The sequence below is a fragment of the Leptosomus discolor genome, chromosome 11 (assembly GCF_034619465.1).
Source record: "Leptosomus discolor isolate bLepDis1 chromosome 11, bLepDis1.hap2, whole genome shotgun sequence".
NCBI classification, from domain to species: Eukaryota; Metazoa; Chordata; class Aves; order Leptosomiformes; family Leptosomidae; genus Leptosomus; species Leptosomus discolor.
Genome location: NC_141401.1, coordinates 6,608,435 through 6,752,613, shown reverse-complemented (window position 1 = coordinate 6,752,613; position 144,179 = coordinate 6,608,435). Strand labels below are relative to the sequence as shown.

Here is a 144,179-nt window from a genome sequence, read left to right as displayed (position 1 = left end):
TCACTTTTTCTTCTAAAAGTGTGAAAGCTGGTGGTGGGGAAACTGTTGCTCCTTGAATAGGCCACAAATTAGAGCTGTATCAGACTTTCTCAGCGTTCCCACTCCTTCACACTAAGACTTAAAGCTATGTAAAATACAGCTGTGTGAAATATTCACAAAGGAAAATGAAGCGGTAGTCCATGCTTGTATGTTTTTGTTTCCCATGCACTATGAACCAAAAAGGGAAATATTTTCGTCTTGCACTTCTTTCAGACAAGTTCAATCCAAGTTCTAATAAATAATCTTTCAAAAGAAAACTCACTTCAGGTGGGAAGTGACTTGCTTTGTAAGATTCCATATTAATCTGCTTTGTCTTTGGGAACCAGGACAAGAGCAATATTTTTACTGGGAATGTGCGTTTTGAAGAAACCATAATGGACCCCACAGTGCGACCAGTGGGCTCCTCTGCCTATAGCTAAAATGCTGGAAAATACTACTTTTCCCCACATTATCCGTGTTGCATCTTGATGCTGGATGTAGTTACCTCACTGGAGGCTCTGTCAGAGTGATCGGTTCCCTGGATGGACTGAGTTGGATGAGTAGCAAGTCGCAGCATCATCCCAGAGGGGCCAGGGAGGAGGCAGAGTCCCCTTCTGACACCAGTGTTTAAAAAGCTGCTGAACCTCCGCTTCTCTTTCATAGCTACAGCAGAGATGGGTTCAGGCAAACCAGATTCTCAGCTCGCATCAGCCAGAATAGCCACTCAAATTTATGCAACCAGTTCAGGTTTTTCCAAGTGATGCAAAACTAGGCAAAGTGGGACAGCCTCACTGACAGGGTTTCCAGAGCTGAATAAAGAGCAGAACTCAAAGGCCAGGCTATTTGGGAAGAGTTTTGTGTCAATGCTGGGGGAAGCAAAGGCTCTAGAACAGCTTTTTGTCTCCCCAGAATGTAGCTGTTTAGCAAAATTACTGTCAAACGCAGTGAAAGGGGGAGGAAGATACAGGCTGGGTGCCAGAGTACAGGATTAGAGGGGGTGGGAGGGTAACCTGAAGGCATCTTTTAATTAACAAAGTTGAGCTGCATTAGTATGAAGAACTGTAACGTATTGCAGTAACTCACCTCATGCTGTCCCAGACTAGTGAGTAGTGGAGCTGTCTGTTCCCGCATGCCCCGTGGTGCCCTGGACCAGGGCATTGGATGGTAGGAGCTGTGTCCTCTTCTCTCTACCAGGTGGAGCAGGTAAGTGTCAGGATGCTGAATCTCCTGCCCATTTCAGTTTTTCTGCTTAGAATAACTTTGCTTTTTCCATTAGGATTATATCGGTCTTGGGTATATTCTTCCCCATCTAGTCTGGAACCTCGTGGAGTGTTGGCCACAGTCAGAGAAAGGGTGTGAGGTGAGCCAGGCTGGGTGTGGAAAATAATTCAGGTACTGAGTGGAGAATATTGCTTGCTTTTGGGGAGTTGCTAGGTTTGGTGCTAATATTGGCATGCACCTTCAGAGTCTTTTCTTTATTCTAAAGTGGCATAAAGTTCTGCTTTCAGGGGCTATTGGCTATTTTTATGAAGATACTTTCTTCCTGGTAACGGAATCTAGAAGATGAGAAAATATTCTTGATGCTCTTATCTGATATTTTTCTGAGGACCCCTGTTTTCTATAGCTTGTGGTCTCCTAGAAAATAGATCTAGATTGGTCCTAAGGTACCATGAGGGTGTTCTGTGGCATCTGGAACAGCAAGCAAAAGTTGTAGACATATCTCTGGATTGATCAACTGTAGTAGAGTTGTGACTGCAAAGCTGGGTAATGATGAACTACCTTCTTCCCTAAACTAAATTTTAAGGTGTTTACTAGTGGTGGGGATTAGAACTTGTACTTTTTTTTATAAATCAAATACCTTTTTCCTTTACCTAATACATATCCTTTCTCTTCATGGTCCCCTACCTAGCTTTCCAGGTTACTTGCATTTTTTCAAGGTTGGAGTCTGGAAAGACTCTCAGTTTTCTCCACTTAGACACCATTGTAATTATAATTTTGCACTTGGCCTTCAGCAGAATTGAGTGCCTCATCTCTTGGAAAGGAATATGCATAGGAAAACAAATAAAAGCACTTACCAGCTGGTGCCTGGTGAATTATACTGTTTGAAGTTCAAGGATATTGAGAATAATACTTGCTTGATTGGCATTTATGTGGATGTTTGACTGTCACCATGTGACCCTTTCTAGCACTATATTCAGACATATATACACTAGTGTAGCTCCTGTCTTGCCACGTGAAAAAGGTGTTCAAGCTCTCATGAACTTTCTGTGTTCCCTCTAGATACTTGATCTCTTCTTGCCAGCAAACAGTGTAGGTTGGTTCCCCCCTTTCCTGATCCCAGAGAATTGCTCTCTTTGGTCTTCTGGTAAAACATGGGTGGAGACTGTCTGTAGCAGCAGCTGGCTGCCAGAAATGCCTTGATTGCAGCACGATTCAAGCAAGGAAGAGATGTGGTGCGATTTGCCTGCCTGCTGTCAGCTCTTAACCTCTTGTGTTACTGCTGGACAACTCTCCCTCTTTCTGTTTATCCTCTCTGTCGTCCTCCTCTCCCATCACCTAGCAAGTGGCTTCAAAAATTGTAGAGAGGGTTAAAAGGAAATTAAGAATGTTTTGGTCTTATCCTCCTGGTGTAAGAGGTGTCATGTCACAACTTCCTTCACCAGCTGCTAGATCACAGCTTGCAACATGGAAATGCTGGCTGTGTTGAAAGAAAGTTTTAAAAGTTGACAGGGGGGGAATACTTTTCCCCAGAACTGTGGGAGATTTGGGGCTCCAGTTTCTACTGAACCAGACAAACAATGGAATTGCCTTCAGTTGTCTCCAGGATTTAGTAAAAATAAGGTACTCTGGTGCTCAGGCTGCACTGCAATAGTCTGCATTGCAGGGAGTTAACGTGCTTTATAGAACAAACAGTACAACAACACGCTCATACTACAGCATTGAAACTTCTGTAGTTTGTCCTCTAAATGGTCGTGGAGTGAGCTGAGAATTTGTACTTCCCTAAGCAGCAGCACAGCTTTTGTTGAAGAGAATACTGGCAAATTTCTCTTACCAAATTTGGAAAATGTTTAGGTACTTGCAAATGTTCGGAGGAGTTAAGCAGCAAGTATTTTTTTTACAGTGGTAAAAATCCTGTTTTTTGAAGAACCAGATCTTTTCTAGTTTAGCTGTCAAATCTTTCTCAGATACTAAATTATTTGCATCAATTTGAGATTCATAAAGAAAATGAACAACAAGATGCTTAAATGATTGGAACATCTTGCCATGTGATTCGTAGAAATGCCATAAAAATGTGTGTATTATGCTAAACATCAGAAAGCCCTTTAAAACACCCACACTCGACCGGTTGTTTTTATCTTCCTGTTTTCTTTTGCTGTATCTGAGCTCTGGATATTGAGGACGGTAAATGTACAGACATCAGAATCTATTTTGGTAATTCTGTACCATAACCTTTTATTCATATCCCTATGCAAAGCAGAACATGCTTTTATTCCCAACTTATTGATGCTTGCATATATCTTATCAGCAGTCCTGAAGCCGGATGTATAAAGCACCTGGCTCTCATCTCCGGCTGTTACCTAGGAACATCATGCTCAACTTTTAGTGCGCTTCCTCCCCTTCACCCACCTAGTCCTTGGGTAAATCGTTTATATTAAAAACCTTAACATAATCTGTTAGATTTTCCAGGAAGGGGGGAAAAAGCCAAGAAGCTCAAAATATTTTTGTATGTATATGTTCATTTTATATTGGCCTCAAACTGCTGAGCCAAGAATTAGGCATTTTTTTTTTAAGGCTGCAGTACCATAAATCTCTAGACTGGCACTTGTAGTTTATAGGGGCTGAGTGGCTGTGGTGATCCTCCATAAACAACTCAGACATGTGGAAGATTAATTTTAATGAGTGCTCTCAAACCTAAGTGCTACCTCTTGCTTCTGCACCTCAAATTCACCCATCTTTTATTTTTGCTATATCAGATGCTGTTCTGTGCTTTTTTTTCCTAATTATCTACACTCAAGCTGGATTCTGTCAAATCCCAGAGGAAAGGGAACATAGTTGTGTACACAGAGGTGGGGTTTACACCTGGCCTCACTTAAGCAAGGGTTTAAGCTCTCAGTCAAAACACCTGGGTTTTTACAGAGGAGGGATTAGCATCTTGTGCTCAGGGATAGTTTCATTTACTTTTCCCTGTGCAAAAGGCTTTTGTGTTTCATGTCCCGGCTGCAAAATGTTCAACCTTGTTCTAGGAAAGGCTCCAAAGTAAATTAGAGCAGCCTTGGGGGCTGTTTTAAATCATAGCAGCTGAGGCCTTACCCCAGCATTTCATGCTCCACCCTGTGCCTCTTCTACCAACACACTCTACAATAACCTCAGATTTTCACTGTTTCACAGAGAAAACTTTGCTTTGCATCACGGCTGGGTTTTCCTAAGCCGGGAAATTGTCATACCTGCTTTACAATAAGCAAAGAGAATGAGAAATGGAGCCCAGCAGCTTTGCTGGGAAACAGGCATTCACCAGTTACTGTGATTCAGCATTCCTGTTTATATTCTGAAGCACATAAACTCATGAAGTAGGAAAATCACGGCAAAAATAATTGCTCCTGGGTATCAGGCTTTCAGATGCAAACGTAACCATTCCTGAAGCTGCTGAGGACAACTTCCCTGAACTGCAAGCGTTGTGCAATCGACCGTATGCCTTCTCTGGGGTTTCCACTTTCCTCAGCTCTGACAAATGTTGGTCCCTGATGGAGGCAGGGCAGGGAAATTGATGGATCAGTGGAATGATCCAGTACCAACAAATCCATAGTTACAAAAATAGGCCGTTATTCTTACCATTTCCTTGTTCTGACACAATTTCCTGCCCTCCCATTAGGCTGTTCTGAAGATCGCCTGGATGACAGATCTGCTTTGAGGACTGTCAAACCCCTCTGCAAAGTACCTCTCCTGTTAGAAAGAGCTGTCTTGAAGAACAATGGCTGGGAGCAGGGTGAGAAGCCACGCGATGTTAACAGCCTTTGATCACACTTGGCACATATCCAGCTAGTGCCTGCTGTGGGCACTGCTTGTTTTTACCATTTCTGATCATATCACACTAAAACATAGGAATTGTGTTTTGCTTGATGAGTTTTATTATCCCTCCTACAGATTTAGTGATCTGCAGCTTTCTTGGAGCAGCTCAGAACAGAAGAGGGATGTGGGGACCACAGAGATGCTCCTATAGGAGCTAGTTAGGACATGACTGCAGCAGACAAGGGAGGAAGGTGGACTAGTTTGTTTAATAGGGTTCTGCTAGTGCAGCTATTTTGACAGAAGAAGATTAATGAGACCTCACAGCTGCAGCTCTGCTGACAGATCTGTGTGTGATAACGTCTGGCATGGGATGGTAGTGAGCAGGTGGAATTGGTAACCTCTTTGGCAAGTACAGCTGTCCTTGGCATAGGAAGCACGATAGCCTTTAATACCCCTATTGAGACCCTTAGGGATCTAGGTAACAATCGCTCTAAGGGTGTATGTGACAGCTGGCCTGGCTTTGCAGACTGGCCATCTTTAGCTTGTCATCATCAAACCTTGTTAAGCTTAGCTATGGTAGTTCTCAGCTCACCTTTGGTCATTTCTGGGTCTCAAATATTAAAAAGCAATTGAAATTAAAAGAATAGAGTCCATAGGGCAGTATTTTTTTGAACAGTCTTTCTATTTGCTTATGGGGTAACCCTTGGAGAGCATCACTAAGTGAGGCTCTAAGTAGACTTACGACCATGTCTACATGTAAACACTTGTCCTGGTCCAGGACCCTTAATATTGCATAATTCATTCAACATCTAGAGTATGTGCAAGGCTAATATCCCTCAGAGTCAACAGTTCTAGTTAGTCTGATTAAACAATGTACTGGAAATACGTGTTATTAACACGGATGGAGTCTGCTGTGCTCCCAGTTTTAGACTTTGGGTTTAGGCTTAATGAGATTTTTATACTATAATGAAGTGATAAGCGCTGTAATAGAAAAAAAAAATTAGCAGTAGCAGAAAGGAAAGCAAGTAGCTATTTTCCTTATTCAGGTCAGTTATGAGGAATGTCAACTTGTTTCTTAGCTATCAATTATTAATAAACACAGTTGAAAACTCTCCTCTGTTAAAACTTGCTCTGTGTGTAATTTTTCCTTCAGCTATCCCAGATTGCAATTTATGAGCAAATACCAGTTCCAACAGATGTGATGCAAGGTAGGAAAACACTCTCTTGAAGTACACTTTTCTGAAAATAGACATAAAGAAAAAATACCTTACTTGGTAGAGTCTGGGACAGACTACAACCCTTAAATTCGTGTCTCTATTCTCTAGATCCAGGACTTGTCTAGAGCACACTGTATTACTCTTCTAGTTTGTGTTTGCATGTTCTTCCCATGAAGATTACTTTGTGAGAAAGCGGGGATAATGTACACCAATAATCTGCTTTTAATAACTCTGTACATGAAACAACAGTGATAGGATATTCAGGGGAAATTTTATAAAAATATTGAAAGAGTTTTTTTATTTTTTCAGCCCTCTGTTTCTTCGTAACTTATTTGTATTGTTCAGAGTCTCTATAGCTTGTGCTTTCTGTCGCTGGAGTTCATCTTCAAACACTTTAAAAGAACAGAATGGGAAGAATACGAAGAAAAGCATGGCTTCAAAGAGCAATGATGCTCTGACTTCAGTAGATATGTTCAAATCACCGCACTGATGATGTTTCTCAGTGCCATAGGTTACAGGAGAAGTCAGTTTGAAGATTTAAAGAGAAGTTAGCTAGGCAAGAGATTGCTGTAGGGTAAAAAAAAAAAAATCTTAACATGTCACTGACCTTGGTATTCTCTATCTGTCACAATAGAATACCTTAGTATTCCCTCCCTGTCACAATACAATTAATGCTGTGTCAGTGGTATGTTTTTAACCTGTACTACCTTTTGGCTTAGTATTTCAAGCTGGAAGAGGAATGAGGAATGTGTGCAAAGCAGTTTAGCTGGGGTCAGTTCAGGAGATGCAAACTTCTGGCTCTGGGCTCCTCCTGTGTTTGGAGCTCAGCTGGAACTGGGACCTCCTTCCTTTTCCCGTGGCAAGATCTCACCATTCCCTGAAGCAAGTATTGAGCAGCAAAATGGGACAGGGAAGCAGCGAGGGTGCCAGTCGTCACCTATTTCAAAGATCAAATGCCTCAGTGCAGCTCTAGTAAGAGCGCAGGGCTGGAAGCTGAAAACACTAGGGCCTCTGTTTTCCCTATTCAAAAAGTACAAGCAGAAAACCCAAACCAAAATAAGTCACTCGTGTTTTCCTTCCCTACCAAACACTTTGGTGTTCCTGGAAGGATCAGAATTTCATATTCTATTCCTGACTGTCACTTGTTTCCCATCTAACCTTGAGCCAACCATAAAACAAAAACTTAACTTGTATTAGTCATTTTTATGACAATACTTCTGAGACGTATGAGGATGAATGGATTAATGCTGGTAATTTCCTTGGAGATTCTTGGATACAATTCCTTATTCAATTCCCTGAGTACATTGTTGTTCTAGAAGTTGCCAGCTGCTCTCAGGAGCACATAGATCCACTGCACAGCTCTGCGCTACTGTTGGGAGGAACTGGAAGCTGAATTTTAAAATGTTCTTAAAGTTCATTGTTTGCACAAGAAAGAGTCCTCTGCTGCTCAACGAATTGTGTCAGGAAAATGACTACATAGATACTAAATTGTAAGATCTGTCACAAAACGCATCCTGCTTAAATAGTTTTTAAAAGCTATTTATAAATCCTGAGTGGTTGGAATAATTGTCTTGCGTCTTTATTCTTTCTCACCAGGTACAGCTGATCAAAATGCAGTCAGCACTGAATGGCTTGGAATGGTTGAGTTGCACACAAATATGGGCATGTGATTGAAAAAGAGAGAAGAGGAAACTAGAGGTTGTGATGGTTTCATTTCTTTGAAGTTTAAGCTTGGGTCTCACCATGCAGCATTTCCTCTGTTCAGACAAAAAATGGTCAGTGACATTTCAGAGCAGAGACTCCAGCTCAAAACAGTCTATAACACAGCCTATAAGGCAAATCATAATGATCTTAAGTGGGGGAAAAAACCCACACGTTTTCTTAGAGCAATCTGCTGGAGTTGAAAGTGAGTAGTCAAACCATAACTAGCTATCGTCATTCTCGCCTTAATCCCAGACTACTGACATGCTTAAGTCTCCTAAGGTCCTCGCTACATTTATTTGTGTAGTTGCACAGAATGATTTAAACTTGCAGCTAGCTTGGTTTGCATTCTGGGAATGGCTTCATGCTCACAGACCTGGAGAGCAAGCACACCCTTGGTCCTGCTCCAAATTCTGCCTGTAAACTAGGTGCTCAGCTGCAAGGAAAATGAGCTGCATCTTAGCGACTTGTAATTCTCTGCGTTGGGATCATCAGGACTCCTGGGACCCAAATGTCCAACTTTGGAATAAAAGTAGTAAAACACAGCACTGAATTCTTGCATATTTCACCTTCGGTTTTTGAAAAGCCTTTATCAGTTACATACCAGAGGGGTTCTGCCCTAGGCCAACAAATATCAAAAGCAATCTATTAAGCAAACTTCTGTGAACAAGTCAGTAAAGCTGGTGGTGAATAGGCAGGTGCAAACAGAATTGCTCAGAATCACGATAAAGAGATCTTCAAAGCTTCTAGTGGCGTTTCCAGCGAACACCTAGCTGTAAGTGAGATGGGAGACATGAGGAATCACTCAAATGCTCTATATTTGATTGAGCTCCAAAGACTTGTGTTACTAGATACACTACGTACGAGGTCAGGAGGAAGTGTGTTTAAACATAGACAGAAGGACTTTTTCCTTCTGTGATTTGATCTCCTTGTACCCTCAAAGTCTCTTCCTCGTAACCCTGAAGAGGTGCTGCTGGAAACAGACTATGCAGAGGGTGGGCTGGATACTAATGCTTCACTTGTTGCATCTCTGAAGGACTGCAGCTGAGCCTGTGGTTAGGAATGCAGCTAGAAGCAGTATCTTAAGCAGCCTCATGCTGATCCACATTGGCCAGGTTTTGACAAAGGCTGATGAGGTCACGTTTTCTTTCAGCAGTCAGACTACGGGGGAAAAAAAATCTGTGCGAAGGGGAAAAGTCGCATTTTTTTCTCTTTGAGAGCTCTTCTTTCCCTTGTGAGGAAATGAGACATTCACACAAAAGATGAGTAGGATTTGATAATGCCAGCTGTGGTTCTCAGTGGCATATTTTTGTCTTTTCTTCCCTCAAAGGAATGGATAATGCCATCTTCAATAAAATCTAGAAGAAAAACATTTGTGTGCATGAAGGGAAAGGTGTACAGTGGCTCCTTGTGACTATTCCTGGAAAGGTAATAAGGAAACTCCTTTAGATATACACATTTAAATTTTTCCTGTTGATGTTTTTATTTACTGTGTTTTTACCTGTGCATTTGTTTTTTGATGGTGTGTTTTACAGTGGAATTTAATTAGTGTTTATCTTGATTAGTCCTATAATTAAGGACTAATCAATAATTAGTCCTATACTTAATGAGTTAATGTTATACTAATGAATATCTTAGCTCTTAGTGGCTTCAGAGGGCACTGGATACATTCATAAGATATCCTTACATTGGCTCCCCTGATGCTTTACACTGATATTTTGCTGGCTTCTAAAAAAACCGAGGGTTTTGGTGATGTTTCTGAAGCATCATGTTCACTCTTCCCACTCTTATATAGTGTAGTAAACTGTCTGCAGGAATTGTTAAAAGCTATTTTTTTCTGAATAAGTAAATTAAGCACTAGCATTTTTTAAAAATCTGAAGAGTTAACATGAATACTAGTAAATAAGTGTATTGTTTCAAGTGTAAGATAAAGACAGGACAAGTTCTCTATAGTTCCAGTTTCTTGGCTATTTATTATAATTGGGCATTCTAGGAAAAAAAAAAGATCTTCAGATTACTGCGACTATATCAAGTAGAGGAAAGAGGACCATGAATAGATCAAACAAGGAAAGCACCTACAGGGGCTGAAGAGTAGTAATGAGTCGCCACATCCACTGGCCTTCACAGGAACTGGAAACCAGATGCGACTTCTCACTCTGAGTATCTCTCCACAGCAGCATCTCTTCAGTGCGCAAGCAAAACCCACGTGTCACAGAACAAGGTTTTTTCAGCTCTGTCAGCAGCTCCTTACTAATCTTTTTACTCTCGTCCTATCATTCTATTTTCCCAGCATGGCACACAGTGAACTTGCACTGGTTTCCCATCTGTTTGCACATGCACTGTTGAAGGACAAATATAAGTAGTGGCACAGTCCTGATGGGATGAAACACAAAGGCCACGCATAGTGCTGGTAACGGCGTGTTCTGCAGCAGTTATCACCAAAGACACTTTAATATCTACTCAGAACTTAATACAGTTACATGATGTCCAAGAGAAGAAAATTCCTCAAGCTAATCTTTTTAAGAGTCCATATTTGGGTGGTCTCATAAGGGTTAATTGATTTATCTTTTTATGGCCTCTAACTCATGGCAAGCTCCTCTCATTTTGGTGGATACTGGGTACAAGAATTTAATTTTTATATCTCTGTCTTCCTCCTGTTGCATCCCAGGAGCACTGTTACATTTTATTTTGGCAGAGACACACACAGGATACTTTTTTTTTTGCTACTCCAAAAGTCAGCAGCCCTCTTTATTAGACTGCCCTTGGGCATGTTTACAGTTCTTCCTCTCTTGGCTGTAGTCTTCAACAAAACATGCACAGAACCATTTTTGAGACACGTTCTGTGGGATCACAGAACTAAAATTTCTGAAGGTATTTTAAAGACTCTGTTCTTGTTCCAAACTCCTCTAATTATCTGAATCTGATACTTTTCTTGGTTTAGATAAAAGGATGACAAAAATATTAGTGGCACAAGCTTGCTTTCTTCTCTGTTTTCAGTTTAGGTGGTTGATTAGTTTTATGTTCCCAGTCAACTTCCCCTTAAATTTTTGATCGCACAAAATGAGTAAAACTGGCCTGCTCAGCATTTAGCAAAACTTTGGGAAGTTATATGCACTCTAGGAGCAGCTGCATATTTTTTGATATAATATTGTAACTGATGCTTTTGTTGAGGCTGTGCTGGAACATTAGGATTTGGCCAATCAAACATGACCTTTTAGTCAAGAGGCAAAATAAAACTTTGCCATTTTTTTTTTTCCCCTGAACCTGTAAAATTGCTCGCGTGTCCAAGCAATGATCTTACTGATGTGTAGCTCCTCACTTCTGATCTTGTGGTTCTATGTGAGATTGTGCATATGTGTGAGTTCCTCCTCTCCAGATTTGGTTGAAAGAATGGGAGTAATGGCTTTTATAAGGTTTTCCCCAGGTATCTATTCAGTGGTTAGTGGTATGATTCTTTGCACTATGACAAACCCTTACCGCAAGTGCATGACACCTTCTGTTTTGCAATGGCATAATGTGATTGCGTCGCCGAGTTTCAGTAGATGATATGAGGTGAGTGTCACTACGTCAGCTATGCTCTTAAGTAACGTGCAATTTCTGTCGATCAGAATGATAGCCATGGAATGTAAATAAATTCCATCCCTAAGCTTTTTTTTTTTTTCCCCTCCTCATCGCTCTGCACCTCATCTAGTGATACCACACTCAACGCAGGTTAAACATCTCGGGCAGGAGTGGTGATGTGTGACGTACACGAGATCTCCAGGAAGGTGTGTGGTGGAGTGTGAGACAAGCTGGTGTTGAAGGGGCTGCTGGGTAGCGTTTGCCTTTCCACGCCGTGGCAAACTCATGAAGAAACACGTGTGGGATGGGGTTTTAGCTGCAGACATGCCAGGTAAGCAAGTCGGCTCACCCCATCCTGCCTCAGTTTCTTTGCCTGAAACGCACAGCTCTGGTACTTGGCTCCCTTGTCAGAAACCTGGAGATGCAGCCAAGAAAAAGGGTGAGGAGACGCAGCCAAGAAAAAGCGTTACGTGGCAGTGCTGCTGTTGACTTTATTTCCCTTTGCCTGGAATTATTCCAGTAGCTTCCTTTCTAGCTCCACCTCACCCAGGGCTCTCCGAGGGAGTGCTGCCAGCCCCCCCGGCCCTCTGCCCCCACCTTCCCCTCTGACCCCGGGCCTTTGGGACCAAATCCTCAGGAGGTTTTTTTGGATTTGGTCGGGGAATACTTTGGGTGAAATAGCGTGGGGGACGGAGGGAGGGCAAAGGTCTGGCAGGGGGTGCTTTTGGGGGCTGGGGATGCTCCGAGGAAAATGGCCCGGGGAGGGGAGGGGGGCGTGGGTGGGATGTCCTGGGGACACGGTCTGGAGGAGACGCTCACGCCGGGGGGGTGGTGGGGTGGTGTTGCGGTGAGCCCAGGGGGTTCCGGGCGGAGGCGGGCGGGAAACGCGCAGGGAGGCGCCGGCGGCGGCACCGCCCCGGGAGGCGCGGCGGGGGGGGGGGGAGCAGCCCGGTGACAGCGCCACGTGCCCGCCCCGGGCCCGCGTTCGCCGGGCGGAGATGGGCGGCTGCGGGATCGGCGCGGGTTCTGCCCGGCGGACAGGTAAACCCGCCGCGCCGGCTGCGCGCCCGCGCTCCGCCGCGGTGCCCCCCCCCCCCCCCGCCCCGGGTCCTGCTCCGCCGGCGGGGCCGGGGCCGCGCTCGCCGCTGCCGGGGACCGTCCGCTGGGGCGCTAGGGGCGTCCTGGCGTGTTGCTGGGCATACGGAGTGAGTTCACTTCGAGAGGAAAATCTCAGCGGGTGGTAGGAGTGGGGGTTTTATGTGTTCGTGGGGTGTTTTTTTCGTTTTTCTTTTTTTTTTTTTTCCCCGCTGGAGACTTGGTGGATTTTGCCTGTTTGGTGCCAGCTGACTCGCTCTCGTGGTTCGTAGTTACCCAAGAGAACTAACTTTGTAGTGGGAGGCTTGAGGTTACTCTGTGCTTTGCTGTGTATTGCTTTAGTGGTGCTGCACTTGGACCTTGTGTGAATATCTATCTATATATTTTTTTTTCTTGTATGAGAAAATTATGCTGGAGAAATCCTCTCCTTTCTCAGCCAGCTTTTGCTGAGCTGATTCATCCCTATGCACACTTGCTTACTGCAGTGGAGTTGGTTGGTTATTGACTTTAGTTAAGTAAATAAGCCACTTCAGAATAATAAAACAATCCCTAAAATAAAAACAAACAAACAACGTTCACACAAGTACATCAATGTGGCAAAGTCGCTTTAAGGGTACCTTTGAGGGAAATTTAAGAGTTAAGGTATAGTTCTTTTAAAAAAAACCTGTTCACATGCTTGCAATGAGAAAGTGTAATTTTTCAGTGATGTTAGCGTAGCACAATTGTGACAACTGCGAAGAAACCAGTTGGTGCCCTTAGTTTTGTGGCAGTCAGTTGCTCAAAGGACACTGGAAGCTGAATTACTGCTACATGGCATTAAGAAAATAGAAAATCTCACCTGGATATTTTTGAATTAATTTTCCATGATTAAGCTGTAGAATATGTCATGTATTTTTCAGTGATTTTGGTTCATTCTCAGAAAGTGATATTGTTGAGTGGGTAGATTTAGCTGTCAGGATGAATGGATGTATTTGAGTAACAATCTTATTTGTTTGATTTCTTGCTACTGTTCAATACTATCGTAAAATAGCTTATGGTAAAGCAAATAGACCTTCATACGATGTAGTCTGAAGATGGATTCAGTATGTGTAGTTTCACTTTGCAGTACCTGTGGGAAGAACAATTTGAAGAAACAGTGCAGAGAAGAAATTTTTATTTTGCTTCTTAAAAATTTTTGACCCTTTTCATTTTTTTCATAGGGTTGGTAAATTTTGCACCCTTAAGAAATGTTTAACTTTGATTGTATTAAAGAAGCTGTGGCATAGTTTGTAGCTGTGTGTATTTAAGGTGTTGATTAAGAAACAAGGGCATGAGGAGGGGCATTGACAGTCGGTGGAAGGTGGGTGTCTAAACAGCACGTGGTTTTCCTCTTTGGCCAGTGCATAAGACCGTAACAGAGAGCTAAAAGCTTTGCTTATCATGTCATTCGAGGTAATTACTACCATAACTGGCTCAACTTCACTGCAAGTTTTTTTTCCCAGTGGCTTTTGTGTTTAGTAATAGAAGCAGCTGCTTTCCGACTAACTGCACTGATGAAATTCCTCTTACTTGAGCAGATAATTATTCAAAATGTACCTGCTCGGCCAAGAAATGCTCCTGAGGAAAATAGCAGTTGTGCTTTGAATGTTGAAGTTCACTGGGATTTGGGGCTGCCTGTGATGAACCTGGGGTCAGGCCACGTGTAGGGCCAGGTTGGGGTCAGGACAGGGGATAAACCTCACCCCAGAAGCTTCTGGGTTCCTCCTGCTGAGATTTCCAGGCAATGCTGAGTGTCTGCTTCTGCTGCTTTAGTCTACATTGTGCTGACTTGCCCATCTCATCTCTAAAACTAATTTCTTACTGGCTGAAGGTTGCCAGGAGGCCTGCACCAGCAGCCATGGAAGCCATGCAGGACACGTGTTAACAGCTTGCGCTGTCGCTTTTTTATGAGAATCTCGGGTTTTATCTACTTTGGTCACTCAGTCCTATACCCTGCACTTATTTTAGTATGGGATTTTGATTTTCCATCTCCCAACATACAGAGATGGGGTCTCTCATCATCTCCATGCTGGTTGGCGTCCCTCTGCCCAGGCAGCAACCTGTTGGCGTGGGAGAGAGGGAAGCTTTACCTTAGCAGAGGAGAGCAAAGCACGCTAAATATGCTCTGCATTTCCTCTGTGCTGTTTCCATCCTTGAGTGGAAAATTGCTCCCGATTTCCTCAGATTTGGAGGATTTGCATTGGCACCCTTCCTACATTCCCGTTTTACTTCCAGTTGTGTTTATTAGATAATACACTTGCATAGCAGCTTGTTTAAGTAAAAGGAACATTTTCTGCCGATCCACTTCTACCAAAGTTAAGCAGTTAAATGTTCCCTGGGTCCCAGGGGGCTGTTTCTCAAGACTAGGTTGGTCTTTGTCGGATTATGAGGATGTCAGAAGCACGAGCGCCTCGAACTCTAATTTCAAAATGAGTATTAGCATAGCAGCTGTACTTAAGTGCACCTCTATTTTCTAAGCTGCCAGTGCTACAAAACCAAATCACAGAAGCAGAAGAGGTATGTTGCTATTTAGGTAAGTTGTGTCTATATTAATATTTAGGTAATTTGTGTCTCTGAATAAGCGGACTTTCTTTCTGTATTCCATGTAAGGATTAATTCCTCATTGCCTTCTGTGTGAGGGTCCTCGTGAAGACCAAGAACCGTAAGAGAAACTGTGCCAAGTCTCCTGTGTTTGATCAAATGATTGATCACTTTATTATATGCTTGGCAATTTCTCGCTTGAAGAATTTAGTTTGGGTGTAACTACAGGTTTACCAGCATTGCCACAGAGTGGGGTGATCGCTGTGTGGGCAGGCAGTTTTGGCCCAATTTAGGGATCAGTAATAAGGAAGCCTTGTTAGTGGACACTTCGTTTCTGATCTGCTCCATCTTCCCTGGATTTTGAGTATCTTGTAAGTAGTAAGGCACCACAGATATGTGCAGCTTGTCTGTCCTGCCCTGAGGAGTGCCACCTGCTAAAGCAAATTTGGCTTTTGGCACCTGCATTGCGGCATGCCTCGCTGTGCTGGGGTAAATACCTGCACATGTGTAACTTTATTTGCACTAAATCATCCTGTAGCTGCTCTGCACTGATATGAAGGAGACTCTTGCTATAATTTTAAAAAGTATTTAGGAATTAGTAGTTCTCTTATTTATAAAAAAAGTGCGTTCCTTTAAAAAAAAGCAGCACAGCCAATCATAGGTGATTTAAAAACCCTTTAACCTATTCTTTCAGCTTAAATATTTGGTTAGTTACACCTAATGATAAGACTGTGGAAAATAAGATGTTAATTAACTTCTGAAACATTCCTAGGTGGGTTTTGGATTTTGATTGTATTGCACTACATTCTATATCCAGACAAATCAGTTATCTCAGAAAAAAATACGGTTTTTGTATGCCTGATGTGCATGCCAGTTAAGATGTTTGGCTGGTATGACATTAACCAGGCTCCTTGAACGATATGTGCTTTTCAATTTGGAGAGATTGTTGGATAGGATAATACAGAAGTGGGAAAAATCTGACTGATATGGAGTAAACAGGGAACAATTACCATAATTCCACATAACTCAAGATTTTAAGAGATGAAAATAAATGAGCAAAATGCGATGATTTTTTTCCTTTCTGAATTCCTTTTCAGTGAAAGGAGATACTGTTTCACACAAGCATAATTTGCCGATGGAACGCAATGTGTTCCTGCTGCTTAAGATATAATTGAATTTTAAAAGTTGTTAGGCAAATTAATAGAGAAAAAGTATGTTAGGGCTGTTAATCACTAAGACGCAGACACAGTTTTAGCTGAAACAGCCCCTAAATCACAGATTCCTGGAAACCAGGAGATTATTTTCCTGACCTTATATTCTTCCCCTGAGCATCTGCTTTTGGTCAGCGTTAAAGGCAGCTTATTGGACTAAATCAATATTTGGAGTGATGCAGTCCACTTATGTGCTGTATGTGATGAAAATGTGGATTATTTTTTTATTTTAATCACAACTACTTTGTCCAGAACAGTTCCAAGCAGGTGAACATTAGATGTTACTTCAATTTTCATGCTTAGGGAAAAATGGCAGTAAATAGCGTGCTTAATGCTATATTTCCTTAAGTTTTGACTAACTGGCTGTAACCTTCTGTTAAGAACATAGATCCATCTGATATTTTGCAAAGCTATGCTACTGCTGCAAAGCTTCATTGTTTTATCACTTGTGAAATAATGGGATTATCATGTGAAAATCTGGAAGATGTTGTGATTTCGGTTCTGATTTCTATTTTCTTAAATTTATACTGCCTTTTTTTAAGGAGGCTTTTTTTTTTTTTGTTCTCTTCACATAAGCAGTCTGCTGACTTTACGCATCTCTTTAACCTTTGTTTTTGATGCTTGCATCGCCTCTTGTTAAACTCTGTGTCAGGGCTGATGGTGACAAAATGTGTGCGATCATGCTCTCCCATTGACTTCAGCTGCTGCCTAAGGAAGATAGACCCTTGAGCTGGGAGTCTTCAAGGCTATTGTGGAATTAGAGCTGGAACATCTTCACTTTGGTCTTGTAGGTGCCCAGACCCCTTGCCACCAGAGAGGACCCTTCCATGGGTAGGTAGGACGCACAGTGTGACCACCTTTGGTCTTACAAGAGAGCCTTTTGTTCACACTTTCTGGGGGTCCCTAATTAAAAGTAGCTAGTTTGAGTGCTTGCTGCTGGTTTCTTGGTTAGTGTATGGTAAGAGTTGAAGCTAAATGACCTGGAGGGCGACTCTTCTGCCTGCCGTGGTGGGTTCCTGTTTGATATGTATTTACACAGATGCTCCAGCGCTAGCTTGTTTTCACTTTCCCACAAAAACAACTTGCTGAAATACAAGCAAAATAGTAATGTAGGTTTTGAGATCTTTGTTTTGTGTTGTTGGCCTTTTGGAATGAGGAAAAAAAAAAAAAAAAAAGGAATATCTTATTCATATCCTTCCTTTCTGGGAAGTACTTGTACCCTTGACAATTCTTCCTGTTGCCCACTCCTAAGAACTACATTTGTGGTCTGCAAAGTAAATTTTGGTTTACTGGAAACTTTAGGTTTGGGCAGACTTCATTGTTTTGGAAATTCTTGGAATAGTATAGCTTTGCTGCCTTAAGGTCAGAGATAAGAGCTAATTTGGAAATAAAAGATTTCCAGCTCCGTGTAACACCATAAATTAAGATGCAGAAGCAGCTCTGTTGTCTTTTCAGGATTTATGAGCGAGTGCTTTCATTCTTTACTCCTAAATAGATAAGCCCTACTCTAGAAGTAAATTCTAGCCAGGACAGGGTATATAATCCATGTTGTTTGATAATCTCTTAATGGAGATGAATGGAAATGAGAGGGCCGTACTAATTTGTTCGAGCAGGTGTTTGTCTTTGTTGCCATTCATGTGGAGGCGGTAATGATCTGGAGCTATCAGTGAGGATGGGCCAGACTCTCTTAACTCACATTATTATGGCTGTGAATTTCTTCTTAAAAGCCTGGCTCATTAGGGTTTAAGTGAGAAGGGATTATGGAGCTCTGTTCTTTGAATTTTTTTGGGTACAAGTTCCCCTTAAAGTAAAATCTTATTGAACCTAATGCTTTTGACAATTTCAAATAAAAATATCCAGATGAATGAAGTAACATAACTCAGCTCCTTGTCATTGCTTCCCTAGGTTTCAAGTGGAATGTTTTTTGCTGTCTTCCCTCATGGGAAGCATCTGCAGAACCAAATGACACATCATTAATGCTCATTCAATAGCAGGCTTTGTTCTTGGTTTCTTGTGTTTGGAAACAATTAACTGTAGAGTTTTGTTTTGTCTCGTTTTTCTTTTTGAATGCAAGCATCTAATTTCAGTTATATGTTCTAGTGGATTTCGTAGAAGTCCTGCTATTTGTGATTGATTGTAGTTATTTTAGAATACACACTTCCTTCCCAAATGCAGATAGTGGTAATTGTGATAATACCTTTGTGGTTGGGGTGGGATTTTTTTTTTTTTTTTATTTATTTTTTAAATTTTTTAAAATTTAATGTATAAGTGTCTGAATTGTGTTTAACTTTGTAAAACTATAATTTAGGACACAAAGCTCATTACTAGCTAGAGGAAGACATTTGACTTTAGAAATGCAGCCTGTTTCTTCCACGTCGGGAAGGTTTCTCGTTCCTAACATCCACCACACAGCTCTAAGTGCCTTATAGAAACATTTAGCAAAAAATCTGTCCAGCCTTTGATACTGAGCAAATGAAAGCTCACAAAGATCAAGCATTCATCTACCTAAGTGCAAAAGTTGTTTGAACCAGACAAGCTCCTAGTCTGTTTAGCTGACTGTGGGCAGCTTGTGCTTCAGGGCACATGGTGAATTACTGACTCTTGCCCATAGCTGCTAGACACAGGTAACTGGAATGTGGACAGCTCTTAAATCCCTTAAACATTACTGCACCTTGAAAGGTTTTTATTGACACCTGTTACAAAAGTTTTGGTTTTGAGCTCTAAGTGGTTTTAATCCATGAACAAATACAGGAGATGATATAATTATGATAGTTGAATTAAAATGCCTTTTGGTTAGTGTTCAGCAGAACTAAACACTCATGACGAATAAACTCTGATTTTGTTTGTTAATGTGGGCTAAGTGCTCATAATTTATGCACTTAACAGTTTAAAAATATGTGAGTAGGGCATGATAATGACAAGGATCGTGGTCAGCTGAATCTGTTCTAAACTATCCTGCCTGCAGCTATGTGTGCATGAAAGGAGAATTCAAAATAAAAAAAACCCCACTGTGGTAACAGTGTAGAAACAAGCAGCCAGTGCGGTTGGGCAGCATGAGAAAGGAGCTGTAGATATGCTTAAGGGAAGGAGTTTAAAGTTTAGCAAATTTTACCCCACCCTGCCTATGGCAAATTTACCCTGGATGAATCAGGACTCAGGTGTTGTTAAGGACTCTGTAATCTGTCTGCATTTTTTCACAGTAAGAGTAGTTTGATTTGGACAGAAGTTAATGTCTTCATGGGTCCACCACTTGGATGTAGCGCGCCAGGAGCTCTCTGGATCTAGGATTTGTGTTCTTCAGTCTGATGCAACTGCAATGGAGTAAAATCCAGTAATCTCTGGCTCTAGATGGAGCATCTCTTGAATTCTGTTTAAAATACTTATATGTTAAGGTTTGGGTGTCTCACGCCAGCAGATAAGGTAATCACCCTGTCCACGTGATGGTGTACAGCCGGAATGAATAGTGCTTTTAAAGATGCATGCGAGTTCTGCCGTGAATCACTGATCCATAAGAGCATCCCTCAAAGCATGGGGTGTTTCCTTCTTCCCCCTTCTCCTGAAACGCATTTGAGGGAGATGTGAATGAGTAATGTGGTGAGGCAGGCATTAGGATCAAGCACTGCTCTGTGATACCCACCTTAGGCCCGACTTTGGGACAATGGCTCCAGCAACTGGTTCTGTGCGACATGATGATGGCCATACTGGGTGAGATCAAAGGTCCGTGTTCCCAGGACACGTCCCTGACAGGGCATGCAGTCAGAACAGTGTAATAATATCAAAGAAGCCCTTTCTGGGGCCCAGGGAGGACAGAATATTTTGGAAAATTCTGGGTTAGAAACAAAGTACTGAAGAAAATTGTCCATGACATCAGATCAAGTGACCAGAATGCCATTGTAATGCCAACGAGCTTATTTCCTACGTAAAAGCTGTCTGTAACTACACTGAGGATAAAGATGTGCAAAATGAAACCTACAGAGTGTGTTTGTCGTATAAACAGAATATCTTAGAAGTGCTGAAAGTGAATTTTAAATTACTTCATCAAGAACAAGTAAAAGAGGCATCATCCTAACTCAACAATGCTAGTATTTCTGTTTTGGGGAACTTTACTGATTAGATCATTTCCAGGGATGCACCAGAATTAATAAAACCAGGCTTTCTTAGAGTTGAGGTTTTCTGAACTTTTGCAGGTAAAATCCTGAACAGGTCACTTAATATTCATGCCTGCATGGGATTGTAGAAAATTCTTGTATTTTATTTTTTGATCCTTTTGTTCAAACTTAAAATAGTTACTGGAATCATAGTTCGTGGTTTTCTTGATAATGATGTCAGTTTTTAGGAGCTCCAGCTTTAGCAAACCGAAACCTCTGTGTTAGGACTTGGGAAGTGCCAAAGTATAATTGCCAAGGAACGTGAGTTAAGTTCACCAACTTTATCTGATCTTTTCAATGGGAAAATAATGCTGTAACAGAACCCGAAGACGAGGTGAGTATTTCTAGTGCTGGAAGGCTGAAAACTAAAATGGTGTATGCAAAGATAAACCTCAAAGCTGGTTCTCTTCTGTGAGAACTTCTGTAAGACTGGCATTTAGAGACGTATGCTGGCGACATTTAGTCTCTACAACTGGCAGAAAAGAGTTTAAAGGAGTCTTTTATTACGCTGCTGTTTGTGTACTGAACATTTTACTGTCATGATTTCAGGGGGGCAATGTGACTGGTTTTAGCTGCATGTGTCGGCTTCTTCATACTTAAAGTACAAAGTTACTGTCCAGGAGGAAATTTATTCACCAGAATCACAGCTATGAATGAGAAGGATGAAAAACTCGTTTAGTCCAGGAGAAAGGCATATTGATGCATTTGCTTGCTTTTCCGTGTGTAACAGAATCTTGGTATTGCCAGTTTTACCCAGAAGTCAGGCTTAAGCAAGAGAAGTTTTCTTGGCACTAGTGGCAAGCTTGTATGTGTATCTTTTCTACACTGTTTGTTATCAGGCTGGGTGTTTTGCTGCTTAACTTTATGAAGTCAGCCATATAATTTATGACTTGTTATCTAAACTACTGTCATCTGTAAAAGCATAGCTTATTGCTGATTGTTAACATTTCTCCTAAAATTGCCCTTTTCCCCCTTTCTGTAGCAGGTATACCATACCTTTATTGCCATTTAGACAATACAAAAACATACCTTTCGAAGATCTTAATTTTCAGGAGCTGTTCCCTAGTAATTATCTGCTCCTGCTTCAGTGTTTTTCTGAGTGTCTTAATTCAAGATCCTTTGTAACTGAATTTTAGGATAGCTGAGGATCCATGAAGCCCACTAAAATGTTCATGGATTTTGAAAAAAATTATGTGGGGGAGCTTTGTGTGTGTGCTTAATGTATTGTGCTTGTAACATGGATATAAGTGTGCAGCGGTTCTGCATACTCACAGTTGATTTCCTGGAGATTTGAGAAATACTGTGTGTCTTCCAGCAATACTTCCCTAGAAAAATGCACTAGTGACAAGGAGGGGTTTTTGTCTTCCCCCAAATAAACAGTTGTTTACTGGTTATAGCCTGGAGGTCAGACACAGATGCATGGTGGCTATGAATTAAGTGCCTTCTGCGGCTGAGGATTTGGTGACTGCTTTGAATGCTAAATATTTGCTTTATTCTTCATTTAAACTCCCCTGTGCTTTTCCCAGGCTTTGCATTTCACTTGTGGTTGTGGTCTCTATCGTCAGTGTCTGTGCTGTTAACTAGGTACGAGTTAGTCGTACTGGCGATTGCGTGGTAGTGCAGGAGAGGGCACTGAAACCCTCAAACTTTTGGCTTCACCAAGAGATTTCTAAAGGGCTTTACTTGTATGTGGGTTTTCCAGTCCCCCTTTCAGCTTTCCCGGTGGCAATGCACAACAACAACAGATATCGAAGTGCAGTGATTTTCTGTAAGAAGACTTGTTCTTGCAGAAAATGAGGGCTATTACTGATGCAATTCCCTCATTCAGTGATACGCTACAACACACCAACCTTTTATCTTTAGGAGCAGTTGCCTTCAGCCTCCTGCCTTCATGAATTAAGAGACTGTAAAAACACTGGGTCATTTTATCTACAGATACACCCAAACCGTGTGGAGATGTTAAATGTGAAAGGATGTTTAATCACACAGGTCACTACAAATTCAAAGGTATCTCAACTTTCCTGTGTACCCAACTTCCACTGTGAGCTCTGGCGCTGGCATGTGCCATGCTGCTGTTGGGAAGGGGAACACACTGTAGTAAGGAAGAAAAGAGGGCAGACTGTAACAGCCTGCTTAGCACAGACTCTTGTCCTATTCAAGTTAGGATCAGGCCATTTTGACCGATCAGAAGTGTTCTGTTTAGGGCACTTTGGGAAATTGTTGTTAAATAAAGAATCACACAGAGCTCTTAATAGATCTTTTCTTTGTAGTCACTGAGTTTTGATAAGTAGTGTGACAGTAATAGCAGTTATTTGGGGAGCAATGCTGGCACATGCACAAGTAATTTGCATATCAGCATGAAATTTTATTCAAATATGTGACTTAAATGCTAGTAAAAGGTATGGGCTCGTTTGGCCTCCAGTGGAAATGAGTCTCCAGTTTCCTTCCTAAGTTTGTTTTCCCTGAGAGTTGTGAAAAGGAATGATCTATTTCTGTGCACTTCTTGTTATAAAAATATACCTTTTGTTATGAGAGGTGAACAAGGGCTTGAAGGAGAGAGTGAGGAGGAAGGAAGCTGCAGGGCTGGACTCCCACCGGAGCTCCTCTGGACAGGCACCAGCTCCTTCAACATTTGGGTCCCACCTCTCTCCTGATCTTGTGTTGCTCTTCATGTAAGCCCTGATAAACCTCTAATTTTTCAATTTATTTTAGAGCTCTCCTTATCTCACTCTTACTCTGTTTGTACCTACATCTGTCCCTCCCCTTGCTGCTCATCAGCTTTCCCTCTTGCCCTGCTCCTGGAGGTGCCCTGCTCCTGGAGGTGCCCTGCTCCTGGAGGTGCCACCTTTCCCAGGGATCACCAGATGTGTTTGGGAACAACGAGGCAAATTATAAAACAGATGTAGTCAGTGGTAAAGAAACTGGCTGGCATGATCACCGCGCATGGCACAGTGCCTTCCGAGGGCAGGATCTGTCCCTCCAGGATCTTTCGGAGTCTGGTTTGACGTGCACATCCACCCCTGTGGTACAGGGCTGCAGGAAGCAGAGCTTCATGCATAGGTGTCCCCAGTGAGGTCTGATGCTTGGCAGGTTCAATTGCACTGTAAAGATCATATTTGATTGTACCAGCTTGGTACAGTCCCATGAATTAGACTGGGAAGATTGAAGGGGCCTTCTGGCTTGCACAGGTACAATTACAAGCTACAATGTTTTGAAGGAAGCTGAAAGAGTGGAAGGAGCTTGTGAAATATTTTTGTAAAAATACACCCAAACACTTCCTCCTTCGTTTCCCCCATACATAGTCATCATTTTTCTTCTGTTATAGAACAGACAGAAACAAACCGAAAGCAATACTTTCATAAGCTGGAGGCAGGTGCAGGTTTTTTTCAGTAACATTCACTATCAGATGCTATTTTAAGATGCTTGTAGCAGCTGGTTGTTCTGTTGCTTCTCATAGTTACTGTCTGCTCATAAATGTTGAGAAAAAAGCTCTCCAGATTGTGCAAAAGAGTCTCTAAGGAGTTAGAGCATCCCTGTTCCTCTCTTGTGTGACAAGTGGAGGAAGATGTGTGTTCATTTCATGTGTTTGTGAAAGATGGAGCTCATCACATTTGAGCCAATTAAAAAACAAAAAGTGAAGCATGGGATCTGAAAGCCCAGAACCTAAAACCCCAGGGATCTGTAAACCCTCTCGCTCAAAACAACAAACCCAAAACTTAAAAAAAAAAAAAGTCTTACCTAAGATGCCTGTATTATCTGCATATAATAAAGATGCTTTTCTTAAGCTTTGTATTTACTCTAGATAGTATTTGTGGTCTTCTGCAAGGACTGTAGATTTCTTCCAGCTTACATCGTGACAGTAAGGCTGGTTTCTTTTGGTCGTCTTGATTCCATTCAAGCATTGAAGCATATAAAATTGACTTTTATGAAGCAGTTGTACTAACTTGGTTGACAGCAACAGGTCAAGTTTTTATTTTATTTTATATTGAAGTTCAGCATTCACCTATGCTTTGCAAATGGGTCTGTGACAATAGAGCAGTAGAAGAGCAGGATCTGTATCAACAGACTGGCAGCATTTGAAGCCCTACAGGGAAGCTTAAGCTTGAATGCAATGCCAAGATTTGGAAGCTGGCCAAGGCATGACCCTGCTGTTGCAGCAAGTCGCCTATGCGATGAAGACGTTAGCTACATTTCAGCAGTGCGCTCCCTTTGATGCTTGTTAGTACGAAAAATGATTCTAACACTGCTTTCCCCAGGGTAATTAGCCTGTGCAGAATGAGATTGAGATTAGACTTTTGCTGGTGCCTTATGAAATTTAAGTTCAGGTATTTACCATATGCTGTAAGACTCAGCTGCAGGAAGAAAAAGCTGTCTCAGTTTCTCAATATTGTGATGTACATATCTAATTCAGTGTCCCTTGTTAGCCTCTGTGATCATACCCAGAGAGGAATGGCCTTAGGCCCACCTAGGTCAGCCTTTTCGTTTGGACTTGTTTTTTCTGCCAAGGAGGTGCAACGCTTGAAGATTATGGTAATCCAAAGGACATCCTGCCCCTTTTCTTTAAAATGTTTTAAATACCATGTGTGAGTGTAACTGGTGCTGGGTTTGGAATGCTCCAAGAGAAACTGGTAACTCTGAACAAAGGGTTACTTTATTTGGATGATACTCTCATCTCCATGGCTGTTGATGCTTATAATAAACCTACTTCATTTTCGGATAAGGTACCGAAGTAAGCCATTGCAAAGAAGGAAGCATAGGTTTCTTACTCTAAAGTAATTCCACTCTTAGTAGTGATTTGTATTTGACTGTGTTCTAGACACAGTGATGAGAACCTCGAGTGCTTAGCATGATCTGTTATAACCACCCAGCATGTACAGTTGTTGTTTAGCCAGATGAGAGCTGTTTTCCTGAGACTTTATCTCCTAGGGAGGAATGGTTTGATTTATGGCTCCTAGAGCCAAAGGGTGGAATTTGTAGCAAAAAGCTAAAAGAAGGGTGTGAAAAGAGGATCTGAGTCCCTTTCCCCTCTGCTCCCTTATCTCCTCCTTGATGCTAGCCTCCTTTCTGAGTGCACTGAATTCAGAAATTACAAATCGAAAGCAGTGATAACTCTCAATAGCCAAACACTGTGCTGCATAGTGGAAGCGTAATTAGCTTTGCTTGTAACTTGTACAATGTCTCATGCATTAGGTTTCAAGCCAGTGAATCTGTACCAGGCAGGGATTGGAGTGAATAAACTATGCCAGAAGAACTGGAATCCATAGGGGTTTTACAGTGAGGGAGTTTCATTAGTTCCTGCCAGTTCGAACCTGTGTTAAGATGCAGGCAAGTGAGGAACATCTCCCTAACAGCCTCTAATGCATGTTAGTATGTTCAGCTACGATGGGTTTAATTGTTGGCTAGCATTTAGTTGTAGCTGAAAACATGCTGACTGAATGAGATGTTATGAAGATGGATGGCATGCAAACCGACCCAACGTTTTCACCTTAATTGGATAAGCAAATTGAGTATAATGATTACTAGATTTATGAAAGTTGTAATAGCGGCGGTGGTGTGTTTGGTTGTGTTTTTATCTTCTTGCTGGCTTTGAGGATGCTTCTTAAAAGCATTGGCAGGGAGTGTTTCAGGGGTGCTTCAGTGAGCACCATGCACTTCTGGGTGTGCAGGGAACGGTTACTTATTGGAAATTGTTGAATATGTTGTCTTTCTTCACTATGTAAATCAATCTGGTTTTGTTTGCCAGCTTAGTTATATTGGGCACTTTTATAATGTTTTTGGTGTCTTGGAGTATTTCTCACTTGTGGCTTTTCTGGCTTCTTGACGACAATAAGTAGAATTGCAGAGTGATTTCTCTAGGCTTTCAATAGCATTTGAAATATCTCTTGTAGCCACCTATCAAAACACCTAAAAAAAATCATTTAGCTCTGAATATTGTAACAATTCAAGGAAGTACGTAGGGAGTGTTACAGTGAGAGAAACCAAAGCACATTAAAAAAAAAAAAAATCCCAAGGACCATAATTAGAAGATACTTAAGGGATAATAAAATGCTAGAAATACTTGTTATAACAGTCAGACGGTGAGCTGTGACCAACTTTTCTGTCACTAGCCCTTTTCTTCTTGCCCGTATTGCCCCCCAAAGAGGAGAAGACAGCAAAATAAAAATGACAGGTGCAAGGAGAATTGGTGTCTCTGAAGGAAGAGATTAAATTATATGGTTTATTCTGAGATTTTGAGATTTAGCAGCATATTAAAGAGAAGGCTGAAGAAGATGGGCGAAAAAGGTTTATTTTTTTTTTTTTTTTTTTTTGTTACCTAAGCACAGGGAACCATTCAACTAAATTAAACCAGCAAAGTTGCAATTGATCACAGGAAATGTTTTTCTTTGATTACCACGTGCAGATTTTTGCTACAATGTGCCATTGATGCAGGAAAAGAATAAACAGGCCAAGGTTAGACCAAGAATTTGGCAAAGTATGCTTTTCCCTGTGGTTGCTTAGGGAATATTTGGTGATATGGCTGGCACCGAACTTCTGAGGCTGTGGAAGGAAGAGAGAAAACTTCTGGCCTGTGGAGGATAAGGAGTACGTGAACAACACATTGGTACTGAGAACACACTTTTTACAAGCAAGGGAGAATTTCTGTCTCTTTAAAATCATGTGTTTCTATTGATGTCGCTCGGTATGGAAAAGCAGAGAAAAATTGGTGTAGGAAGAAAGAACAGTTGTGCATGTGAATAGGTGCTGGTGTGGCACAGGGGTAACCTGGAAAGCCTGGCACCCCTGGCTCCAGCACCCCACGGAGGGGAGAGGGTGGTCCCCATCGCTGCCCTTCAGTGACCTCTCTGGGGAACGGATTTCTGGTCACGGTGGTGATGTGGGGTTTTTTTTTATGCTTTAACTAAGGAATTGAAAAAAGTGCCAGTCTGGTGTCAGAGTGCATTTGCCAATCCGGCTGTATTTACTCTTTTCTCAGATTAGAACAGATTGTGTATTTATTTTTATTTGTGTATTATAAGCATCATTTGGATTAATTTGTTAATACAATATTTATGGAAGAAAAGTTATAGCTGCAGCAGGGGTGTGGGTGTAAAGGTTCAGAGGTGGAGTATCGCCAAGCTCCTCAGCAATCCAGGGATGGGCTCGTTTCTTCTGTGGCCTCAGCTCAGGCAACCTGGTACTCCCTACACAGCAAACTGTGGTGTCCCAGTGTGGGAACTGGAGTGGGAGCTGCTAGGTGGGAAGTAGCTGGAGCCAGCCCTGCTGTCTTGACCAAAACCTAGAAACTTTTCCCCCAGTTTTTTGGTATTTTTTGTTTTTATTTTTTTTCCCTTCCATGTGATTCTGCCTGGCTTGAGGAGGACTCTGCTCATTCTAGGTTAAATGCTAGTGGATCTCAGAGATACAGTCTGGTCCCTGCACCACCCTTGCTGAATGGGCATTTCTGTTCAGCAACTGAGGGAACATAACTGGAAAAAAACATTCAATTGGGGGAAAGCAGCTGGAAAAACCTACAGGAACAAGTCCTCTGCTAGGAAACAAAATCTCAAAGCAAAGAAAATAAAAACAACAGCAGTGGGTCGTCTAAATGAGAGGGGTGGAGAATAACAGGAAGGGAATAGGAAGCAGTAAGAGCCTTGGGAAGTGGCTGTTGAGCTGGGTCCTGCCTTTATTTACAATATCTTTACTCCACCAGTTTTCTGTGCATGTAGGCAAGCAAAGCAGAGAGCACTGGAAGTAGATGAGTTGTTTAAATGAGTCCCAGCAGTGCATTTCATAATGTTTTGTGCAGATGTGTTTAGCCCAATAGTTTCTGTTATTGGCATGAGATGTAATGCTGCCAAGGAGGCCTGCGGCTGCCTTGTCAAGTTTTTATTTAAAGAGGGAAGAGCCTAAGTGAAAGCTATTGGCTAATGAGAGCAAATACAGCCACGTCTCTGAGCTTGCACAGGGCATCAGGTGCAGCTCCAGCACGAGCATCCCTGTGTCTCCTGTAGTATGTGCCAGGATTGGCATTTATTTCTTTTCTCCTCCCTCTGTAAATCTGATTGTCTTGCACTTCACTCTGAGTTCGGTGAGAAAAGAAAGCCCTGCCATGCCTTCGTGTGCCTCAAATCTCCCTCTGTGAGGTTCAGAAAATTGTCTTCTCAGTGGTGCTGTGAGGGGGAAAACATAGTTTTAGTTTGTCCATGTGCGCTTTGATACTGGGTCCGACTTCTGGAGATAGAGGTGAAAGTACTGTATGAAGCTGATACATCTATACTAGCACATCTTCCCATTTGGGAAAAATTTGTTGCTGCCTTGTGAACGCATGTAATGCCATTAAAGCTTATTATTTTTTGTATGGAATATAATGATGCTGATATTAATCATTTATGTACCAATATAAGGATTTTGCAGCTTTAGCTATCTAGTAATACAGTTAAAGCATGTTTTGTAGATGCCTGAACAGTCTGCTGTGGGATTAGTCATAAAATGATTGGAGTAAGTTATTAAGTTACTGGCTGTAGAACCTGATTAAAATTAATGAATGTAAGAGTAGATTTCTTCGAAAGCAGACAGTGATTTCTCTAGCTGTATTAATCCAACAGTTGTATTTTTATTGCCTGTTCTGGCATTTTCCCTAGTGATCAGGAAAACAGTGGGATAAGTAATTTTTGGTCAACTATGCAATTGTTAGAACATAAATATGCTGTGAGTTTTGGAAGCAGCAGTCATGTAGTTAACGGGTATACATTTCTAAGGACACACATATATGCTGTAACCTCTGTGTCTGTGTTTTTTGGCACTATAAAGGAGTAAATCTGCAGGTTTCATCAGCTTTTTTCTTAATGAGCTTTGATTTGACTATCTGTGCTTCACAGAGTAAGGATGGTTGCTCAGCTGTTAACAGCAAAAGGTGCCATCCGTGAGGATGTTCCTGTGCACAGAGGTGTCCATTCAACTGCTCCCTTACGATGCAGATACAGTACATGATTTAGTTTTGGCTCCTTTCTTCTTGTGATTCCTTACTGTATAAATGCTCACTATGAATCAACTTAAAGACAAGAGCCCACCAGTAGGTTTTCAAAATCTGTATGTGAACCATCTGTCCATTTTTGTTGTCACTTTCTCTCAATTACCACCTTTATGAAGAACACTAGTTTGTCAGTGGCTACTTTGACTGGCAGTGAGTTGACATCAGGGACTGTTTTTGAGGTCTCAGCTGGGATTTCTCCTGTGCTATGCATCCTCTTCAGCCTCAGCTGCTTAGTTTGTGGAGCTGTTTTTCGTGTTGTGTTTGTCCACTAACACATCGTGTCAGAATCCACGTAGGTAATAGCCAAAACACCCTACATAGTCTGGAAAAGTGTCAGTGGAAATTGTGGTGCCAGCTTTGCCAGCATTTTCCGTGTGCTAGCATTACCGGGATTTAACTCCATCACTAAGTTTTGTACAGAAACGGTTTCAAGTTGGATAGACCTCAAATTTTCACAAATCAGGACTTGGCAGAAGAAGAAATTTAATGTCTCCTCTTAGCAATCATAAAGTAGTGGGCAGACATTGCATTTTAGTGTAGGATTAAACACTTGTTCCGGCTGTTTTCCTCCTAAATAATCAAACCTACCCACCAGATTGTATTTGGAAGCACTTACTAATGCTTTGTTTTAACTGTTTAGAAAAATGACTGAAAGTTTCAAGATGAGACAACGTGAATCATAATCTTCAGCAGCTGTTCACTTTCGTGATTGACTTGCCTTCTTCCTACGTTCCTTTTAGTCACATTGGGAATCGCTGAAGCTGTTTCATGCGGGAGGCATTGCTGAGATTCCCCTTGCAGCAATGGACTTGGATAAACCATCCGTCTGGGGATCCCTGAAGCAGAAAACTAGACCTTTCCTGCAGAACCTAAGCGTGAGGAAGACAAAGAAGAGGTCTAGCAAAATGGTGGAGAGCAAGGTCCATGCCTTGGACCGACGCCTCAGCGTGTCCGTGCCTGACATGCTGGAGGTGGAGACACTTACAGAAGAAGAAACGACTTGTTCAAGTACTCAGGTGTTCTCGAGCTGCTCCCCCAAGAGCTTCTCCAGGTCTGTGGTGTCCCTGAAAAGCAGAAGCGCTTCGGTGAGGCCGGCAGGAGAGGACTGGCTGTGGGAGCCGCAGCAGGTGGCACACACGGAGGTGACAGTCGCCCACCCGGACGAGCACATCGTGGGCGGCCACATGCCCGAGGGGAAGAGGAGGTCCAGCGACGACCTCTTTGCGCTGCTGCAGAGCACCCGCCTGAGCACCGCTCTGACGGATGAGGGGGCAGAGGTAGGTGCTTGGGCAGCAGCCAGGTTCAGTGGCTGCCTTGGGCTCGTTGTGTTTCTCCATTATTGCCTGGGTTATAAAGGGATGGAGGAGGGGGCCCTATTCGAGGAATGAATGGGGGATAAAAATAAGCATAAACCATGCGTGATGTACAAATTGTTGGAGACTAATACCCTTTCTGTCAGCCTAGAGCTGCAAAATAACCCTGGTCTGTTTTTTTTTTTTTTTCTTCTTTTTTTATTCTGGTAAGGCTGTGATACCTCAAATTTTTCAGATTTGTTGGAATTGCTTGCTTAAGTCAGAAGTTGTTGCGGCCCTCTGAGCTCTGAAATAGACTGCTGGTACATTTTCTGTAGCATTCTTTTGAGTTTATAGCTTTGCCAGGATTGCTATATAGCAAAATCAACTTTACCATCTGCCCCCTCAAGATCCAGCTGAAGGCAAGAGGTGAAAGATGACCGGTGAGCGAGGTGAACTCTGCCTGTACCATGAGTTAACCGCAACAAGTACACGATGGAGGACAGGGAACTCATAGCATCATGCTCAGGGCTGTCCTTTGGGTTTCGTTGTGATTAATTAGAGGAGGTGCAAAATCAAAATGTTTCCTCCGCATTCCCCTTCTTGTCCCCCTTCTTCCCTTCTGCCCAGTCTCTGTGTCAGTATTTATGTGCCTGGACATAATGTCCCATGAACAAATCCAGTGTGCTTCAAATGTGACACAAAACATCAATTCCTGCCTGGCCTGAGCAAAGCAGGGAATCCTGGGTTGTTGCACAATGGCTTTATAATATAGGCAGCAGGTGAAGATCGTGGCTGCATGAAATATTTTAGGCAAAATTTGTTTTATTTAAGTTTTGTGGAAGTATTTTCAATGGGAAGGTTAGCTTTTGGACTTTGTTTTGAGGCCTTTTCACCTGTAATCTCGGTGTTACAGTTATGGTAGCTGCTTTCCTTAGTCATCCGAGATGCAAAAATGGGAAATAGACACTTTGTTCAAAGTCCTCCTTTGGGACTGGTGATTTCACAGGTTGAACATACAACTTAAAAATGTCGATTAAAATTATGGTTAGTGCTGCTACAGGGAGAATGGCCCTTTCGCCTATAAAACTGCTTGTTCTGGATCTTGTAGGTCTGTATTGGCTCCTAGTCTGTTGTGATGCAAAGTGTCAGACTGGTAGATGCTGACCAACACTTCCAGTGTAGCGTTTGTAAATTGTTAACACATTGGTTTCAGCTCACTGGAGTGTACTGTTATTCAGAGGTCTGCATAAGAAAAATAGCTAAAATAATATATAGTTTTGTTTCTGTGCTTAAACTTTACTCAAAAATTATAGAAACTCAGTATACAATAGATCGAAAATTATGAACATGCCATTATTTTAGGAGTTTTTCCAGGTTGTTTGAATGATAGCAGTAGTTCTTTTCTACTGTTGTAGACCAGAAACTCTAACCTAAAATTTACTGCAGCAGCATCAAAGTTAATCCTAAATCCTACTTTGTCTTGGGGCAAACTAAGTGCTTTAGGAGGAAGAGGTAGCTGTATGGTGATGGAAAAGCTCAACTTCAAGCTTACTCCAGATGCACTGTCTGAGTCCGGCTCATTCTCTGCAGCATTTAAATCTTTCCCAAAGTGTGTATTTATGTGTTTATATGTGTGTTTGTGGTATTAATAATTTGGTATTTACTTTTATGGCAAAGCATCTTGCTATGTGAATGTCCTACCTTCCTCCCAATAAACTGTCTCCAGTCACAACTTTTACATGCAGAAAGAGATTTTTTTTTTTTCCCCTGAAGAATACATAGCAGAGAGTGAAGCAGAGAAAAGTAGGAATAGATAAGGAACGTTGAATAAATTTAGTTATTATTAAGTTGAAGTCGGTAAATACCTCAATATTCAGCTTTTCATGTACTTCATTGAACAGCTACAAAATTTGTACTTTGTGTGCCTCAGATGGGGATGGTTTATTACAGAAGTTATTGGTCTCCTAATACTGGGTGGAGTTGCTGTGAGGAGCACGACCGTAGCTCCCATTGTTCTTTTGTAAGCATTGTTCATTGATGAGTGAGGTAAATCAGAAGGAAGGCAGATCCCTGGAACAAAACAAACTAAAAAAGGCAAAAATGTAGGTTGAGCTTTTTTCCCCTTGAATTGCTTGTCACATGCCACCTACTCATTTCCTGGTTATCTTTGGTCACCCAGCACCATCAGATACTTTCCGAGCCTCATGCATGAGCTCAGTGTGGGCCTGTGGTTTTTACACTCATCTAAACTCTCAGTACAGAGCTGTCACTGCTCGGAGCGTGATGTCTTCAGTAAAGGCTTTTGCCACAGGTACCATATTTCCATTTGCTAAGAGGTTTACTTTATGTGTTCTCTATTGCAGCCCAGCCAGGCAAATTTGAAGGGTGAAGAAGCAACTGAAGTTGCAATGGACCCCTCCCTGATTGATTCAGGTTGCAGAGGGCACCGTTCAGACCACTTTTTGCGGTTGGGTTTTGTCAGTGGTCACACATCACTGCTGAAGTGCTCTGACTCCATTTCTTTGTCTCCTTACTGGCACCTTGCAGTGAGTCACTGGCAACCCAAAGCCTCCTCCCATTGCTGCTGCGCTCAGTGCCCTTCTATTTTGAATCATTCTTCCGCAGAAAATAAGAGGAGGTAGAGGTTGTAAATTTTCTCAGGAGGAACATTTGATTGATTGAGATGTATCTACCTATCTCTATATATAAAAAAAATACACTTGTGTTTCATTTGTTTTTACACAGATACGTTTGGGACTATGACCTGCTTGGTGGATGTGGCCACATTTGTTTATACTTTAAAGTTCAGAAATGTCACTGTAGATAGATAAAAATCAAGATTTCAGGACCATATTTTTAGTGAGGCTTTTGTCTGTATTCAGTGATCTCTTTACAATTAGCTACCTAGAATAACAGCAATTTACATTATATGGTGCTATAATGAAAAACCAAGCTTTTTTTATTTAAAATTATAATCTTTGTTCAAGATGTCAATGTAATGCAGGTAAACAAAAAAAAAGCAGAATAAAGACCAAATCATAACTTTGAGGGTATTTTTTTTATTATAAATGATTTCAAGCTAGCAGAAAGGGTACTTTATTTTTATAATTTCAATGCAGTTCTTTGATTCTGTGTTTATGCCATGTAAAACAAGCTGTAAAGAGAAACAATTATCAGTACCACTGATAGTGCCTGAAGGAGATTCCTGTGAAGCCAGAGACTGTGAGAAGCACTTTGTTTAATGCCCACAAGTGAGATTTTATGCATACTAGTCAGGAAATTCAAAGTTAGGGTTCCCCTAGCAGCTGTAACTCAGCTCTGTTGTGGGAGAAAACTCTTCTGCTGCTCTTTATGATGATAATTTTTCTACTTTTAATGTGTTTTTGCAAGGTGGCCAAGTTATGGTTACTGTGGGAACCATAATGTTAAATTTCAGCTGTCGTGCAAGTGAAATTTTACTTGCAATGCTGGATTGATGTACTTCCTGATATGTAATATATGTATTTTGGGGGGGGAGGAGAAGAATTACACAAAAGCGTATTTAATTTTTATTTCAGTATATCGATACCTCTAAGATTTATGATTTTTGCTGGAGCTGGTTCTTTTTTTTTAATGTTTGTATAGTGCTGCACACAATGGAGCTCTCATCTGAGAGATTCAGATGTTACCGCACTGCACATAATAGCATTTTCACATGAGGATCGAATTCCACCTTGTGTGCATTTCTGGAGACCGAGGTTATTCTTAGCATAAATCTTTGTATTTGGATGGGCTGTGACTGCCCTGCATTAGACCAAGAGAGTTGCCCAGGCACGTAGGTCCTCTTCAGCTGAAGTGATGATCATAGACTGTTCTAGCAGTCACAATAGCACCAGAGGTGTCTTGACTGATGAATCCCTTCTGTGCGTTCAGACAGTCCTGATGCTGTGCCACCATAGCCTCAAGCTTTTGGATGAGTCAGTATTTAGGAAGAAATATTTGACTTCCTCTCCTGTGCTGGACACTAGATAAAAATCCTTTGGATCTTCCTGGTATTGCAGAAAGTGGGGGGAAGTACATGTCCAACATATTTTTTTCCCTTTCCCATTGACCTTTTCTTTCTAACTTTTCCCCTAAGCACTTTGTTGGGTTGTTTTTTTTTGAAGAAAAAAAAAAAAAAGCCCAGAACAAAACTTTTCCCAGACCTGGACTTTTGGGAGAAATTGTAGAATTGTAGTCAAGTAAGAGAGCAGCTGGCTCTCCAACCCCAGGATATTGCTGCTGCTGCCACCACTTCTGGCATTTTTTTATTTTATTTTTTTTTTCATCTTAGCAAGGATTACTTGGAGATTCAACAAATATAAATCTGCTCAGGGTGGGGGTCAGCATTGCAACACTGACTGATAAGTCATCAGATGCACCAGGAAAGTTTGTGGTAAGGACCTTCAGCACTGAAAGCACGGGTCTACTGGGGAGGAGAAGAATTTATTCCAGTAGCTGGAAGCAGGGTCTTATATTTTTAGATTAAATTCAAGAGACTAAGTGCAATTACTATGAAACAGGAAAAAGAAATTTATACCTAAATTATGGAGAGAAAGTTTCTATAAGCAGAAGTAAAACAATTTCACTGGTTACACACATACGAGTACTTTGTTGACTGATACTAGGACTATTTTCTTGATCCCTATATTACTTACTGTTGTATAATTCTTTGTATTTTTTTTATAGTATCCATGTGGAGAAATGGATCTAGACTCTTCCATATCATCTCAAATATTTGATGATCAGATGGTAAGTCCTTTCATTTTAAAGCATTTTGAAACTTGATCAGAAGCACAATTTATTTTAGGTTTAGGTTCTTTGCTTCTTACAAATTTAAAAACCCAGCAGGTGAAGCCTTCTATAGATTTCTTCAGTGTGTTTTTCTTTGGTTTGTTGGGTTTTTTGTTTGTTTAGTGGTGGTTTTGTGTTTTTGTTGGGTTTTGTGTGGGTTTTTTGTGTTGCTAATGTTTTAAATAGACCCAAATGTTCTGTGTGTTTTTTTTTTTTTTTTTTTTAAAATGTTCTATAATTTCTATGTTGTACTGGTAACTAATGAAGGCACCAGCTTAAGTTCTCAAGTAGCAGGCCAGAAATTAAACTAAAGGCAGCAAATACCTTAACGTGGCTGTAGGGTTTGATGGACAACAAAAACCGTTTTAGGGCAGCGTGAAAAGGCATTGGCAGTTTTTGACACGTGCTGTTCTCATGTAAAGCATGTTTGCCTGTTCCGGCTGAACTTCTCTACCTTTGCCCTCTGATAACCTCTCAAGTATTGTCCAGGGGCTGTTTTCACTGAAATGATGGATGATGGCTCTGCTGAGGTGTGTAACCCTGGCAGCATCTCTGATGAACAAGAATCCTCTGGAGTTTGCTGCTGCGAAACCTCACAACTAGCATTGCCCACGCCTGCGTTTCTCTCTTAGAACTGTGTAAAGAAATGCTGTCCTCTTAGTAGCTGTGTGAAATGTACTTCCTCATGAGGTCAGATAAGTATGAATGGACTCGATGATCCTTATGGGTCCCTTCCCACTTGAGATATTCTATGAATGCACAAGAAACAGCTAGGAAAAAAAAAATGCACTAAGTTGGTAGGATTTGGAAAACCTGTGTGTGCATTTGTAGTTCTTAATATTGCCACTCCTTTTCAGGTATAACCCTCCTTGTTTACCCCTTGCTTTGTAGAACATACCTGATGTGGATAATTAATTATTTGCATAATGAAACAAAGCCTGGGAAAGAAATATTTTTCTTTTCTTTCTGTAAAAGATTGCCCTAAGGAAAGATGAGAACTTTTGTCTCTGCAATACCGAGAGAACACCTGCTTCGTTCATGGTCCGCTTCAGGACGTGTGCAGCACTGACTGATTTCTTTGTTCTCCTTAGGCTGTAGAGGAAGCAAACGATTGCTTGAGTGACCTGCCCAGCCCCTTTGCCTACCTGCTGACCATCCACCTGAAGGAAGGCCGGAACCTGGTTATCAGAGATCGCTGTGGTGAGCCCCACCTTTCAGCTGATATCCTTTAAATTTCACATGGCTCTCCTTTCACTGCTTTCAGTTTGGCAGCAGTTGGCTCCTGTTATCGCTGATACAACAAGTCATTGACTTGTGTCCCTTGCCTTGGGTCAGAGCATTCAACGATTGGGGTTATCCACCTTAGATACGCAGGGAAGGGAGCTGCCCTCTGCTCGCTGCTCCTCCTGTCTGACTGCGCAGCCTCAAAGCACCTTCTTGGCTGGACTTAGCATCTGTACCTACTCAGGAACTTCAAAGTGATTGTTCTTGAGAAATTCTATTTGAGCTTAAAAAAAAAAAAAAAAAGCCAAAGAATTTTTGAAGAGTTTGAAACTTGTTAAATGATGGAGCTGCTCTAGGAGCGCTTTTGGGGTTAGCTGCAAAGAATTTAATAAAAGGGAAACCATGAGAACAGGGCTGTAAGCCAAACATCCCCTCTCTAATCTGGGATGCAGCCTAAGGAGGACAACATTTAACACTCCCCCCCCCCCCCCCCCCCCGCACATTATCAAACAAATTAGAAAAAATTTGGGAAATTCCTGGAAAAATTGTGTGAAAGTACCTGCTGTTAGCTTGGCTCTCTTTCAGGCTGTTGCAACAGGGAGTAAAAGTGCTTCTAAGCAGCCAGTTGGTAGTTTCTCAGCTTGCTGTGGAGGGAATTGCTGTGCTGCCGGAGGCTCTGTGAAGGCTTGTAGGGCTCTGCAGCAGCAGCTGATTCAGGACCTTCAAGCTGAACCTGTCAGAGAGCTCTCCCATATGTCCAGTCTTTCTGCATTTTAGATTTATTCTTTATTTCCTATTTTTTTTCTGCATGTGGAAACAGTTCTGATAGTTTTGCATTGCAAAATGTATGAGCAATATCTCTCTTTTTTCAGATGGAGTAACAGGGTTTATTCTTACAGTTTTAAAGAAAACAAGCTTGCACAGCTTGATGGCCTGTGAAGGTTTGCATCTGGAGGGACCTGTACGGATTTAGAAACCTTCTTGCATGGGGTGCTTGTTGGGCTATCTGTTATCTCAGTTAACTTTTTCCGTGCTGTTTTTTCATATCTTCACGGAACAGTAACTCTTGGCCAAGTGTATACTTGTTTTTCCTCCCAGCTTTTGGAAGGAGTGAATGAGTACTTAGATTAAGATCTTTAAACAGAAGCATGTATTTCCTCACAGTGTAGCAGTTCGTCACATTTACTAGGAAGCTACACAAGCCAGGACATGTACAACTGCTTGTATGGAGAAGATGCTAGGAATGAGCAATTCCAGCAGAGCAGTATTTCTAAAGAAGACAAAGCATAGTTTGCTCTAGGCTGTGTTCTGTTGTGTAAGAAACCAAATGCTTGTCTGAGTGAAGCATTGGACAACGCAGCGAAACAACATAAGCAAGGGGAAAAAACCGCGTTTTGATGGATCTCTATTGCTTCGTGGCAAATGACCACTCATTTGGTAAACCGAGTACGCGAGGTGATGCATCATTCAATAAAATTCCTGGTATTTTTGCACAGGCAGTGGGAGGAGGGAAAACAGTGACTTAATGATTGTCCATCATGTTGCAGTGGTGGCTCCTTGAAAAAAAATAAAGCACGCTGCTGATGCCCTGATGCACATCTTTATAGGTCTCTTTAGGATCTTTGCGTAACGCTCAGGCCTGACCTGCAACCGCTGGGTTTTTTGCAATGTGCTGTCAAAATCGGGAAGTTGTCAGCTTTGCTCATCTCTCCAACGTGAGAAAACCTCAGAGAAAACTCGTGGGCCAGGAGAATGCAACTTCCCTCTTCTGCCCCCTGCCCGATGCTGGATACAGCTGCTGGGCTGGGGTATACCAACCTGCTCCAAATAATCTGAATAATATAGGCATTCGTTGTCTGCAGCCGGCATATTCTGCAAGTCAGGCTGTGGCTTGGGCTGAAGGCGAAGTCATCTTCATTCGTGTTTTGGGAACAGCAAACCTCTAGATTGTTGCCTGACATAGCTGAAAGAGAGTTTCAGTCCCTCTTCCCCATGGTTTTCTGGGTGCAAGGAGCTGCTGGAGCTCTCCAGTGGGTAATGCTGAGCTGCTGGTCCTGTGTTTTGTGTGTGTGTGTTGGAGTTGGAAACCTCCTCTGGTCAGCCTTGTGTGAGCAACTGCAAAAATGCTCTGGTTAAGTAGGAGTGGTGGGAGAGTGTCCAGGTTCGTGGGTAGGAGTAGCGATGTCCTGCTTTTATTCAAACAAAGTGGTTATTCGTAGTGGTGACTGCTTGACCGATCATTGATGGAAACTAACTCCAAATGCTGTGTACAGTAATGCTGTACATAAATAACACCGTTCAGAGTGGAGAGCGTATGCCAGCATCTTTAGCCTAAATCAGGTTTAGCATGTTTTGTAAATTTTCTAAATGTTAATATTCAGTTACTATGAGAGTAGCAATTGCTCGGGGGAAAAAAGGTCCTAAAGCAGTCATCAAACCCACCCGTTTACATTTTTTGAGGGAGAAGTTCCGCATCTCCTCAAAGAAAACGGCTCTGAAGCCGGGTGCCCTCCCCCCCCCGCCCTCCCCCCTTGTCCCCCTTCGCTGTAACGTACCGGCTTCAGCGGCTCAGCCCGCGGGGGGCGGCCCCGCTCCGTGTGCGGCGGTTGCCCCCTCCTGGCCGCTGCCCGCACCGCTGCCGGGGCTGAGCGCCCCCCTCCCGCCTTGGTGGGCTGAGCCCCCCCCCCCGCGGCTTCAGGGCTGGCCGAGGATGGAGCAGCTTTAGCCGTACGGTGCGTTTTGGCTCTGTACCAGCTTCTAGTGCCAGAAGTGATGGGCAAGATGTCCTGGAGATTGGAGTGGACAGGGTAAGAGATGTCCTGGAGATTGGAGTGGACGGGGTAAGGGATGTCCTGGAGATTGGAGTGGACGGGGTAAGGGATGTCCTGGAGATTTGAGTGGACGGGGTAAGGGATGTACTGGAGATTTGAGCGGACGGGGTAAGGGATGTCCTGGAGATTTGAGTGGACGGGGTAAGGGATGTACTGGGAGTTTGAGTGGACGGGGTAAGGGATGTCCTGGAGATTTGAGCGGACGGGGTAAGGGATGTCCTGGAGATTTGAGCGGACGGGGTAAGGGATGTCCTGGAGATTTGAGTGGACGGGGTAAGGGATGTACTGGGAGATTTGAGTGGACGGGGTAAGGGATGTCCTGGAGATTTGAGTGGACGGGGTAAGGGATGTACTGGGAGATTTGAGTGGACGGGGTAAGGGATGTACTGGGAGATTTGAGCGGACGGGGTAAGGGATGTCCTGGAGATTTGAGTGGACGGGGTAAGGGATGTCCTGGAGATTTGAGCGGACGGGGTAAAGTCTCCTGGAATGGTGTTCAGGCTTTGCTTCTGCTGCTGGTCCCGATGTAAGAAGTGTATATATCTATCTATCTATCTGTGTGTGCGTGTATATAAATACATAAAAATAAATCCAAGGTGTGTGACAAAGGAGGAATGTTTCTGCCATTGGAAACAGCTGTTGGTGGAAATGCCTGTCTCTGCTCAGCAAATTCACAGGGCTCTCCCTGAAGGTACTCATTATGTCCTTAGTAGTTATTAACTAGGAATTAATTCTACTTGGCTGAGAAAAAGTGAGGAGTAGTTCTGCTGGTAACTTTAGGCTCTATGACCAACAGGTGACTTTACTTTTTCCCAAATTTTCCAAGTATTTTTCCAGACTTTTTGACTCAGTATGTGCTACTTTTTCCAGGACATGTTCCCTTTGGTGCATTTTAAATTCCTTCTTCACTGTACCCCATTTTTATTACTTCCCGCCTTCATAACATTATCCCTGTTAACCCATGTTCTTTCCTGCTCTTCTCTTCGCCTCCTGGATTGTTTTTGCTCTCTGGTCTCTCCAGTCCCTGACTTTCTGTAGCTCCTCTCCTCAGACCTGCTCTCTGTAGACCAGGTGTCTGGCTCAGCTACATGTGCTCTCTGTTGCTTCCAGTGCATGAGGAATGCAGGAAGAAAAATCAGAATTGCAGAATCAGAATTGCCTTTTTTTTTTTTTTCTTTTTTGGGAGTGGAAGACAGAGACAAAGCCTCCATACAGCAACACCCAATACAGGCACCTCAGCCAAGGAAGCAGAGTGCTGTTAGGACCTTGGTTCTGGTGGAAAGGGGAGAGGCTCTGAAAAGTCCCACTCTGGGTCAAAAGGGCGATGCATCCCCTCTTGGGGATGTGGAATGGCAGAGGTGTAACCTGTTGGTCATCAGTTTGCTTGGAGTCTGACTTATTTGCTTCTTACTGCTGCTTCTTGGGATACAGTCTGACTCAGCCATACATTAGAAGCTGCCTAAGCAGGTGGTAAGGTGTGCTTGGCAGGCGGCGTTCGTCTCCCCTGCGTGTACGTTTGGTGCTAGATGGTGCACGGGTCCTCCTGTATTTACAGTTCTTGTAACTGATGAACCAAGCACTGAAGGTTATAGATCTGTGTGTGTATATACACAGTACCAGAAGTTTGGGTTTTGTGAACTTTTTATGGTATTACCGTTAGTACATGATATGATGTATCTCTGTGATGGCAAGGCATTTGTGATCTATTTAGTTTTAATGCTGTAAGTAGTAAGAAAACAGAAATGTATTTTGTTAATTAAATATCTGTGGAGCACTAGTAGTTCTGTAGAAGAGAGAGACAGTAACTCTGTATCTTATTTGGCTTAAAAAAAATAAGCAATCTTAACAACCAGTGCTCTAATTGTTGTCATTTTGTTGTACCCTTAGTGATTTTGTGGCCTCATTGAGTTTTGTTGGTGAAGCTCACAACTTGTAGCTCCGTAGGCTTTGAACTGGGAGAGGCTGGAGCCCATTTTTACTTGCTGGTTCACTTTCACAGGGCAGGGTGATGCCTCATGTTTGTTTGAGTCAATCTAATGATATCTGAAATGTGCTGCTCCCTTACGGCTCTGAGATGCTTTGACCGTGCACATTGCTGCCTGTGCGAGTCACCTTTGCACAGCGGTGATGCTGTGACGTGGAGCAGCAACACGACGCCACAGCTGTAAGGAAGTGTTACCTTCCTTGAGCTGAGAAACTGCTATAAGAAAAAACAGAAACTGGGTTTTGAGTGTCTGTGAGGGCGAGAAGCCCATCCTGTTTCCAGCTCCTGCACTTTCAAAGTTTGCGTATATTTTTTGTCTGTTAAATAGCGTAGTTACAAGAAATATATTTCTCAGATGTGATGTCAGCTGGTGAGTGGCTGTGGTTGTCATCTTCCTCCCTCCAGCTGTGTTGCTCCAGCCTGAATTTTGTGTGTGTCTCTTTTCCACATGGTTTTGTGTTTTCTACTTTTTTTTTACAGGATCTTTGTGCCTTGTCTCTATTTCTTTTCTATCAGGTTTCCTGTTGCTGCACTTTGGTTTTGCTCTCCTTTCTTTCCTCTGGTGATGCAGCTGAACGTGTGAAAGGAGCAGGGTGGGTTGCAGGAGTACAGAAGGTGCTGTCACATTTCTGGGTGCACCCCACCTTCCCCATCCAGAGCACATCATCACCTGCTTTCACGTCCAACACCACCCACTGTCAGAGGGTCCCGGTGGGCTCCTGGGGCTGGCAAAGAGGCCGTGCTGCTCTGCTCCGTGGGCAGCTCCTGACATCGGTGTGGGCTGTGCCAAAGCTCAGTCTGCCAAGGACAAAATAAAATGAAAGAGGACAGAATCACTTGTCTCTTTAACTTTAAGCAGTAACGACCCTGCAGTAGCCCACGACTCACAGCTCTGGGCTATCCGCTGCCTGGATCCATGCTGATAGCAGGGTGCTGGTGGAAGGGATGTGTTTGTGCTGTGCTGGGTGTTTGTCAGCTTTGAGCAAGTCCGCTGTTTGGAAAGCAAATGCTCAGAGCAATTAGGCTGAATCGCTCCCTGCAAACACACTGATTAAATTAGACTTTCTCTGTTTTCAGGGCATCCGCAATTAGATCATTAGTCCTTCAGATTTATTAATTATTGAGATGTATTAGGCAACTTTTCACACTTCTGTTTGAAAGGAGTAATCATGGCTAATTTACAACTGCTAAGAATTTGAATGGTGCTGGGTGCTTATTTTGATGTTTTCTGGATCCCGTGTGGCTCTGCGTATGAGGGCTTGTGCTGTGAGTGTTTGTCTCTGCCAAGTCCTGTTTCTGGAAGTGCAACATGTGCTACTGAAACTTTGCTCTTACACACGGTGATCCCTGTGAGCATCCCTCCTGGACTGGCCATGGGAAATGAATGCACAGAGACAGGAACCTCAGGAAAACAGATTGAGTTCAAACAAAAGCAATTCATCCATTGTATGCGTAGCCACCTTTGGTAAATTAATGTTAAATCAAGTTATACAGAGATGGGAGCACAGGAAGAGGATATAGAGGGCCCAGAGAATACCCTGTGAACTCTTCTTTTGTAGGTAGCTTAGGTAACAGGTTTCTTAAACTGTTCAAGCTTTATCAGTGGTCAGAACTGGCTCTTGGGGGGCCACCTGCCTGCATTAACAGCTCACACTGCATCTTTCTGGGACCCCTATAAGGAGATTTTATTAGGCCAAAGACTGAGAATGCAAGAAAACGCAACTATTTACACTGAAGATCCTCAGTGCTGCCTAGTAATACAAATCTGCCTTTCTGCCCTGTCCTCACGCCCTCCGGTGTGTTCATACCTGAGCCCTGGCTGGGAATACGACATTCAGCTGGGCTAATTTTTGCCATAGGCAAGTCTCTTCTTTGTGTCATTGAGCCCCTAATGTGTGTCACGTGGCATTTTGGTACAGTCCTTGCTGGTTTTCTTGGTTCCTTTTTTTTTTTTTTAAACACTGTTTCTGAAGTGTCTTGCATAGAACATCCTTTATCTGCTGCTTTCGTTCTATTAATGTTCAGTTCATTCTTTCTTCCCCTCATTTTTTTCCCCCATCAGCTGTGGGTTTACATACATACTTCACACTTCTCTGGTCTTTTTGGTTCATTGGTTTTTGTTGTGATGGGGTTTTTTTTTGTTCTTGTTTGTTGGTTTATTTTCCCTTGGAGCCTATTAGTGATGCTAGTTTCCAAGCAATGTTTCACTTCCATCTGGCCATATAAAACTAGCTGGGCACAAAACTTTCCAAATTTACCTGAATTTCCTGCCAGCAGAATACTTTTTTTCTGATTTCTCCTTTAAGCCTTGATCTCAGCTATTTCACTACAAGAATATAGTGGTTTGCCACTTAAAAAGAAAAGTGTGTGTTCCATTTTAAAATGTCTTTTACTCCTTGTTGTAAATAACTCCAGTAATTCTATTTCTAGGAAGATTTAAAGACATTTATTCTTTATGTGCATATAAAATAAATCCTTCATTTCCTTCTTCAGATTAAAATTCAGGTTTTTAACTAAAACTTTTAACTAAAAAGATGGTCTAGGTTATATTTCACGCTGTTCTTTGACTTGTTTCATGATTTTAAGGCAACTTGGTGGTAATTTTTATTTATTTATGTAATAAGACTTGTTTCATATGCTACATTTCCAGTAAGTTTGCTCCTTAAAATAGCGTGTGGCTTGAAATTATTTTTTTAATGTTTTTGCCTTTTTTTTTTTTTTCTGATCGTGGAGCAAGTGTATAGTAGTGTTCAACAGTCGATGTGATGCATCTCTCGGTAGCTGCTAGAGGGCAGCAGTATCCATTTAAAAACACCATTAACAGTTTCTTGGGCTTCTAAACTGTCTCCTGCTGCTGTGTCCCAGCAACTTTTGCTCCCTGCAGCTTGCTCAGGTTTTAGCTGAGGTCTGGTCCGCCTGCAGTCGTTGCTTTTTAGCGTTAGTGGCAAAAAATAGAAGTGAAATAGATACTATGCAAATGAATTCGAGGGAGCATCACTGTTGAGGTGCATGTTCTTTGTCTAATGGGAAAACGGGTCCAGCTGACTGACTGATTTTTTTTAGAGGTCATCATTTCTTTTCACTCTTACTGGGTTTGTTTTAGACTGAGAAGCAGATAATCCTGTGTCTCTTATATACTTTGTCCGTACTGCATGAGAACCTTCTTGTCATTGCATGACACTTAAATTAACCTTAAAGCATCACACCTTGCTTTTCCTACCAGAAAAGTGTTTTTCTTGGACTAAATTCTCAACTGATTTCAAGAATAGTGAGTTTCCTTGCATTACCCTGTTGACATGTGGCTGCAGCTGATATGACTGAGATGAACATTTTCAGACCTTGCATTGAGTCTGCTTGCATGTGTTTAAAAGTTGACTCTGTTGCCTTCACTAGGAAAGGGCTGCTGAAAAGCTTTATTTATTTATTTATTTATTTTTAAATGGCCTGGCTTCTTAAGAAAATTATTGGGTCCCTATCTTGTCTAAATTAAAATTATAAAGAAAATAAATCCTTTTTTTTAGACCAGTTCATCTCGAAAATCACTAGGCACTTTTTTGGAAAGTTCTGCTCTTTTGGCTAGATTGTAGAATGTCTCTAATAAATAGCTTTTAATAGATGCAGATGTCTTTCTGATCTTGAATACAGAAGGCTTTAAGCCTTGAATTCAAATGCAGTTAATAATTTGCAGCCTCTGCTGTTCATCCCATCAGGTGGGGCTTGTCCACCTGGTTTATTTCTCATTCCTCCTCTCCTTTTTTTAACCTATTTTGATCACCTGGATGCAATCTGGGGTGTCTTAAAGAGAACCAGAAATGGGCACGCTGACCCAGGGAGGTACAGGAGTTTCATCAACATCCCAGAAGCAACTTAATGGGAGGAAAACCCCTGAAAGCCCCAAAAAGGGCTGTGATGCCTTATCCACCCCCATCACTTCTCTCCTGGCCATCCAGGTCCACCCCAGTGAACGCCACCGAGCCCCGGTGCGCGCCAGCTCCCGCCGCGGAGGTGAAAGTCCATCTGTTTGCCAGCGTGGAGGTGTCAGCCCGTCATTTGTAGGATCCAGGAGCCGTGCTCCTGCGCCGCCGACCCCTTTCCCCCGCCTGCCTAGTTGAGATGTTACCCCTCTGACAGCCAGACAGGCGAGCGCTGCTGAAACCCGCGCCCCTCCGCAATTATTTTCCCTAACAATTAACACCGGTACTAACTTGACACCTTTTCCTTGTTTGGCTTTTGTAAACCATCATCCCTTTTTCTATTAATTCCCGGCATTAATATTTTCTTTCGCGCAAGTGCCGCCGTTCACCCGTGAAACAGTTTGAACATTATGTAGCTGTCAAGCTGGCGAGGGATTACCCAGTGTGCCTTGCCGGAGTAAGTGACACCACTGAGGCCCCGGTTTGAGATGTTTATTTTGAGAGTAAGCTGACAAGCATGAAGGCCTGATCCCAGAGTGGCAATCTTATTTAATTAAAGGCCTCTTTTTATTATAGCTTTTCCCTTTGCTGTTTTTTATATATTTTTATATTAAAAATATATTTATATAAGAACATATATTTATATAAATATATATATTACTTTTACATACAGATGTATGTTTTAATATATATAAATATATGTAAATACAAAGGAAGACATTCTTTTATATATGAGAATGATTGCTAAAGCCTGGCTCACATGAACAGTGCTGGGCAGCCCTTCCCCCTCTTTTATTTTCCTTTACTGTATAACAACCTGGAAAGCTTTCAGAGCAATAATGCAATTGGGATGCTTACTTACCTATAGTCTTTCTGCTTCCCATCCTCGGAGAAAGGGCTTGGAGTTTTATACTTGCAGATATTGAACTTGCTGGCTGTTTGCTTTCTGTGTCCCCTCTTTCTCCCTCCCTTTTCAGGTTTTGCCCTCATTTATGGGTTTTCTGCGCCAAAAGCAGATGAGTTATGGCCATAGACCACCTGCCTCCATCACCCCCTTCGTGCTTTCATTTCATCAGTTCCTTTCCTTGTCTCGGCCAGTTGCTATTTCGTGCACAGAATAGGTTGTGGACATTATTAAAACGATTATTGTTATTTTTAATAGTGCAGCTTGCTCCTGCTTACCCTGTAAATAAAAGCTAGTTGGTTTTTGTGGTTTTTTTTTTTTTTGTTTTGTTTTTTTTTTTTAAAGGAACTGGAAGGAACTAACACCAAAGAGCTCAATGGTGTTATTTCTTAACTTCTGCATCCTCTGAGGGCTCCTGCCCACATTGCGGGGCTACGGTTTATCTCTGTGTTCCCACTCGTGGTGGAAAGTGTGCTGGCTTTTCAGCTGTACATTTCATATGAGAGTATAATCATAGTTCGGAGAAGTATTCTAGGGAAAGGTCTAGTCCTAACCCGTTGCAAACAATGAGAAGCTGCCCTCTGACTTTCCTGGCTTTGGATCAGGCCCTTATTATTATTCTGTCTTAGAGGAGAAGGAAAAAACCTTCTTTTTAAGTTTGCAGCGTTTTTCCCCAACAGGATTGGTTTCAACAATTATTAGGAAAAGGATCAGCTGCAGGTAGCCTATGAAAACCAACTGGTATTTTCCTTCTGTGTATGAAACACCCTTTATGTGCAGAATTGGCCAGGGATCTACAAGTCTTTCCTTTTGAAATTAAAACAGAAGAAAAACTTTCTATAATTCTTAAAAATTACTCTGTATGTTCCAGGACCACAGTTCTTTACAGTACTATGTAATTCCAAATAGATGCTAACACGTAGCTATTTTTTTCTTGAGTCTGGGCCCGTCTTCACATAACACTGGTCAGAGCTTTGGTGGTTTAAATATGGATTTTTCACATTCTCACTGTTTCACCAAACTACTGACAAGACTAAGAGTTGGTCTTACGCTGGGTTATCCTGAACTGCCATGCAGTTGTTGGGCTGTATCTCAGTGGGAACCAGAGAGGACAGGTTCAGATTATTTCTGAATGTGAAGTCTGGTGCAGGAGTGAGTCTTTTCCTGACGACAGCCCACACTGCAGGCTGGGGGGCAGCCAGGACCAGTTATTCTTCTAATGAAATTGAACTCTTAGGAGGGAAGTTTAATTCCAAATATAAGTTATAATATAAATGATATTGAATGTGGCAGATTGATGGCACCTGGGATCAGTTAATTGTATATGCTACTACACATCAGTTTTTTGCTTTATTTGCAGCCTGTGAGATTTTTTTTTTTGCAAAGTCCATATGCATTCCTAAATCAGCCGTCTAGTTAAATCCATTGTGTACCTTGTCCCCCCTTTTGTATGGTGTCCTGCACAGTGGTTGGTGTTAGTGCAGATGCTTCTCGTTTAATAACAAGAATAAAAAGTTGGTTCCCTCTTCTGTTTTCCTTTGACAGCTGCAAGTCTTTCTATTGCTGCCGAGTGGCATGAGCCTCTCGCTCTGTCCGTGGACATCTGCTCCATAAAAATATGGGATGTTATTGCCATGGCAAATTGTGCCGCTTGGATTAAAAAATGTGTTACCTGAATATTGGTTGCTGGCTTTACAGAGTCTATTCCGTGTGTGATTTTTACTCTGAGCTGGTGAATTATGTCAGTATTTTACACTGAAACTTCAAATTTGGTTTTGAGTAAATTGGCAAGTGACACCAGTGATGAAATCCTGACTGGTATTCTAGCTATTGTTACTGGTTTCCTTGGAGCTCCTATCCAAGTTACAATGCTTTTGAGTTCTGGTCTTTTTATATATTCATAGTCACAGGATCACATTTTCTTTCTTCCACTGTCTGTGGTGTTAGTTGGCCTGTAAATAGTCCTTCATCTCTGCTTCTGTTTGCTCTGTTTCCAAATTAAAATGTTAAGTAAGTTACTGAAGAATAATTAATGTTCTTTAGGAATAGCACAGCAGAGATCAGGCAAACTATGAAGAATTTTTGTTGCCTGCTTTCAGGCAACTTTCTGGTTCTGTTCTATAGATCTCTTGCAGGACCTAGCAATTTTTAAATGGATGATTAAGTATATACATGTATATGTAAAATAAGTAATTGTTATTGTTATTTATTGTTTTATGAAAATATAATTTAAGGTTGTGGCGTTACATGGGGGCATGCCAATCCATTTTTTATTAATTATCACAGGTACAAGTGACCCGTATGTGAAGTTCAAACTGAATGGGAAAACTCTATACAAAAGTAAGGTAGTCTACAAGAACCTCAACCCAGTTTGGGATGAAACTGTTGTGCTGCCTGTGCAGACCCTCGATCAAAAGCTCTGGATCAAGGTAAGTTTTAGTTTCAGATTTTTAAAACATGGGTCAGTGGTTTTTTTAAATAATTATTTAATATAAAGTAAAAATACTTTAGAAACGTATTGATTTTTATTCACCATAGCAGCGCAACATAAAACACAATCCGCTTTAAGAGTTTCAGTAATTTCAAATTAAAATGCCCATATGTCTTTTCCAGATTTTACTCGTATGTTTTGCTTTCCGTCTGCAAAAACCCAAGTTGGAATAAAACTCCTTGACTGGATATGTTTAAGTCTGTGGAGCTAAATTCTGCTCGCTTTTACCATGCTTGTGCAAACTCAGTGAAACCAATAGTGGTTTCATAAGCACGTTTTAAGAGTGTAATTTGGCTGGGTTGAACAGAATTATTACCTGGGATGCAGCCGTGACAAGTAGCAAAGCCTTTTCTCATTATGAGTAACGTTACAGTTACCAGAACTGCAAGCTACCAGTTGCGAGCACTAATTGCTAAAACATCTGTAGCCAGAAGTACCTGATTTTTGTGCAGCGTTTCATTATGCTATTGCGCAGAGCATAAAGGAACAGGCACAATCCGTAGCAGCACACATGTCTCTGTTTGCATAATATTAAGAAGATACTTTCAAAATGCTGTTTAAATATTTAGTTAAAAATACAAATTAAAGCAGGGAGATGGAAAATTATCCCTGAATTATATCTAAGCTTTGATCTTTCAAATAACGAAATTGAACAGAAAGGGCTTAAAATATCTGTTCTTTTAGCGACCAGGATAAAACTGGCTTATGTGAAAATCAGAAATATTTGTTTTGTTTTGCTACCAGGTGTACGATCGAGATTTAACCTCTTCAGACTTCATGGGTTCGGCATTTATAGCACTCACTGAACTTGAACTCAATAGGTAATACTTTTATTTAATTAAGGGTTATTAATGGATCTTGATTGAGAAATGTAGGAAAATAATGAAATGCTTTTGCTCTAGCTTGGAATTTGTCTGTTCATGAAAACTCATTTTGATAGGAGGGTGGGGAGCACATTTTAAAAGAAATCGCTTGAGATAAATCCTGCACACATGATTTTATCCGGCGTTACGTACCGGATTCGAATCCAACCTGGATGGAGCCCAGTTGGGCAGAAGGCACCCTTTCCTTTTCGTGTCTAGGAATAAGAATAAGAGTTGCTATACGCAGCATTGTTTAGGGAGAGCTACGCTGGAATAATTTATGGAGGTGGAAGAAGAAAGGGGGGAGAAGGTTGAGACACCCCTTCTTAGCCCCACGTAGCGTGGGGTGCCTTTTTGTCTATAGCTGGGCTGGGGTGCGGTTTGCCTGGCTGGCTGGGAGCACCCCGTTTCCAGCCTCCCCCTGCAGCCATCCATCCCCGCGGCAGCTCATCTGGCCCTGATTTAGTGTGGAGGCAAACCCTGTGCCTTTTGTCTGCTGCTGCTGCTTGGTCTCAATGTGGAGCTGGAAGCCAGGAATTCAAGTTTATACTTCCTTGCTGTGTGACTTGGTTTTTTTTTTTTTCCCTGAGAAAATGAGTTTTCCCTGTGTGGGTATATTATAGCTCCCATGGCTGTTGTACCTGAATTTCTAGAAACATTAATGAATTTATCCATGAGATAGTGCCACCAGGTAAATACCAGCATTCATGTTTTCAGAGGGGGAACTGAGTCACAGGGAGGAGATTAGATGCAGGCAGAGATAAGGCAGAAACACAGGTCTTGAGTTGAATCCCAGCCATTCATGTTAGAAAGTTCACTTGGATGAGTTTCTCTGTCACTCTTGTTCCCTGTGAAGTGGAGGTAGTAGTAACTTAATTCAGTGTGCAACTGCATGTGGAGAGTTATGAGTATTAAATAACGCTATGTAGATGCTAGGCTGCGTTATTAAAAAGGTGGTGAATGTTGTCGGAACTAAGAAGGAAGCCTCTAGATTTCCCGTTTTAACATTTAAACTCAATATTGGGAATTTCAGACAAGAAGCTGAAATTTGCACAGCTCAGCGTGACCTTTAGTAATGAACTCGAGTTAACTGGAGTCAATAAATGCACGTCTTTTTTTGCTTGTAGAACTACTGAACAGGTTTTAAAACTGGAAGATCCCAACAGTTTAGAAGATGACATGGGAGTGATTGTATTAAACTTGAGTCTAGCAGTCAAGCAAGGAGATTTCAAGAGAAATGTAAGTGGCTTAGGAAATCAAACTTAGAGCTGGAATGTGTACGTGTGGGGGAAAGAGCTCGCATAATCTGATTTTCTGGGAAATGCCACCTTAATTTTCATTCTCCAAGACTCAATATTGAAATCCAGATAGATCATAACTTTAAAAGAAGTCCCATGTTTAACCGGGTAAAAGTTGCGTAGGTGTCTATAGCTGAATGCTTCTGTCTCGTACCTGTGACGTGTGCTGTGGCGGTGCTCCACTGCCGCGACGTGCGGGTTGCTGAAGTGAATGTATGATCTGTACCTGCTGTGATTGCTATGCCAGAGTATACTGTTTTCTAAACTAGGAGTTTAGATGTTAGCACTTTAAAAAAGCATTTTTTTTCCCTTGTCCTTGAAAAAACATATCCGTGTGAAATCTAAAAGCAAGGATTTGATGTTAGACTTAAAGCACACCAGTCCTGTGGAGGAGCACACTGGCTGAGAGGAAGAGAAGATTGCTTGTAAAAACCTTGATTTTGCTACTGATAATTTCTTGACCGAGTTCAGTTGAAGTTGGCTCCTGATGATGAAATATCGTGCATTTAGTGATGCTAAAAACCCAGCAGAGACTTGAGAACACTGCAACTGAAGCTGATAGTTTTTAAATTTCAGGTCCTGCACATGGTTGTTTTCTTTTTTTCATCTTTTAAGATTCCTACTAGTGTTTTACACAGAGTGTGGAGCATACCTGTGTTGGTGAACTCATCCTGTTCCTGTCCTGCAAGGGGTGGGGAAAAGCCAAGATCAGGCATTTGCTTAGCTCTGGCTTTCAAGCCAGTCCAATTTTACATATGTTTAATAAATACATAAAGAGAAAATATTTCTACAAGTCTTCTATACAGTCTAGTGTGAAAGTTGCTTTTTACAGGACTTTACTGAATTATAGGTATGGCGTTCCAGTCTGAATGATATTATTTATAGAAACGTAAATGTTTCAAGCGGTTGGAAAGCCAAGTAAGAAAAAGCTGATATGGGTTGTCTGCTGTTCATTATTTATTTTTCAAACAGTTGCTTTTTTTGAGAATTGTAAAATCTCAATTAATATTAAGATAATTGTAGAGTTATTTCTACCTCAGTATGTGATTGTTTGAAAGCATAATGACAGCATTCAAAGCACTGCTGTTGTATTTATATATCTATATTATGAGATGGCTTTGATCTGGGATGTGAATTCCCCCTCTAACCTGTACAGGAGTGTTAGTGGCACCCGTGTCACTGGATTGCAGGAAGTGGGGAAGTAAAGACAAAGTTTCTTTAGCAAAAAAGCATTTTAGCCAAAATAACTCCAGGAATTCTTCTGGGATTTTTGGGAAGGCATGGGCTGAAGTGGACCTATCCAGTGAGACAGAAAATTGGTTTAAATTACCAGCTTTTGGTACTCTTGGGTGCTTAGTTAACATTCAGAGTGCAGATGATAGAAGAGTTGGTGCATGCTGCAATTTTTTTTTAAAGACGATGTTTTAAGCCCTCATATTTCAAATGCAAATTGCTCAGCCATTTCCAGCGGAATCAGAATAGTGAAATGGCTCTGTCCACATTAGCACTTAACAGCAAGATGATTTTTTTTTTCCTTTTTTAAATTAGCTTACTGTAGAACCAGATGGCACCAAAAGTATAAGCCATGTTTCTTACTAATGGCTCTGGGTCCCTCCACTTTTTATTCTTGATTTCTTTCTTTAATTTCCTCTTTTTTTTTTTTTTTTTTTTTTTTTTTGGTGCAATGCAGGTATTTGGAGTTTCTTGATCATTATGTTTCATGAGGGAGGGGAGGTAGATGAATGCAGTAGTAGATCCAGCCCCCTACTTAGTAATAAGCTTTTCTAACACATTTGACAAGCTGCTATTTGAATTATTTTACTAAACTCTTTCTCTATTTTACTCCTCTTCTTCTTCTCTCTGGGTTCTCTTTGGTATGATGGTGGGGACTCATGAATAGAGATGGTCAAGTCGTAAGAAGCGATCTTCATCCAAGGTAATCCATATTTTCTTCTTTTCAAAAAAAAGTCCCCTCCCAAAATCTATGTGCTCTCCTCTGCAACAGGAAGTGTAAAAATATGAAGACTCTGAAGTCTAGATGCAATTTGACTGAATATGGTGGCTTTTTCCTTTTTTTCCTTTTTTTTTTTAATGTGATGAGAAATTGCTGCTGTTTTCTTATTATAGGTCCTATTGTAACGTCTAGGGGCAAGTGACAGTAAGACCATGCACTGCAAAAAGCTGTGGAGAAGAAACTGTCTCTGCTAAGGAAATGGGTGTAAATACAACCAAAAAAAAGGAGCTATGGGAGATTCGAGTTGCTTAATGATACCTGAAAGGAGGCTGGTAGTCAGTACTGATGTTGAATGTGGGTGTTCTGGTTCCCAGTCTCATCGTTTGGGTTGCCTCAGACCATGGGGGCAATTTGTGAGACAATGTTTCTTCTGGTTGCTCCTGTGGGTTTTGGAGTTCCTTTTGGGTTTTGGTTGGAGACTGAGCAGGGAGTTTTCATTACCAGGGATATAACAGGTTTTCCGAGATTTGTGTGTTGCCACATATCTGCATAACTTGCTTCCCTTGGTCTTCTGTAGTACCCCTGCAGGCTTCCGCTACTTTTATATTCCTGTACTGTCCCATTTTGCATTAGATTTCAACTTGTTCAGGAAACAGACTGTGGCTTTTTATTTGTTCTGTAAAGCTTTAATTTGCTGTTGAGTAAATAACAATGATATGGAAACTGCAGGCCTCACCAACTCGAGAGCTATACATTCTAACTTTGTGAAAAGCAGAATTTGGCTCTTAGGAGAATGCATATGCATCTTGATATTTTCCCTATATAACTATTGGTTTGTGCCTAAATAAATTGAATAACTAACCTCCTCTAGTTCTGCGCATTGCAGTTGTGGTGTGCTATGTAGAGGAGCCAGCCCTCTCAGGTACGGTGCCAGCAAGTGTATTTTTGTCGCTAGAAGAAGTGCAAAGTTGCAACCCTTGGAGCTGGACAGCAGCTCAGTGAGCCATGATTCCAGGGATATCGCAGCCCTTCTCTCGGCGTGGAGAGCTGCCAGGCATCCCTCGGTGCTGTAAGACAGAAAGTGATGGAATAATTGAAGAGCTCAGCACTTCAGTTTTTAACTAAAGCTCTGGAAAATACCATGCCCCCAGTCCATTGGTGTAGCTTGATCCCCTGTTTTCTCACGCATGCACACACAGCTGTCTCTTGACGGTGGTCGGCTTTGGGTCCCGGGAAAGGGAGCCAGGTTTTAAAACTCTAGTCCTTTTTGTCCAGAATAGCCAAACTTCTGTCTTGGTTGCTGTCACTGGAATTTTTTTTTTTTGGTTGTATGCTATATCTCATTGCATTTTGAATAATTCTTTTACATACAGGTTGTTGGACCTTTAGCTGTAAGCAATAACTGGCAGGTCGTTCAGTTCTCAAGACCGTGGCTTGTGCCTTAGCATCTTTTAAAATAAAATGAAGAGATGCTGAAGCATGCTACTGAGTTAGAAGTGAAAGTATTGTTTAAAAGAGGTGGAGAAAAAAAGAGCTGCAACCCTGTGCTCTGTTCCGTTCCAGTCACTAGAGGGTAGGAGAGCTTCAGTTCTTCCTAGGGAAGACACAGTTCATGCTCCAGTGTGATCTCTAAAGAAAAGCTCTGTGACCATCCAAAGGCAGTAAAAATATTTCCCAGCATGCGCTGGAAAAATCTGACAAAGCAGTATTTCCTAGTTTATTGATTCTGCTACTGCACTAAAACACTAGTACTGTACATCAATAACCATCTTTAGTTAGGAAGCTCTGGTCTGTGGAAGGAGTGCTAGCAGTTTGTGGCAGAACATAAAGGCTAGAAAGAAAAATTGTGTGCATGGGGAATATAGGTGTCTAGGGAAGGCACAAGAGGTTATGGAGAATAGCCAGAGAGTATGATGGAGTAAAAAACAATGTTGCTGGACGAGATAAAGACACAAGAATAAGGAGGGCAGGGGAAATGGAGAGAGCTCTGTAACGGGTACACAAACTCGTCTCGTTTTTGGCTACTGAGCTGACTCTGGTGGCAGGAGAAAAAGGCCGTATACTTTCCATTTGAGCAGCTGAACTGAGACAGATCTAAATTTCATCTCTGTAGGTTTAGGCAAATAAAAGTTTTCTATTTGAAATAGTTTTCCTGCATTTCTTGTGTTGAACTATAGCTGACCTCTATTGTAATATTTATCTTTTCTTCTACAAATACAGAGAAAATGACTTATTTTAAGGATGGACAAAATGAATATAACTTTCACAGCTTTTTTTTTAATCTGTACTGCCTGTATGAAAATCTGGTTATATTCTAATTTGACCATTTTATGTTATCTTAGTGCAGATTTTACACATCGGTGTCCTAAAGGAATCTTTTCACATTAGTCACAGGGATTCTTGCTGGCTTCTCAAATTGACCCCCAATGTTTAGTACCCGTTGGTGGCATTAATACCTGCTGCAACTCCATGTCAGACTGGCAAAGGGGTTCACGTGGGCTGTTGCGGATACTGTACGCTTTTCATGTGTGTTCTCTGAGCTCCCTTGCTTTTTGAAGAAAAAGCTACATTTCAGACAACAATGAAAATGACAGCAGTACGAGATCTCCAGTCTAGCTACGGTTGCCTCACAGTCATTACAGATAGTATGCAGGAAGGATTTCAGCAACAGAATATTGTCTTTTAAATCATTTTGGTGCAAGAGCTGTTGAACTGGATGATTTAGCTATCTGTTGATTACACAGTATATATTTTCTCACTGCTGCTAGAAGGGAATCATCGCACATCTGGGCGGACTCCCAAGACATGGGCAGCACATCCAGATCCCTCATTTTTCATGGGAGCTGAGAACAGCATTGTCCTCTCTGGGCTCCAAGAGCACAGCTTTCTTCTTTTTCTCATGGAGGGTGGCATTGCAAAAGGGAGGAAGATACTATTAGGCAGTATTAATATATGCGCTCGTGTCTGTGTATTGGCAAGCTCTCCCCTCTTTTTTTTTTCTATGTGGGGCACAGAGGGAGTTGGTAGCTATCTCCACTGGAGCCCAACATGCTGATGCTCAGTAGCCTTGTTTGTCCTGGGTGGCTTGAGTCTCACCCTGAGTGCCCTGCACGCTATTTCCAGCATTTCTACAGCTGAATAACCTTTAAGTGTTGAACATCTATGAAGCAAATAAGCAGGTTTGCTTGGGGTGGATTGACCCGCAGCAGTTCAGTCCTGAAACAAAAGCGACGCAGCTGCCACCTTGATAGCCTAAGCTGATTGAATAAATTGGCTGAAAGGCTGACTGGACCGAAGTGTTCCTCAGCATCTCATCGCAGGGGAAAATCCCTCGCTTTCCTTTTTTTTTTTTTTTTTTTTTTCTTTTTTTTTTAAATGCATGTGCTGTTAGGTTTCATTTTTGCCTGCCTCATTGTATTTGGCTTTCTCCCACAATACCCCGTGGGCAGCGACGCTCTCCAAGCGTTTTGCGGAGCGGAGGGACTCGGTTGCCACAGGGTCACGCATCGTGGTGGCAATCTCGTGTCGGTTCACTTGCCTTTCTCGCTGCCCTCTCCTCTTTCCCAAGGGGAGACTGCCTCTGCAAAATGGTTTCCCTGCTTAATGAGGAGAGGTCCAAAGAGTCTTCCTATTTGTGTGTTGTTGTTTTCTCAAATGGCAAATTACGTGGCCCAGTTTTGACGTTGACCTCTTCACAGGGATTGCAGCAGGCTTTCTGTTGTCCTGTCTCATCCTTTTAAATGAAAGATGTGCGAGATGGGCTCGCTTCACACTTGGCCACCTCGCCGTGTCATTTAAATGTACAATTTTTCTGCATCTCTTTATTGCTTCAAAAACAAGTTTGAACTTGGGGCATGTATGTGTGTGTCAGGAAAAGTGACAGATTTGAAAGCAGCCCTGATGCACCAGAGGGGATTCGCTGGGTGCCTATAGAGGGAGATTATATACAAATGGTGTTATCAGGGAGACTTGAGCTCCTGAAGGATTTTGTGAAGCTGGGTCAATGAGCTGGTTCTTTCCCCTCCAAAGCTCTACCATTCTTGCTCGTCTGCTGTATTTGGCTCTGTGAAGGCAGAATATGGCCCACCTGCTCATTCTTGTCCAGCTTTCTTTAAACCAGAACCAGTAAAAAGTTGAAAGTTGGTGTGAGAAGCTTTTATATTAATTTTGAAACCAGGAACTAGATTCTGAAAATGATACTGTGAGCACTGATTTTTAATTATTCTGTTCAGAGACGTGGGATGTTTTCTGGGCAGATGTTCTTTCTAAGCAGCAGAGAGAAGAACCACATTCTGTTCTTCACATGGCAGGGTCCTGCTCTGTGACCAGGCCATACTTTTTCTTCAGTGAAGATTACTCATTACTTACCTGATGTTGCACAGTCCCTAAATCTGCAACAAACACGCACTCATAGACTTAAAAAAAACATTTAGTTTGCTTTTAAGAGTAAAGCTTTCTGGATATTCTTGTGCTTATTGTTTTCTTTCTGGCTGGCTTGTTTGAGACATGCTTTTTGTTCAAGTTGCTATGTTTTACAGAAGTGAATTGTTTGTAAAGGTGACCTTGTTATTTGCATACAGAGCCCAGCCAAAACCAGAGCTCTATCTGGAGGCAACCCGTCAAATTCTGGTCTCAAAGCTATCTTGATTTCAGAAGTCATTGGGGTGGAGGGGGTGGGGCAGGATGGAATAAGCAAACTTGTCCAATGTCTTGTGCTTGGGACATGTGCCAACTTCTATCATAAAGCATGTGTTTCCTAATTTCCAGCCCTGTAGCCTGATCCTAGCTTCAGCCAACTTTTCTGTACCTCTGCAAGGCACCTTTACTTTGGTCTGGGATGAAGCCAGAGTGCGAGCTGGCTGACTGAAGAGAAGTTACAGGAAAATATAGCAGGAGAGGCCTGAAGGACTTGGCATCTAGTCTGGGAGCACAGCTGGAAAGAGCTCAGGTTCAGCAGCAGGAGGAGCTGAAGTACCCAAGTGCGGAGGCGTCTGTAGCCTGGGAGGTAACAGGGAAATGGAAGAACTGACTAGATAAAACCACTTCAAAATTGTCACTGATTAAGCAGTTATGTCCTCCTGTTCTGGCCAATATAGACAGGGGCTTTGACTTTTCTGGTCTCAGTGTAAAGGCAGGTTAGTGTAGCGGTGGCTGGAGGGAGGGAAAGTGTTTGGAGCGGGTTTTTTCAGTGCTTGTTTTGCCCGAGTAACTTTGAACTCATCGCTGCGCTTCTCTGTGCTCTGCTCTGTAATAGTTTTACCACCTCGGAGGCTGTGAAGTTTAATCAGTTAGCTCAGTGTAAATTAGTTCGAGACAAGTAGGTGCAGGGTATCAGAGAGGAGGTAAGACATCTAAAATAAATAATGCAATATCATTTTCTTGTCACGTGGGAGACATTATCTGTAATGTAGGCTTCCCCAGGCAACACTAAAGTTGACTCATTGATGGTCCAGGTCTGTGGGTCTACCACGAATCTGGGTTTCCCCAGATGTGCTTCCTTCCAGAAACTGTGAGTGGAAACTGAGACACTGCCTGTTTGGCTGGGATTTCCATCAGGGTGGTCAGAGGAACAGCCTGCCAAATACCTGGGGAGGCTGGAGAGGTGGCCGCAGAGCATGCACAGAGCGATTCTTTGATGTGCATGTAGATGATACGAGGCCCAGGAGACGTGCCAGACCTGCTGAGCACACGCTGTGGGAACGACCTGGGCACGTCCAGGAAATCCAAAGCCTTCTGAACGTGACAGGCTGTCTTGCAGGGGTGTGAGGCGAGCAGCCTTCCTGGGCTCCGTGCTGCTCCGTTTGGAGAGAGGCTTGTGACAGTGGCAGAGCTGGGCTGGGGGAGGTAGAAGCAGACTGCAGTCATTGAGCCTGTGTCGAGGTGCTGCAGCACTACACCCCAAAACAGTTGCAAACATCTTGACTTCTCTATCCAGTGTGATGCTCTAAAGTGATGCTGGATCTCACCCAGAAAGTAGCCAGGTCCTGTTAGCTGGAGACTGATATACCCCTTTTCTGAGATGAGCACAGAGTGCTTTGGCAGCTGCAGAGCCGTCCTGAAAGGGGGTGCACAAGGCCACTTGCTGGGGGCCGCCCGTTTTGGAAGGTCAGAGTTGATGCATTGCAATGTGCTCTAGTAATACCGAGCTGCAGGTGCTGATTTTTCCTGGGATCGCATGGAATCCAGGCTGGTTTGGGTACCTCCTAACAATCCTTTGAACTGTCAAGTCGGTGACTAAAAGGGAAGGGTTATGATGCTACAGAAATTGAGTAGGAAGGCCCCCAATGCTGAGAGACTCCCTAAAATTCTGGCCTGGTTGAAAATGAAAAGAATCCAAATTGATTTGAAAACTGAGTGATAACAACTGTCTTTCGTGTTCAGCCTGGAAGCTTTGAAGAGAACTGGATGCTTTGTTTTTAAAAGAAATTGCAACGTGGATAAGAAACTTTGTCTGTGTGGGGTTGTTTTTTTTTTTTTTTGTGAACTAACATCAAATACCTCTTCCTCCTCTGTGGAAGGAGTAGGGGGGAGAGAAAATCCTTGGTCCTAAAGCAGCAAGTACATCACATCAAACATGACTATGTTAAATACTAAAATGTTCAAAGTACAACAGAGATAGATAAAGGCTTTGATGGGAAGTGGATATTTCCCAGGGACATTACAAGCAATAATCCAGATGTTATGGTGTAATGCAACGAGTGTCCATGGATAGATGTGGAGCTCAAGCCAAGCAGCGCCTGCTGTAGGCCTTAGCCCTCCACTCCCATGCTGTTACGCCATATGGAAGCAATCTCCAGGCCCCTTTAATAGCCAGCTTTGGATTCCATTTTCACAGGGCTCATAGAGCTAAGTGGAGCTGTTTTATGGACAAGTTAGATAGAAGCCTTTCCAAGATAAACATCCAATTTGAAATTAGGACATACCAAGCTGCAAAATTATTTTAGGGCATATTTCATGGAAGCACTGCCATTTTTCTAAGGCGATTGCCAGACTGTAGAATGCCCTTTGATCCCTTGTGGACATTACTCCCTTTTTTATAAAAAGGATTTTGAAATAGTTGCAGTGTTTAGGGAGGAATATATCTGCCGGGACTTTGAAGTATGTCCATGGGAACAGTCATGCTTTAGCTTTTTGGCCTAAAAGACGAACTTTAAAAAAAAAAAAAAATACATTGCAGCTGGATTTATGAATCAAAATCTCGTTTTCTTTTTAAAGGTAGGAATTTTTAACCAGTGTGCCAGGAAAGCCAAACGGGGTGTTTAAATAGAAGTATATTAATATGCTTTGGGATTCAAAGAGTTGGGTATTTTAACCAGAAAAAAGCAAGTAAAGAATTTGTGAGTTCACCACCCATGATTTAAGAATTTTGTTGCTGGGTAATTGATCCATAAAAAGTAATCTTCAGACATCAGGTGCTTTTGCAATCGTTTTATTTAGCAACAACATTTCTTACTTGCTTTTAAAGCTAACACGTCCTGTTTTAAAGTGACTTGTGAAATCTTCTCCTCCGTCTTGCTCCCACCTGTATATGACATGATTGAGGCTCCGAAGTGTGTCGAGTTAAAAGTTGCTTCATGAGAATAAAATATGGCAGGATTTTTACCGCAAGAAGAAAAGCATAGCCTTGAGTTCTAATGTTTCCAGCTCACTCCCCCCAAATAAAGGCCTATTTAATCATCCTCTGTCCAATAAAATATTGCCAGTTAGCAAACTGTTAGCGCAGCCGTGCTATGTAGGATGAGGCTGCGAAGGTAACAAATGTGGCTACCAGCTAACCATAACTCCAGATAAAGAGCCTGGTGATGTCAGTGTTTTTTCAGCAGGCATCAGTATTTTTGATTCGTGAGCTCGGTTTCTGGAAGCAGGAGCTGCAAAGGCACCAGGCAAAGAGCTAACGCAGACGACAGGCGGTTGAGTGATTGAGGAGCTGGAAGATACGTGTTCAGCCTTTCACCTGGCCATAGGCTTTATGGTTGTGGGCTGCCTCCCCAGAAAGGACAGACCTGCATTTTATGGACGTAGTTGGAGATATTTAAGAGTTTACTTTAGTTTCCCCCCTCTTCCACCTCTCCTTACCATCACTCTCCTGTGTCTTTCCCTGAGCCAAGGTAACAGATTGCTCTCAACGCTTGAGGTCTGCTCTTGCCAAAGCTCAGCCAGGTTAGCTGAAGTCAACTCCTCTTCTGGTTTAAGCGAACTCTGGTGATTTTGCTCTGATGCTGAGCACCATCCCTTCCCAGGGACAGCTGTAGTACAGTACAAGCAGAAAATCCATAGCATCCTAGTGCCTTCCTTTCCCCACTTACTCCTAGGGGATCGTGGTACCTCTCTCACTTCTGGTGCTATCATACCACACTCAGTTTGAGCATAAAAACGTGGGTTTGTATAAATGTTTCATGTCGCTGACTTGCTTTCTAGTCGAGTTTCAGGCGGAGTGTGCGACTCTCCGACTCTTTGCGCAAGAACCAATTGTGGAACGGGCTGGTCACCATCACGCTCTTGGAGGGGAAGAACATCCCTGGAGGGGGCTTGGCAGAGATTTTCATTCTCCTCAAACTGGGAGATCAAAGATACAAAAGTAAGGTAAGTATTAAGGATTTCCATAAGTTTGCTGAAGCTAATAAGGTACATGGTGTTTCTTTTACCAGTATTGTTACCTCAGATGGAACTATTCTTGAATCTCTTTTATATAAGTGAGATCAAAACCAGGAGACCAGATCGGGGACATTAATGTTTTACTAATATGTTTTACATGCCAATATAGAAATAAGAAGTTACAAATATCGTGTGTATATGTTTTTGTGCGTTTAACATACTCATCGTATTGATGGATGTTTGACATTAATATGAAATGAAATAAAGTTATGTGCACCACACATGTGTTTTGCTCTCTGCCAATACAGAAGTTAGGCTTGCAATGTTAGGTTTGCTGGAAAAGCAGACCTGAAATGGTTCCCAGTGCAGCGGAATTTCTTTTTAAGCACCTTTCTTGAAAAATATGCTACCTATAACAGGAAAAAAACCACAACAAAATGCAAATATTCCATGGTTTTGCTTAGAATTTTTATTCAACTAGGCTGTGTTTACTTGTATCTAGTACCCTTTCAGGGGAATCTAAGAAATGAATGGGGTTCCCAAAGATATGCTTTTCATCTCCAAAGTCTAATAAGGAGAGGGGCTATAATGAAAAGAATATTCTGTTGAGAAAGCAAGAGCTCTGCATGTCATGAACTGGAAGTGCAGAGGGAGGAAGAAACAAACAACCCCCCTCCTGTACAAAAAGTACAGGACAAGTTCACAGAACGTAACGTTCAGATGTAGGCTCATCTGAAACCTGCACTCTGTCCCCCACATCAGACCTCAAACCAAGGTCACGGTATAATGTTTTATTTAGGAAAACAGGTTTGAAAAATAACAAATGACTTAGTTATTTTAGAATATATATATGTTATTCTAGTTAAGTTCCCTTTTTATTTCTCTTTAATGGTCTGTAGCCTGTGTCATGAATCTTCAAAACTGCACTTCTTACAGTCACAGAAAATTAAAAAGTTTGAAATGGGGAGTCAAGTGCGTTGTCTGCAGTGAGTTAACTGCTTAGTATTTCTGTCTGGGGTCCAGCAAAAGTTGGGGACTGCTGCTTTTACACCCTAATAAGACTTCAGATTGTCAGTACTTAAAGTTCTTTCCTGGGGTTTATTCAACTTATGAGGTACGATCTCTCATGGTCCAGAAAAGCAGACAAGGTGGGAGGAATCTCAGTCATCGTCCAACTAATCCTATCTCCTGTTCTTTCAGTGGCCATGCTGATGTTGATGGTGGGTAGTGTAGTGTGATATGAATTGCAAGTGATTAAAGACCCAATCCAGTGAATACTCAGAGTAACCTGAACACATGAACAATCTTACTGAACTCTGAGGGACAATTTACAGATATCAAATTAACTGGATGTTAATAATTTCAGGGCTGCTCCTTCTTTGCTTATATCTTAACACAGAAGGGTAAAAAAACCTGGTTTGGGTTCCTTAATTCATTCAAACCTGTTTTCAGGTGATTACCCTCAAAAGGGTTGTTCTTGATTTCCTCCAGTGTGTGATATTGAATGATGACCATGGTCTACTGGAAGTGGAGCTGGTGAATCCACCTTGCATTTCAGAATTTCTCCAGCCATTCATTCACGTCACACTTGCTTATTTCTCGTTACTAGGAGAGAGGAAAGAGCGTTTTTAAGGATGATGAGGCTGTGTGTGATGGGCTGGGGGGCTCTGGTTAGAATGACCTTAGTGCTTGATGCCCTGACATTTGGCCTTGTTCTCACAGAAGAATTGATATGTGCTTTGCTGTGGAAATAAGTACTGTTTAAGAAAAGTAAATATTATAACTGCATGTTTTCTAGACACTGTGTAAGAGTGCAAATCCTCAGTGGAGGGAACAGTTTGATTTTCACTACTTCTCTGACAGGAAGGATATGTTGGACATTGAGGTCTGGAGAAAGGATAACAAAAAGCATGAAGAGCTTTTGGGAACGTAAGTTTGTTTGTTTATTTGTTGTTGTTTATTGGGTTTTTTTGAGGATGTGGGGGAAGTACAAAAGATAACATTATTTTTATTGTTTTTTTAAAAAAATTGATCAATTTATTTTCATTACTGGCATCATACTGTATGTTTCTCTCCTTATTCTGCTCATGTTCAGATGCCTCTGTAAGGGTATGTTTATTAAAACCTATTAATGGGTGATGATTAACCACAACGTGAATGCAGCAGCACCCAAGCTGACTCTGCACACGCTGACTGGAAAATCCAAAATACTGCAGGAGCTCGGTGGCAGCCATTTCTGGGAGAGCTGGTGGCAGCAAGGAGCAGTACTTGTCTGCGTTTGCACGGTGATGTTGCTCCAGACCCATTGCGCTCTGCAGGGCTAATTTGCGGCTCCAGCGTGGTGTCAGCTCTGGGAACTTGGTGCTCCTTTTGAAAGCAGTGCTGGTGTCCCTTTTTTCTGTTTGCACTTGGATGGTGTGTTCTTGTAGCCTGGTTTAAATATGAGTCCTGTTACCTGGGTTTGCTTTATTTGGGTAATCTCTTCCCCATTGCCGCAGAGGACTGATCTCTCTCTGGGTTTGGTGCCCCTCGCTATTGCACAAGCTCACGTTCTTTAAAGCATCGTTTTCAAGGGCAGCCTCACAGGTGATCTACCCATCTCCCAGCTGATACTGGATTTTGTCCCATTGCATTATTCCACTCTAGCTTCAAACTCTCCAGTAATGATCTTATGCCACCTTAGCAGATGAGACTTTGTGGGATAGCAGTCAACCTTTTATTTTGATTTTTTTAATGGGTGTAGAATATGATTCCAGCTCTTAGGTGCTGCTCTTTCCCTTCCACTCTAACTCCATCTTATTTGGTACAATATTAGTACAGCTTTGGCTTCCTAGTGGTAACCATAGCTTTCCTCCTGTTGCCTTCTACTTTCTTTCAGCGTGCAGTGTTTTCATCTAGGCCCGTCTCCCCAAGCTGCATCTGCACAGTTGGCTACATACAGCAGCACCAAGAACCGTTTAATTTACTGGAGCCCCAATTAGCTTCGGTCTGCTTGTGCTTATCTGCTTGCAGGATCGGTGCCACAACCTCTAAATCCTTGGGGGCAGGGTTCCTCTCTGCAACTGTTTGCCATTCTCACCTGGCCAGCGTTTCACAACTTCCTGACTAAATAACAGTAACTCATAAGAACATTCTCTTGCTTTAAGCATTCAAATAGTTTGAAACTATTCACTGAAAAGAACAATGCCCTTTGGCTCTACAAATGTTTGTGGTTTTGCAGAGCAGGAAATGCTTTCTGGCTGAATGCTGTTGCTCATCACATGAAGTGGCCGAAGATGAATCTGTTCCTTCCATTCTCACTTACTTTTGTTACTTCTGATATTCTGTTTAAGAGTTAAGAAATGTAGCAGTGTTTGTGGCTTTGCTCTGTTCAGTCTCCCTGATGCTGGAGCAATTTTTCCTTAGGTTTCTCCCCCTCTTTTTTTCTTTTTTTCTATTGGTTTCTGGTAGGTGGTGTTCAGCATGGCAAAAAATTATCAGCAAAATGCTTATTCTATTATTAAAAATTTCAGCACTGGAAAAGCCTGCATGTGTTAGATTCACCTTAAAGTTATTTGTGCTATGTGGAGAGAAAAATATTGCTTGCTGTTGCTTTAAGAACAGCAAATTTGTTGTAGCATCAAAACAGGAAAAAATTATACTAGATTTTAAAAAGCAATTGCAAGAATAGGTAAACACCAACTGCATAATAACAAGTCTTGTTTTTACAGTGTAGAAACTTTTGACACCCAATAAATAATATTTTATGAAGGGTTCAAATGCAGTCTAATTTGGAAAAGGATTCTGTAGGAAAAACAGCGTTATGAGGTGCCATGTTTATTGTCTCCATGACTTCCAAGTTGAGTTTTGAGATTTCTGGGTTTCACAACATCATTGTAAGAAAGATTCTTTAGCAAAATGTTTGTGGGTTATAATTGGTCATTACACATAGCAGTACACTCAAACTGCCTTCAAGTAATTGGCATGGCTTTAAGGAAAAGGCAAAACTTGCTGGATCTGAATTAATAATTCTGTAGTCAGTTTGTGGATAGAGTTAGGATTCATTATGCTCCCCTCGAGGTTGTGTAGGTTGAACTGTGTTGGTTAGACCTTTAAATATATGTATATTTTAAATATTTAAATGAAATTGAGGAGATGCACAAGGTGGAGTCATATCTGATAATCCAGACTGCTGGACTTCTGTGGAATAAAGACTTCTGTTAATTCCTTTAGACCCAGGATTTCATGTAGGATGGATGCCTTAAGCCCCTGGAACGTGGCTCTTCTCCCAGGCATAATTTGGTTTCAAGGTAAAATATTGTTCTTGAAATAGGACCTGAAGTGTCTGTGGAGACTATGGAACTTGTAGAATAAGAAATGCGTTGGACCTCTGGTACAACCAGCCTGGGGCATTTCTCTGCTTCTAAATTAGTGAGGAAACATTCGGTGCAATTTCACGTCACCCTTCTCTTATCACAAAATGAACCCTCACTGTCAGTGCACATTGCAAGCTAAATTATTAATTCAGCTTGTGTTCTCCTTAGATTTTCAACTGGGTCCAATTTCTCTTCCTTGCTTAAAATACTGCAGCCTTGAGTAGTTCAGCTGCTAAGGTCCCACACCGAGGGATGGTTGTGTTTTGGTGCTGGATGAAATAATCCCTCTATTTAGTCTGCATAGGACTGTTAGTAACATTTATGAAGTGCTGTTTGTGTCCTTTGGGATAAGAGGCATGCTATAAACAGGAGATGATGTTAATGTATATTAATAAACAAAGGTGTTAACGTGTGCAGAATTTGTCCGGTCGAAGTTAAATCGTTTATGCCAGGTTGTTAGAGAGTGTTTCTGCATTAATGGGGGATATCTTTTGAAAAAGAGATGCTGCAGAATTTGGAGGTTTTTCCTTTGTGTATTTACTCCAAGAAAGAGGTTTTACAAAAATTGCTAGACTTAAGACCATGAGCTATGAGATTGGAGTGCACCCAATATCTTTTTGATTAATGCCTCCAGGAAACAGTGTCTTTGCAACAAGAAACAATCCTCATTTTAAAGGCCATGCTGTTAGGATGGAGCAGTAAAATCTACTATGGCTGCATCCGAACCTTTCATTTAAATTTCACCAAGCTGTAGGAAGTATCAGACAACCAAATTTACCTGTAGAGTAAGTCAGAATAAGACCTTATTAATTGTCTTCCTGACACCTGTGGCATTTGAAATTCCTTTTTAAGTATTAATCATAGATGCATCTTACTGTATACTGTGATAATGGCTCTGACCTCTTTTGTGAAGGTCTTTCAAGAATTCTGCAGTGGAAAAAAAAATGGCAATATTATGTGCAGATTTTTTTCATATGTATTTATATATATATTTGAGGATACTTATCATAATTTGATGAACTGTGGATTGGGTAATAAAATACATGATTACTGGTAAGAGGCTAAGCTCAGCACCTTTTAGTGAAATTTTAACATTTGAGTCCCTGATAAAATTAAACATGTAATTTAACCCTGAATTTACTATGTAGTGTTCTCAAGTAATATTTCTCTGCAAAATGAATAAAGAAGGTGGTGGTGGTGGGAAGTTTGGCAGCTAAAGATGAGGGCTGTAAGTCAAAAGAACAGTCTTAAAGAAAACTAAAGCTGTGGTGTAACCCTCTACAGGACTAGAGGTTAATATAGAGATGTAGACCTCGATATTGATCAGGAGGAGGAAGGAAAGCATTTAATTAATCGTGGTTAAAAAAAAAGTGATACATTTGGATGCACAATGCACTCTTAACTTACAGAACTATATCCCCTATAGATCATGCATATGGCTACGTGTGTGAAAGATTATACCTGAATTTAATAAGTAATGTAGCAAAAGATGACAAGCAGAGCTATCCTATTCTGAGGTAGGGTTACTAGGCTGAGAATTTAACTCAGGAGATCATTTGCATCACCTAAAATACAAATAATCTGAGAGTTTTGCCCTTTGCTTTCAGATCAGGCAACTTGTGAGTAAGAAGTGGATTGCCTTCATTAGTTTTATACTGTGCCCATTATGATAGTCTCTTACCACTTTCCTGTGAAATAATTATGTGTAATAAGGTCTCGCAGATAGAAAGCTGAGAAAGAAGGAAGGGAAGAGTTTCTGTTTCAGGAGTATGGGGGAAGTAGTTTGGAAATCATTAGACTCGTTTTAATAGTGTAGAAGTGTTTGTGTGGAAAGTGCTGAATTTATATAGTAAATTGAATGTCTAATTGTTTTACCAAGCTGCATTCTTTGCAGTCTGATCAATTATGTTGTATAACCTAAATGAAACAGATTGTCTTTTTTTTTTTTCTTAAGCCTTTTGCCATTTGCAAGTGCAAATGCGGATTTTCTTTTCAGTTCCTCAAAAGAAAATACAGAGGCATACCATCACCTTGAGTGAACACAGATGTTTTAAGGAAGTTAGTTTGCACGGAAATCAGACATGATTTGAGGAAGAAATGCTTATACTCTACCTCCTGCTGTTTTCCCCTCCACATGTGCATCCCTTCTACCCCCACACCCTTATACTGAATCTTTTCATTGACCTTTGGCTAATCAAATTCTTTTAATAAGAGAAACAATTCCAATTTGCCAAAACAAGCTAGAATTATATTTAACTTTGCCTTTGAGATACAAGAGATTTCTGAGGCTATCTACTGGTGGGAGGTGCACTGTTATCTGAGCGAGTTGTCTGTTCTTTCTTACTCCATGGAAAGTTCTTAGCAGAAAAAAGTAAATGCAGCTTTTCCCAGTTGTGGACTGTGTTGAGTGGGTGGTGTATGAAGTGCTGATGTGGGAGATGTGGCCTCTATTGCCAGCTGAACCACAGACCAGCTGGGTGACCCTGATTTTTCCCCTCTCTTTCCTTCAGTTTCTTCATCTGTTTTTTTTTTTTTAAAAAAAAAAAAAAAAGAGTAGAAGCCAAGATAAGAATACGTTCCCCCTTTTGCACTGATACCTAAAGTATCAGTAAAACTGCTGCAGTCTGAGAAGCAGCTGTGTTGGCGCAGCCAAGGTGATGTTGACCTCCAGTGTGGAAATAAGGGCTTTTTCTCAAATGCTTGCTTTTTTTTTTTTTTTTTATGTTTTGTTTTCCTTTTTTTGGTAACTTCTCTTGTCATATCTTTCTGAAGCCTAGGCATAGCAATGAGCTTGAAATGCAACCTCTCACACTCGGAAATAGTGTTGAGAGGCAGCCTACACACTGAACAGTGTTGGTACTCTTCCTGGTTTATTTTCTTCCTCTTTCAAAGCACTTGAAAGCGGTTAATAGGAGTAAACTTGCAACCTGTTGTGCATTCAGTGTGGTGAATAGCAAAGAGCATGCTTAAGGCAAAGTCATCCCCATTGATTCTGATCAGAAGCTTACACAAAGAGCTGTGTTTTAATATAGAGAGCTACTGGATGACTTACAAATTCATCAGAGCAATGAATTTTACTTCATAACGTAACTCCTTGGGTTTTCAGGCTGAAATGTTTTGTGATTACTTTTTTTTTTTTTCCACCCCCCTTAGTATTCATAGAAAATAGGCTGTTAAGAGGCGGAAAGCATGCAATTTATAGCAGATGGGTATAAACCGCTCCAGCTCTACTACTGGAATGGGATCAATCAAGAACACTACATGCACCATTTACCCAGAAGAAACCCACCTGGGGGAACCCTGTGGAATTTTAGCCTATTAAGACAACACCTTAACAAGTTTAGTTTAAATAAAAACTTGTCGGCAGGCATTAAGCAGAGTGAAAGCTCTCGCTCTCCATCATCCGCTGGCCGTCCCTTAAAGAAACGTGACTCCCCTTGCACTGTGGCAACAAAGCTTCTCCTTCCTTATTTTTGTGTTTTTCCTTTTTCATCTGTAACTTTTGTTCAGCCTGTTCTTAAAAGCCAAGCCCCACAGAGGTTCAAAAGAGTTCCACTCCATTTACTGGACTTCTAAAAAGAAGGTATTTAGCCGAGCCAAGTGATTAGGCTTTCCGTTGCATTTAACGCTCCCTTCATGTATAACTGGCTGTCTAGTGATCTCTCTCTGCTTTATCCCATACTCATCTTTTATTATTGACTCTCTGTGAATGTTTTTATTTTTCCTTCCTTGTTTTTTGGGGAAGTATCAGGTTAATGACACATATTATGTGCAGGGGTTGGGGGGGGGGACTTTGAAGACATTCCTTCCCTTTGGGAAGTGTAACAGTACACTGGAAATGTAGCTCTAGTAAGGCTTGTAAAAGAGATTGGGGCATACAGTATAATGTAGCATAAAATGGAGTATGTGACTTTAAAGAAACTAATCTATTTTAGGCTAATGTTTTAAATTTTGCATTTGCCCCTTTTCTTTTCTCTCAGGTGAAATAAAATTGTGTTTCAAATCCATCAGAAAACACTAGGGGATTTTAGAGGGAAGTGAGGCAGGCCGGAGTTAAGTTTTCCTTGCAGCCCGAACCTTTTACTTCTGCTCACCAGCAGGTGAACCAGAAAGCAAAACTTGACAATAAGTGCAATAGAAACTGGCTAATTGGTTTCCCATGTTTAATTTTGAGATTTTTTTTTGCATTCTTTCCATCCTGACCAAGCAATAAGTTTTGGTGCCTGCTTGCAACTGAAATCGATATAACTGTTGCTTTATTACTATTATTTTTTTCCTAGCTCCTTTTTCTTATTAACCCTTGGCAATGTTGTTCTAGGTGCCAAGTGGACATTACTGCCCTGCCGACAAAGCAGACCAATTGCTTAGAGCTGCCTTTGGAAAAACAGCCGGGGTCCCTGCTAATGTTGATTGCTGTTGCCCCATGTACAGGAGTGTCTATCTCTGATCTGTGTGTCTGCCCTTTGGGAGATCCCAGTGAAAGGCAACAGATTTCACAGCGCTATGTGAGTTTGCTTTTTTGTTTTTCCTTCTTTTTTTCTCCTTTAGTTTTGAAAGTAGTCAAAATTACAGGAAAAAAAAAACCCACAACTGTCCAGTCATAATAACATGTCTTCTACCAGAGAAAACTATATTACATGAGATAGTCATTGTGTTTAGAATGACAAGGAGATTGGCAGGGCAGATAGACCCAAGCAATTTGACTGCTTGTGTTTGAGTTTTAAACTGATACTTTTCTTTGCAAACTTGAATTATATTAAGAGATTGAAATGAGACACACTGAATATCATGGAGAGATCACAGTACACTTAGCTTTCTTTCCTCCTTCGAGGAGGATATGTTCTGGACTTTTAACTGTTGGAAGATAAAACCATGTGATGGCTTCCACACCTCAGTCCTCAAAAGCTGGGCAAGAAGGGATAAGTGTACCTCTCTGAAATGGGTGCGAGGCAGGAGTTTGAACCACATAAACTGAATTTTTTGAGGACAGATTCCTTGCTTCTGGCTGTGTGTGCTTCCTTCCTGACCCATGCTGGTTTTCCAGGTCTACCTGTGTCCCATTTTCTGTTTTGACTGGGAGATGATACCTGTATAAACATGCAGGACTCCTTCCAATCTCCACCATAACTTTAATATGTAACTTATGTGAGCAGAGACTTTCCTTAGGAGCAGGCAGTGTGTGATGTCGTGAACCTCAGGGTCATGACGCAGTGAAACTGGGATAGTGGACATATATTTATGGGTATATCAGCTGCTGTACTGAAATGCTGCAGAAATAGTGATGGATGTAAAAATGTAAGTCATTTAGTAGTTCAGTAATTTCTATTTCTTGCTGAATTACAAACAAAATATGTCTTTATCCTTTCCTCCTGGCAGTGTATAAAGAATTCCTTTCGAGACATAAAGGACATTGGCTTCTTACAAGTCAAAGTTTTAAAGGCAGTGGACCTGTTGGCAGCAGATTTTTCAGGTATTTTATTTCTATTTTGCAGGATATGATACTATAATATATTGTGAGTGCTACTTACACTTTGTGCAGTACTGTCAGTTGATCAAAGGGAAGTAAATCTTTCCATCGTTTCTCCAACGGCGAAACCTGCCTCAGATTTTGACCAAATAGTATGGTCAAATACCAAATGGTTTTGACTCACAAAACTATGTGAGAAGGTCCAGTGGATGAAGATCTGACTTTCCCTTTAGATCCAAGTGGCATGACTGATAACTTAACACTTAGCATGGTGTGCTGTTGTGTTTTCCAGTGGGAAGATGTAAAATAAGAGTCAATGTAAAGTGATGGTGTCTGTAAATCAGACTCTCCATCTTTTATCAGGTGCCTTGTGAGTTTGTGAGCAAGACTGAAAGATTTTGGGAATGTCTGACACGGTGCTGAGTGTGTGGGTTGGGATGGTTCTGCAGGCTGTCACCTGAAACAGAAGTGTTGCCAGCAATGGGGGTGCAAGTGCAATGGTTTCTCTTGCAGCTCATTTAAGGCTTCAATTTGGGATGATCTTTTTGGCATTCTTACTCAAAGAAAAGGATGGATTTTCCACCGAGCTGTACCTCAAATTGTGCTTGGTCCTGACAGCAATGGACACTAACATGTTTTAAAAATACAACTTTATATTGTTTCTCCAAGGAAGGTCTAGGGAATTGATGCTTCTCTGTAGCGACTGCCTGGATATTATTATTTTTATTATCATCTACTCCAGGATTCTAGAGACCTTTTAATTCCCCTCTGTATCTTGCAGCATCTCGTAATTCACAGACACAATATTGTGTGTTGTGTATTTGCTGACATAGTCATTTTTTAAGATAACTTGTTGATAAAGGCAGGAAAAATGCTAGCGAGAAAATGCATTTGCCCCATTCCCTGGTATCATGAAGACATTGTAACATTAGAGAACGTTGCTCATAAAATAAGGACCAAAGGAGAAAGCCCAAGATTAATCACGATACTATTTCAGTTTCAATGACTGCTTAACCCTGCAGTGGGGGAAAAAAGGTTACTGCAGAGAGCAGTACTTTAAAGAACTGAATAACTTCATTTGAAAACAAACAAAAAACCTGCCAATAATGAAAGGTAGCTTTTTACAGAAGTGCATTTCTAAATTGACATGATGTATATGTCTATATGGAATTAGGAATGTAACTGCACCTTACTAACATTTAATAAGAAGTCTACCGTAGGAAAGCAGAACCTTGCAAATGGCAAGGCTAGGGCTATCTAGAAATACGTGAGGTTTTAATATAGACAATGTCCAGGGAAGAGCTAAGCCTGGAAGGGTATTTACCCTTTGGAAAACTTCACTGAAGTTAATGCAGTTGCATCAGTGATGAATTTGGCCGCCTTTCCCTCCATACTTAAACAGGAGCTTGCAGGTAGATAATGAACATTGGAAGAGACACACAGGTTCTTGATTCTGCAATTCAAAGACTTTTCATACAGAGTATGTGACACACATTCCTTGTGCATAGCACAGAATGAAATTCTGCTTAAGTAAAAGGTTACTCAGTCTGTCATTATATTCAAAATAACCCAGGCTTCGAGCCTGATTCATGAAGCAAATGACAAATTGTTTTTCAATGGCAGTGCTGAAAATATCCTAGTATTATGCTGTAATAGACCCACCAAATTGCAAAAGGATGCAGCCATTTTAGGTAAAAATAGCATAATTTCTGATCGTGAAATGAGAGACATAAAGATTAATTATCTGTTCTGAGCCATTCATAAATGATTAGTGCAGCAATTATGGGCTTCCATAATAGAGCCCTTCTAGAGCAGTGCCATATTTCCTGCATTGCCAGGGAGACTGCTCAGATTTTTTGTTATTGATAAAAGTAAATTCAAAGTCCAGCTAAAAATCTGATAAAGGGAAATTCACAGAGACAGTAAGAGGTACAAAGATTTCCAAGGGTTAATAGAGGAGCAGTATGAGCAGGTAGCATTCACTCCCTGTCCTGTCCCATAGCAGTCATGAGTCTTGCGTGGGTGAACTTCTGCAGACCAGTCATAAGTGTAATGCCACCTTAGACCTTATTCCTGAAGTAAAGATTGGATTTTGGTGCAATTGGGATTTCTGTTGTCAGTTAATTGTATGTTGGCATTATAGATTTTAATTGCAATTTTTTTGACTACGATAATAATAGCTATCAGAAAACAACATAGTATCTGCTTTGGTTTTGAACAGTGTTTTGAAAATCCATATTTTACCATTTGACATAAATTTTAGGCTAGTTTCCACACAGCTTTATCAAATATGTAGAAGCTCTTCAGCCACAGCTAGCCCAGTTTGAGCCTTCCATACTTTTAAATTCCTAGATAATAGTTCTGTTGATGTGAAAATGACTTTTTCTGCTTTGTTGGATGTTTTCTGTTGTACGCATGAGAGTTCTTCTCAAACACTGCATTTGCTCACTGACCAAAAAATAGCATTCAGAGTACCAAATTATACAGTGGGATTGTTTTTGGCATATACCAGTTTGCATTTCAAGCAGTTTCTCTCAAAGGCTACATGCATTTTCCAGACTTATCAGGGAATAGGCACATAAGCTGAAAAGGAGAAGACAAATAGATTCCAGTAATGCACATGGTCTTTAAACTTTACCAATATTGAGTAGTTAATAACCACTGTTTACATACTGAAAAGATTCCTGTTTAGTTTATGAGCTTCTCAGAGTAAGAATCTTAAGAGCTCTGCATTAATAATACCAAAAATAAGGATTAAGAAAAAGAAAGCTTTTGCTTAAATATCTTGTTTGACTGCTATCTAAATCCCTGCATTGCTGACACATTTAGTTGCCTACATGAAAGTTAGACTGGAGTGTCTGTGGCTGAGTTATACATGAACACTGAAGATGAGATTAAATCGGTTATTGAGCTGGACATGCTGATACACAGTACTCTGTTCATGATGGAAACTGCTGAGCTGCAATAAGTTGTGAAAGCTACAAATTCATGTAATGTGAGTTACCAAAAAAAATACATTAGCAAACATGTCTACACCATAATAGATTCCACGTTGACATCCTTCTTTTGAGAGGAAGTTGTTTTGGTTTGGTTTTGTTTTGGGGGTTTGTTTTGTTTGTTTGCTCTAAGTGCGATACCTGGTTCATGCATGGATTCTCCAGTTGATGTTGGGTTTTGTTTAAACTGCGGCACTGTGTAGGGTCTCCATAGCTTCAAGGACTTGCTCATGTGGAACTAATTGAAGGAATGCTGCTGATACAGGCAGTGCTGTGCTGCCCTTCTCGTGGTGTGGGTACTTAATCCTGTAATCAACTGAAGACTACAGACTCTTAAGCAGAGGATAAAATAGAGAGCTGGAACTGCAGCACTGATGCTTACCTGGGTCAGAATGATGGTGCTGCTTTCACAGTGTCATCTGAGTAATTGTCAATGTGAGCAGATTTTTCTTCCTATAAAGGCTTAGAGATGATTCACTGTAAGTCACAGATTTCTGGTATTAGAGTGAAGCCACGTGAATGAGTTGTAAGGTGTTAGAGTTGAGGATGAATTGGAGATATTGTTTATTTAGCAAGTCATTCCAACACAACGAGGTGATTTGCAGTTGTCTTAATTTTATTTGACGAGTCACTTCCTCAGCCCTACTGCAAAGAAAAGGTATGCATGCTAAATACAATAACTGGTCTGGTTTTGGTGGTTTTTGTTTTGTTTTGTTTTTTTAAATCTTATCTGATCTTTCTCTAGGTAAAAGTGATCCTTTCTGTGTATTAGAGCTGGGAAATGACAGTCTTCAAACACACACCGTTTACAAGAACCTCAATCCAGAGTGGAACAAAGTTTTCACATTGTAAGTGGATTGCTTTTGAAAACATGCTGCAACACCAAACAGCAGCTTAACTATAAAAGCTATCGACTTTGGGAAAACACAAAGGTCAAGTTTAAGATGTGTCATTTTTTCATAGTTGGAGAGGATGTTGGAGAAATATCAAATATAACTCATTAAAGCCTTTTGCCTTTTACTGGTTCTTGCATGGAGTTTATTAATAGAAGTCATTAAAAGAAAAATTACTGTGATATTTATAGGAAGAATCATGACTAGACATAATGGAGTCATAGCTGGATCCAAGAGATAATATAACAGAAAGTAGAGACCCGATACTCATGTCTACATTTTCCATAATTTAAAATAAAGTATGTTTCATTGAAACATGGTAGAATCCTTGTTTAATTTGTAAGTAAGCAGAAAATTAGAGCTCATCTTGTTCCTGGTATATCTTCTGAATGTAAACTAGTCAAACATAGCTTACCTCAAATTAGAAGCTTAAGTTTTTGTGGAAATCAAAGTATTCTTTTTTTTTTTGGGGGGGGGGGGGGTGACTTTAATAATAACAAAAGTGATAATTTAGGTATTGCTTTTAGGCAGCACGGGTTTTAAATCCTGCTTTATGCTGACAAAGATTTTTGTGAATAACTGAGTGAGATAAATGTCTCCAAGACTGTAGGAGTCTGTGGCAAGGAAGGTAACTGCAAGGAATGGCAATGGAGCGTTTATGACATTTGCACCTGTCCACTGGAAGAACAGTTTGAGAGTGAACTTCTTGCAAAAGCAACATTTATAAATACTGGGCTGGATGCGAACACAATAAAAAGTACCTGATCTCTTTGGTAGAAGTACCTTGCTGAATTACTGTTTAGTTCGTGGGTGCAGATGAATGCATGTCTCTTGGCATCCTTTCTCTTACTTTCTCTGTTCTCAAGAAGCTTCCACTCATCACTGTTTATTCTGAGATTGTGCCAGCAGATGAGTCTTGTTGGATGTTCAGCCAACAAAATGAATCTAATAAGAATCCAAAATTATTTTATTTAAAAAGAAAGTTTGTGTCTATACTTCCTATGGGTCTCAGAAACATCAGCTATGGACTGTCTCTAGCTTTCTTATTGCTCTTGTGTGGGTTGTTCAAGCACCAAATCTGCAGAGCCGGTCAGGCTCTCACATCTCTCCTTAGATTTTTGGCCGTTGAAAAAAAATTTCAATTAAGCACCTTAAAAGCTATTGATGATTTAGATTTATTTTGGAGCAGAGTGGATTGTTCTGAGTGGATTAATCCATTTCAGCTGGAGTATTCAATACCACCAGAGAGCCCTTTCCATCATATTCAGATTTTCTGCAGCCACTTATGTGTTTGTCACTGTGGGGTTTTATGTTTTATACCACTGGTAGCTATATCATATGGGAAATTGTAATGGCTTGGAGAGGAATATGGAAGTATGGTTGCAGAAAGGGGCAGGTTTCAATGTATTTTAAAGCCATAATGTCTTCAAAACAGTGCATTTCATGGTGGTTTGACTGCCACTGGGTCACATCACAGAACATGCTGTGACTGCCTGCTGGAGAGACAACCAGGTGGCTTTTAGGTTCAGACTCTACTCCATGAGGAGCACCTCCTCCATGTGCAGGCAGAGGTTCCAGGAGCAGGACTACTCTGAAAAAACCTTCTTGTGGGCTGCACTCAATTAAATAACAGACACACACTGTACAATGTACCGCTTTCTTTAACTCTTGCATGTGGAAAAAGGAAAAAAGGAGATAATGAATGTAACTCATAAGTCGTCCCCACGTACCCGTGCAGGCACACAGTACAACTTTTCTCAGATAAGACTCTGATTTATTAATGATCTGGTAAATACTTAGGATTGAGTGCCTGCTGCCACGTCAGTAAAGCTTTTGCACTGAATGGAACAAAAATAATGTACGCTTGGCCTTTAAGTAGGGTTGATAGGGTTTTTTTTGGTTTTTTTTTTGTTTTTTTTTAAATAATCAGCTTTATGAGTACCTTAAAAGGAAGATAACTGTTCAGTAATTGTTCGAGTCGAATGAAGTTACATAAGTTTTGTTTCTTGGATTCTTTCTTTAATGTCCTGAAGCTTGCTTTTAAATTCAGCCCTTGACCTCTCCCAGTCACCAGCTTTCTCTGTTGGAGAGATGAGTTTTACACTGTTAGCATCATCAATGCACAAAAAATGTTACCATCTGGTAGTTATTTTCTTCACCTAGTTATGGGACTGCAACATGAGAGGAAGCTTGGGGAATACCCATCTTTTGATTCATTTTGGGGAGAATTTAATTAAATGCTAGTTTTATACTCCAAGGTAATACAAACTTAATTAGTAAAATAGTATTCTCAGATCTTTGTAGAGGAGACTGTGCATGTGTATTGAATATTATTATTATTTTTTTAGTGTTCCTGCACTTTTCATTTCAGCCCTATTAAAGATATTCACGATGTTCTGGAAGTGACAGTGTTTGACGAAGATGGAGATAAACCCCCTGATTTTCTTGGAAAAGTTGCCATCCCTTTGCTCTCTGTAAGTTATTTTTGCCACCTATATCATTCAAACATTGATGGTTTTGCTGGGAATGAGTTGTGTTTCTTTTCCCTGTAGCACAAAGCAACACAGATTTAGAGGTAAACAGGTTTTGTGAGCTATATATGCCTTAGTTGGCAGTGTTTATAGCTCTCCTTAGTGTAACGAGCATTGTCAATCCATTTTAGTACAAATTTGGTTGATTGGAAAGAAAACCGCAGAAGTGTCTATACTTCAGTGGTACTGTATGCCATGTAGGTCTGAAAACATAATTGAGTTGTTCTGTATGTTTCCAGATCTTCTGAAGGTAACATTTTAAGCATGTTTTTGTTCTGTCTTGCTTCTTTTTACTCCAAGGAAGTAATTGCACATCACTGTAGGATTGACTAAAGATAGCTGTTGTTATTGGCACAGCTGAATAAAATTACCTAAAAGGGGTGTTTTCTGCTCCATAGTGCTTTTAAAGACTGGTGGCTTTTGTTCTGCAAACAAACATGTGAAGAGTGAGTGCTACCATGGGAGTATAAAATCAAAACTGGAAACAAAGTGGGCTCAGGGGGAAGTGGTTGCTCTGGAGATTAAGGAGAGTTGAAGCTTTTTCAGAAATGACCCAAACTGGCCAAGCTAAAGAGAGGGGCATATAAAAGAGTCATTACAAGACATTAATAGAGAAATGGGGGAAAAGCAGCTTTGTTTGGTAACACTGATTTAATTTTGGAACAACACCAGTAAAAATAAGAGTGAGTAAACCAGATCAAGAGGATGTAAACAGCTCCATGGTTTGTGTGGTACAGCAGAATATTCTGGTAACTTTTTAGGTAAGGTTTGGAAAGAACTTTCTAGGCTGTGACTTATTAAACCAGTTAGTATCCAAGACTTGAAACATCTTGGGACTCTTGTGCTCATATCAGTCAAGTCATGTAAACACATTTAACTGCAAGCACGGGGGTTTCCTTGAGTTTTGAGGCACTGATGTTTTGCCATAGGTTCCCTATGCAGAGGAGAGGGTATTTATGCAGTGATTACTGCATTGAGCCCTGTACAAACATTCATGCTTGCAATATATAACGTGATTCAAGTGATGCTTGCAGCAGTGAGATGCTTTCGGTACTGCACAGTGTGATGCTGTGGGTAATAGCACTTCCGAACAGGCAGACGGTGAATCCTGATTGAAATTATAGAGTACAAAATTGCAGTATTGTTTTGAAACATCCCTGTGAAAGCATATTCACTTCCTCAGAAAGTCTGGCACGCACCTTTTATGGTCAAGGCAAGACTTTGTCTTTGAGTTTTAGAGATGGGCTGCTGCAGGAAAGGGAGTATTGCGCTAACGAGTTAGTGGGGCTCAGTCCTAGCAGAGACTGGAGAAACAAGAAGTTTCTAGAGGGAAAGCAAAGGTCCTGTCTGATCAAAGCTGGCCATGTAAGCCCCACAGAGTCAGCATAGTTTAGGTAAGGGACTAATCAACATTAGAGAGGGGAACTGCAAATATTTGATCTTTCCAAATAATGAACTGCCCAGAAGACTCTTGAACTGGCTTAGAGGATATGATCCCAGCCTAAAGAATGCTTTGTAGTGGTAAAGAAACAGGCCAATGTGCTCCAATTTTATTGTTATTTTGTCTAAGTGAGTGTATTTCTTGTGTATGCGAATTAAAAGCAGTGTGGCTTCTGAATCTCTTCACTCAAGTGTGTGTGTTTTCATCCGCTCTGTGTGTTCTTTCCAAGTTATACTGGAGTCCAGAACAGGGAAACCTCTGCAATTGGGGGATGTAAAGAGCCTAAACCATAGAAGCTAAGGAGTAAATACAGAGCTCTTGGTGCCTCAAGCACTGTTGTGTGCTTTGCAATCCTCTTCCCTCCGTGGCTCGGAGTGCAAGTTCTTTTCAAGGCTGGGGATATTTTAGATTGTTTGTCTATTTTAGTGGCTTGAGTTGTCAATATCTCCAGTTTTAGAACAATATTAGAGTCAGTTGGGCATGGAGGATCATTTGATGTTTACAGGGAGGAAAAAACCTCTTAACATCTTTTATTCCATTTTTGATCACTTTGTTAATTTTTCCCCAAGTCCTCGTATCTCTGATGTTACTGGAAGAGAGTGGCTGGAGCAGCTGCTCTCCTGCAGATCCAGCGCTTGCCAAATGGTCTGCATGATCGGCAGCAGGCTGTGTGGGCTCACAGTGAGAAGATGTTAGATTTGGATTTTCTGTTGATTTTATAGGCATTTGTCAAGTATCCCTTAGGAAGCATGTAACAAGGCAGAGGAGGAGAGTGCATGTGTGTGGTAATGTCCAAACTATTCAGCGTAGGTTTTTTTGTCCAAGGTTTGAGGCAAAAAAAATAAAATAAAAACTGTTTATGCTTTCCCTTGCCAACTGATCTTCTTCCTTCCCATCCAAACTTCTCTGCCTCATATTTCAGTCAAATCTAGTGTAAATATATTCATCTCTGCTTCTAATTAAAAAACATTTTGCACCTATTAACTTAGTCCGTTCAGACAGAGAACTGCAATTTTCTAAGCTCTTTTTCTTGAAACAAGAATGTCGATGTATGTTGTCATTTTGAATATAAATTTGAATGTATCCTTTGAACCACTTAGATAAGTCTGCTGAATGAGAACAATAGTTAAAGTCTCAAGGAAGCCTCACAAATCACATAGGTTTAATTTCTCTAGGTAATCAGGCCTAATATTTGCCTTGCGTTAAATTATCTTTTGAAAATAGAAGTGCATTTGCCAGTTTTTTCCTGTTAAAAATGCACAAGTTTAACTTGTAAGCTGTCAGCACATGAAGTAAGTTTACTTCAGGAATTGTTCATGGATGACTAGATTCTTTTCTTAATGAAAAATTGCTTTGAATAAAGTATATGTTGGATGGATATGAAATGTTTAATTAATTTGACAATGAATTTTGGTTTAAATGTGTTTAGGAGTCTTACACTGGCGTTTTGCAAACATGCATACACCTTCATCATCACACACATCATTCATTAACACATGAATAACCCTGCTGCACAAAAAATTCAGAGATGGTGGAATTACCAATGCTTTACATCCATCCTTGACTGTGTCATCTAGGCTTATTGCAGGCACCAAGTAAGAAACATAAAAAATGGGGCAGTATGAGAAGAATTTTGAAGTGTCAGATGGTGAATAAAGCTGAAAACTTCATGCTCTTTTGATAGGCATGATGAAACAATATTGAATGAACACACATGTTGCGTTTTCTCATAGAGCTCTATTAATCACTGTAGAGACATTGATTTTGATAGCATTACACTGAATTTGAAATTTTCTTTGTTTGTGGGTAGGTTGGGGACAGAGGGGGAGAAGTGGTTATTTGCTTGCTTTTTCTCTTTAGCTTTTCCATGTTAATCAACCTACTGTATTTTTTTTTTTGTCCTGCCCTTCTTTGCATCAAACTGCTGTCCTCCTCTAAAGCACATATGAGCGACCTCATCTCAAATACAGCTCTGGTCAGCCACATTCACAGCAGTGGGATTTATACTGGAAAAGACACATATTAGTGGTACCAGGATATTCAGCAAAATGGATCGCTTTCTTGCCAGAGGTGACCTGTGGAGTCTGGCTTGCCTAACCTTTGGGCTGAGAGGGAGATTGCTTTCTTAGAGCCTGGGGAATGAAAGGGAAGACCATTTACACCACTGAACAGAGCAGGCTTTTGTGATAGAAACTGAAGAAGATCCTGGGGAATGGAGAAATAGGGCAAAAACTTCATTGCTTCAAGAAAGGAGTTTGATAGGTTTAGAAGTTTTGTAGGTTTTGGGAGACTTGAACTAATGATCAAAGAAGTCCTTTCCATCTCCGTGTTCCTTTGTACCCTAGATCTTAGTAAAAGCAACCGTGTTTCTCTTTGTGAGGGTCTGTCTTTTTTGTTTTGCTTCAAGAGACGCCCATCTCCTAGAAAGCTGCAAGTTATTAGAGACATGGGAGCATATAGTGTGCTTCAATGAATTTGAAAGCAAAGTATATCAAATATCCTTGTGTAGAAAGACCTTTGAGTGAATTTGTATCGCAGAATGGAATGGTTTTTATCTGCTGAATTATCAGCTCAGGGTAGACTTCAGCTGCACTCTTTTTTTCAGCAAACAGGAAGAGGTTTATGAAATATTTCCAAGTACCAAGCAAGGTCGGTAGTCAACGATACACTAAAAACAAGTAGTATGCCTTTTGCAAGCTTGATTATCTGAAACATGGCCTGGATTCAGAGAACAGACACCTGACAACTGCAATTACTTAGCACTTGACCGTAAGTGTGCAGCCTTTTCCATGAGAAAGCATCAGAGTTTCAGAAAAGTGAAAATGCTGCATTTATGCAATGGAGGCAGCTGTGGATAGTCTGTTCTGACTTTTATCCCTACCATGAACCAGAAATTTTCGAATGGGGAAAAAAGCCCACATCTCTTCCAGAAAAAAATGACACCTTGTTTCTGAAATTAAATTCTCCACCGACCACGTATTACTTGCTGAAATGGTATCAACAGGAGTGTTTTTCTTGAGTACCACCTAGGATCCTTGTACTCCCAGGGTTTTCAGCTCCCCCTCAGACTGCCTGGAAGGCCTTGGGTGGCTCCGTGGTTTCTTTCAGACCATCAGCTCCATATCTGTTTGACCTTTGGATATCAATCCTCTGCCAAGAACCCCAGATTTCCATTCTACTTTGGATACCACAGAAGATTATTAAAAGTGAAAGGTTTGGGGCAGAGCATTTTGGGATGAATGAATGGGCATTTCGTACAAAATCCAATCAAGGTATATTGCAAGACTGGGGAGAAGCAAAAAAAAGTTTGTTCGTATCCAGGTGGATCAAATATGTGGCTTGTTTTCATCTTTTCCTGGGGAAATATGTCCTCTGATAAGGTTAGGTGTGTGTCTATTACAAGACAGCTTTATGTTACTCAGGGCAAATGGTATGACATTGTACATCAGCAATGAGCTCAAGCAGGAATATCAGAGGTCCCAAATGCTTTAGATGAATTACCCTTGGAGAGTAGCCATTACCCTTTCCACACGTCACGGGTGTTGATGTACAGAGGTTTAACCCAGCATTCTTCTGTCAGGTCATCAATATATGACATTGAATCTGCATCGAAGCTGGATACAGAGTGAAGTTTTCTTAAAATCAATGTAAAAAAAAAAGCCACTAAACCATATTTCTTTGAGACAAGAGCAATGAAAAAACACCCTTTGCTGCATAAGGGTCCTGTCTTCTCCGTGTTTTGTGTCATATCAATCTCTGCTTTCGCTATTTCATTAAAATTCCCAAGCGGTCAGAAGGTTGTTGCTTAATAGATTTAGCATTGGCTGGCTACATCAATACTGTGTTTAGTCACATTTGTTTTACTGGGGACATCTGTGGGAAGAGTTTAGCAAATATATTCATTCATTTGAAAGGAACCTGGTGCACTTTGGGCCTTGACTGTGCGGTGGTCTTGCGTACCTGAACATTTCCTTCTGCTAAAGCACTTCCTAGAAGTTGCCTCTGTCTGAAATGCCTCTGTGGGTCTAAATACTTAATGCGCAAAGAATTTTAGGTTTTATTTCAACTGATAATTTCCTTTGTGTGGTCCTCTATGGAGAAGGGACTGTCATACAGAGAACTGTTCTGTGAAAATATTGATACTGATATTTTGTTCTTCTGTGTTGATTCAGAACAGGGAAATGCCCCAAATATCAGTAATTCCCATGGCAAGAAAATCTTGACTTTGTTTTCACATGTTTTCTGATGATGACCTTGCAAAGCAAAGCATGTCAGTGGGGCAGGCACAACTGTCCTCATGTTAATCACATGGTCATAGGCAGTCTTGGTTGGTGACTGAGCCCCAGTATGTTCTATGCTATTAGGAAGTTTTCAGAGAATGCAGGCATTAGTATTCAGTGAGGATGTAAAACATCGTCAATAAAGGAGTAATATCGATTATGTCTCTTTAAGGACCTCACCTGCAGATATTTTCACATTTAATTTGAATATTCCTTTCTTTCCCTTCTCCCACAAGGAGATGTAAACATTCATACAAAAGATAACCGATTTTAGACACAGCTATCAGGAAGATTAATTGAGTGAAATCTGTGTGAGGTCATCAGGTATGTAGCAAAAGCCGCTTGGGCGATAGAAGAAATCTGATCTTTCTGACATTGAGGTTCATCCTTGGACCGCAGACCTGGCTGCTCACCTTTTCCACAGCTGGGGAGAGCATTTAAACAGTCTTTGTGAACAGCAGAGACTGGGGAAGAGTACCCAGAGAGAAGAAAGAAATAGATCCAAAATGAAATTAATATGACTGGCTGTCTCTCAAGATCGAGGGAGATGTTGAACAGAATCTGAACTCTGGCCCAAGAACAGCATGCGATAAAAATGTAGAGTATTAAAAGCTATTTTGCATGTTTACTTCTGGGCACAGTTGAGACATGCCACCGATCTAATCTCCATGCAGTCATGGGTGTTAGAATTACCCTACACCTTTTGTAGAACCGCATTGGCTTAGCACGTTGCCAAAACTGCAAGAGAGACTTTTGTTTGACATTTTTTTCAGGGTTTTTTATTTTCATCCAAATGAACATGCCATTTCATAGCCAGTGGTTCTTCTCTCTTGTGCATTTTTTTCCTCTGAAGAAGGTCAAAAGCTAGGATATCTGGATGAATGTTTAGTCTTAGGCTGAGTTATAATTGCACATCTTTTACCAGAAAAGTCAAACAGTTAGAATTAAAGATGCCAAGTGAAGCTGACTGTAAAACTGTATTTGCACTGCATTATTTTCTGTCCTGTTCAATTTTAGAATAGCAGCAGCAACAGTAATGACATCATTTTAAAAAGTTCCCCAAGCAACAAACAACCCCTATTTCCACGGACAGAAAGAGGTAGAAGTTATTTGTTGCTGATTTGAAACTTGCTGGGTGAACACACCTGCAGACACACCCAAAATGTTTGATTCAGGTCCAGCTCTTAAAATGAAGAGCCTTTTCCCTGAAGTCAGAAGCATTTTTTGAGTGCAGAATACCATGATGTCAGACTGAGACCTCCTCAGTAGTGACACTATTTTTTTTTTCCTTTTTGTATCAGTATAGCAGCATGTGACATTTTTTTCCTTGATGGTCGTGCTCTTGATGTAAAAAAAGTATATCCCAAGGAATATAAAGAGAACTTCCCACTAGTTGCTGTTCCTAGGGTAATAGGATGAAATGTTATGAGAAATATGTATAACTGAAATACATGGAAATTCAGCCCCCAAATTATTAACTATGGAGACTCCAGAATTATGTGTTGTGATATGTGTTGGACACCTACGTCTCTGCAGACACACTGGGAACAATGTACCTTCTACCCAGTTGCAGGAGAGTCCATGAATCAAAGCTCAGTCTAAACTGCTACTGGTGGCATCCCCTTGGACCACAGGGGTAATAACCTCAAAACAAGTCCTTCTGGCCCTGTGTGTCTACCATCAGTAAATCAATTTTTCAGTTAATTTGGGAGATTAAACAAAGTCTTTAATTTCCAAATAACTTTTTTCTTTTCATTCAGTAGCTTTAAAAATTATTTTTTTTACCCTTGCTTGAGGTGGGGAAAAACAAGCTGGTGAAACGGCAGAATCCTTTATGACAGGCTGACAATGCTGTATGTGGCCGTCAGCCTGAGGACCTTCTGATCCCAGTCCATTTGGCTCTAGAAGAGGGGCTAGCCACTTCAGCAGCTCTTCTGTTTTGGGGACACAGGTTATCTGAGCCTGCTGGTCTGCAAAATAGTTTTTTGCCTGCTCCTTTCTTGGGAGCTGCAGCATCCTTTGCCGCCAACTCCAACCCGACGTGTACTCTATTGCAGTGAAAGCAGAGGTGCTTTGTGATCGGTTTAGTGCAGTGCCTATTATTGTTATTAAATAAATTCCATATATGCCTTCGTAACTCCTAGCATCCTGTTAAGCAGAGCTTTGGGTGAGAACATCTTTAAAAGCTGGAGTTGCTGGTTGGACACCACTGAGGATGCAAAGCTGGTCCTTGTGAGAGCCCTCTTCCCTTTCAACCGTTGGCCAGAAAACCCATAGACCCTTTGTTGAGCTATTTGGTACAGAAAGGGTGGAGCAACATTGGGAAGGAAAGTGACCTTTCCCTTGTCTTATGAAATCACTTGGTTCCCATTATGCCTTTTTTTTTTTTTTCCCCCTTACCTATTTCTACTATGGTTTATATAAATGTCTCTTCTAAATGCCAGCACAGCAATAGCCGTTTTAAATATGGTTGCAATTTCATGCCCCCAAATTTCCTCCGTTATCTTTAATCTTTGATCATTACAGTCCCTGAATGTAGCTTTTTGGTAAGCTGCAGTTTTTTATGTTACTGCTGTTTAGAATTAACTGGTCTGCTTCCTAAAAAGCCAAATGTTTAATCAATACATATCCTACTGTGTATAATAAATATATTTCTGCCATCACTTTTTGAAGAGAGAATGCTTTTGATTTGAGCCAAATAGTTTACAAAATGGTGAGGGAGGTTTTTTGTTGGTGTGGTGGTGGTGTTTCTTTTTTAATAGACGTTTAATGACATAGGGCCAACCGGTGGATTAGAGCATAGAAATGGTATTGAAATTCAGGGTTGGGGTGGGGGGAGAAGTCTTCTACACAAATTAGTTAATTTTGAACATTTGTTACATTAGCATTCATTCCACTTAAGCTGATTAATTTTGTTGGATTGCGGTTTTTTTCCTGGGTAATAATTTGACAACCTTGCAATAAACTAAGCGTTAAGAAGTGGGTTCGTGTACTGGGGTGTGCCATAGGTAGGTAAGCTGTTGTTTGTGGCTCTTTTCCTGAACTTTGGAAGAAAAATCCCATTTTAAACCTGTAATAACGGAGGCTGATTACTTCCCATCAACTCACTGGCTTCCAGGGCAGAATTTTCAGACTGGTTATTGCGTGCACTGCTCTACTATAAAGTACAAGGCCTGTAAATTAAAGTTGGACCATAAGAGATTTAATCTGCAATTTTATAGGTCTCTAATCCAACGGTCATTTTGTATTTCAGGCTCTGAGTATATTATCAGGGTTTGGGGAGGGTGTTTTTTGTGCTTGGGATTTATTTATTTATTTGTTTGTAGTGTCTTTAAATTATATTGTGAATTACAGCCAGGAAGATATTGATGCTTTTTCTGCCCCCCCCTCCCCAAACTATAGATTAGAAACGGTAAACAAAGTTGTTACACGCTGAAGAATAAAGACTTGGAACGTGCTTCAAAAGGAGTAATTTACTTGGAGCTGGATGTCCTATTTAATCCTGTAAGTTGAAATATTTTCTCTTTGCTTATCACTGGTGTAAGAAACATGTGAATCTGCAAGGATGGGAGTTGGAGGGGTGATCCTTTAAAAACCAGGAGCCAAGCAGAAGTCCTGACCTGGTTGCATCTGATGGTGGAGGGGTGTTTCATGCTGTGGGTGAAAGAGTACTGGGACATGAGAGCTCTGCGATGGCCCCTCCAGGTGGCTGGGACAATGAGGGGGCCTTTTTGGACTGACAAGTGACCACAGGCACCTTAGGAAGGAGATGCTGATCACTGTACGCCAGGGGTTCTTTAGCAACAGCCAAAAACGAGCTTAATGTTTAGATTATTATACGTTACTTTTAACACCTACTTCCTTCCCAAAAAGCTGACCCACAATATTCTCTTCCCAGGGTGTTGACAGGAAAATTAATGAGGCATATACACAGTGCACTTAGTTTTTAGGTGGCTGAGTCAGTCTCAATTGTTCGTGCCCTACAGCCTTTACCGAGTTAAATCCTATTTATTAAGGCCATTGTGGGCTGCACCGCAGCTCTGCTCTTGCTGAAGTGAGTCCAGCCTTGCCCCATTTAACTCATCCACATTTTTCCTAGCAGCTCCTCCTAAGTCGGGTAGAGGCTGAAAAGAGTGAAAGATCCTGAAATTCCTAATTCCAACACTGATGATACAAAGCTGAAACAATGCACTTAAAACTACATGACATCTTTTTAAAGTGTTTTTTGTTTGTTTGTTTTAAGGTAAAAGCAAGTATTAGAACGTTCAAACCCCGAGAAAAGCGCTTTACTGAGGAGAACCGCAAATTTTCTAAAAAGGTGAAAATTGTGTCTGGGCTAAACTCTCGCGTTTGTTTGGAGAGATTTGAATTGCTGTAGCATAGTTGCAAGAACAAAACCTGTTTTGGCTTAAAATGCCGAACACATATAAATTCTGCGTTATTTCTCTCTATATTAAAAGATTTGTCTGTGTTAACATGAAATTGCTTTCTGATCTAGCTTGCATCAGTAGTTCTGCTTTGTGCTTCAGAGTGGGGAAAATGATAGCTGTGGATGTTGCACAGTTTGCAGCATCTAAAGCTCAATGAGACCCTTATTGCCTTCTTTGGGAAGGAAGAAAACAGATCTAAATTAGCTATTTAAAAAGGCCATAGGATTTTAGAACAATGGCCATTATCCTTTTTTTTAAATAAAGGTGATTTATAATAAGGCCAAAATTCCCTATTTATTTCTACGGACTAACTCAAAGCATGCAAAGAAGAGGTTCAGGTGTTTTGATTACATTCTCTCTGGCCCTTTTCCTGAAACATTGCTATATTTTGAGAACTGAAGGGGAATGAAGGTAGGTTTGTGTTACTGTTTTATTTAGTTTTGGCATCAAAGCATGCTTTTTTTTTTTTCTTTTTTATCTAACGGCTGAGGAAAATCTGTAAGGTTTGGGTGTAATTAGAAAGCAGACAGGAGCTGGGGTGCATCTCTGAAATAGAGGCTTTATTTGTAATATGTGCCCTGACGTGCATTTGTAGCTTAAATTATCCCTGTTTCTGAAGCAATAGTAGGATATTAGAGTGTTTGATTAAACTCCTCTTCTCCTCCCCTCCTCCCACTCAATATTTATCAGATCTTATCAAGAAATGTTGATCGCGTGAAAAAAATCACCATGGCAATATGGAATACAATACAATTCCTTCGTAGCTGCTTTCTCTGGGAGTCCACAGTAAAGAGCGTGATAGCGTTGGTGGTAAGTGGATTTCTTCTTTTATCGCATGAGGCTAAGTGATATAAGATCTCGAGCATTACCATGCCTTCCTCTCCACCAGCATAAAGCCCGTTATTGTTTGCTGTTATTGGTATTTTGTGGCTATGTGGCTGCAGGGCTGTGGGTTTCAAGGCAGCTTGGGCCACGTTGGGCCTGATGGGCATGGAAATTAGACCTTCAGGAATAGCCTTTCTTCACTCAGTGCAGAGGTGCTCACCAGCCTCCACCGAGCACTGAGAATGTCCATGGTGGGTGTAAAAGACTGTGACAGTGTGAGGACTCTGGATGTTGTTGTTTGGGGTTTTTTGTGGTGGCCTAGAGGGTGATGCAGGGAGATGCCTTTGATTTGGGTGATGCAGTGAGCTGCTGGGTCTTGTCCCTTCCATCTTCCGTTGCAATGAGGAGGCACTTTGCTGCAGGTTATCAATGCCTGCTATGCCCGTGTCCCTGTGGTACGTAAGCAGCTCTGCCGACATCGCCTGTTGCAAATCTATTCTCTTCATGGTAATAATATGTTGCTTTAAAACACAAAAAAAAAAAAAGAGAAAAGGAAAAGGCTGGTCAGTGAGTTCCACACTCTGCAAACAAAAAGCCAAGTTCTCCACCTGCCTGTCCCACTTTTCAGCTCTCTCCTTTTTCCTCTTGGTAGTAAACACCCCATTTGCAGTTTTCTCATAATCCGCTCAAGCACAAAAAGGTTCTGCCTGCTTTTTATTCTGCGGTGTGACATTTTCTTCATGCTTGAGATGTTTGGCATGCCATTAAAGGTTGCAGAATTGTTTTGTGGTGGTCCAGCATGCAGAAAGAAAGTTTTTGAGTTGTTTATTAAGCAATATAACAGCCACATCTCCAAGATTTTCTTCCTCTTTTACTGTCTGAATTATAAGTTGCTTAAAGATTCTTTTGAGGAAAACACTTCAGTGTGTTTGCTACAGATGAGGAAAGCGGACAATCCCTGATTGAAAGAAGCTCCAGAGCAAAGACAGAGGGTCTGTCTTCCACTGTGCAGGTTAGAGGGATGACTGGCACGTAAGAGTAGGTAGGATAAGAAGGTCTTTTCTTTGTATTTTTTTTCTTCCTGTTGTTGGAAGCTTATTTATATCCTATCTGAAGTTAGTGGTTCAAGGGCTGGTGGAAAGCAGAGCAGACGGTACCTCGCTGAGGCAGGTATGGCTGTGCAAGGGAGCTCTGTGGTTGTACACTGGATGGTCATGCACACTGGGGCTGGAAGGGGAGGGACATACGTAAAATCCAAGTGTCAACGTCCTGCCATCACCATCCAGTGGGACTCTAGGCATGTACTTAAGAGATTTGCTCTTAGGAGATTTTGCATCAAAATACTTGTGAAGTTACAACTGTGAAGTTCTGTTTTCTAGACTTAGGAAAGGTTTGGAAGTGGTGGAGAGGCAGAAAAAGAAGAAGGTGGGAAAGTGGGTCTGCAGGAAAAGGAATAGATTCCTAATGAAAGGGAGGATGAGTGCGAAGGTGGAAGATAGAACATCTCTGCTGGATACTATAATATCCTGGTTTCCTGACAGAAAGTGGGTAGTGGGAAGGAATAAAAATATGTGACTCCAAGAGTAATTTGGTTTGTAGAAGAAAACCCAAAATTTAAGTCTCTTTGATTTTTTACGCGTGGAAATAATTCAGCTCTGGCACTTAAAAGGAAGTGCTAATTCTGTATATCTCACTATTTCCAATGTGTGGGAAAATAGTAAAAATTTTCATAGTAAAAATAATATAAAATATGCACACAGTGTGGTAAATGCAGCATCCCTCCCTGCCCTAATCTGAATGTAAAATCTACTCTTAACAGTTTAAATAGAAGGTGTATCAAATACCACATTTTCAAAATCCTTATTCTCCAGCAAACATCATCTGTATATCTTCAGTACCTGGCTTTGAATCAGTTTAGCCTGGACCAAATTTGCCCTTATTGATGACCCACTTGTGGTTGACATTGAGCACCAGAGGTGAGGAAGATGCATGAAGATTCTCACCTGTTTTTCAGCTGGGTTTGTGAAACCATGGCTGGTAGCTCAAGTGCCAGCCAGGCCCTCAAACCCAAAAATACCCTTTTTTTTTTTTTTTTCCTTTTCTTTTTTTTCACAGACACTGTCCCTCGGGCTACTGTCAATAACTGTTGTGATCATATTCTACGTACTTCACATATCTTCATGGGGATAATCCCAGAGATTAAGTGGTCCTTGAGACACCCCCCATTCCCACCCCACTTGTTGTATTGCCCTTGGTTTCCTTCTACAGGTAGCCCATGCCCCTTCCTCCAAGGGGGAATAAAGGGAGGGAGGAGGAGGAGGACAAGCAGACAGTATACTCATATGAACCTTCTTTTCTTAAGCAATCAGACAAAAACCGTTGCCAGACAGAAGAAAATATTTGTGAGATCATCAGAGCATGGCAATAGGATAGGATGCAGTAGCTTGCATCTTCCTGTTTTAGTGTCTTCGTTAGAGCGCACCTCCCTCCCCATTAGTGCTGACAGCTCACGTGTGTGACAAGGACATTGGCTGCTGCTTGAGGGTGCACAAGAAGAAAAGAGGGAGGAAGCAGAGGACAGCCTAGGCAGGACACAAGTGAATGAGAAAAATGCTATCAGCAGGTTTTCTTGTTTATAAACTCTATAATACCAAGCAAAATTTCTTTATTAGTTTGTATTGGTGAGAGGAGACATTCCATTAACTTGTGAGTAGATTAATTTTTTTTTTTTGTGCTATGAAAAAGAAATCATGTTTTTCATCAGCATTCTGCGATTTTAATCTGATGGGTTTTAATGAGAGTTAATTTTATAAGCACAGAGGACACTGGTTGGGCCTGCTCAGGCACAAGTAAAATCAGAAATTTTTCAGGTTTAGAGGTTTTGGAAAGAGGGTTGAAAAGGAGGTGAGGTGAAAAGCAAAATTTCGCTTTTGGCAATGTTTGCCCTGGGCACAAAGGGTTTGGTGCAAATTCTGTTACACAAATTCTAGAAAAAACATCCTGGGTCGGAGGGAAGTGTCACACGTAGGTTTTCTGGATTCTTTGTAGTGTACATTTCTTGTGTGGAAAATGGACACGCATGTTTGTGCGTGCCTGGGAATATCAGGGATATTCTCACATGTAGAAAATGTTGCCTGTAGAGTTATTAGTGTTCACATACTGGGAGAGAGCTTAAAAGATCTTGTCCATGTGTTCTCCTCCATCAGGTGTTCTCCTCCATTAGTTTAAGATTTGGGGAGATTCATAGATTTTTAAGACCAAAAAGATCTTTAAGCATTATACTCTTTAATTTTGATATTGTTATCTCTCTATTCAATCTGATATGTTCTGTTTTGATTGAAACGTGAGTCTCAAAAAGGGCTTTATTTTGAAGACACCCAGAGACATACTCCAGTACACCCCTGTGTGGTACTTCTCGCGTGCCTGACACTCTTCACATCCTACCCTGGACAATTTGCTCCCAGTTTCCAGCGTGAATGTTGTGATTTTTAACCTGATTCTCATCACTCCTTCCTCTTGTCTCACCTTTCTCCATTGAAACATCACTTCATGCTGTGTTACTGGTGTCCAAAAAGCTGGAGCTGTGTGGTGAAATGTGCCTAGGGGAGCGTCTGCTCACAAGTCGTCTTGTGTATCTGTGTGATGATAAACTGTTTGTTTTTCTCACTTGTGCGTACAAAAACTTGTGTTCTTACTGTTCTGATGCACTTTTAAATGAATTTCTGGTCCTTCCTTCCGTGTGCAAACACTCCCTGCCTGCTCTGCTCCCCCTTCTTCCCTGGTCGTGGAAGTTAAGTCCATAATAACTGAATCATTCTTACTGTACAATGTGTATTTTAAAAATATTTTAAAAGTTAATTTTAGTCACAGAATGATTTTCATGAGGAATTATGCATCATTGCACATTGTGCTTGTGATTTTTATACAACATAATTACACCTTCTATTGACAGTTTTCTCTGCATTAATGGTAATTATGTCATTTAATGAAATTACAGTAATTGCATTAAAAAAACTATAATCTGGTGCAAATTAAAAGGATATATTGACTGGAATTTTTACTATCATATATATATTTTTTTAAAGTTTGCATGCTAGTTGCAAGAGACATTGACAGGATCAGGCAAACGGTGGAAAACCAGCCACCATAGCACCTCCAGTGCAACTGGCAGCGCTCGCCGCTGATTTGCTTCAGGGTCCCTGCACACTCACCCATGCCAGCATACTTCATTTTTACTGGCAGCATGTCCCACTATATCAGGTTTAGGTTTCTTGCTAATCAAGGCTGCTGCCAGGGTAGGTACAGGTGGGAGCTGTTTTTCAGGCTCAGCCCTAGCTGGCAGCCTGGGCCAGCCAGACAAGGCATGCAGCGTGCACAGGCAGTATTTATTTATTTTGCAGTGACATTGCAGTGTGTCTGATAATTATTTTATGATGGGTTGGTACTGGGAGGAAAGGACGGAATATGTGGTAATGCAACATAATGTGTTGGAAACGTGGTGTTTCTGGTCAGACTGACTGCAGTTATTTAGTGGTGGGCAGCTGGGAAAATGACAGGCCTGGGATCATTTTGGAGGAGTTTGGGCTTCCCAAAAAGTGAGCTGATGCAAGAGTAGGGAAGCCCTTGGGGTTGTGGATGCAGGAGGAAACCCAAACTTAAGCTTTTGAGCTCCTTGCTGCAGAGGTGAGATTTTTGGCACCCTTCTCCATTAAGATCTCCAAAGCTTTTTAAATCCAGAGGGAGCTGGAGGATGCCCTGGATTTTGGTGTTGGCCTCTTGGGCTGTGGGAACTGAAAGCCTGAGGAGTCACAGGGCAAGCTGGGTGAAACTGCACATATGAGCATTACTGTGCCAGTTTGCTTCAGCCCTAATCTGGGATCGCAGAACAGAGATAGGTTGGTTTCTGCAGCCCATGAACTTCTGGGTGTCTACTGAGTGTATTTAATGCGCTGCCACTTAAACTTGGGATATGGGGGCTGGATCTAAGCCCAGTTAAACTCATCTCATAGAGGAGACATCAACCATCTTCTTTGACATGAACAATTTTTAATCTCTGTTGAGCTGGTCTATATTTATCCTGATGAACCACAGGCAAAGGCCATTAGCTTGTTGGCAGTGTCCTCTAAAATCGCTAATTGCATATCAGTAAGAGGGAAGTTCTTTTCCCTCAGGAAAGACGTTTGTTAACTCAAAATCTGAGCCTTCTGGAGTTTACTTGGAGTAAATTTTTCATTCTGCATGTGGACAAGTGTCTCCTGTATGTTATGGTTAGACTTTCCCAAGCAAAATACAAAATGTTCCAGTCCTGTTCATACTAAGCATAATTCAACCCTGCACATGACAACAATATATGGGTAAAACATCCAGTTTAACTCGTACATTGTTTTGCAAAACAGTGATTAGGTTTTGTTGGGTTTTTGTTTTGGTTTTGGGCTTTTTTGTTTTGTTTTGTTTTCCTTGATGGGAGAGGAGTCATAGATCAATAAAGGGAAATTCTTGGGACAAAAGTTTAACAGGGAACATGAGAAATCTATGGAGAAGGGACACCAGTAACAGCTATGAAACCTGAACAATTTAGGGAAGAGACCGAGTCAGCAAGCATCTCTTGGACCTCTGGCCAACCAAGCAGAGGAGAGACGTTAATTTTAACTGAGATTTCGCTCATGATTTACCAGTAGATAGTAGTAATTAACTCTTATATAGGGTGGAGAAGGAAGATGTGCTCTTACATGAGCCTCCCTAAAATCTTTATTATTTTCCCCATGAATTGTCCACTAGTTTTGAACAAGCCATTCCCTGATAGAAAGCACAAACCACCCTGCCATGACCACATGTGTAACTGATGAGAAGGGTATAGTCTTTTTTCTCCTTTATTTTTTTTTTTCATCCTCATGGCTGAAGACAAAATATAAATCGTTGTTCCCAAACTATTCGGGAACAGCATTAAAGTAATGGTAGATTAAAATGTCTCCACATTAAAAAGCTAAATAAAATGAATAGATGTAATCCTAAAGAGAGAAGAATAAGTATTCTTCAAACACTGAATAGGGAACATGGAAAAAGAAAGAGCTTAAAAAAGAAGAAGAAAAAAAATGTATTAATGCAAAAGAGATGGTCTTTACTTCCGCTTTACTGTAGAGCTTTTGCTAAGGGCTTTTCTCAGCCCATTTGCTGCTTGTGTTTTGCTACAGTTTTAAAGAAGCAGTCAGCAAAGGGACGAATGCAGTTCTTGTTTAAATAGGCAAGGTGAAAAATAACACTCTGGTACAAAAATTTGTTCATATTTAAGGCTAGAGCTGTTGCTGGAGGAGCAGTGAAAGGCAGGGTTTCAGGAATTTGACCTAGTAAGTCATTCTTCAGAGCCCCTAACATTTCCTCCCCTCTAAAACCCTGGCAAAGGCACATCTTTAACGTTATTGTCTCAAACTCCAGTGAAAAAGCTGTATCGGAGGTATGTTTTTATTTTGAGCTATTATATCCCAGTAAAAGCATTTTCTTAATGATGGAGGAAGCATTTACATCCTGCTCCCTCCACGCTGCTCATGGTGGTGCCTGTGAAAATGCACCATTTGTGCATGCAAAGCCGTCAGGAGCACGTTACCTGACACATGCAAGTAACTGCTCAGATGAGAAGCAGGCTTCTCTAGACAATTAAAGGAGGTGGTTTTACCCTTCTCCCAGCAATTTTTACATTTCCAGTGTTATTCTTCTGTGGTTGAGGGGAACACGATTTAAGCTTGAGATCCCAGGCTTTGCTTTGCTGCAGCAGTTAAAATTCCTGGAATAGCAACAGTGATATTGATGATGCTGAGAGACACACAGCAAAGTAAACACATGTTATTTCCAGCTCTTTCAAAAATGCAAGAACAAACAAGGACAAAGTTAATAGGGAAATAACCACTTAGAAGCTTGACAACATGATAAACAAGATTTAAAAAGCAAAGTTTGAAGCTTTGGAGTCGGGGTGAGATGGAGCTGAGCAGAGACCAGTACAAATACCCCTTGTAACTTTAAAAAGGATAGATGGCCTTATGTTTCCAGCTCAGGGATTTTGGGGATTTGCTTTTTACCAGTGAAATGTTCCAAAATAAAAATAAAAAGAAAACTATGTTTTGCATCTAAGGAGTAATACTTGTTTCCTCTGGGACTGCTTAACAAGGCACTTACCCTGTATAGAGAGTCCCTTGCTTTTGGGGGTGGGGAGCTTCCTCTTAAATTGTCTATGCTGTTCTCATATTTTTGAGCAATAAAAGTGCTTTCTGTGCCATGTACTCAAAACTTGCATGACATAGGAATGATTCCCTCAGCCCTGCTAATGAGAGAGACTTAAATCACTGCCTCTCACTCTTTAACTGCATTGTGTTGTTTTTAGCTGATGGTAAAACATTTTAAGACATTGGTTGTGTGTGTTAAACTCTATAGTCAAAGTATTTGGGTAAAAGCCCAGTCCTGCTGGAGGATAAGCCCCTGTACAGCTGGTCAGCAGGAATGTGTACGGAGGCATCCAGCAGAGAATTAAGGCAATGAGAAAGAAATGCAGCTTTGTTACTGTATATAGATGTAGCCCTAGAAGATGCCTGCGTGAAGATGCACATATCTATCTAGCTATCTGTCTGTCTCCAGGACTGGATTAGAAATACACAGTTTTCGTCGGTTTGGCTATCTAATGACAGCCCACAAAGCCAAGCCCAAATGTGCAAATATTTTGTGTAATAAAAGAAAAACAACCTAATGAAAAAGGGCTCTTTATAGCTAAAACCTGAACTAAAAGCATCCCCAAACGGTTCTGACTGCCGTTGTGCTCAAGTTGTGACCTGTTGGAGAACTCTGCTTGGCACTTGGATTTCCAGCTAATTTGATATTGCCTTTTTTTTTTTTTTTTCGGTGGTTGAAGCTTTGTCATTTGTTTCAAAGCTGTCATTTTTATTAGTCTCCCTGGCTGATCTTTTTGGGCTCTCGTCAGGTGGTGTATGTTCTCCATTGTCTGCCTGGTCTTGGCAAGCTGTAGGTCCTTTTATTGCCATATGACGTGGGCGTGCTTGCAGCAGTAGCCTGTAATTATACCCACCACAGGTGACAGTTACAAGAGAGCTTTGGTAATAATTTTAGCTGCCTGATCTGATGTTTATGAAGAGCGAACCCTCTTTGTGGTCTGGCTGGAGTTTGCTGTATTGTTTTGTACTTTAGCTGTTTGATTTATGAAGCCCCCCCCCCCCCCGCCTTTTTTTTTTTCCTAATATATAACATCTTGCATCTTTTGAAGTTCTGAAGTTTTGTAAGAGGTTATTGTTGATCTTATGCCATTTTGTACATTTTCTATTTATTTTTTAATATCTTGTATTTATTTTGCTTTGTGCGGCAGGGTGAAATACTGCTCTTGCCTGTTGCTGGTTTTATTTGTATATTTAACACTGCTGAACTCCTGTTTCTAACCACTCATTAGCAGATACGCAGTGTTCTCCTAGCTGTGAGACTAATCACACATTAGCATTTAATTATGTTTTTTTTTTTTTGTCTTTGACTATTATTTAACTGGTTTATAAAATACCAGATTTGCTGTCCACAAAGGCAGCACTGGTTCCTTTACTCTCGATGGATTTGCAAAACTTGCATATGCCAATAGTGAATTTAGCTCATGATTCTCACTGTTACTTTACAAGCTTACATCCCAATATTAGGAATTTGCTGCAAAAAACGTTGGAAAGACTGAAGTGGACACTGCCTGAAAGCTGGCTTTTCTCTTGTCGTGTCTTTCTTTTTGCAGTTTGATATTCTTTAGAGGAACTTCATATTAAATGTCTGGAGCATCTTCTGAATTTGTGAGAAAGCAGTAATTTGTAATTCCTAGCAATTGACTGGTAGGTTGAAAAACAATAGGAATTTATTTGTAATCATTTGGTAGCTTGTCTGGTCTAAAAGAGACGATATTCCATATCATGATCCACTCACTTTTATTTTCCCAATTTGCCTTTTGCCTTTCTTGAAAGTTCACTTTATTCATAGATTAGAAATTGCATAAACAAAGGTGAAATTAGTATTCTAAGTTTAATGAATGCTGCAGCTGTGTGAGACTCATTAAACAGGAGCGCCTGAGAGAAACTACTTACCCACCACTATTGGAAATACCAGAATTTGAGAAGCTTATAAAATTCCCAAAGTCTGGCATGGATTTGCACTATGCAGGCTGTATGGAGGCTCAGCCCAGACTAAAAAAAAAAATTTAAAAAAAAATCAAAAAAACCCCAAACCATTAGGAAACCCATTGTATGTATTATGAAAAAAGTCATTAAAAGAAAAAATTCCTTTACTGTCTTAGTGTGTGCTTCTTTCCCCCAGAACCTCAGGTGTATTGATTTTCTTTCAGTCAGGATCTGTTTGGGTTTGTCTCATTATTCCCGTTACTTTGACCTGGCATCTCTTAGAAAGTACTTTAAAGCACTTAGTTTTACAGAAAGATTGTAGATGTTGACTATTATCTCCCTTGTTATTGGTGGAGCAACCCTATCCGTATTTTATGGGGTTTTTTCTTCCTTTTTTTTTATTTTTAAAAAGGCAAATCCTTTTTTTTTTTAACAGCCATATAATCTTAGAACAGTGCATTCCCTTGAAATGTAGAGGCAGGTTTTATTTTTCTAAAATAAGGGAATAAGTAGAGACGTGTCTGTAGGTGGTTTAAATCACTTCATAAAAATAACTTCAGCAAACCTGTGTTATTTAACATCCGTTAAAAATCTCAGTCCTCATTCTGGGGCAAATCCTGTGTGAATAGGAGTAGCAGGTTTCCTGCAGAGGAGGAAAAGCCTGTAGATGGCGATGGACCCTCAGGAATGAGCCGGCTTCGGCAGTCAGGCTTTTGTCAGATTTTTCTGGCAGGTTTTCTTTCTCTTTTGCTTGAACTATTTGATTTTTAATTTAATTCACCCGTTCTCTCAGCGCTAATCTAACACTAGTTGCAGAAATCTTGACAACTGGAAGAAATTTCCTATTTGAAGGTAATGCAACATTTTGGTTTTACGATGGAGACAGATGCACCTTGAGGGGTTTTTCTTCAGGCATTCTACTTCTTGTGGGGCTTTTTTTTTCTTTCTTTTTTTTTTTTTTTTTAAATAAGAAAGATTTGGATCCTTTACAAGATCTGGAATAAAAGAGGATTAGTATAGAAGCTACAGAGCAAATACAATTTTTTTTTTTTAAGCCTGTTCTTTTTAAGTTTTATTTTTCTTCACTAGCAACTAAGACGTGCTTTGACTTAGAGGTTATTCATAAGGAACCAGGAAGTTCTTGGGTTGTTTAAGGATATCCTAAATCAGGATATATCCTTTCCATTTTTTTTTTTTTTAAGCATTCATTGGGAAATAAAGCTGGAGCAATAGGATGACTGCAAAATTGCAGAAATCTGCTTTTAAAAATATCTGTACTATTAACTATTAGTAAATTCGACTACTGCCACAGTAAAGGATTACACTGGTACCAATAGCATCAATAGAGTTTTGATTGCTTCCCCCACCACTTCATGAAAATTAAATCTATTAATCTTAATTATGACGCCCATGCTGTAGTCAAGCTTAGCTTAGTTTCAGGTGTTTCTTTTTTGTTTTACTGACAGCGCTGTGATTTTGAGAAGTGTTAATAAATATGTAAAACATGTAGTGTTTTGTACTAGTCTAATATGCTGATTTATTTTAGCCTTGTAAAGTCAGCATGTTTACTGAAAGATGTGTGTCATGTGTGAGCAAAAGTCTCCACTAAAACAGCCTTTATTTACTCTACTAGCTCAGGTTCAGAACTTTCTACTTGCTTTTTGGGAGAAATCACTGTCTTCTGTACTTCAGCTTTCATCTTTTAATGGAACAGAGGAGCTGCACAGCTCTGTATCACAGCCAATTGTCAACTTTCATTAGATGTAGTCTATTGTTTGTTCAGATTAGAAATAACTCCATTACACTTTGACTTTGAAGGCTTGTTTGTTTTTAAATATACTGGGTATATGTGACCTTTTTGTCATTTGTGATGCACTTGGCTTGACAAATTTGAGATACCCATTTAAACAGCAGCAAAAACTATTTGTAGTGCAGGTACTTCACAAAAAGGCACTTTTTGTAGGTCTATAAAAGTAAAACAAAATCCTGCAGCTAATACAAAGTATTCATAGATTCATATAAAGTCTTGTTAGCTAGCACTGTACCTCAGATACATTGCATGGGGGGAAAAAAGCCAAACCACTGCTTAGTGAGAATGCAGCACCCGTTATTTAGCAGTGGGTGGGAATCCAGTTAGCTGGGCTTAAAACCCCATTATGCATTGTCCATATGCGAACTGTTCAGATGTGGCCTCTGTCAAAATAGCATGGCAAGGAAGTCTAATTCCATCCAAAAAATGCACTAAGCAAATTTTCTTAAAATGTTTAGAATATTAAATGGGAAATACATAATTGATACACCGATATTAGCTTTTTTTTTTTAACTGAACGTGCCCATCAGGAATTAGATGATGACTTGTTCTTAGCAGTTAAGAAAAGTTCCCCAGATACTTCCATGTACACATTTGGGAAAATTATTTGCAATGATATATTTCAATTTCCCTAATAAACTAGCCCTGTCTTCCTAATTCCCTTTCCCTCAAGTCCCTCCACAGGGGTTAAGAAATGAAGTATTTTGAAATTATTATCAGATAACTGTTTCTATGAATAAAAAGCTAATCTGTGCTTTCTAAAAAACAGATTTATACTCTAAAGCTGGGAAATAAACAGTGGTGGTAGAAAGGAAATACGAAATTAATAAAAATGAAGGCATTTTGCAGAGCTACTCTGGACTGTTTAAATCTTTTTTTTTTTTTTCCCCCCTCTTTTTTTCTGGGAAGTAGTACTTCTGTAACAGCATGCATTGCAATGGTTTTCTTGCTTTATTTTAAAAGTTGTAAGAATACTAGCAGTGATAGTGGTCCTTTAGTGCCCAATGAATACTGTCTAACACGCTGATACCTATAGTAACATGTACGGAGTGACTATGAGATCAAATGCTCTGGTTAAAAAGCCTTAGGGAAGCATTATGTGTCTGAGGTCTGATCTATTGTCTGGGAGGTCGGAGAGTGTTAATGCACTCTGCAAAGATTAGACTCCCTCTCTAATTGCTCCAACACTTCCTTAAAGGATTTAAACAGTCAGGAAAGGTGATGCTCCTTGTCAATTTTTGTCTTCTGACAGCCGTTGAAGTTTATCTGTCTTTCCACGGAGACCACTAGATCACATAAACCAGGCAATGTCAGAAGCGTGAACCCTGAATTAGGACTGAGAGCAACGAATGCCATTATTTAAACTTCGTTATTTCAGCTTTTAAAGACTTTGAGGGTTGGGGACAGGTATTGCTCTTACGTGCCATGCCATTTACATTTGGTGATGGGAACTCCCAAAGTCCCATGGAAAGTTTAACTCTCTGAGTTTTGATGAAAAGTCACCCTTTTAATTCTGAAGTGGCTCATGTTATTGTCTACATCCCTTAGAGCACGGCTGGTGCTTCCCCACCACATCTCTGCGGTACCGAGCCAGTGCGTGTAACAGCCACTGCTGTTGTACGTAGGACTGCTGCTTTATATCTAAGTGCAGTGCCAAGTCTGAGCTACTTACCCCAAAATTTTCCTTTTCCTCAGTAAGTCTGATAAGGATTATATTTCCCTTGGTTCATAGGACCTAAATAATGTATTTTAAAACAAGAAAAATAAATAAATAAATAAATAAACCAACTCAGAAATCTGGTAAAGTTCATGCAGGAAAGGTTTTTCTCCTGCCTAACCAGCAAGTCCACACTAAGTGCCTGACCCCCATCACTGGTTTTACGAAGCAAAACAGAAATTTGTCCAATGGATCAGAACCACTTAAAAGAACCAGGTTGTTATTTTGCAGTCTAGCTATTTGAAATTCAGCACCAGATAGTTTTTCTGCTGGTTTAGAGGATTAACCTATTATAATAGCTTATGTTTGCAAACGATGCTTCTTTTGCTTGGAAAAGCACTTTAAGAGCAAGAAATGAAAAAAAGGTCAACGTTACTGAGGAAGCAGAAGCACGGCTCAACCCCCAGAGAATTTGGAAGATTTAATATTTCTGCAACAAGGCCATGGTACCCTAACGTTGACAGTAGGGTAACATCATTGTAACGAGAGTGGAATTTGACCCATCTTTTAAAAAATGTCCGTTCCTGTTACACAGACAGATGTGAGTGTGTCCTGTTTCCCTGCAGATCACACAACATGACAGGTCCTGCCGAACCAAGAGCCATCCTGTAGTTATTTTTTCTGGTGGATCAGAAGCTTTTTAATTTGAGATGGTGTCTGTGTTTTTGCTAGTTTTGCAGCATCTGAATGTGTTGGTGTATATAATCCATTTCACACATATAAATGTATAAATATGACCTATATAAATATACATATATTTAATGCCTCTTTGCTAGACTCTGAGCAGATGACTAATACAGCTGTTCAAAGGGGAAAAGGATTTTTTTTTCCTTTTTTTTTTTTAAAAAAAAAAACCCTCTTGGCTCTGAATCGGAAATTGAGGAGCAGAATTCATCAAGTGTATTCTGATCGTTCTCACATGGGTAGTTCCTCCTTCCCTTCCTGCATAGCATGTTCCTTTGCACTGTTGCTATATTACATGAAATGTTTCATCTGTATATAAAAATTAAAAATTCAAACAAAAATCTGGCCCACATGAAGAACAGGCCCTTTGGGCATATGGTTCATTATGCATATTCGTTTAATTACTAAAACACTTGGGATGTCTCTACTGCCCTTGCTTTCAACTTGTAAAGTTGGATCTGTTCTTCAGCACAGAATATGTTGAACAGGCATGTGTCATAAAGGACTTCAGTTTTCTCCTACTTAAAACTCTCTATATAATGTTCTTGGCTGGATTGTTAGAATTTACTGAATATTAGTTCAATCCACCGCATCAAAACAGCAGTTTGGGATCTCTTTTCTCTTAACACCTTCTCTAACCCCAAAAAGGCAAGTTTTACAGTGGTTAGCCCAGAGTTGTGTTTAGTATCGAAGTAACGTGAGAGTAAGGGTTTAGATTTCAGGCACATTCCCACAAAGCACCTAAAGTCGCACATTGAAGCTGTATAACTTTTATTAGCTAAGAAGGGATTGCTGTGATAGTGTGACTTTAATTGATTTTCAGGGCAAACAGGTGGTGATGGTTTAGGCATCCCCTAGTCTCCTGCCATTCCTAATTTGGAGCTGCACATATAATAGCTTTATTAAAATAAACAATCTTCTGGCTTGAGTTTTACCTGAACAGCTGCCTGAAATTGCAGGAGTCTTGCAACTTTTTTTTTTGTTTGTCTTTTTAGATTGTTCTGTATTTTGGAAAGCAAGACGCTGTAGGTCTGGTGGTGGAAAATCTCTATTACATAGTCATGCTGTCAATACTTTGGATTTTTTTGTGTCACTGCTGTTGCTGCTAGCTTACAATAGCAACATATTTAGGGGATAATTACAGTGAGTCTCCCAGTCATCTTCATGCGTTTGTTCTGTAATGCAGCAGTTTTGTCACACTGTGGATTATGAACCTGCTGGAATTGTTTAAGTGTGGTGTAGTCACTCTCACTGTTCTTGGTGCTCGGTGTGTGCGTCAGGTGTGGGGAGGGCTAGAGTTCAATTACAGTTTTTTGCTCTCCTCATGACTGTGGGAAATAGGTCTTGGGTAGATGAAGAGACCTTCTGGGCTCCGGCATGGGGCTGTGGTGGGGAATCCCGTGTACAGCATAAGGAAAGAGAATAATCTGAAATTCTTTGCCTGAAAGGCTGTCATCTTGCTGCTTTATATGTGCTTTATAGGTGGCTTTTGATTTCTGGTTTTAAGATCTGGGTTTACTGTTTTGTTTCGATTTTTTGTTTTGTTTTGTTTTTTTTAATTTAGTTTTTTTTCTCCTTCTGCTCTGTTTTAGTCTGGTAACATTTCTCTAGGACTGGAGGTTTTGGAAAACAAGGTACCAGACAGTTTTGCAGCATTAGTGTGTACAAGCATCTATTTCTCATTTATGTGAGTTTACTGCAATCTGATTGTTTAATTTTTTTTTTTCATGCTACAGCTGGAGACTGCCAGGGAAGTAACCTTAGGTGTGATCCTCCTGCCACTGAACACTGAATTAAGTCTAATTAAAAATACTTGCTTTATTAGAAAGCCCTTTTTCCTTTACTCATTCAGCTCTAATATACACTATGAACATGGAGGAAGTCATTAAAGTACTTTAAACATATCGTTTATGCCTCCCATGTGCGACCAATTGTAACCCTATGCTGGGAGCCCAAAGTTAAAGAACGCTTCCACAAAGTCCTCTTGCCACTGCTGTACGATTACGTCACCATCTGACCCTCACTGCTAATGTTTCTCACAATGTTAACAAATATGTCTCCAAAGTAAGTGGACATTCATCAGCTCAGCTAATGATAAATTTTTTCATGACCCTTTTAAGGTGTTCACCTTATCCAGAATAAATAAAATTAACCTACATTTTTGCCTCCTTTTAAATTGCACAGATATTTTTTTCTGACAGTTTTGGGAAGAATTATTTACTATAAGATCAGGCTTTTAACGTGCATAATGCCTGTCTTCCCTGCAAATAGATCGTAACTTTCTGTATGAGAGTAATTCCAAAACTATGACCGTGCTGACAAACAAGATGAAACATTAGAGATAAAAATGACCATTTAATTTAGCTACGATGTAGAACAACAGATTTTTATTTTTTTTTTTTGGCATGCCACCCCTGCTTTGTTTTAAGATCTTCCCCCATTGCCTTTGTCTGTGATAGTTACCCCTTTAGAAATAACATGCAGATTTATTCCCCTGACCCACTCCCAGCAGATTACCCCAAAAGACAGAAAACTGTTGTAATATTTTTTCCCTGTTTTTTCAATTTTAAGCTTTATTGCTTGAGGGTCTTAACTGTATTTTACTTGGCACAGGAAATGTAAAATATGTTAGATAAAAACATGAGGGAAAAATTAGACCAGTCAGCATGCTAGCAAACAGCTATTTCTTTTAGGCTGCAGACGCTGAAGGTTTTGAAGTCTTTGACTCTAAAACTGTTGTACGTACGTAAATATAGAACACAAAACTTGTGGTGTTGTAGTTGGTTTTCTTTTGATTAACCTTTTTGGGGGTTAGGAATAAGGAGAAAGCAGCCACAAGAAAACCAGATAGAGGTACCCTGTTAGACCTGGGGTGGGCTGTTAGGCTTTGGGGTCTAAATGTGTTTGTTTTAAAGGACAAAGGTGACACCCCCAGACCCAACCCTTTTGTGTTGGAAATCATCACCCACACTGACCAGTTTGAGAGAGAATCTTCAAATAGCTGGAATGCAATATATAAATCTTAACTTACACGTAAACTTAATAGGTGATGAGTTCAGTAAAATGAACTTGAATCAAGCGGCTCTTCCCTGACCCCTCATTAAAGAAAGATCTCTAAGGATCTTGTTTTTAATTTCCTTGGCTGGCTAATCTCATTAATGTAACTAAAATAATCAAAATAAAGGAAACCCCCTCACTTTTTAGTTTGATTTTATTTTGTTGTTGTTGTTTATCTCTTTCTGATTCCATGCATTGTTATGAATAAAGAATAAATCCATTGAACACGTTAATGACAAAAGTAATTCAGGATCAGAGCGCGGACATTTTGTAAGTGTTTGCAGTCTTAAGCGTAGCATCCCAACCTTCCCTGATGAAGTTACTGACGGCAGTGTCCCAAGAGGATGGTGGAGAACAGATTGTAATATTGTCAACTCTTCTGATTTCACTGCGACTTTTGCAGAATAACATGCTTTTTCTTAAAGCGCCATTTCTCAGAGTCCTGTGATTGCACATGAATCACAGCTTTCATTTAAAACACAAATGAGTTTCTACTTCCTAGCAGCAGCAAAGAAAATGAGATCCCCCTGAAGTCTAAACCAGACAGTGATAAAAAAGGCCCTAACACATATTGACTTAAACAGTATGAGATTTTTCGTATGTTCTTCAGGGATTTGTTGATTATTTTATGTCTTATTTTGTTAGGAGTGGGGGACATTGGGTTTTTTCTTTTCTCTTTGAATGTTCAAACGGGTGTTAAAATTGTGACCCTGACGCCCACAGTTCCTATCCTTCGGAGGCTTTGTTCTATCGCTCCTTTTCCTTGTTGCAGTCTCACACATAAGGTGAACTGTCAAGCACAAGGTGGGTGTCTCAGGTTTTTCCTCCCCTTAATCTCATCCCGGGCCACTTTCTCAGCAAGCTGCAGCTGGAGCAAGCAGAGATGCGACATGTGGGTATGGCAGCAGGACATGGCTTTGCAGCTGTGTCATTTATCCTACACAGACAACTGAGGTGGGCAGATGTGGCTGCATTATTTCTGTTACCCAAAGCATCTTCTGAAAAAAAGTCAGGTAAATCTAATGGTAGCAAATTGTATAAACATATCCTCTGTTCTTACTTCTCGATTCTATGCAGTCATGCATGTAATACAGGCAGAGTTATCTTGGGTCACAATTTGAAGTTTTGGTTTGGCTTTGTGGTGTTTAGGTGGATTTTTTTTTTTTATATGTCTGTCTTTGGTTTTGGATTCCAGTTGTGTTTGCGTTTGCAACAGAGGGCTTGTGTGGAAGAACTAAGCTTTCTGCCTGTGGTACATCCTTAAAAAAATTAGTAAGTTGTACACTGATGTGTGGAGCAATGCAGAGATCATTTGTAATGTGGCATAAAAGACCTCTGTTCCTTCAGGTCATCTTTGATTTTGGTCATCACCGTTCAATATAACACATGTTTCATGCTGCTGTTGAGATATTCTATGGTCTTTTGCTGGGGACACAAAAAAGCAAATTGCATATAAAGTAAATAGGTTTCTTCTGACAGTGCTGGTTTATTTAAGTTTAAATTTTCTTCCTGCCACGTCTTTCGTTGTTGCATCGCAATGAGGGAGCGACTCTGCTCGTACCCAGCCCTTCCTTGAGCTCCAGCTTGGTGGCTGTGAAGTGGCATAGGAGTGCTCTCAGCTGGCCATGGCACAGTGAGAGAGCATCATATGGGTGCAGGAAGAATAGGATTAGTAAGAGTGGCTCTGGAATGCATCTATGGAAGAGGACCTCTTCTTAAAAAAGCAAAACAAAAAAAATCTTTACGAAAGGGATTTTAGTGGGAAATACATACTGTGTGACTGCCTCAACCTTTGTTTGCCGTGCCCTGAGGTGGGGCTATGTTAGACTAATTTCCATAGTTGTTCTAGGCTTTTTTTTTTTTTTTTAAATATTCTCACTAGTCCAATGCACAAGCTAGCCCAAGAGTGCAAGCCTTGTTACTGCACTCACATCAGGCTGGGCCCACACCATGTATCCTGATTTTTATGTGGGCTCAGCACTGCTGTGTTCATGCATCCATATTGCCCGTATCTGCAAGAGATGCCTCTGTATATACAGGTATGTACGCACATATGTGCAAATGTATTGCTCTATACGAGTGTGTTCATTCTCTCCTCTCCTCTTTTACTCTTCCTTTCTAAAGGCAGGAATAAGTATCTGTCAGAAATAATTTGTTGTCGACAGGCTTATTGCCTCCAAGGGATTTGAGTGCCCTTTTGGGGAGCTAGTATCTTGTGTTATTGGCTAATATCGTGTATTTTGTTTGGGGCAGAGGGACTGGAAGCTAAAAAAAAGAAATAATGCTAAGGAGTTCGTCCCTGAATATTTAGCTGCAGAAATTTCTCCTTTTTTATAGAGTCCATTTGTGCGTACATGGCAACTTGAGACTACATAACCCAGGGATAAGCTAAAAATAGGTAATTCCTCTCCCCTGTAAATAAAAGGGAGCACATCTTTGTGTCGCAAATCAAAATCAGTGTTTTGGTTTAGTTCAAAACATAACTTGGGCGTTCACAGCAGTATCAGCTTAAGTTTTTCTCCTGGCTTCGTGAATTGCACAGACCATGTTTATAAATTGCAAGGGAACTTGATGAAGCTGTTAGTAGTTTGGAGTTCAGTTAAATTGTGTGTGGCTTTGAAATGTGGAGTTTCGAATAATATTTTTCACAGCTCTGCTGATGAGGCATTTCATTAGCATTGGAGCCTACACTGGCTGAGAAAATAACCTTTTACCACAGGTTACTTGAATGCATTTAATCTCCTTTCACTTTTATTTTTTCCATCTGATGGAATGTATCCCTCTCCTTCTCCCATCACTATTGTTTTCCAGGAATTATTCTGTCACACAGCACAGCAACTTTTCTCCACAAAGACTTACCAGGTCAAAAAGAGCCTGGGTTTTAGAGTTAAGAAAATTATAATTACTGTGTACAAAAATTATACAGAAAATCCTATCTAATGCTAGGTTTCTAAACCTCTTAAAACTGTTCTATCCCATGACTGTGGGTTTGCTGGTGACAAATGTTTTATGAGCATACTTTAGCAGACACCCGTCTAAAAATCTGTTCTTAATAGTCAGATCCTAAATTGGAACCAGAGGGGCAGAAAAACCAGATTTGAAACGTGTTTCTAAGGGTTTGTTTTTACTTTCAGTTGAGACTGCCTTCTCTCTTCTTTTGTACTGCTGTCAAAAGGGCCACTCTCATGGTTGTTCAAACTCCATGCTTCTTGACAGGAACAGTTGGACCCCTCTTCAATGATTTTCAGATGAAACGGCTTCCAAACCTCCAGAGCTTTAACTTGTAGTTATTAGGCCCTTTGAAATAGCAACACATTAATCAGCTGAAATCAAGTGGCCCTTTCTCCAAGGCTGTGATATTGCTGTTCTCTTCTAGGTAGAACTCTAGTCTAAATATTAGTTTCAAGAGCTCTTTTTTTTTTTTTTTAATTTTTTATTTCCTCTAGATATGTCTATCTCATTTCTGTTTCTGTTTTGAGCATTGTTTTATAATGCTATGAATTAAATTGTTCAGTTCCATAATAGGCTGTTATACTCTCAAATTGCACTAAAGGAAGTAATGCAGAAAGCTAGCTTCGACTTGTTTGGCTTTTATTTTTTAAATTGGCTACTGTCTTTTTAACTTCTCCCATGCATAGTGTGAAGCCCAACACAAAACCTACCCATGTTGTCATGGATTATGTCTGACAGAATTTGGTCTAATAATGATGTGAAATGTTGAAAAAAGTATGGTGTGTTAAAACGGCATCATTTGAAACAGGGGCTTGGTGTCTGTCCCTGACTTCTGTGATAGTGAGCAAGTGATCTGAACCTGCTAATGACTTCCCTTACCAGTCTATGTATTAGGCAAAAGGCAGACTAGGGATTACAAGAAATTGTGTGTTTTTTTTTTTAATTACAAGAAATTACAAAGATACTGTTTCTTGCAATAGCCATTATATACAGCAGCAGCTGAACCATTCTCAAGTGGCAAAAAGTACTGTTAAGAAAATAATTTAGGGAGGATGATGCAGGAGCTTCTCCCAGGCATAAGGTATCACTGGTGAGAAAATTCGTATACGTAAATTCATACACGGTCGAGAACCTTGTAGTTTGAGGAGTGGGTGTCTATATCACAGGGCTGCTGGTGCTGTAGTCAGTGTCAGGGAACTGCATAAGAGTTGATAAAATAGGACATAGGCCTGTTAGGGAACTGCTTTGAAAAGTGGTGGTGCAGAACTACTCAGAAGGCTGTTAGAATGCAGAAATATTTCTATTCACTTTATAAACACCCTCTGAACTTTTATTATATACTGTATGTTCACGGCAATCATTTCCCATACCTCCGAGGCTAAATAATTTCTGAATACCTAAATCAATTTGTCTTGTGTCTGTGCTGTGTCACAGTAATGAAAGTTCCCTTTACTGTGTCTGCAGCAGTAAAGCAACTCTTCTTAAGGAGATGAGAGCTCTATCAAAGCATCGCTGAGTTATAACTCAGCAACTGATTAACCACTCAGCATTAGAAAGGAAGCAACAGTATGCCTCAGCTATCAATTGAGACTACAGTGGGATTTTGTAATTAAGTTTTGAGTTTTATTTAAGGTCTGAAACTTAATAATACACAAAATGTACTGTTGGATCTAAAATCACCAAGGTCTTGATTTTGTATCTTGCCTAAATGACCTGTGATTGCAAGGTTGTATTATACTTACAACTGAGCAGAGTGATGTTCATATAGGATGGTGAGAGATGCACTAAAATTGTTTCAAGTCCTGCAGTTGAATGAATGAAGAGAGGTTCTTCAAGAGCTTCATCGGCTGCTGTAGGACTTTGCCTCGCTGACTGCCGGAGGAGTCTTTTTGCTGTGTTAAGAGAAGACTGAGTTTGCTGATGCCCCAGGGAGATGATGTAAATGCAACCTCCTCCAACAGGCTGAAGCAAATGTTTTGAATTAATACCTGGCAATATGAATTTCCATGAGGGAGTTTACATAAGGATCAGATGTATATTTATATGTGTGTGCCTGGTTTTATCTGTCTATATATACCTGAGATAGATATCTGTATAGATATGTACAATAACAGGTCCTTGTTCTTTAGAGTGACATTTGAGGTAGGACAGGAGCTGGTATCGCCTTCACTTTGTCTTACAAAGCAAGTAGAGATTCATCCAAGGGAGCTGGAATAGCTTCAGAGGAATTTGTTCAGGTTAGAACTTTTCAATTATGGAAGACTTTTTAGCTTGGAATATCACAGTTTTTGAAGTCTGTATTAACTAAAGCCATGCAAGACTCCTGTAAGACAGATCAAGTACCATGCCTTCTTGGCCAGGATTCTTGTGTTTCTGTGGCCTTGCTTATATATGAGATGTGGCTGTTGGAGTCATTTTCACTTCTAATTTTTTACTGTGTTGAAAAGCAAGATCAAAAAGAGAAAAAAAAAATCAAAACCAAATCCTTTTCTACGTTCCTATGCTGCAAATCAGTAATATGTGGATATATTGTCTGGACGTCAGCCCACTTTATAAATGAATATATCGCAAAGATTGTTTTACTGGCCTACAAATGCCAAGAACAGGATGACAGTCTTAATTCCTTGCATAGCAACAGCTAACATAAAATCAGGTTCACTCTAGAAAATGCAACTGCTGTTTGGGCAGGGTTACGGATACAGTCGTTGTTTCTTGGCTTATGTTTGGCCCCTGGTAGATATTAACTGGCCATTTGTCTGATGTCAGACAAGTCTTTTTGTTCAAAAGTTACAACAGCTGCTGTTTTGTAGGGGTATAAATTCTCACCCCACTGAATGCACTGGGAAGTGCTTCTTTGGTACAGTGTGGTTAGACTTTCAGATCCGTTACACAAAATACATTGCCATAAATAGCCCATTCTGTAAGTGCCAGGGCTGCCTTTCTATGTAGTGTCTGACGGGCCAAGGATGAAGGAAGGTAGAGATTTAGCTTTCTGATGACCCATAGAGTTATTCCTTTGTTGCAGTTTGAGATACATTAACCGGATCTGACTCATTCTCACCTGCCTGTATTATTCTAAAAGTGTGATTTTTATTTCTGATCATTCCAGGTTCCTTTGGAGGAAGAAATATCAGATAAATGTGTTTGTGCCTTGTCTTTAAAAGAGACTGTTTAAAATAGCTTCAAGTTACTACCAGCATTAGGCAGTTCTTCTGGAAACACTATGTATGAGTAGAAAAGGAAATGGGATCACAACATGCATTTTATAGCAGTTCTGGATTTAGTTTATTAACTTTGCATTGCCAACCGCTCCAAGTTCGCAGTCTGTTCAGGTATGGTTGGTACTTGTAAGATAGGATTTCAGTTTGGCTTGGTATAATTTTTTTTAAAAATCCTAAGTGCTTTTTAAATCCCCATCACGTTAGTTAACGGGTTTTGCTGATCCGATTTGCAGAACAGAACTTCAAAATTTGGCTTCTGGTTTTGCTATTAGTGGGTTTTCCAGATACCACTCCAAACGCACAAACTCATTCTGTTTCTGGGCAGAAAGACTCCAAGCAACCAGTGAAATTAGAATATGCTGTGCTGAAAAATGGCAAGGGTGTAAGAATGGAAAGGGATCCCGTAAGCCTAGTCTCCAGAATAATGCATCACCTGCAACCTAGAGCCTTGCCTCCTGGAAGGTGATGGTCCTTTCTCTGTGCTGCTATGCCAAGAACATAGGATTGATGGTGAAGAGGCATTTGGTGACCATGCCCTGTGGAGTGATGAGGGAGCTGGATGGCTCCTGTTGTACAAGAGGAAGAAACTCTCCTCTAGCCTGTGAAAGACCCCCTGGCAATTAGGGTTTGATGAAGTGGAGCAGGTTTATCTCTATAAGTGGGTCTGTTATACACTAGCACTAAGGACAAAGGGCTTTTAGGCTTGAGGGGGGTCCCGGGAAGGAGTGAATAAAACCTTCGGACTAACCTTATTTTCATGACCTTGTACTTCACCAGAAACAGGGGAGGAGAAGCTAATGAATGGCAGCCTAATGGATTCAGACAGAATAGGAGGAGAGCATGCTTTGCGACCAGATTTCCTTTGCCAAAATAACAATATGAATGAGGTTAACAGAGATTCAAGGATGAACGTGTATAGGGATAATGACTGAAAGGCCTTCATATATATCTTTATCTTTAAACACTTGTATGTATTCCCTTCTGCTGCTTTATTTCTCCCAGGTATTTGTGGTCACCGTCTGGAGCGTGGAACTGTACATGGTGCCCCTGGCTCTGCTGGTGCTCTTTGCATACAACTTCTCCCTCGTCACTACAGGGAAGGTCAACAACACCCAAGATGCCCAGGCAAGTGAAGTGTCAGTAACATTTCTAGCAGACCCAGCTTGAATTTGCCCTTGAGCAAAATGTCATGCATTTTAATGGTATTAATCTAGTTGTGTAGCTAAACAGCATTTTTATTTCAAAGTTACTGAAAAGATACCTCAACCTCTTGATTTTTCATGATTCAATTTAGGAGTAAACCATTCAGAGTAGCAGGAGAAGACAATGAGAGTGTGTAGGAGGGGGATTTCACTTACTAAATAACTACAAACATTTCTGAGTTGAATTAAGAAAGACTTACAAAGCGACAAGTTCCTAAAACCCGTGCCCCTACTGCTCTTACGCTTTGCACCACGGTGTTGATTCAAGATTCACAAAAGAGGAAAGTCAATAGAAGCCAAAAGAGAAGTTAGTTGGTTTTAAACCTTGTCCTGTGATCTGAGACTTTAAGAAGCACTTATTCCTCCTCCCCACTTTCCACTTTTAAATGACAAATGTTTGGTTTTTTTTTTTTTTCCCCCAGAAACTTAGCCTTCAGTTTTTTAACTTGATCTGGGTGAAAAAAAGATTCAAATACAACAATAATTATGGCATATGTTGTAAAACATAGAAAAGTGTGACTGTTGGGGTATGAAATGCTGTTTGATGTTGACCACTGTCTTTACTTATATAATAATGGGAAATGCATTTAAAAATGAAAGTGAATTAATGGATGTCCAAAATATTATGGTTTTAAATGTGTGATAAGTACAGTAATGAAATACAGGCCAAGTTATAGGTTCCTTCTAACTTTTGATAAAAAGATGGTTAACATTTGTACCCATGAAGAATACCTTTACCCCAATGAATCAAGTGGATTTTATACAAAGAAATAATATCCTAGAAGTAAAAAGACCAAAAGCTGGTTTATTAGTTTTAGTGAGAAAAGCTCCTCCTAGTTCAGTTTTCATCTATTCCCAAGTGGAAAGATGGTTAGAAAATAGGAAAAGTTGCATTATCCAGACCAGGACATAGAATTGATTTGAAAACAAATTCTAAAAGAAATGCTTTTCTCCAATTTCAGCCAAGTCCCGAATAATATAGAAAGATACTGTGTATCTTCAGTGACTACTTTTTCCTCAAGAAAATAAGAACTTCCCATGTCAAAGAAACCCAGGCAAACAGGTGTTTTTGTTTTAAATACGATAGACAAAATAATAATAATTTACCCAGGAAAAAATACACAGAGAATACCTTCCAGCACCAATCACTCATCCTGTGGTGAGTTTGTTTTGTGTTCAGATGAGGAGAGTCTCACATAAGTCAGCAAAATTGAACAGTACATCAATTTAGGTGGGTACTACAAAAAGCCTGTGTCTGAAAATACAGGTTAATTATAGTAATACTGAAGAAAGGTCCACCAGAAAGTGGGCCCTTTTCTTGTGACAAGTTCTGCGAGCAGTATGATGCTGTGAAATTCAGGGGTGCATTTTGCATAAACAAAGTTACACATCTGCCTAAGTGCTTTGTAGGATTGGGATCATATGGAACAAGTAGTCAAAGTGCCTTTAATATTACTTGATTTCTTTTTTATGTGTGTCTATGATTCTAACCATCTGTAGGTCAAAAATAGACAATCAGGTGCTACCCCTAGGCACATCTGTCCTGCAGATGAGAAAAGGTTTTCTTCAAAATACCACTGCTTTTTACACAGTCGTTTATTTATTTTTCACTTCTTCAGATCTTGGCTGCATATGCCCTACCTTTGGTTTTTGTGTGCTAGCATGCACATTTCATGTATAGAGAGGAATGCAAGCAACAGCTTTTGCAAAAGTGGACCTCAAATCCTCTCTGATTTCTGTGCTATAAAATGAGAATAACAGTATTAACCTTGTACGCATGATCCTGTTGCCAGGAGGCTAAATTCGTGCATATTGGTAAAATGTTTTATGGTTTACAGATGGTGAGCTTCTATAGAAATGTAAACCACGATCAGTGTTAATTCAGCTGCTCAGGGTATTCCAGAGAGCCAAAGATTAAATCTGGGTATCTGAGCTCTTGGTACTTCCTGCATACTAAATGTGACTGCTTTGCTGGGGAAGAAAACAAAAATTAAAAAAAAAAAAACAACAAAAAAACCAACCAAACAAAGCACCCTGTGCCTCCCCCCCCGCGCCCCCGAAAAAAAAAACCCAGATCCAAAACATCTTTTTGTTGTGATTCTTCACATTCTTTGCATGTTTGCGGTGTGTAAACTTGTAGTACACTGATTCAAATGTACCTATTAAATAACCAAGAAAAACTTGGAGGACCTTGTTAAAGGCTCAGCTTATTAAATACCTGAATTGAAAGCCAAGTGCTCCTAATTTCAAGCCTTAGCCAAGTCTTTTGTTTTCTCGCCTACCTGTCAGCATAGAAGTTAAAGGGAGGAGATAATGCTGCATAGAAATCTGGCTGTGAGTCATGAGATTGATTATGTTCATACTAATGTATTTTCTGAAGTCTAATCTTTCAGTAATGGCCCTAAAGAGAGGGAGCAGTCATTGTACCAGTGAGGACGGAACAAGTTGAGTATAGAGTCCTCAGCCTTGACATACCGCCGGGTTCATTTGTCAGACTAAGAACAAAGCTGTTTACAGACAGTAAAAGTTGGCAATGAATTTGAAAGCCTGTTGCCTTCAAACTACTGGACACAGCCACTAATGCTTTATTTAGACTTAAAATTTGTATAGGGTATTGCACGCTTTTGTTCAGGATATCATAAAAAAAAAGGTCCTTGAATACAAAACATTCTTTCTGAAAGGTGAAAGTGGTGGGGTTTTTTGATGACTTGCAATAGAAGTGGGAGAAAACTGTATAAGAAATTTTGTGGGAGTATCATAAGCTGTTTGAACGTTGCCTGTCATTGAAAAATAAGTGTAGTGTTTTGTAATATGGACATCTGCTTTTGCAGGAGCTTATGGGCTTGGATGAAGATGAGGATGAAGATGACAAGGTAAGCATATCTCACGATTGTATTAACTGGAATCAGAAGGAACGTGGGAGAGCACAAACCCACCATCCGAGCTCCATGAGATCTTCATTTATTATCTGTTTGAACTGGGAAAACATTTGTTAAGAGTTCACTGACTGGCAAATTTGAAAGTACGAAGAGATTGGTTTGTGTAACGTTCCATAGTGGCTACACGAGGCCTCTGAACATAATTGGGTCTGAGCAGTCCCCAGCTTGTGCTTGAAGCCACAATAGGCGCGTGTTCGTGTGCACTTACAGGGATGTGTATGGATGGACGAGGCGCAAAGACACGCACAAGTGTGTAAAATCCCCATTGCTTCCATTTCGAGTGTGGGGTGACATTCTGTACTAATGGCTTTCCCTAAATGATTTGGCGTTTCCATTTCTGTAGGCTAGAATTGGTATGATTTGTGGAGGACTAGTTAGAATTTTATCAACGTTTCTTTGAGAGCCTGGGAAAAAAAGCTGGTTTAGCTCATCGGCTAAAATGTAGAAAGAATTGGAATTGGCAAGGATTGTTTTTTTATTTTATTGGAGCGTACTTAGTCATTCTTCTCACTATGAAAAATTCATTGGATTTTTTTTTTTCAAGTTTATCAAACCACAGTGACAAATGATAAATGAATTAGAGGGCATGACATATGAGGAAAGATTAAGAGAACTTAATATATACAGCTTGAAAAAACATAAGTAAGTGAAGGAGGATCTGATAATCTATAAATACTTTAAAGCTAAAAGGTGAGGAATTATTTAACGAGCAACAGCATGCAAAGGAACATTAGCTGCTAGGAAGAAAATGTTCACAAGGCAATGTGAAACTTTTAAATTGCATACTAAGTTAATAAGCCTCTTCTTGAATATTCTGTGTTTTAAGAGTGTTACAGTGAAATTGTTGATCATTGAGAAGTAAATCAATACCACAGTTAGCAAGTGCACCTTATCTCTTCTCAGTCACAGACACTAGAATTGAAGCTTAGCAGACTAATTGATGGGAATAGTTATTTAAATTTAACCTGCTCTTCTGTGGTGGTTATATTTTAATGAGCAACCAGAAATCCATCAAAGTTATAAAGTGAACTTTAGACAATCGAGTTGAATTACAAGTTTCTGGCAATACACAGTAATTGTTTAAATGTTCTCATTTATAATTCACTCTTTACATTGTAAAATTGGTCAGCTAAATGGACCAATTTCTGGAACTCATCAGAAGCTGCTAAATTAAAGTTGCATCTTTTTCAAAGGAATGCTGTGTATCTCTGAAAGTGGATAATTTCTGGTTTGTGGGTGCCCAAAGCTAGACACCTGTAAGTACTGACACTACATCTTCTTTGTATGATGCCTAAAGGTGTAACTTAGACACTGGAACCAATACCATGTACTTTCTTGGTTTTTTAATATTCCACTTTTTAATTTGCAAGTGCTGAGGTGGCAAAAGAATAGTAAAAATGTATTAAACAGGTATTTAATCCTTTGTTTCCTGTGACGTGCAACAGATTAATTGCTGCAAAGCCAAAATATTCCAGGTTGCATTTACCCTAGATTTAGCTCTCTATAAATACAACTGGGTCGCTTAAATATGGTTCTAATCACTTTGCATTTTTGCTGGGCCCCGCCACGTCCCCCACAGCCAACTTCATTGTCGTTCTCTTTTTGATTTCTTTTAACTAAGTATACAGGTTTGGGAAAAACTCCTGAGAGTCAGTGTTGAGCTGCTGATGATTTGGCCCTACCGTTTTGTAGGGCCTCGATCTCCGCTTCATGCAGCCGGAGTGACTCCTTGAAATGGCAAGTTGGTGGCACTGGCTAAAGCTACCCGCAGTAAACACCACCAGCAGGCTTTCTTGTCAAGATAACACTCTATTTCCTAATGTTACAGCAATAATAATTCATGACTTGTATTAATTGATATATTAGTGTTCTGGGTTTATGGAGTTCTGACACACAATTACCAGGAGAGAGAACTGCCAGCCACTACATGTGTCCCATGTCAAGTGCTGTGGAGCATCGCCTTAATGTCTTTGTCCTGTCCTGGGTCTATCCCTTTTGCATCAGTGATGGATCATGCTTGCACACTGACTTGCATCTTTAAGTACATTAAGTTATTCTAAGCGACTTTTCCACATCTGAGGGTGGCCAATGCTCTCTAGGGAGTATAAGAAAAATGTAACTTTATGACATTATCTCATGGCAATGTCAACATTTAAACGGACAACTATACTTTAAAAAGAAGTCTGTGTATTTTTTTTTTCCTCCCTAATACAACAGCTTCTAAAGTTGAAATCTGCTAGTTGGGTTGTGGTATAAGAGGTCACTGTTTCTGTTTCCTATCATCGTGCTGTATCAAAATACTCGCACACATAGCCTTTCTGGGTTCTGCTGCATGTTAGACATAACAGACCATGTTCTGGGAATTGTAACACACCCTCTAAGAGACGAACTGTTTACAAATTATAAATACACAGACACTTAGTTCAAAAACCCAAGAGCAGATTAACTCCCTCCACTTAAACTATCTGTCTGAAATGACAGGGCTTAATTGCCAACTCCCCCTTTCTTTCCCCCTCACCCCTCCTCAAATACTAGCATGGAGGACTGTAAAAGATAAGAGCGCTCTGTCCCTTTGGCACAAGCTGTTTGGTGGATGAATGCCTTCTCGGATTTGTGCCATCTTGGACATGCAGTTCAGGCTGTGTCGTGTCAGCTCTGGGGTCTGTCAGGCTGTCTGAGTAAGGATTGTTTTAAAATTACATCACTTAAACATCTTTCTGCTGCCAGTAGAAAGGTATATACATGCAGCTCAAAATAAGTTGTCTGATTGTTGACAGTTTCTATTTATTTTACTATTTTTTTTTTTTCTCTTTTGACAATGATTGTAGAGCTTCAAGAGCAGACAGTTACTCTGTCAAATGAATGTATCGTAGCACCCGACTGGAAAGAGTCTTGGAATCTTCTCATGATCTTAAGTGGTCTGGATAAAAGTTTGCATCTCCTCAAAACCAGACAAATTACTACTACTTCCAGGTCTGGTAACCGATTCAAAGGAAAGTCAGAGACAAAACTAAATCAACAATTCTTTTTTTTTTTTTTTTTTTTTTTTGTGGAGGATTTCTATCCGGTTGGTAAGCCAACGTAGCCCTGCTGGCCTAGTGGGATGTAATAGGGAAGGATCAGATGACACTGTGGCTTTAAGCCAAATTATTTGGCAACTTCCAGGAAATATTTAGTATATCATGTATCTGAAAAAAGAAAAGTAGAAAAAATCCCCAAAGAAGAAAAACGCAGTTTCTACTGTAGGAAATTTGCTGTCAAAAATAGGTACCAAAAATATACCAAGTCTTATGAACACAATTCAAAAAGACTCCAGCCGAACAAATTAAAGTCAAATTCATCCAGTAGCAAACAGCTGACATTTTCCATTTGAGTTAGATTCAGCATGTGGAAACCTTCCGTATGGATCTTATTTGTACGGGTGGATTACGATGAAAATTGCATTAATTTTCTCCACAGTAAAGGTCAGTAATTGAAACATGAACCAAGAGTCTATTGTGTAAGATGCTATATCCCCATACTTAGGAAAGGTCATTCAAGACAATATCATCTCATTGTTTTCTTCCCTGGAAGTATAAATAATTTCATTAGTTTTTCTTTTTCTCTTCAGTACAACAACTGCAATATAGTATTTCAACACCTCCCATTAAGATTGCTGAAGAGAAATTATGGTAAAGACTTGAAAATACCCCATGATACACGGGGTACATTCAGATTAACAAGGAGCAGCCACCTGCTCCACAAAATTATGGGCAAGATCAAGTCCTAAAAAAACCCCACAAGGTGTGTGTTCGTGTAGGCATTCCCTTAAATTTCTGTTCTTTCTTCAGTTGGCTCTTTGGGGCTCCTCTCTCACTGCTTCCTAATGAGTCTTTGCGCAGACCATGAATCTGTTAGTGATGGAAAAGCCTAAGGGACAGATTCTGCTACTTGCCTGAGTTATGCTGGGTGCAAAGCTGGAGGATGCGGCACTTCTAAGCACACCGTCAGCTGGTCTTGCAACCATCTTGACTAAAGCGTAATACAAGTTTCCAGGTATCACTTAAGACACAATTATAGCTTCTGTAAGATTTCTGCAAGCTTCTTATTAACCTAATCAACTTCTGGTTAAGACAGAGTGCAGGGATTGCTCTGGTTGTTCCTTGCTGTTTGCTTGGGACCCTCCTGTCTACAAGCAACTGGAAGATAAACGGTCTCCTTATTTACTCTGCAGCATTGTTTAGGACCGCTCTTGTCCATAGGCATCCCATAAATTAGCACAATCCTTGTCTCAGCATCGTGACCCACCCGTTTATAGGTTTAGGAGTGATGGGAGAGTAGTTGAAAGGAGGGGCTTGCACTTGACTTAAATATGCTGGGGACTGTGGTGTGGTTCGCCCTTCATAGAAACCTTAGCAGGCCTATGGCAGTCTAAAATTCTCCCTCTTGCCCTGGAGGTGGGTAAGCCTATACTGTAACTTCTCTAAATCTCTGGAGAAATAGGAAGTAGCACCAGGCAGGTCACTGGCCGAGCACATAAACCTCAGGGAGTTCTTGTGCCTTAAAAATTCCAACTATTTAAAATGTTGTTAAAATTTGAATTGGCCAGATATATGAATAGGTCTGTCTTTCTCCAAATTGCTAAAATGCGTTACCTAGATTATAGATGATGATCCAGTAGGTTAAGTCTAATCACTACACGATTGTTCTTAGGTCTCGTTTATTTCCAGGAGAAAGCACTTATTTTGATCAAAGATGTTTTCTTTCCTCTTCCTTTTTCAAAATCAAAGATTACTGTGACTTTTTATCTCCATTCAGGCTTCTTTCTTGTTGCTTCTTACGCACGTGTTCCTCACTTGAATGGTGTTTTATTTTGTTGTGACTACCAGTATTGCTTAAAAACTTGTAGCAATACCACCAGACTTTGGGTTACTTTACATGTCGCTGAAAACGTGAGCAAGTAAAGAAAATGCATCTTAAACCCCCTCCGTGTCATGCCTGTGCTGAGAGAAAGCAATTGCGCTGAGAGAGAGAGAGAGAGAGTTATGACCTAAGCCTCTCCACATAAGCTTTTTCTTGAGTTGGGCTTAGGAGACCTTTGCTGGTGCTCTGTGCACAGGGGAAATTCGACTAATGTAAGCAAAGAAAGTGGAGCATTGCTGAACAAGGCGTGAAGTGGTCATCTTCTGTGTTTTAGCCAGTGTTCCCCCAGCCTTAGCTGTAGGATTGCTTTTAAAATGTGTCCGTTTAAGGCCAATGGTTCTCTCCCTCGTATCAATCTGAAGTGATTCTATTGGCTCTGGTGGAATTATTCCAGATTTCACACCTTTTTAACGGAGAGCATAAATTGACCTGTATGTGTTGCATTTCCTCTATTTGGTAATTATTTCAAGTACACTCAGATTTGCTAAATTTCCACAGCCAGGCAGGCACATTTGCAGCATGGTGTTAATAAACAAAAAGATCCTGTGATGCACAGTTTCAGGACTGCACGAGGCAATTGCTCAGAGTCTGGCAGCCATCCTCTACGGGTACCCATCCTCCTGGAAGTGCTGAGAAGCCCTCCTCGACACGCAGCAGACATTGCAGCACAGGGCAAGACAGTGACTCAGCAAGGCAGATTGCTGGGTTCGTTTCAGCCGCCTTTGGCTCCCAACGAAGGCAGGATCCAGTTCAAGGTTGCTGTGGTGACTATTTCCAAAGCTCTGCCTGGAATTCATTTTAGCTACCAAGAGACTGTCTGTCACTCCATGGCTACCACCTCCCACAAGAGCTTCGTTCTGCTGCTAGACTGAAGCTGTTAGTGAAGTGTTCCCTGCAGACAATAGAGGCCAGTGGTCTGCTGTTTATATCCAATGAAATCTTTTTGGTTTCAGAAGTTCTTCGTCTATGAGTATTTTGGCCTTAAGATGTTGTTTGGCACAGGTTTTTGCTGGACGCCGGTAGAGTCGGAATTTTGTAGTCTAGCACAGAGCAAGCTGCAAGTTAAATGCAACTTTAGCTAAGTCTGCTTTTCTGTAAATAACTACAGCATGATTTTTTTTTTTTTTTAATAAAAACCCCAGAATAATAGTGGAACAAAAAGGCATGCATGCCTGAGCTTTTTTCCTTTTTTTCCCCTTTCCATCAATCTTGTTTGTAGATAATACACTGGGGAATTCATATCTGGTACATTGGATAAATCCTGGTAAAACATTGCTCTAATGTGCTTGTAGCAGCAGTGGCATAATGAGATAGCTACTGTAAAAAAAGCTGATCCTAAAAGTTAAGCCAGCCTAGGGCTAGGCAGACTTCGAATTCCTGAGCATATGCCAGATTTTCATTCCTGACTTAGTTGCCTGTATCCTGTTTTCTTCCTCCTTTTGCATTAATCCCTATTTATTTTTTCTCCTCCCCTTTTCCTCATCCTTGCCCCCAAGTGTTCCTCAGCATTATATATTGAGTTTCCCTTGGCATGCCAAAAATCTGCTGATGAATACCACTTGTTTGAAAGTTGCATGCAAGATTTCTTTTTGTGTGAGTGTTTTACATGAAATCCAAGTGAGCAAGTATTTAGACTTTCCTCGTGGCTTCAAGCTTATGTTTTTAGTTGCGTGCATATGATATTTCCAGTATACACCAGAAAGACACTTAGCGAACAGCATTAAAAATTGTCTGTGCTTGGAGTGTTCCTTATTGACTTGGATGTCTCCAAAGGAAAAATATCTGAAGGATAGGTTTGAAAAATAGGGAACAGCTTTTTGTAAAGATGAAAGCTATTAATCATTGAAACAAATGCTCACAAGAAGTTAGATCTCAAGTTTTCAGTTCAGTAATGGATGCTTTGCTAGAGCAGAAGCAGTAACTAGCATTATTTGGTCTTTGTTGCAGAGCAGACAGTTGGTAATTTTTGCCTTCAGCCTCTTCCTCCATAGGTGCTACAATTTTCCCTTGCAAGCCCAGCTCTGACAATCGTGGTTCACCCATCGTGAATTGGCTCGTTAGTGCTGGAGATGTCCTCTCCTGGCCTGCCCCGTGTTTCACACGCTTTTAAAGTCTGCGGTATTGGAAGTACCTCAGTTTTGTGGTCGCATAATAGTTTCTTTTGGAACTGTCCCTGAATGTTTGGGAGCAGCGTAACATAGTAGGGAAGGGAAGGAAGATCACAGAGCTGTAGTACCCCTTTGAGTGCATTTACATGTTATGTTTATTAACAGCTACATATTTGAGAAATAGAAAAATCTAGAAGCACCTTTCATTCAGTATGGCAGAGATTTGATGTCTCGATTTACAAATTTAAGTTGAGGTACATTAGCTGGACACAAAAGACTTAATTTCTGTGTTTGCTGGGCGGTTTTTGGTGGCTTTTTTTTTTTTCTTCCCCTGACATGCTTAATCTTTTGTAAGACCCCTTTTGTGTTTTTGTTCAGGCAATTAATGTAGAAACGAAGGTTTTTTAAAATCAGGATATGCAAGGAAGATTTGAAGTAACACACTGATTATATAATTAATTCTCAGTTGTAAATTCATTTTGATGGAGTTAATTCTTTCCCAGAGGCTGAAGACTAGTTTTGGTCCACCCACAGTGCTGTAATCAGCTAAGAAATAAAGAAGAAAAAGGCCTTGAAGGAATGGTAGTTTCATGAGTGGTTTTAGGAAAAAAATGCCAGAAACAGGCAGGATGTTTTGTTTTTAATTCAAGCAAAAGCTGCTGAGCTGTGCTTTTGAACCATGGGTATCCAAATCCTGTTTTCAAGCAGCATAATATATTGAGTCCAAAATAAATCAGTAAAGGAATGACACCTGAGGACGGTGGATAAAAATTATCTGGGTGGTGGGACCTTGCACAGGTGGGAAATTGTGTTTAGTGGGAAATGTATTTAGGATTATTTTTGACGTTTTCCACAAATATTGTAATGTTCAACTATAGCTTTCTTTATGACAGTTGCCCATTTATTGATAAATATGGACCAGTGACTATCATCTTGGTGGGGTGGACTATGAACTCTTTTACTGTTCCGACAGTGTTTTGTGAGGTGCTGACTTCAGAAAGCATAAACAGCACTCCAAAACCTAAATAATTTGGAAAAACCCATTTCTTGTACTACATTTCTCTGCTTGTCTGTTGCTTAACCACTGACCTAATCATCCTGTAGATGTGTTCAGACTGCAGGTTTCCAGAACAAAACAATAATAACAAAGAAAAGACATTGACAAATATCCAGGATTTTGAAATGATTCCATACACATATTGCAGTTATACTGCAAGGGCCGTTGCTAGCTTATTTTACTCTCTAATAACTGATTTCATTTACAAGGCTTTCTAATCCCAGTCTGTCTCTGCCTTTTCCTTGGTTGGGCATATATATTGAATATATATAAATAAATTGAAAATGCCATTGTCTAGGGGTGATTTTAGAATGCATGATAAGCAAGAATATGCATGCAATCGTCATTATATCCTGGTAACTGGTAGTTTCTGTTTTATTTTCTTAGTCTGCTTGGTGGCTGCAGCAGAAGTTATGTTCTGTTGGTTAAACTGCATTATCACCACGTTTCTAAGCTCAATCGAAGATGTGTAAATGAAGTCAGCATGATGCAGATAGACCTGACAGATGATCTTCCTTGCAGCTCTGGGTAGCAAGAGTAGGCTTGCCCTGGAATATCACTTTATCTAAAGTGATTTCTTTACCCCTCTGTCTGAATTTGGACAGAATGAAATTCCCACTGGCTGGTTCTGTATGAACTGCTCGTAAACTTCTGCTTCCAAGTTTGGTGCAAAAAAGCCAGCGATGGCTAAGGGACCGCTGTAACATTCTAGTGAGTGAATAGTTAAAAATAATCTTAATGTGTCATTTACATTTGAGCCTAACAAGGTTATAACTGGAGTTGTGTGAAAATGACTTTTTGGTGCTATTTTCACATAAACTGACTATTTATTTATTTATTTTGTCTGGGGTTATTTCACACCCCAAGGGTTTCATTTTTGTTGGTTGTTTTATTAATGTAAAAATACTCTTTTTTCACACCCAAATGTGTGATTATTTAAAATTCTGCTTCTATTCATTGTGCACTCACTTGCAACCTAAAGGCAAATGTTCAAATGTCTGGAGCTTGATAACTCCATGGTGGTTTTGGCTGGCTTTTTAAACTCAAAAATTACTGTGAAGAAAAATGGGCAGTAAGTAATTCGAAGGGTTACAAGGGCTGTGCTGCCATGTCTGCCTCTCAGCATCCAAGGGTGGTTCATATGTTATCCTAGCACACAACGGTGCGGTGCAGTGCCCTGTCTCAGATGCACGCAAACCCTCTCGCAGCATGGTAGTGCCAAAAAGCTATAGCAATGAGCCTTCGCCACTCTGGCTCAGCGCAACTTTAAGTAGCTTCTGACCCTCTCTCCTGCATGGAGAAATAACGTGGGTTCACAACACAGAAGCAGAATTGCAGCAGCATTGATCTGAGTGTCTCTGGCCCTGGCTTACTCCTACCCATCCTTTCCCCTGTCCTGGCTGCTGAGGACCACAGAGAAGATCATGGATGCAATGAGCGTTTTTCCAGCAGCTCCCCTCTCTGGGCACTGACTGGTTAAAACAAAACTTAAAATGTCAAAATTGGGCTGATTTGGGAGAGTCTAAATGTGATGTAAAAATCAGTGTCCAGGGCTCTGCATTTTGTAGTAAGTGAATGTTTTGCTGATTTCTTGCTAGAATATCTGCAACCACACCAATTTGCATGCCTGTATGTGTGTTAGATTGCTGGCAAAGAAATGCTGAATGCTGATAATTGTATACTGATTTCCAAGGCTGATTTAAGTCATTTTGATTTTTAATTCATTCTGTGCTTCCTTTTTATTTCTGCACATGTGTAGTAATGTCCTGTAATGTTGTTGCCTAAAATAAGCAGTAAGAAATGAAGTTGTGAGATGGCTTCTGTAAAAGGAAAATGACATTTTTTCCTTTGATTCTTTTTTTTTCCCCAGTAAAAGAATAGATCTCTGTATACAGAATGTTCAAACAAATGTAGCATTCGCTATCTTGCTGCTAATTTATATACAGAAAACAGCATAGCTGTTGGGAGCCTACAAAGCTCAGAAAAGTGGTATTCAGAAGTTCTGCACAAGAATATGCTTTTTCGTGAGAAGCACTGAGCACCCAGCACTCCCCTACAGGTCAGCTGGACTCAGGGGTGCTCAGCATCTCTTCTGGTTTGGCGTGCAGCTGGGTTCTTCAGTGAAAGCCTGGTTTAGGATCCTGCAGCCAATTTGTCTTAGAAGATGTAGAAAACTCTGCCCGTGTGCTGAGGAAAAGGAAGAAAATATAGACAACTATATGTCTTCGTGTTAAGTGTATGTGATAAACCCAGAGTGTGTGTTCTCTCCTTCCTTCAAGTGATCTATTTGAGTTCATGGATGCATCAGCAGTACTGGGAATATTACTTTCTTCAAATGAACATGTTGACAAATACCAAATGTATAAAAAGTTTCGGTTTTCCTTTTTTTCGTTAGGAATCTGAGAAAAAGGGCTTAATTGAGAGAATCCACATGGTCCAAGAGATCATCATAGCTGTTCAAGGCATCCTAGAAGAAATAGCTTCATTTGGAGAGAGGATTAAAAAGTAAGTGATAATTTTTTCTTGCTTAGCAATGATCTGCAATGGAGCAGAGTCAGGAGGATTACGGTTGACTTGATTTCTTTCTCCAAAAATGACTGCAACGTGCAGCAGGAGAGCCTGGCCAGTCCTACCACTGTTCATTCTTCTCATGGCATCCTTTACTACAAAAACCTTTCCAAAGCATAGAGAAGCCATGTGTTCTGCTGACAAGGCTCTCACATTCACCCGTTCGCCCAGATTTCTGGTCTTGTCTGTCTGTGATGGAGTAGGTAGTCATGATGCCACGCAAGAGAAAATATTGCTTGAAGATGTGGGCACAGAAGCATCAGGCGTTTCTTTTACTTTCCTTCATGGAAAGTAGGTAGGAACTGATGATTGCTGTTGCCTTTCCCATGCCCTCCCTGCCCTGGCCTGGCTACAGGGGTTACCAGTCGCTTTTTTCCCTGCCCAATGCATTGATGTTCTTCTCTCTTTGCCATTTTGAGCTTGTCTGCTTCCTGCTGATGCCACAAGGAAGCCCGAAGGGGGTTTTCTGGGTCTCATCGCAAGGGGGGGCAGATAGGGTATTCCTGACCTTACAAAGCAGGGAGGTGAACAGCCTAAAAAAGTCCCCCACACAAACTTTTATAACCCAATCTTTCTTGGAGATTAATTGACCCACATTGTTTACTGTTTTGAACACAAAGTGATGGTTTGTCATCAAGCCACTCTAGTGAGGAGCTGGGTTCAAGCTAAAAATACAGCAAACGCATGTGCTGTGGTTCCATGCCGGACACCCCAGCTGGGGTGGAAGTGGCCCAAAGATGTATTCCAGTCTATGAACAGGGCACTGTTCTGCCCAGCTGCATGGCAGGAAGACTCAGAGCGCTTAAACACTATTAGTTCTTGTATTCATTTTGGTAACAATGGTCTTAAAGAACACATTGGGTATTAATGTGGATGCCCGATGTAATTTCAGAAGAATTCTGTTGTAACTCAACAGTAATGTACCATTAAAAAATTGCCACCAAAGTTTTTCTGTAAGTGACAGACTGAATTGTGCTACAGTTTCCGTCTGTCACTCTAGTTATACAATCATAGGGAGTTTTAACAGTTTAGCTGAATTGAGCTGTTTTGCTGGGTTTTTTTTGCTTAAGCTACGTTGATTGATAATGATGGGTCCTCTCCCACCTATCTTTTCTTAATATTTAATACATCTATTGAAGCTTAAAAGTAGTTCTTTTAGCGTCCTATTAATTTTATCTGTCAAGGGAAGTTTGTCTTATTTTATAGCCTGATAAGTGGTCCACGTTGATTCTCTCTTCTTCCTACTCCCCGTCATCATGATGTGATGAAGTTAGCAGGCAGATTGTATGAAACAGAGATGCCGAGATCCATAAATCCGCCTATGAACTAATTGGCATTCATGTAGTCCAGGTATCTCAATGTTTGGTGCATGCTGTAGAGATGTATCTTACAAGGGCACACAGGGACAAAGTAACTTCAAAGGTGTGTTAGCAATAGCTGCTCACCTTAAGTCCATGTGGGCTTACGTGAGTGGTCCGAGTGAAAGAAAGTCCTTTTTTGTTTTGTGCTACAGTGCTGCAAAAGTCTGAATGACTGTGGTGACTGAGCCTCTTGAGAGTGCACCCCTTGGGAAGCTGGTGGTGTGCAGAAGCTTGGGCTGTTGCTAGCATACTATAGCTTACCCAAGACAGCCTCCCATATACAATGTAGTAAGGAATTGTTGAAAACATAATGAAATAACAGCAAATGTATCAATAGTGAATTATATGGAATGTTAATCCCTAATAATATACAGAGAAATGACTTTAACTGCTCTTTTAAGGTTTAGCGTCAGTCATAATCAATCCATTCCAAGTTATTGGCGGGGTTGAGTCAGGCTACTTGCCCCATTTCAGTCGTGCACTGACACACATCCCATGTCATCTCCACTGTGGCCCAGTGGAGCCAGCTCAGATTTACAATTTACAGTGCATTTGAGTGCAGCGAGCGCTGCAAAGAGGTCATTAAATTTTTATTGCGTAGCAGAGTACAAGCAGTGTCCAAGAGCAGAAACATTGAGAAGGGTTCTTGGTTTTCTTTACAGCACATTCAACTGGACGGTGCCTTTCCTCTCTGTCCTGGCCTGCTTGGTCCTGGCAGCAGCAACAGTCATTTTGTATTTTGTACCGCTGAGGTACATTGTTTTGATCTGGGGTAAGTACTCTGCCGTGTCTCATTTGCGTGCAATAAATACGTCTTTACAGAATGGCATCAAACAAGCTTTAAATGACTTATTACATAGACAATCAAGTGCTGTTGCTTTGAGGTTAATAAATATGCTATGAACTTCTTAGAATTACCATTTTTTTGCCCTTGGGTAATCCAATGATCTGCTTTTCTTAGGGTTCTTTATAAGCTTCAGACAGCACCGCAAGAAGAACTTTAGTCTAGATAACCTACTTTCAATATTATTATTATTCTGCAGGAGAGTAATTAGCTTGCTTGTTCTAGACCCCCACAGCTGGGAACTGGTAGGGAGTAGACAAGAAATGTTTGAAGAGCTGTACCACGGAGGCCTGGACCACAGTAGCCTTTTGCATCTTAACTCCCCTGCAATCAGGAGGAGCAGCATGTATTTGTATGAAGGTACACCAGGAAGTAAAAGAGGAGCTTTAAAATACTTTCCGGGTGGTGTTATGAAGAAGAGTAAGATGGACTTTCACAAAAGGAGATGGCGTTCCAGCTGCTGAAGATTTTCCTCATCTCAAAATGACCTTCTGTCTTATTTAGGGTGATAGCTTTTATCTCAGCCTTGAGGTGCAGTGGCTGAGAACTTAGTGCAGGTAATCCTCACCGAACCGTTGACACTCAGCCCCAGCGTGGCTTTGGGCTGTAGGGAGCACCCATCACCCTTCCAGGGCTGAGACATCGGCTGCTGTCTCAGCTCTGCTGCATGCAGAAAAAGGAGGGAATGAGAAGGCGGCGGTACAAAAAGCCACTCTTTGGCAAAACATAAATGAAATAAAGGATTAAATCAAACAAAAGAAAGGGCAAAAGGGAAGGAGAGAAATTGCTAGGAGTAAAAAGTTCAGTAACAAAATATTGCTGTTCTTGTATGGAGGACATGGTGAGTACATGAAAACTATACATCCGTTCAACATCATCTAGACTGACAGGGCCTTCAAATATGATACATGTTAAACAACTACCCTGTGGCAAGGCCTTAAAAGACCTTATGGTATTTTCTGTTTTTTAAAAATCAGGTACACAGAAAATGGTGTTGGCATTTTGCTACAAGTGTATGGCTTAAAAGCAGAATCTCAGCTGTGAAGCAGGTACATTTCAGAGAGAGGAGAAGGCTGGAGCAGCCATCGCATTTGAAATCACTTTCAGGGAAACTACTGTGAGATTTTGGACAGGGGCACGATGGAATTGAATGCTGTGTTATGATCCTTGGAGGGAACCAACATTTGAGTTCCGTTGCTGTTCTTTAAAACGGATTAGCTGATTTTCTTCGCCTAATGATCCTTTGCTCTTCTACGTAACATGCTCTTCACATGTTACGTACCCATGCTACTAGTTGCCATTTCTCAGTGGGGGAGTGGTGGCAGTAGGGTGTTAAGTGGCTGCACTGGCACAAGGGGAGAGCTAAGAAGGGTGCTCAGGTCTCTCCCTTTCTCATCCCGGTCCATGCAGTAGAGATTGTGCTTGCTGAGGACTGCTCATCGCTCCCTTTCCTCAAAGGGAGGAGAAGAGAAGACCTCATGAACTCCACAATAATATGACCATTACACTCCCATGGATCTTCTGTCCACACTAGGGACCACCTCTGACAGCTGAAGCATAACTAAGTCCATGGAGACAGGGAGCACTGTTGCTGCAGTTAATATGCCAAATTAATCACCCTAAGATCAAACTAAAGTAAACCTTGTGGTAAGTTTTTACAGTTTCCCACAGCATCATAGTATGGCCGACTAGTCAAACCTGGTTCTGCACAGAGAGAATAAGCTACAAGACATGATGGGGAAGGGAAGCTTTCATTTTCAGAAGAAATGGAAGGAAAAAAGCCTTTATCCTGCCCAATTATTTTTCAGAGACCTCCAGTTCTGTGGGAAGAGGAGAAGGAATGTCTTTGGTCATGTAAGATAGCCAATTTAACAGCAGTCTTGGCTGCAAATTTGTGTATTCTCCCCACAGTATCACCCAGAAGGAATGCATGCTGCAATCTCTTTTTGCCACGTTGTTGACAACAGATGATCCCCAAAGCAGAGAAATACCTTTATAAATAATGCCCTCAACTTTCTCCAAGAGGCACTTGTGAATGATTCCACATGACAGAGAACGTGTGCGTGGCTTTAAGTCAGAGGCACTGTTTTCACACTAATTTTTACTTGTGAATTCCTCTTTCCTTTTTCACCTTGCTGGAACAATTTAGGAGGAATGGAATAGAAAAGAGTTATGTTATTTTGTTTGCTTTTTTTTTTTCCTAGGCATAAATAAATTTACTAAGAAGCTTAGAAATCCCTATGCCATCGACAATAATGAGCTACTAGATTTCCTCTCCAGGGTACCATCTGATGTTCAAAAGGTAGGTAATGAATGGCCACCGCCAACAGAGGCAACAAGCAGCACTGAGAGCGGCTGGGTGCTCTGCTTGGGGAATACGGTGCCAGTGCACTTTTGAATAACGGAGATAAGGAATCGGGGAAAATCCACAAAGGGAGGAGGGGGAGGGTGTTAGAAGAGATGGGAGCCAAAATCCTTTGTCAGAAGGAGAAAATGATTGCAGAAAAATTATCCTGAAAAGACCTACTTAAAAATGATCTGGAAAATCACCCAGCGTGGTTACTGAACTATGGTTTCTGTCACCTTTCTGCTCCGGTATTTGTATGGAGGGAAGAGAAAAATAATCTCTTTGATAGAGATAACCATCCAAAAGGATTTGCTGAATTCTCCGTTTTCTCAAGATGGAGGGGAGGGGGGCATTATTTCCGTGATTTTGTGCTTGCTGTGGTTTCTTTCACATCAGCTGTCCCTCAAAATTCTTCCTCCCCACCCACCTTGAGCTCCAGGCCTTCCTTAGATGATGCTCTGCTCATCTTTTTCTTTAAAGAAAGCCTTGAGATGTGTATAAAATATTCTGCGGTTGATCAGATCAATCTTCTACCATTATGGTATTACAACTTTTAATCTAACCAGAATCTGTCCTCCCTCAATTTCGGTCAAGTCTCTTCTCTTCTCCTATTTCTTTTAAACAACAACACTGTCTTCAGTAATCTCTCCTATCTTCCTGGAAGTTATTTGAACAATAAGTCCTTTAGAATGTCAAGATCTGTTTATTTCTCTTGGAGGAAGGAAAATAGTCTTGCTGGGTAGCGAAGCCACACAGTATAAAAGATTCTTTCTTTTGTTTTAATCAACTGGAATCTGTGTCCTCAGGCCCTGATCCTGATGCTCTGGATCCCACTGACATTGTACCTACCTCTGTGAATCGTGGTACTTTCACAGTGAGGTGCTGCTCACTGTGAATAAGGGGATCACAATCTCGCCTAGAGTGATTTTACTCTGTGGGAGACAGAAAAATAATTGCCCACATGCAGTGCTGAGGCATCTGGTAGAAACAAGGTTGGAAAAGGGTTCTGGTGACCTTTATCTCAAGAGGCCACCAAATTGGTTGGTGGCAGCACTAATAACGAGAGAAATCTCACCATAGACTGGTGGGAGGAAAAAAGCTAAACAGAACTGATCATAGACACGTTAAGCTTCAGTGTATTTTTATTTTTTTTGTCAACGCTCTTGTGGAGCATGCTGGATTTGCAGTGATGGTTTGCATATGCCCTTTTAGTGTTTAGGTTTAAAGATAAGCTCTTCTATTTATGCTTTATTTAACATTTACATTTGTAACATGTGCTTGAGTGGTTTCTATCATTTTGGGTTCCTTTGAGCTCTCCAAGGAAAATGATAACCATTTTCTATGGGAGGAATGATGAAAGTTCCTAGGATGGGACAAGCTTTCTCAGAGTTTTCCACTAGTGCTAAAAATAGCAAGCCTGTGTGACAGCAACACTAGTGAAAAATCATCCATGGGAGTTTCATTTTACCTGCTATCGATGCATCATCATTTCACTGTGGTACTGCCACGAGTCAGAAATTACCTCTGTCTGTACATTAGCCATTTACAACCCACATGTATTGGACAAAAGACAGAGGAGGAGTGAAAAAGTTGGCACGTTCAGCAAAAGTTTCCCCATGATTTCAATGGGAATACTTTTCTGTAGCACAACAGACAATTTGGACATTACACCATCCTCCTCAGTTTATCACACATGATTTAACCATTATATTGTATATAAAACTGTTTTGAAAGATGGAAGCAGCTTTGTCCAGGTTCTATTTGTGAAAATATTTTCCTTTTCTGAAATGATTAAATATGTCGGCATCCCAAGGTCTGTGTATGGTTTTGACAACTGTCATCTTACTGCCTATTGGGATCCACTTGAATTGAAACTCTTGAGAGAAGTTTATTAGACTTACAGGTTAATGCCAGGAAGATAAGAAACACAACTCCCAACCAAAACAACCCAAAAGATCTAGCCTACATTGCTGAGATCAGGTAGAACCCCATGTATCTCATTAGAAAAATCTGCTTTTAATATTTTCGTTTCAAGAAATGATGCATGACTTCTCAAATCCTTCCTACAATTAATCCCCCATGTTCCTGTGTTTAGAAAATGATTCATTACTTTTGAACCTTCCTTAGTTTCCCTTGGTTTGTCCTCGGGGAGCCATTAACACACACTGTAGTGAGCTAGAGTTACCTAACTGCAAACGTCATGTCTATTTGTTTTTACAGGTGCAGCATGCTGAATTGAAACCATACAGCAGCTCCAGTCCCATTAGGAAGAAGCGGAGTGCGCTATAGGATGCAGAGCGATTTCGGAACGCAGCATCTCCCTCCACTACGCGTACACGCACGCTTCCCCCCTGCCCTTCGTGCTTCAGAACAACACTATAATCACTGCCACAGACTGTTTCTAAGACGTGATTTTCGATAAACACCTGTCTTGGGTTGTGTTTTTGGTTTGCCTTTTTGGCGTGGAGTCATAGCCCAAAAAAGAGCAAGGTGAAACTTATGAACTAGTTTGTGGCGTGGGGAGGAGAATGGGAGAGGATGGTGTAACTGCACCTTTTTTTTTTTCTTGGGCTTTTTTTTTTCCCCCCCTTCATTGCAGAGGCAAGGCTGGATGTGGCAGCACTCCCTGTTTTATGTAGGAAGAGATAATTCCGCTTAGTGTAGCAGATCAGCTGAGCTGATGTGAGGAGGTGCTCTGAACCAGTTTTTAACATATCCAACAGATTTACATTAAGATATGAAAGCTATTCTTTTCTGAGTTAAATCACTGTGCCTAGAAAGGTTTAAGCTCTGAATTAACAAGTCTTTGATACCCATCTTCTGTTCAAGCAGTGTACATTTTAAAAAGTTTTTTATCATAATTAGCAGAAAAAGCTAGGAGCTCCACAGTATCTCAATATTTCATCCTGCACTTGTGGGGTTTTCTTTTTCCTTCTTCCTTTTTTTTTTTTAAAGCCCACCCTGTGATTAACTCTTTGGATACTGGAATCATCAGAGATCCATTGCTGGCAATGGGTGCATGAGAACCTTCTGCTGTGAAAGGATTAAGAGATTGCAGAAAAGCCTAACTCACTGACCTGAAAAAACTCTGTTGACTTGCCTTTTATAATTCCATCTCATCAGATATTTTCAGCTGTTGTTTTCCTGTCTAAAGCCAGAGGGGTCAACACTACAGATCCAAGAGAAAAAACACTTTATAGCCTTAAAGAAACAAGTGCTTGTGCAGAAAAAGAGCGCGGTGCCCAAAGACGTGGTTGTGCAATAGTGTGCAGGCTTTGGTCCACCACTGATGTCTTGTTGGAGCGTTTCCTGGTCATTCACAAGTAGAGGATCAGAAAGTGAAGTCATATGGAAAGTGAGCAATGAAGAGACAGAAGAAAGGACCCTGTTTTCTATTCTGAGGAAAATGTGGTTTCTTGCTTGCTTACCAGTCTTTTAGCTATTGTGCTTTTGCTTTATATAATTCAGATAACCAGCATTATTAGTGGTGTTTGACTGGGGAAACTGAAACACAGAATCGTAGGTAAACCTGCTTAATTTTGGTGAGAGTGTAGCCCTTAGTCCTTTAGGTTCTGTAGGACATTGTGGGGGCGACTTGCCACCACCACAAGTCGTTGGTCTCACAAGAGCTGGAGTTGCTTCTTGTGATTCCCAGGCAGGGGTTACCACCAGCATCCCTTGGGGTAGTTTATAATACACAGAAATAGAGAATCTGGAGAGATGGGTTTCTTTTTAACAAAAGAAGACCTTGGAAGCCATCTAATTAAAGGTGAAATGGATAAAACCTTGTTTATGGATTGGCAATCAAAATGGAGTCCTGTTGTATGGTTCAGTAATGCAGTCTTCTGGGCCTGTTGCTTGAAATTCAAAAGGGAAAACTAACACCAGAGAATCTTCCACTGGATTATTAGCCAGATTCAGTGATTTTTCAAGAAGTTTATTTTTCAAAATAACAAGCCCCACTGTGCCTTTGAGTAAGGAGAGGCACATTTTCACAGCCTTGATTGGATAAAGAATGTATTTTGCTCATGCAAAGCTGTGTGTAGCAGCAAATGGAAAGATAGAAGAAAGATTATCCTGGTTTAAAAAGCCACAAAAATGCTGCTTTGTGTGCACGTGTGCTTGTGTACCCGTGTGTATAGAGTTGTGTATAAAGAAGAGTACATGTATAATGTATTTATAGGCGTGTGTGGGAAAATGGGTGAATATACAGATTTAAAAACCTTGAAAATGTTTATGAAAAATGCCAAAGATTCTAAAGCTTATCATCTCGCGTCTGTTCTTCTTCATTTTGTATCTTTCCCGGCATGTCTCACTGGCTGAGCCAGATCTCTGCATGATTTGATTTACTTCAAGTTAATGAAGCTGGTTGGAAAGAGCCTTGTAGAAATTACAAAATCTCCAGTAAATCTCCTTCTTGTACATACAATAGATGTCAATGGACCCCTTTTGTTAAACCAGTTTCTCAATCTTCTGTGTAAACAATGCCTCATTGTCTCGCTTTAAACTATCATCTGGTTTATCATACTGTAGTCTTGTCATTTTGTAAGGACCAAAGTCAGACATATATTTAAGCAGGCTTGTGAGATCTGATCGTTGATTTGAGTGAAAACATTCAACTGCAGGAAAAATTGTTTATTTATTCAGAAGTTGGGACTGATACTTTAATAGGTTTTTTTTTTTCCTATAGGTTTTTCCACATGGAACTGATTTCTGTTCAGGAGACAGGATGATGGTTTTGGGGTTTTTTGGTTGGGTTTTTTTGTTTGGTTGGTTGGGTTTTTATGGGGTTTTTTTTGGGTTTTTTTTTGTGTAGATATGTTGTCTTTCCGAATAATTTGTATTAGATTGTTATGCTGGAGACATACCAAATGAAGGGGTGTGGATGGTCCAGTACCTATATATGTTGTAATGAGCTCTTCGTTTTGATAAATGCTATTTGAAAGGCAATAAACATTTGAGGTTAAGCTGATGCTTTTAATTTATCTGGATTAGGAGATATGTTTCGCATTCTTTTCAAAATGCTTACTGTGCTGTAATATTTGGTATCTGACTAGGTAAGCAAGTACATCACTTGACAGTGCAGTGTAACAACTAACATGGAAGGTTACTTGAAATGGAGACTGTGCTGTAGCAGGAGATGAGGTAAAAGCCTTACCCCCCTGCTTACAACTATTTAGTAGGATTTCCTAGGCCCTACTTAAAGGAGAGTTATATGTATTTACTGCACAGTCCGGTAATCAAACTCTTTATTCGGGGTTTTAATTTGATTTCTAAAGCAAGAGTATCAATTGGTACCTATCTCTGTGTGTCAATTTGCCCATGCAAATTATCAGTATTTACATTGTTAATCTATTCAATGTATAGCATGGAAATGATAAACTTATATTTTTAATTTAAAGTAATCATTTCAGTGCAACAATATGTATGTTTGCAGTCTGAAGTCTCTTAAGACCAGAAGGCATTCAGAAATTTAAATCTTAACTATGGGTCTTTTGGATGACTGTGGATTACAGAATCATGGAGACATCGGAATATGACTAAACAGGTCCACTAACTGTACAGTGTGTAAATAACTGGATTTGACATATATGTGCAAATGCAATATGTACTCATATTTGCCCAAACATAAGCTGCTGCTGAAGCTTGGTTTCTCAGATAATCACGAATAGAACTGAGAATTCAGCTCCCCTATGGATCACTGTCAGTAAAACTCAGTCACTGAAATGCACCTTGTGGAAAGCAAGCAAACAACTGAATAAAGCAAAGTTAGTGAAAATGCCATGTACCTTTTATTTTTTTCTGCTTGCAAAGCTCCAGTTTCAACCTTCATCCATAGCCGTTCCTCCCTCTGCTTCCCCCTCAGTCCTCTCCCAAGCCACCCATGAAGCGGTGGAGGGCTCAGGCTCTGCCCTGCTGACCTGGGGCTCCCACCCGAGAGCACTGCCCAGCAGACCTGCTACCCTGCGCCTGTTTGCCTGGGAAAGGGAAAGTTCTTGTCCCCTAGAAATTCGGCTGGCTGCTGTTAATTCACTGCTTGGGGTAAGAGTACTAACAACTCCCCGAATTGGGCTGTCCTGCTAGAAAACAGACACTTGCCATTTAATTTCCTGTTCTCTACATGGGGCTATGTTTTATTTTATTTTTTTAATTTGGAGGACCTGATCCTGCAGGCATTACCACAAGTGGAACTGGAATTATTTTACCATCAGACTGGTAGGTTCACGTCAGTAAGAAATTTGGCGGCTCTGATGTGTTAAGAAAAAATTGACAAAATATATTCTAATCAAACCTTAACCTTTAGAGTCTATGTCCTTTAAACTAAGCTGATAGACTGTTTAGGAAATGTTAGCTTTGACTATGGCATGTGTTAGAAGTGAATCCTGTTTTGACTTAATATTGTATATGTATTTTATCTGTAAAGCTACACATATCAGGGCCCTGGTGCATCTACCCCTTCAAGTCACATAGGGACACGATAAGAATGTCTGCCCTTTAACCATCATTTGTAGTATCTCAACTTCCTTCAGAGATGCTAACTTTAAGGATGCTAATCTGCTGTATTGCAGATGGAGTGTTCTAATCATCCTCAAATTGGGGTAAACTGAAGCTGGTGAAATTTCCTAATTCTGGGCAAAGTATCTGCCTGACACTTTATCAGTGGGGAAGACCCTCAGCAGCAACAGTAATTATATATTTCGAGGACCATGTGAGCAAAAGATATGTTCATGATCAATGTAACTATTCACAAGCATTTAGAAATAGTGTTGGAGTGAAAAAACAGCCTCAAGATTATAGCATTTTCATTCTACTTTTCTCTGTGATGCTTTGAACTAAAACACTGCAGCTTTTCAAGAGAATTTAGAAGGTCATTTTGTTTTGAATAAAAGACATGCTATTCTGACATGAATCATGAAACTGAGCATGGGGAAGCAGGAGGTGGCATTCAGGTCTTAGTGTTTGCAACAGCAGCAGCACCTGGGCGGGCATGAGTTCAAGTTCTCAGCGTGGCTTTAACCTGAGGGCTGGTGATTCTTGTTAAATTTTACGTGAAGGAACATTGCCAATCAGTTCCTGTGTGTTGGATTGAACACCTGCAATTTCCCTCTTGGCTGAACAAGATGATGTGCCTCTTACCGGGGAAGAAAGTAAGAGCTGGAAGACATGCTGATGTAAACTTAATTTGTGCTGATGTCCTAGTGCAACCAGTGTTCTAACCTCTTGAGGACTTCCTTGCAGAAGGAATGTAGGTGGGCTTATAGACTGGGCATGTACATCTGGTTCTGGGTCTTCCAGGGCCAACCATGGTCAGATTTAGATGGTCAACAGATTGTGCCTTGCACCAGTGATCACTGGCTGCTAGGACGGCTCCATGAAGCCATAGCACGTTTAAAGAGTGGCCTGCAGCCCATGAAGGAAGGTTAAGGCACTGAGCTTCAGTGATTTGAGGGGTGGATGGATGGGTATAGTAGGGAACATGTGCTAGGGACAGCTTCCCCAGGGAATCTGGCGCTGCTTAGCTAGGGATTTCTCCTCTACACCTGATTTGTTGTGATCAAATTTCTAGCAGATGAATGAGGTGTTTTTCTGCTCCTGATCTGTGCATTTTTGGTAAGTTACTTTTATGACTAGGAAGAATATTAAATGTTTAACTGTCATCTACCAACTGGAGATGATAAAACTTAAAGAGTTGGGCCTTACACTTCCAAATGTGTGGTCAGCCTAGATTCTCCTTCAGTCCCAAAGGGATGGGGAGATAAAAACGGTGCTGGATCCAGACACCTTCAGGGAAATGAAAAGTCTGTTCACCAGTATTGTTACAGTGACTTCAAAGATGCTGGCAAATACTTCAGTTGCAACCTTAGCAGAGGTGAGTGAATAATCAGGGGTTTGTCTTACTACCCTTTGTGACACTACCCTTTATTCCTACTGTGGGTATTTTTTTTAAGATCACCTGAAAAGCAAAACAAAATGCATTATTTTTATTTCTTGAGTAAACACTTGCTGCTACTTCTGTTCTAGCTGTAGCACGTAGAAGATGGGATTTGACTGATCTTTGATCTCTCACTATGATGAAGGGCAGCTGCTTCTAAGGTCCTGAGTCTGTGCTTAGCAAAACCACGTACTATTTATTTGCTCAGTACTGCCATCTCCCAAAGTAGAGAAAATAGCTCGTCTTCATTTTCAAGTGGAGATGCACCATGGAAAGAGCATATGTTCTTATAGGCAAAAAAAAGACTGTTAGTTTCATTGACTTGTGTGCTAAATTTTGCTTTGATCATGGCTGTCTGATTTCTCTCTCCACCTTCTGTCTGCCTGTGGTCGGCTCACTCCGCAGAGTGAGGATCTGGAGCCACACGGCAGCTACAACCTAAGAAGAAGGGGCGGGGAGGGGGGTGAAGTCTCCCTCCATCTCTGGCAATAGACGACTTTACTGAAAGTCAATGCCATTCCCCTGCATTTATCACTGCCACTCTTGCTCTGCATATTTTTGGTATTCACCATGCATTGTTAGCAGTGATTGTCATGTAATTAAATCACTGCTCATCACAAGAGCCTATTTTTATGCTGAGATAAGCATCAGAAGTCTGCTGCAGCGTCCCCCAGATCAATAAAGATGTTCCCTGTAGGATTACAAATAGTCTGGGGTTGTACAGGGCACTAGAATTAATTAGGAATGATTTCTCTTTTTCTTTCTTCTTTCAATACATTTTTAATTGTTTATCCATTTTCGATGGGCTTGTTTTTAACTCTACCGTGATGGCTCAGATGCTTCTGTTCAGACCTTTTGAGTATGATATGATTTCAATTTGGGCAACACCATTTGCTGTGAGCAGTCACTATTATCATCATCTTCCCATAGTCGTGTGTGACTACTGCTTCAAAACATGTTTCTGAATGACATATTTGCATCTCAGGCTTTGCACTTGAGATTACGATTAAATGGGTTTATTAAGTGGTTGACCTTAGAAATACAAATACAATGCATAATCTTCAGGTGCTGTCCTGAAGATCTTGGCATTTTGATCAGAAGACCAGAGGGCAAACTTGAGCCATTTACTGACGAAGCATTTGCCCAAGGTCGCGGGGCAAGTCTGATGCAAAAAAAGGACGAACACCCTGGATTATTGTGGTTTATACTTTCCTGTTCTCAGCTGTCCACTTTCCTTTGGCTTGTCTTTAAGTTTTCTCCTACTTGTGTGCCACACTGGTTGTGTCATCCTCCATGGGGCATTGATCCAACATCAGGATCTGCTGCTCCTCCCTGTCTGCTGATCTGTCCTGCCCACAGGGAAGTCCAGGATTAGCAACAGCCCCATGTCTGAGTCCTGCTGAGAGAAGTGCGTGCAGACCCCAGGAAAGCCCCTGGAGTCTATTGTTTGTTGTAGAGGTATGAGCAGGTAAAAGTTACAATGGATCATGAAGGACAGAATTATTAAAAAGAGTTCTTTAAAAAGAGGATGATCGAAACAAAGTCAATTAAGACGTCTGTTTGGGAGCAATGTAAACTAGAAAGACATCATTGAAATTGTATAGTATTGACTAGGTACACAAATAGAGGCTGTGGACTGTCTGTGTAGGACACTACAGTGAGACAGAATTTTCTGGAAAGTTTATAAAAACAGAGTGGTGGTGTCCACAAATGAATGAACTATAGAGTAGGTGAGGGTCTTAATTGTCACTGCCTTTCAGTCAAATGGCTGAGTGCCATGTCCTTCTCATCCCACATCATCAAAAATGGAGATGGCTTCTTTAGCTGTGCTGAGGAGGAGTGTTTGCTCTCTCGAAGGCTCAGGAAAAAAAAAAAAAATCTTGTAGGGAATAGATGTAGCATCAGGATTCCTGTAGGGAAATATAGCTACTTCTCTACATGAAAAAGAAATTAACTGTTGAGTGTTTTCCACTTGCATTGCTGTACTAAAGTGGTGTACTTCACGGGCTGCACCTGAAGTGCACTGAAATCAAACGCCTGCTGAGCTCAAAGGCGTTGGATCAGTCTGGCTACCTCTATGAAAGGGATAAATATTGGATAAAAATTTGCTGCTGATAAACTAGGTGCACCTAATGCAGTGAGAATGGTGATGCTCTGAAAAAGCTTCCCTAAATTCAACATGGTGCTCCTTGGAAATGATTCTTCTAATCGGGTCTTGCCCACTGCCAAATAAGGGAGGAGCAGCAAACATTGCTGTAAGCTGCTCTCAGCTGATCGTGCATGCTTTATGTTCATGCCAGCTTGGAGGAGAGGGCTGGAGCTCGTGCTCCGCTCTCAGTCACTGTCCACCCTATTCCTTCATGGCAGCGAAGACTAACTGCTACTCAGTGGCCAGGCCTGCTGACATTGTGCCAGGGTGTTCCCATTTTCTGAAGAGCAGAAAAAATCTGGTACAACGGCAAAGAACTGGGCAGCAGCTGGGTTTCAACAAGCACAAGGATCCTCAAGAGCTCTAAGCTGGTGCAAAGATGCTGCTTTAGGTGTAGTGTCACCCAAAGGCAATGTAGGACAGGTCATGCCCAGATTTGCTTACAGATGAGGTGAAATTCTTTAATTTGTACCTATCAGGATCCAAGGCCATGTGAGCTTACTGTCTGCCTTCCACTTGCATTGCAAACCAGCAGAACGTAAAGTCTCTGTAGGTGGTGGGGGTTTGGGGAGCACAAGACTCAGCAAATCCAGTTGCCACCTCTGGTGTCATAAAGGCAATCTTTGCATGGCACATGCATAAGACCATGCCCGTGCAGAGGCAGGAGCTGTTCAGCTCCTGCCAAAAGTTGACCGTGCCCAGAGCATGACGCAACGCAGGCTTGAGTGAGCCAGCCCCTACTGATCTGCCCAAGGAATTTCTTTCCAAATAGTTATTTTCCATTTTCTTGTGTGTTCAGTCATTTCCATCACTACATGGAATTAAGGTGACTTGGATTACGGTAATTCAGAACAGGAGACTCCTTCTATAAAATATACGCTTATCCCAGAAATTTTTACAAGAAATAATTCTTCCCATTGCCAGCTCTTAAGGTCAGTTTGCTTGCCATCAGCCTTCCTATATTTTTAGTAGTATTATTGTTATTGAGGTTCAAGTCTGTATGAGATAAATTTAACCTTGTTATACGTTTTGTTTAACTGCACTTTTGGGGGAATGTTTGGAATTCGTGCTATGTCAAAATGCGTGATGTTATGGCAAACTGGACTACTTAACCAAAGTGGGAAGCATACTGAGATTTTCAGTGGGCAGTTGACTTAAATTCAGTGAGCACCATCCCAGTCCTGCTGAAGTCAATGCAACTTTCCCATTGTTCTGAAATTAGCCTCGGGCAGCATTGCTGGATAGTCACCTCTGCAGTAGTTGCATGGTTGCCTCACAGGTAATTTGCAAATTGTCCATGAACTGTGTATACAAACACGTCTGGTATGGTGCTAATCTGCTCGCAAGGTCGGGGTACACAGATCCAACACCCTGCTTTGGAGAGCTTCAGCCATGCCCAGCAACTGGTTCAGAGGTTTGATTTCTGTGCAGCGTGTCAGCAATATCTGACAGATGGGCTCAGTGTCCCCTTTATATGTGTTTGCAGATCTCCAGCCAGGCTGGGATTTGCCAGATGACCACAGTGGGGAAGGCATCAGAAATATTTCCATAAAAATAACCCCTCCACGCCCCCCAAAAATTTATCTAGTTTGTGCATGGGTGTTTCAAAATCTCTGTTCAGGGCTACAGGACATGGCTGGACATTATCTGTCCCATGTTCCGGCTGGGTTTATTTTGGGGTGGTCAGAAAGGAAATCCCAGTGTAGAGGCGGGTGGAACATTTTTGTTGAGCTGATGTGAAAAAGAAAAATACCTGGCAATTTGGGAGGGTTTGAACTCTAAGCGTAAGGCTCCGGGAGATGGATGAATGGTCAGAGGGAGGTGACGGGGGCAGTCAAAGGTCCTACAGCATAACTCATCACTGCGAGAAGTCTCTATCTCACAGTGAAAGTATAAGAACTGGCTGGCAGCAGCGTGACCCGTAACAGTCAATTCATCAGAAGGATTTCCCGTCTGAATATGCAGATGGGAGCACAATTATTTTACCTATCTTCACAAACACAGTCCATGTCCCTGCACATTTAAATAAATCTTGGCGCTGTCCCTTTCAGAAGGCATTTCAGGTTCAGCCTGGTTGCCTGCATCCTGCATGGTTTTGTTCAGCAGAGTCCTTGCAAACAGCCCGTCTCCTCTTCCCTTTCCGCTTCCCCTTCCTCCTCCTCCCACCCCACCGCAATCACTGCTGCCCAGACCCATCCTTCACTCGCACAAAACTGATTTCTGTTTATGGAGCAGCTGGCAGCAGCAACGCTCGAGCACTGAGCGATGACTAAGAAACAAGCCCACTTTTCCCTTAGCTGTCAGGAGCTTTTAGAAATAACACCCTCCTCTGAGGAAGTCAGAATAGCAACAGGAAAATAAGTAAAACCTATTATAAAACAGTTGTCCAAGAACTTAGGCACGGCGCGGGGTAGAGATCAATATGCTGTGAAGGTTAAATCTATTTTCACACTGTGTTCTATTTCACAGTTTAATGGTGTTTTAATGTGTCTGTCACTGAGCCCCCTTCATGTTATGCAGGTAGAGCCTTTACAAAGGAGAAATAACGTTGGCTTTACAAGCTTCACAGTAACATCTTATTTACCAGCTGAGATCTGACGCTTTCCTCTCTGGAGATACGCCAGGGTTTGACTATTTTATTTTATTTTATTTTTCAGAAGATATAATGTGGTGTTGCATTTACAATAATTTTTAGATGGCTTTTGGGGAATGTCTGTAGGGATGGGAGCAGCAGGAGCGTGTGTGCGCCTGTGTAGAAGGGAGAGAAATATCTGCTGCTGTTTGTACAAGCTGAATACACGGAGGATATGCAGAATTCCCAAGCTTGAGTTTGCATCCAATCCAAAATGGTATATTTGAACGCTTTAGCTTGAACTCAGCTGACACTGGGGTGTTGCACCAGGCTTGGGGAGAGCATGGAGGACAAAGCCAGTGGTCAAGGAGGAGTGATCACAGCCTAAAGAAAAGATTCTAAGAGAGGGTGGGGTAGAAGGGGAGCTGATTTCAGCCTGTGCTGGTGGAAAGGCTGAGGGGAAGGAGGGAGAAGGAGCAAAAGCAAAGAAAGAGGTGTGGTATAAAACCCAGGGTATGTGCAGTGCGAAAGAACACATGAAGGCCTGCCCTCAGTGTTTGAGATGAAGCAGTTCATACCTCCTCAGTTCAGCTCGCATCCTTTGCTTAGAAGACAAAGAAGGGAAAAAAAAAACACCTTGTTCTGCTTTAATTATCTCTCTTGAGCTTCAGCTAGGGGAAAGAGAGGCTAGGATACCCTA

General features: G+C 40.8%; 1 protein-coding gene across 1 annotated transcript; it reads left to right on the top strand.

Annotated features, from left to right (window-relative positions):
- Window positions 1–30,336: 30,336 nt before the first annotated feature.
- MCTP2 (multiple C2 and transmembrane domain containing 2) lies at window positions 30,337–133,114 on the top strand. The gene is made up of 22 exons (XM_086471848.1): window positions 30,337–30,810; window positions 35,536–35,598; window positions 36,732–36,840; window positions 48,784–48,926; window positions 49,733–49,809; window positions 50,979–51,090; window positions 53,050–53,085; window positions 61,522–61,686; window positions 63,497–63,627; window positions 70,372–70,558; window positions 71,430–71,523; window positions 75,262–75,364; window positions 77,781–77,883; window positions 87,064–87,165; window positions 87,905–87,979; window positions 88,782–88,901; window positions 112,500–112,622; window positions 115,531–115,572; window positions 126,101–126,210; window positions 128,297–128,406; window positions 130,683–130,780; window positions 133,046–133,114. The coding sequence occupies exons 1-22, from the start codon at window positions 30,337–30,339 to the stop codon at window positions 133,112–133,114; spliced, it is 2,646 nt and encodes an 881-aa protein (XP_086327974.1).
- Window positions 133,115–144,179: the final 11,065 nt, after the last annotated feature.

Excerpts from the sequence above, each read along its gene's own strand:
- MCTP2 (XM_086471848.1), top strand. The coding sequence starts at position 30,337 with ATGGACTTGGATAAACCATCCGTCTGGGGATCCCTGAAGCAGAAAACT. Across the intron at positions 30,811-35,535 it reads TGACGGATGAGGGGGCAGAG|TATCCATGTGGAGAAATGGA; the intron begins GTAGGTGCTTGG and ends TTTTTTTTATAG. Across the intron at positions 48,927-49,732 it reads ATCAAAAGCTCTGGATCAAG|GTGTACGATCGAGATTTAAC; the intron begins GTAAGTTTTAGT and ends TTTTGCTACCAG.